This window comes from Neophocaena asiaeorientalis, unplaced genomic scaffold, assembly GCF_003031525.2.
Source record: "Neophocaena asiaeorientalis asiaeorientalis breed wild unplaced genomic scaffold, Neophocaena_asiaeorientalis_V1.1 scaffold138, whole genome shotgun sequence".
NCBI lineage: Eukaryota > Metazoa > Chordata > Mammalia > Artiodactyla > Phocoenidae > Neophocaena > Neophocaena asiaeorientalis.
The window spans coordinates 3,836,322-3,950,181 of NW_020172632.1; the positions used below are offsets into that span (position 1 = coordinate 3,836,322).

Here is a 113,860-nt window from a genome sequence, read left to right on the forward strand (position 1 = left end):
TACTACAAAGCTACAGTAATCAAGACAGTATGGTACTGGCACAAAAAGAGAAATATAGATCAATGGAACAGGATAAAAAGCCCAGAGATAAGCTCACACACATATGTTCACCTTATGTTTGATAAAGGAGGCAGGAATGTACAGAGGAGAAAGGACAGCCTCTTCAATAAGTGGTGCTGGGAAAACTGGACAGTTACATGTAAAAGTATGAGATTAGAACACTCCCTAACACCATACACAAAAATAAGCTCAAAATGGATTAAAGACATAAATGTAAGGCCAGAAACTGTCAAACTCTTAGAGGAAAACATAGGCAGAACACTCTATGACATAAATCACAGCAAGATCCTTTTTGACCCACCTCCTAGAGAAATGGAAATAAAAACAAAAATAAACAAATGGGACCTAATGAAACTGCAAAGCTTTTGCACAGCAAAGGAAACCATAAACAAGACCAAAAGACAACCCTCAGTAAGGGGGAAAAGATTTGCAAATGAAGCAACTGACAAAGGATTAATCTCCAATATTTACAAGCAGCTCATGCAGCTCAACAACAAAAAAACAAACAACCCAATCCAAAAATGGGCAGAAGACCTAAATAGACATTTCTCCAAAGAAGATGTACAGATTACCGAGAAACACATGAAAGAATGCTCAACATCATTAATCATTAGAGAAATGCAAATCAAAACTACAATGAGATATCATCTCACACCGGTCAGAATGGACATCATCAAAAAATCTAGAAACAATAAATGGTGGAGAGGGTGTGGAGAAAAGGGAACACTCTTGCACTGCTGGTGGGAATGTGAATTGGTTCAGCCACTGTGGAGTACAGTTTGGATGTTCCTTAAAAAACTACAAATAGAACTACCATATGATCCAGCAATCCCACCACGGGACATGTACCCTGAGAAAACCGTAATTCAAAAAGAGTCATGTACCAAAATGTTCATTGAAGCTCTATTTACAATAACCAGGAGATGGAAGCAACCTAAGTGTCCATCATCGGATGAATGCATAAAGAAGATTTGGCACATATATACAATGGAATATTACTCAGCCATAAAAAGAAATGAAATTGAGCTATTTGTAGTGAGGTGGATGGACCTAGAGTCTGTCATACAGAGTGAAGTAAGTCAGAAAGAAAAAGACAAATACTGTATGCCAACACATATATATATGGAATCTAAGGGAAAAAAATGTCATGAAGAACCTAGGGGTAAGATGGGAATAAAGATACAGACCTACTAGGGAATGGACTTGAGGATATGGGGAGGGGGAAGGGTAAGCTGTGACAAAGTGAGAGAGTGGCATCGACATATATACACTACCAAACGTAAGGTAGATAGCTAGTGGGAAGCAGCCGCATAGCACAGGGAGATGCTATGTTCTTTGTGACCAGCTTTGAGGGGTGGGATAGGGAGGGTGGGAAGGAGGGAGACGCAAGAGGGAAGAGATATTGGAACATATGTATATGTATAACTGATTCATTTTGTTATAAAGCAGAAACTAGCACACCATTGTAAAGCAATTATACTCCAATAAAGATGTTTTAAAAAATAAAAGAAAAATTATTAAAGAAAGAATACAGGAAAAAATTTCCAGACTAAAGAATACATATTTCCAGTTTGTAAAGGCTTATCAAGGGCTGAGCACAATGGTTTTAAATAACAAAAACAAAAACTGTATTAAGGTGCATCATTAAGAAATTTCAGAACACTAGGAGATTAAAAAAAAATATGCTCAGAATTCCAGGGGAAAATAATGGCATCATGCAAGGGACTGAGAGAGATTGAAATGACTTTAAATTTCTCAACAACAAATACTAGAAACTAGGATACAAAGTAGCAATGCCTTGGGCTTCCTTGGTGGCGCAGTGGTTGAGAGTCTGCCTGCTGATGCAGGGGACACAGGTTTGTGCCCCGGTCCTGGAAGATCCCGCATGCTGCAGAGCGGCTGGCCCTGTGAGCCGTGGCCGCTGAGCCTGTGCGTCCGGAGCCTGTGCTCCGCAACGGGAGAGACCACAACAGTGAGAGGCCCACATACCGCAAAAAAAACCAACCAAACAAACAAAAACAAAGTAGCAATGCCTTAAAAGTTCTGTGCAAAAATTTTTTTCAACCTAGAATTCTATATCCAGAGAACTACTAATCAAGTGTGAAGGTAAAATTAAAGCACATTGAGACTTGCAAAGTCTTAAAAAAAAATTACTTCCCATATCCCTTTTCCAGAAAGCTACTACAGGATATGCACCACCAAAATGAGGGAGTTTAAAAATAAAAGAGAGAGAGAGAGAGAGAGAGAGAGAGAGAAACATGGGATTTGTAAAAAAAAGAAATAGGAAATATAACACAGGAGAGAGGCAAAGAGAATCCCCATGATGATTTTAAAAGGGAATCCTAGGATAACCACTGTTTAGCATGTAAAAAGATTGGAACAGGAGAATAGAGGGCTCCAGGACTTATGTCTTCAGGAAAATAAATGGAACAGATACATTATCTGATATATTTGATAATGTAGAAAATAGTGACATAGAGAACTAAGCAAATGAAAAAATAAAATTATTAATGTCTCCAGTAAGAAAAGTATGTACAAGAAAGGAAATATAATTATAGTACAGAACTTAGCTTAGCAGCAACCAATGCTTAACACTAATTCAAAAAATGAATTTTGAATTAGTCAAAAGTTTTATTTTAACTACATAAGGGAGAGGAAATAGGGGCCTACGGTGATGGAAGAGATGAATCCTCATCTTCCAAAATAGGAATTCAAAAGATAATGTCTAAAACTGATAAATCAAAAAGAATCAGTATAACTATATTATTTTTTAATGGAAGTAAATACTAGAAGAAATAGCTAAAAGAGTTTGGGCAGGAGGTTTGAGGTTAAGAATGGGTGGAGCTGGAGATTAGGAGTTTTCATAATAAGCATTATAGCATTTTTTGACCTTATAAACAATGTGAATATATTATTTTTATTACTTTTTAAAAATTTTAAATATTTTTTAAACATATCATTTTCATTTAAACTTCCTTAACTGAAGTCTTTTTATCATGTGTTTATGTGCTGACTGCAAGTTACTTAACAAACATTTATGTATATATTTGGTGTCTTGCCTGGCACTGGAGATAAATACATGAGGAAAGTTAAAGATTTACCTTTAAAGAAATAGCTCACAGCACAGGTGAGGGAGAAAGATAAATAACCAAGTAGCTATCAAACAGATGACAAGTGCTATAACAGAGAAATATGAAGGGCACTAGCAGAAAGCAGTGCATATCTAGCTTTGCCTTGGGAGAGGTGGATCTGAACTGCTTCACAGAGGAGGATAATGGAAGGGGGAGATTTCCAGGCAAATGGAATTCATGTGAAAAGGGTTGGAGGTGTCAGCAAGTTTCCTTTGTCATGTTTGTTAAGGCTAGAAGGTAAGACATGCAGAATGTGAGCTTGCCTCAGCTTTTGTTTAGTTTTATTTGGGTCAGGTCAAGTTTTGTGGCCTTCTGTGGACATTTTCAAATCTCAGAAAGGTACCTGTTATTAAAATGCAGCTGGCATCCTGTCTTTGAGGTAGAAAGAAGGCACACAGCTATAGATGGAATAGTTTCACAAATGGGAAGGCCAGGAAAACACTAAAGTGTCCGAACTTTTTTGGTATGTGTATCCTCTTATGGTCTCAATGTGTCTGATTTGCCCTGTGTGGAAGACCACTGAGTTGTAAGCAGAGTTCCTGACTTTCCAAATACTCTCTCCAAGCAAAACCAGCAGCATTTAATCATCTTTCAAAATATTATGCCCAAAGGGAAATAGACATCAGCTATGAAAATAAACACTAGTCCACATGTTCCTCGGTTCCCTTTCCTCCATCCTCGCTACCATCATCCTAGTTCAGGCCTTGATATCAGACACTGCAACTGAGTCCTGACTCCCTTCTGTATGCCTCCAGCCTCTTCCATTCAGTCCATTTTTCCTTGCCATCAGATTACTCTTTCTAAAACACAGACATAATCATGGCATTCCTTTGATTAAAAAAGAACAAAAGAGGGCTTCCCTGGTGGCGCCGTAGTTAAGAATCCACCTGCCAATGCAGGGGACACGGGTTCCATCTCTGGTCCGGGAAGATCCCGCATTTTGCAGAGCAACTAAGCCCATGCACCACAACTGCTGGGCCTGTGCTCTAGAGCCCACGAGCCACAACTGCTGAGCCCACGTGCCACAACTACTGAAGCTCACATGCCTAGAGCCCATGCTCCGCAACAAGAGAAGCCCCTGCAGTGAGAAGCCCATGCACCATAATGAAGAGTAGCCCCTGCTCACCGCAACTAGAGAAAGCCCACATACAGCAACGAAGATCCAACTCAGCCAAAAATAAATAAATAAATAAATAAAATTTATTAAAAAAAAAAAAAGAACAAAAGAAGAAAAGCAACTTCAATGCCTCTGCATAGCCTACAAGATCAAGTCCAAACTTTTTTGTCTAGCATCCAGACTTCCTTACCTGGCCACAAACTACTGGGTTGGCCAAAAGTTTCATTCGGTTTTTTCCATAAGATGGCTCTAGTAACACTTACTTGTCTTTAACTTCATTCTAAACAATTTTGTTAGATAGTATTGTGACATCTGTCATATAAGCATGCATTTTGAAAAAACTTATCAAAATTGGTGAATTTTTGTGTAGCCATTAAATATTGAAGCTGGAGGGAGAAAAGCAACATTTCAGCATTTTATGCTTTACTATTTCAAGAAAGGTAAAAACACAACTGAAACGCAAAAAAAGATTTATGCAGTGTATGGAGAAGGTGCTGTGACTTATTGAACGTGTCAAAAGTGGTTTGCAAAGTTTCATGCTGGAGATTTCTCGCTGGACGATGCTCCACCGTCGTGTAGACCAGTCGAAGTTGATAGCGATCAAATCGAGACATTAATTGAGAACAATCAACATTATACCACGCGGGAGATAGCCGACATACTCAAAATATCCAAATCAAGCAGTGAAAATAATTTGCACCAGCTTAGTTATGTTAAGCACTTTGAGGTTTGGGTTCCACGTAAGTTAAGCGAAGAAAACCTTCTTGACCGTATTTCCGCATGCGATTCTCTATTTAAATGTAACAAAAATATTCCATTTTTAAAACAAATTGTGACGGATGATGAAAAGTGGATATTGTACAATAATATGGAACGGAAGAGATCATGGGGCAAGCAAAATGAACCACCCCCCACCCACACCAAAGGCCGGTCTTCATCCAAAGAAGGTGATGTTGTATGTATGGTGGGATTGGAAGGGAGTCCTCTATGAACTCCTTCTGGAAAACCAAACGATTAATTCCAACAAGTACTGCTCCCAATTAGACTAACTGAAAGCAGTGCTCAACGAAAAGTGTCCGGAATTAGTCAACAGAAAACGCATAATCTTCCATCAGGATAATACAATCCTACGTGTTTCTTTGATGACCAGGCAAAAACTGTTACAGCTTGACTGGGAAGTTCTGATTCATCCACTGTATTCACCAGACATTGCACCTTCAGATTTCCATTTATTTCGGTCTTTACAAAAGTTTCTTAATGAAAAAAATTTCAATTCCCTGGAAACTGTAAAAGGCACCTGGAACAGTTCTTTGCTCAAAAAGATAACAAGTTTTGGGAAGATGGAATTATGAAGTTGCCTCAAAAATGGCAGAAGGTAGTGGAACAAAATGGTGAATACGTTGTTCAATAAAGTTCTTGGTGAAAATGAAAAATGTGTCTTTTATTTTTATTTTAAAACCAAAGGAACTTTTTGGGCAACCCAATACATTTCTAGCACCCTCTTCTATCATTCTTCTGTAACCCTCTCTCTCCACTTCCTACCACACACACACACACACACACACACACACACACACACAATGTTCTTTCTCTAAATGTCCCTAAACTTCCCTGAAATCCTATTCTTAGAACACAGTGAACTTTCATACCATCAAGTATTTGCATTTGTTTTTCTCTCTTAAATGCCCTTTGGTCCACAAATCTCCCTGTCTTAAGGCCCAGTTTAAATGTCCCTACTTATGGCTAAAACATGATGTCTGACTCACCAGGATCCAACCCAGGATTACTAAATGTGTGACTTGAACATGTTATCTAAGCTCTCTTTGCTTTAGAAATAAAAGTAGAAAATAACAGTACCTGTTTCACAGGATTGTTGTGAGATATCAATAACATGTGTAAAATGCTTAGAACAATGGCAGGTACATAGCTTGAGCTCAGTGAACGTTAGCTCTGGTTTAAAATAATAATCAATAAATAACAAATAACAAACGTCCTCTTTTCTAGGAAGCTTTATTCACTTCTCCAAGGAAAATTAATCATTCCTTCTATTTCCCACAAGGAAAATTAATCATAAGTAATTCATATTGCTTGTGACATTTACTTTCACATTTCTTCTACTTTATACAATTTCAGTCATGTAGAATATGTTCAAAATAATTTTTAAAATAAAGGTATATTAACTTCTGAAGTCTTTTAAAGTATCATTTCAAAGCTGTTAGACATGGATTCAAATCCTGGATCAACCACCTATTAATAATGTGATCTTTGGCAAGTGACAAAACCTCAGTTACTATATGTATAAAAAGAAGAAACACATCATTTATCTGACTGAGGATTCAGTGATAATTTTCCTTCAGAAGTCTCCCTGGGTCTGTAGAAAAACCTAAAACACTTGGCCAGGCACACAAGTCCCTCCATCATCTGACCCTTGTCTATATTTCCAGCTTCATCTCCCCCATTCTTCCTTGTACTTGCTACTTCAACAATTCTGACATGCTTTCAGTTTCCTAAGCTGTCCAGGTTTTTGCATTTTTGTACATGCTGTTCATTCTGCTTGAAACGTCCCTCCCTTCACTTCTACTTACCCAGTTCTCCTTCGTCCTTCAAAACTCATTAAAATATTTATTGGATACCTAATAATATGTGTTCTATGTCCCACTGGTCATTCAGCTGATGTCCAAATGTCATCTGGTGTAGTCCAACTGCCTTCAACTGCATGGGAACTGGAAATCAGGCTATTAAGAACCTTAGAGTTCACCTAACCTAGCCCAACACTGCCCAAGTTGAAGAAGTAGTTCTAGAGAGAAGAGACTGACCCAAGGTCATGGAGATCTCAGTTATCTACTGTTGTGTAACAAAGTATCCCAAAGTTCAGCAGCTTAGATCAACAACCATTATATTATTTCTCACAATTTTATGAGTCAGGAATCTAGTCAAGGCTAGGCTAGTTGCTTCTTCTGCTCCACATGGAGTCAAATGAAATCTCTCCATGATATTCGTTTGGCTTCACCCAGCGTCTTGAGCCTTGGCTTCATTTGGCCCCCTCTCTCCTTCCAGAGTGTCTCAATGTGATATCTCCAGCAGAGTATATGGTATCTCAGGGCTCAAAGAGAAAATGTTCCCAAGAGACAGGAAGTGGAAGTTACCAGTCTCTTAAGACTTGGGCTTGGAAACTAGTACAGTGTCACCTCTGCAGTATTCTATTGGTCAAAACAATCATAGAGCCCATCCAGACTCCAGAGGAGGAGACATTGTCAATGAGAGGAGGAGCCAACAATTTACAGCCATCTTTAATCTGTCACCGTCTGCCCTCTGGCCACAAATTGTTTACATTCTTCCCACAGCAAAATACATTCTCTTCCTCAAAGGACCTACCCCTCCAAACTCAACCTATTAGGGTGTTACGCTCAGGATCAAGGTCCATGATCTCATCATCTGAATAAGTTCCAGATGTGGATGAGTTTCCTCAGATGTAGTTCCTAGGGTATAGTTTCTTGAGCACTGTTCCTTTCCATTGAAAATCTCTGAACAAAAGAGAAAAGTTATCTTCCCCATATATACCCAACTACAATGGTGAGAAAGGCATAAGGTAACTGCTGTAGACACTCCTGTTCAAAAGAGGGTGGGGTGGTGGTGGTGGGTAGAAGGAATGGAAGCACAGAGGAGTCACTGGTGCTTAGAAATTCTGAAATCTAGCCAAACACATGATGCCAGTGCTTTAATTAAGGCCTAGTTCTGTTCCCTGGGAATGAGTCTCTGTGACTTTTGGTTCTGCCCTCTGAGTCACCATTCTTTTCCCATAAGAAATAGCCCATTTTTATAGTTGAGTAGTTTTCTCAGCCTGCTCTCTGCCCATAGTAGACTGGGAGTCCAAAGACCTCTTTTCATTTCGTACTGTCTATGTGAGCTTCAGGCCAAGCTAACATAATCCTTTTAAAATTTGGGGGGCTTTCCTGTGTATCAAATTATACTCTACTCCATTAACCAAAAAACACACCCACAAATCTTTCAGGTAGCCTTTCTTGACCTTGGGCCCCCTGTGAACGTGTTGTGGAACAACACCCTTAAGACTCTTAAAAATCCTGTTGTTTAACATAGAGTGTCCATGAGGCACAGCATTAAGTTCCGCAGAAAGAATTTTTTCCACTAGGAATAACTTTGAAGGCATCTATGAGACACTGCCTTAAATCTTTCTGACCTACACTGCTGGTGGAATGTAAACTGGTACAGCTATATGGAAAACAGTATTGAGCTTCCTCAAAAAATTAAGAATATAACTATGATATGATCCAGCTATTCTACTACTGGGTATTTATCCAAAGAATATGAAAACACTAATTAGAAAAGATACATGTACCTCTATGTTCATTACAGCATTATGTATGATAGCTAAGATATGGAAACAACCTAAGTGCCCATCAACAGAAGAATGGATAAAGAAGATGTGGTATACACACACACACACACACACACACACACACACACACACACACACACACCAGTGGAATACTACTCAGTCATAAAAAAGATGAAATCTTGCCATTTGCCACAACATGCATGGACATTGAGGGTATTAGGCTAAGTGAAATAAGTCAGAGAGAAAGACAAACAACTTATGATTTCATTCATATGTGGAATATTTTTAAAAAGTAAAATAAAAACAAGCACAGAGAACAAAGTAGTGGTTTCCAGAGGGGAAGAGGTATGGGGGGAGGGTGAAATGAGTAAAGGGGATCAACTGTATTTGGTGAATGGAAACTAAACTTTTGGTGGTAAGTATGTTGTAGTGTATATAGAAGTCTAAATATAATGTTATACACATGACTGTTATCAACCAATGTTACCTCAATTAAAAAAATCTTTCTGAGGTCTTAGCAAAGGATTTTACAGTTGCATCCTCGACTTGTCTTTACCCTGTGATCTCATTTTGCTAGCAACACCTTAGAGCTGATCTTTACTATGAGGCCATTTTTTTCCCATTGAGATTCTTGTGCTGCCTGGAAATACTATCCTAGGTCCTCTTTAGTTTACCTCTCTCTTCTCATATTTCATTATAAATAGCTAGAAAAAGCCAGCTGACACTTTGGACTTTCTGCCTGGAAACTCGCCAAACAGATCCTCAAATTCATTAAGTACCTTTCTATTTTCCGTGTTACCACAAGTAACCTTGCTGCCAAACCTTTGTCTAGCTTCCAGTAACAATTCCTTTACTGTTCTGAAAGTGATCACCAACACCTCCTCCAAGTCTTTCTAGCTTCCACTGACAGACGCCTCAAGGCCCTTCAAGTCCCCACACATTGCCCGGTCTCAAAGCCAATGTCACATGTTTGGGGGTTTGGGTTATAGAAGTGCCCAACTCCCAGTTATCAACTTCTGTTGTGGTTATCAGTTGTTGCCTAACAAACCACCCCCAAACTTAGTAGCTTTAAAAAAAAATCATTATATGTCTCGATTTTGTGTGTCAATATTTGAGGTAAGCTTCGAATGACCAGCTCTTCAGCTCCACATGAAGTGAACTGGGGTCAGTTGATATTCAGCTGGCAGTTGGGCTGGTCTGAAGGATCCAAGATAGCTTCACTCACATGACTGAGACATTGGCAAGGACAACTGGAAGGCTAGATTCAGCCTTCTCTTGAAGGCCTTCTCTTTGTCCCTCTCTTGAAGGCTGGGCTCAGTCAGGCCCTTATCTTCTGCATGTAGTCTCAAAGCCTGTTCATGAAATGTGTCCAGAAGGGATGTCAAACATCTTACGTGACACCCAAGGGATCCAAGAGGCACTGTTCCAAGAGATAGGAAATGGAAGCTTCCAGTTTTTTAAGTCCTGGGCTTGGAAACAGGCAATGTCATTTCTGTCATATTTTATTTATTAGCTAAAGCAGTTACAGACTCTGCTCAGATTCAAGGGGAAAGTATATGGACATCATCTCTTAATAGAAGGAGCATCAAAGAATTTGTGGCCATATTTAATCTGCCACATAAAGAAAGTTAGCAGTAAAACAAAGAGTTGAACCCAGATCTTCTGCCTTCAGATGCATGCATGGGTCATAGCACTCATTTATTCTTTCATTCATTCATGATCCAAGAAACATTTCTGAAATGCCGCTGTCTGTTAGGTACCATGTTAGATGCTGAGCAGGATATAAACATTATCTTCTATTCTAGGATAGCCCACAGTCTAATGAGGTTAGTAGATATGTTCACAGATAATGCTAGATACTAATAGAAAGTTACGCCAAATGCTGGGGAAACACCGAAGATGGAGGGAATATCTACAATGGGAAAGAGGGAATATCAGGAAGGCTTGCTAGAGAAATGACCTTAGAGCTGAGATTTAAAAGCTGAAGAGAATTTGCTGAGAAGAGAAGACAGTGAAAGACTTTCTAGGCATGGGCCAAGAAGATGCGGGGTGAGAGAGCATGGTATGTTTGGGAAACATTGAGGAGTTCACATGACTGATGTGGAGAATGTGAGGGGTACAAGCCTGAAATTATTTTAATGGTTTTTTCCTGAGGTAGTCAGAGAGGTATAGGGAGAAGGTTATTGGAGACTTCATTTCAACCTAATGCTTTTCCTATTGATTCTAAGAGTTGTGAGTCCAAAGCTTTTCCTTCTTTGTTTCTATTTGCAACCCTCCCACCCTGTTTCTTCATTAAATCATGGCAATAGGCTCAGAGGAAGATAAGGTCATTTAATGTTCTATATTTACATCCAGCATATAAACTTCGGTTTTCCAACATGTGTGCAAGTCTGGGTAACAGACTGTGTGTCACAAATATTCATGCTGCCTTTTCATATGGTTATTTGAAGGCTACACATTAAGCCTGACCTTAGTCCTTAGTGGAGTGGAGACTGATGTGGTTCAACACTCGGCAACAGGCTCCAACATGCTAAGTCAAAGACCCATTTCAATACCTGTCCCCTGCAATGCCTGTGTGAAAATTAGAAAAATGTACATCCTCTGGGCAGATACAGGCTCACACCAGGTTTCAGTGGCTTGGAGAGTAGAGCAGGGTCTGAATATCAGCTGCCACTTGTTTCCTGCCTCTGGCACCTTTGTGACATGTACAGAATGTGTGACTCTATGTTCTGGCTTTGGCTAGTTATTGGTGTTCTATTGTTAAATGCGGAATAGAGCCTGTGGAAACAGACCAGAGAAGCTAGTTTCTGTCCCCTGCTCCCCACATCCTTTAATTATATTCTGTGACTTACTGTTCAAACAGTAAGCAAATCATTCTCCTTCTTTGTCTTTATTATCCTCTCTCTGAAAGCTCCAGGGACCGTTCCTTCATACCTGGAATATAGAGCCCAATTTGTCAGGAATAAGTTTGGTAAGCATAATATTCTATCCATACTTTCATCTGCCTCAGGAAAATGACTTTTTTAAAAAGCTGTTTGTTTTCAGTGTACAGACCATTTTGAAACACTAATACCAGGAATAAAGAGAAGGAGGGGGAGAAAACATTGCCGACAATCCTGTCTCCTATCGTATAAATTATTTTCGTTTCTCCACATAACCTTGGTGACCATTGTCTCCAAGTTCCTAAATTCCAAACTCTGTCAATGTGTCTCATTTTTTATTGTTTTAATGGAAGAATACATTTCATTTTATTTTCTGTACTTTTTACTAAATAGTATGTCCCCCCCAAATTTCATGTTTCCTTCATGCATATACCCAACAAATATTTACTTAGTTCTTATAATTTGCCAGGTTCTATTTTAGATGACAAGGATTCAGTAATGAATATGCCAAAGCTCTTACCCTGAGGACTTAATGCCAGTGAGAGACACATACAACAAACAATGCAAATGTCAAGTGCTATAAAGTAAATTAAAGCAAGGCAATGGAACAGAAGTAATGTAGAGAATGACCATTTTAGAAAATACCACTTGGAGTAAATACACAATTACTTAATATTTCCCTATGATCAAACATTTAGATCATTGTTTCTGAGATTATCTGTCAGTGAAATATATATATATAATATATATATTATATATATATATTTATTTATATTCTTGGCTGCGTTCGGTCTTCATTGCTGCTCAGGCTTTCTCTAGCTGTGGCGAGCGGGGATTACTCTTTGTTGCAGTGCACGGGCTTCTCATTGCAGTGGCTGCTCTTGTAGAGCACCGGCTCTAGGTGCACGGGCTTCAGTAGTTGTGGCATGAGGGCTCAGTAGTTGTGGCACACGGGCTTAGTTGCTCCGCGGCATGTGGGATCTTCCCGGGCCAGGGCTCGAACCCGTGTCCTCTGCATTGGGAGGTGGATTCTTATCCACTGCGCCACCAGGGAAGCCCTATGTATTTATTTTTTATTTAAAATTTTCCTTTAGAATGAAACTCCAAAAGAGAACTACTGGCAGTTTTAGCTCCTGGTTTTACTGTAAAGATTGTAATCACCACAATTCATGCTTCAGAGGACAAAATGTTAGCAAGAGAGGATTCTGGGAAGACGGCAAAGTAGAAAGCACCAGGATGCTATCTCCCCACCTAGACAACAACTTCACTAGCAGAATCTGCCTCATGTAACTTTGGAATTCCAGAGTCTATTGAAGGCTTGCTTACAACTTCCAGGGGAAGACTTGCTTCTGATCACCGAGGTGCAGACAAAGAGGCAGGCAGTTTTTGCTGCACATCCCACCCTGTTGCAAGCTCCTACCCATATAGCTAAATTCCCGGGATTTAAAGGGCTGGCACCCCTATTTCCCCCCCGGCTCATTTTTCTCTTTTCCTTCTGATGGAATTGAAGGGAGAAATAGAAGGCTCGATTCTGGGGTTCTTTTAGAGGTTTAAATTTTCTCAGAGAAAGACAAGATGGCCATGAGGAAAAAAGAAAAACCGCAGCAACATCGAAGACCTTGAAAGGAACTTGAGGGTGTCAGAGGAGGGAAAACAGCAGCCACAAGCCCAAGCACTTGTGTCTTCTGCCTCTTGCCACCTACCTTGCCCACCCCACCAGCCCACTCTGCCTGGGACTTGAAATCTGTGGCTGAAGGACCATCACCACGTAGCTTCAAAAATAATTAACAACCCTCCCTTCCCAAACACACCCAAATTCACTCATCCAGCGTTTACTTTTTTGAATCCACTCAGAACTTTTTTTCTACAACCCCCCTCCCTAAATGGAGTTGGTGGCGGGGCGGGGGGGGGATGAATACTGAGCTGGGCTTAGTTGTTTATAAAGAGAACTTTTGATCCAATGAGGCCCCCCAAATAATTGAGTTTGGGGTTCTGGTTGGTTTTTTTATTTTTTTCCCCCAAATTTTAACCTTCTCCACCCCAAGTCCGATAAAACCTTGATCATGGGTTCAGGTCCCATTGACCCCAAAAAGCCTCCTTAGGCTTAAGGAAGCTGGATAGCTTCCTTAACTGAGATGGGGAAGTCAAGAGTGTGGATGGGATTTCGAAGATCTTCAGTATGATAAAGGAAGCACGAAAGACAGTAAGTCGATGTATTTACTTGAACACTCTCCTGCAGACCTGTTCAACTAGAAATATTGGTCAAGTTTACTGATGTTGGTAGTTACAAGTTTCTTAACAATTGGCTGACATATTCAAAGACAACAAGCAACATTCCCCTCTAGCAGCAAATTCTGCTGACGCTGCAGCATCTACCACTCACTGTTGACCATCTCAAGCAGCACAACACAGCCAAACTGGTGAAGCAACTGAGCAAGTCAAGTAAGGATGAAGAGCTCTGGAAATTGGCCTCAGTCCTTATCAGTGACTGAATGACTGTCATCCACTCCCAGAGCAGTACCCAGCCTGCTGAGAAAGATAAGAAGAAATGGAAAGAAGAGGGAAAGAGTTGAACCACCCCTCCTGAGTGACCTTTGACTGAGGTGAAGGCTGAGACTCAGACTGAGGAGGCCCCAGAGGAGAAGAGGGAGAAGCCCAGGTCTCTCTGAACTGTGGTGCCCAGTCACGTCACATTCCTTTCCACTAGGCTAGAGCTGGAGACCCCGTCTTCGGTGCCTGTAAAGAAGAATGCCAGTGCAGTGGTGGTTTCTGACACATACAACCTTAAACCCATCTCCCTCAAGTGTCAGAGTTCCAGAGCTGCCCCAGGAGATGCTGCACCCCCCGCAGAGAAGAAATACAAGCCACTCAACATGACACCCAATGCCACCAAAGAGATCAAAGTGAAGATCATCCCACCATAGCCTATGGAGGGCCTGGGCTTTTTGGAGGCACTAAATTCAGCACCTGTCCAGGCATCAAAATTAAGAAGAAGAAGGTGCTGTCACCCACAGCTGCCAAGTCAAGCCCATTTGAATGGAAAACAAGCACAGAACCAAGCACAGCAAACCTTCTTCCCCAGAGCCAGCACCTCCTTCTGCGGCTATGGACACAGAACATCCAGGGACCCCAGTTCCCACTGTTGAAGTCCCAGAACTCATGGATACTGCCTCTTTGGAACCAGGAGCTTGGGATGCAAAGCCAGTGGAGATCCTAGCCAGCTGACCCGGAAGGGCAGGAAGAGGAAAACTGTGATGCGACCTGAGGAGGGCAAACAGAGAGTATTTCTATTTTGAACTGAATGAAACTGAACGAGTAGATGTGAATAAGATCAAGGATTTTGGTGAGTCAGCTAAGTGAGAGATACTGTCAGGCCGACATGCATTTGAGGTAGCCCGACGTCTGAGCCACGACAGCATGGAGGAGAATGTGCCCTGGGTGTGCCCCCAGCTCCTGGTGCTGCTTTCGCCTCTCATCACCCCTGGAAGCAGTAGCCAGGATCAGTATATCCAGGCTGAGCAGGAGAAGGGGATCCTTCAGGAGCTCTTCCTGAGCAAGGAAAGTCCTCACAATCCTGATCCTGAGCCCTATTCATCCCCCTAGATGAGGAATGTTCCATGGATTAAGCCCCATATGTTGAGACCCTGGAGCCTATTAGGTTGGTTGGGCTGTGGTTCACCCGATGGGGTAAGTGTTTCCAAGTTGCCTTCTGTTCTGGACGGTCTTATGGAAAACATGGGCGCCGGGAAGAGCCCCCTGGGTTCTGGAGGAGGAGGCATCGATCCTCCCTCCATCGTGGGTAGCCCTAACAGTCATCCCGCAGAGGAACTGCTGAAACAAACAGACTATCCAGACAAGGTCAAGCAGATGCCAGTGCCACACAGACTCTTAGGCCCTGATCTGATAGCCAATGGTTTTTCTACCGGGAGGCCCCAGGAGCCCCCAAGGGCATACAGCACTTCCCCCCTGGACCTAGGGGACCAATGCCAGGTCCCCATGTAGGCCCTGGGTGCCCTGGTGGGCCAGTGGTCCACGTCTCCTGGGTCCCCCACCCCCTCCCTGGGGGCAGTGCAATCCCTTCTAGGATGACCCAGTTTTCCCCATTCAGGGTGGCCTGACGCTGGGGGTATCAGGACCAGGTCCTGGACCATCCCATAGAGGCCGTGGTGGCCAAGGAGGAAATGAACCTCTTCCGTTCTGAGGGACCAGAGGAGGTTGCTCTGGAGGAAGACCCCCAAATGGACAAGGGGGCCCTGGTGGGGGCATGGTTGGAGGCGGTGGGCATGGTCTCCATGAAGGCCCTGGTGGAGGAATGGGTGCTTGTGATGGACATCAGCCCCATGAAGGCCCTGGTTATGGGGGGCCCCATGGCCACCGGCCTCATTATGTCCCTGGTCACTGAAGTCATGACCATCAAAGGCTACCCCCTCGTAAGTACCGTGGCTATGATGGCTCTGGCCATGGAGAAGGGGGTCACCAAGGGCCTGATGGAGGCCACAGCCATGGAGGAGACATGTCAAACTGCCCTGTTTGTTGACATATCATGATGTTCTCATAGCAACTGTTGCTATGAGAACAACTGTGCCTTCTACCACCCGAGTGGCTATGATGGCTTTGGACGTGGACCACCACGTGCTTTCCTGGGTGGATTCAATAAGATGACTTGCCCTCTCACAGCCCTCTCCTTCACTTGTCTCAGCATCAGTTGTTTTCTAAGAAAACAGTGCATTGGTTGGATTTTGTGCACAGACTTGGGTTAGAGCCACAATGGATTTGAGGATGAGTATTTTCTTTTTCTTTTGGTTTTGTATATTTTGTACATTCATAATCAACAGTGGAAAGAGAAACAGCTTATTAAAAAATAATAGTATGCTCTACAACAATAGTTGACAAAACACACATACCAAAACTTATAGGGCTCAGTGAAATCAGTTTTAAGGGGAAAATTTATAGCTATAAACACATGAAAAAAAAAAAGATCTCATATCAACAATTTAACTATACAACTTAAGGAACTAGAAAAAGAAGAACAAATTAAACCCAAAGCTAGCAGAAAAAAAGGAAATAATAAAGATAAAGCAGAGATAAATGAAACAGAATATACAAACAATGGGAAAAAAATCAATGAAACAAAAAGTTGCTTCTTCAAAAAAATTGACAAACCTCTAGCTAGAGAGACCAAAAAGGAAGAGAAAAGACTTGAATTACTAAAATCAGAAATGAAAGTGGGAACATAACTACAGAATCTACAGAAATAACAAGGATTATAAGAGATTACTATTAACAAGTATATAGCAACAAATTGGATTACCAAGATGAAATGGTCAAATAACTAGAAAAATAACCCAAGACTAAATCACAAAGAAACAGAAAATCTGAATAGACGTATAACGAGTAAAGAGATTGAATTCACAACCAAAAAATCTCCCTACAAAGGAAAACTCCCTTCCTGATGCCTTCATTGGTGAATTCTACCAAACATTTTAAAAAGAACAAACACCAATCCTTCCCAAACTTGTGCAAAAAGTTGAAGAGGAGGGAACACTTCTTAACTCATTCTGTGAGGCCAGCATTACCCTGATACCAGAGCCAGACAAAGATACTATTAGAAAACTAAAGATCAATATCCCTTACGAACATTGATGCAAAAATCCTCAACAAAACACTGGCAAAGCAAATTCAGCAACATATTAAAAGGATTATACACCATGACCAGGTGCAATTTATTCCTGGAATGCAAGGATGTTTCATTATATGAAAATCAATCAATACAATACATCACATTAACAGAATGGAGGGGGAGAAACCCACATGATCATATCAAGTGGCACAGAAAAAGCATTTGTCAAATTCAACACCCTTTCAAGATAAAGAACACTCAAACTTAAGAATATAAGGAAATGACCCCAATATAACAAAAGCTGTGTATGAAAACCCACAGCTAACATCATATTCAATGGTGAAAAACTGAAAGCTTTTCATCTAAGATCAGGAACAAGGTAAGGATGGATGCCCACTTTCACCACTTCTATTCAACATAGTACTGGAAGTGGTAGCCAGAACAATTAGGCAAGGAAAAATAAATAGAAGCATCCAAATTGGAAAGAATGCAGTAAAAGTATCTCTATTTGCAGATGGTATAATCTTATATGTAGAAAATCCTAAAGATTCCCTCCCCCAAAAAACTGTTAGAACTAATTAATTAATTCAGCAAAAAAACAGGATACGAAGTCAACACAAAAATCAGTTGCATTTCTACATACTAAGAATGAAAAATTTCAAAAGGAAGTTACAAAGAAAATCCTCTTACAATAGCATCAAAAAGAGTAAATTACTTAAGAGTTAACCAAGGAGGTTAAGTATAATGAAAACTATAAAACATTGCTGAAAGAAATTAAATAAGACATAAATAAATGGAAACACATCTTGTATTTATGGGATGGAAGATTTAATATTGTTTAAATGTCAATATTACCCAAAGCAATTTACAGATTCAATGCAATCCCTACCAAAATACCAACTACTTTTTTTTGTAAAAATAGATAAAAAGCATATTAAAATTCACATGACATCTCAAGAGACCACAAATAGTCAAAACAATCTTGAAAAAGAAGAACAAAACTGGAGGACTCACACTTCTTGATTTCAAAGCTTACTAAAAAGCTACAGTAACAAAAACAGTGTGGTACTGTCATAAATACAGACATATAGAACAATGGAATAGAATAGAGAGACCAGAAATAAACTATCACATATATGGTCAAATGATTTTTGACAAGAGTCCCTAGATCATTCAATGGGGAAAGAACAGTCTTTTCAACAAATAATTCTGGGGAAAATTGATATACATATGCAAAATAATGAAGTTGGATTTTAGCTAACATAATATAAAAATATTCCAAATGGATCATGGACCTAAATGTGAAACCTAAAAGAATAAAACTCTTAGAAGAAAACATAGGAGAAAAGCTTCACAACATTGAACTTGGAAATGATTTCTTAGCTATGAATTAAAAACATAAATAACAAAAGAAAAATCAGACAAATTGTACTTTATGAAAAATTTAAAATTTTGTGCATCAAAAGGCACTAAACAGAGTAAAAAGGAAAACAACAGAATGGGAGAAAATATCTGCAAATCATTTATCTGATAAGGCATTAATATATAGAATATATAGAGAACTTCTTAAACTCAACAACAAAAGAGCAACCTGATTCAAAAATGGGCAAAGTACTTGAATAGACATTTCTCCAAAGAAGATATACAAATAGCCAAGAAGCACACACAAAGATGCTCAGCATTGCTGATCATTAGGAAAATGTAAATCAAAACTATAATGTGGGGACCTCCTTGGTGGCACAGGGGTTAAGACTATGCTCCCAATGCAGGGGGGCTGGGTTCAATCCCTGGTCAGGGAACTAGATCCCACACGCATGCCACAACTAAGGAGCTGGCGAACTGCAGCTAAGGAGCCTACAAGCTGCAACTAAGGAGCCCAGGTGCCGCAATTAAAGAAGCCAGCCGGGGGGTGGTGGTGAGGGGTTGTGGGATGAATTGGGAGGTTGTGATTGACATATATACACTAATATGTATAAAATAGATAACTAATAAGAACCTGCTGTATAAAAAAATAAAATTCAAAAAAAAAAGAAAAAGCGAATATAAAAACAATAACAACAAAAGAAGCCAGCAAGCCGCAACTAAGGTCCGGTGCAACCAAATAAATAAATAAAAATAAATATTTAAAAAAAACCTATAATGTGATATCACCTCACACTAGTTAGGATGGCTTCTATCAAAAAAACAGAAAACAACAAGTGTTGACAAGGATGTGGAGAAATTGGAATGCTTGTGCACAGTGATAACTGGAGAGTTATTTTTTTAATAGGTATTGCTATACCTATTAAGTTTCAGTTTTACAAGATGAAAAGAGGTATGGGAATGGATGGTGGTGATGGCTGTACAACATTGTGAAGGTATTTAAAACCACTGAACTGTACACTTAAAAATGGTTAAGGGGCTTCCCTGGTGGTGCAGTGGTTAAGACTCTGCCTGCCAATGGAGGGGACAGGGGTTCGAGCCCTGCTCTGGGAAGATCCCACATGCCGCGGAGCAACTAAGCCTGTGTGCCACAACTACTGAGCCTGCGCTCTAGACCCCGTGAGCCACAACTACTGAGCCCACACGCCACAATTACTGAAGCCTGCATGCCTAGAGCCTGTGCTCTGCAACAGGAGAAGCCACCACAATGAGGGACCCACGCACTGCAACCAAAAGTAGCCCCTGCTCGCTGCAACTAGAGAGGGCCCATGAGCAGCAACAAAGACCCAATGCAGCCAAAAATAAAAATAAATAAATAAATTTGAAAAAATAAAATAAAATAAACATTTAAGTAAGAAATTGTGCCAATTCTCTCAGTGTTTTTCAGAAGATAGAGCAGCAGGTATAGTTTCTAACTCATCCTATGAGGCCAGCATTACTATAATTACCAAATCCAGAGAAAGACATTACAAGAAAAGAAAACTGACTAGTCTCTCTCATGAGCATAGATGTAAAACATCCTCAACAAAATATTAGTAAATAGAATATAACAATGTATAAAAAGAATTATATACCAAGTGACATTTACCCCAGGTATGCAAGGCTTGTTCAACATTTGAAAATCAATTAATATAATCCATTACATCACAACCTTAACAGTCTCAAGAAGAAAAATCACATGATTATATTAATAGATGTAGGAAAAGCATTTGACAAAATCCAACACCCATACATGATAAATACTCCCAGTAAATTAGGACTAGAGGGGAACTTCCTCAATGGCATAAAGAATATCTACAAAAAAACCTGCAGTAGCATTATACTGAATGGTGAGATTCCAACATTAGTGAGAAGATTTTCCACTGAGATAAAGAACAAGGAAAGGATGTATCCTCTCACCACTGCTTTTTAGCATTGTCCTGGAAGTCCTAGTTAATACAATAAGACAAGAAAAAGAAATAATTAGGGGAGAATGGACACACATATATGTATGGCTGAGTCCCTTTGCTGTGCACCTGAAACTATCAAAACATTGTTAATCAGCTATACTCCAATATAAATAAAAAGTTAAAAAAAAAGAAATCAAAATTATACAGATTGGGAAGGAGGAAATCAAACTGATTTTGTTAATAGAAGACATGATTATCTCTATAGAAAATTCAAAAGAATCAACAAAAAAACCCTCCTGGAACTAATAAGTGATTATAGTAAGATTGGAGGTGTTAACATACAGTGTTAACATACAAAAGTCGACTGCTTTCCTATATAACCAGCAATGAACAAGTGGAATTTGAAATTAAAAACACACTATCACTTAACATTAGCACTCCTCAAAATGAAATACTTAGATACATACCTAATAAAATATGTATAAGAACTATATGAGAAAAACTACAAAATTTTGATTAATGAAATCTAAGAAGAACTAAGTGAATGGAGAGATAGTCCATATTCATGGATAGGAAGACTCAATATTGTCAAGATGTCAGTTTTTCCCAACTTGATCTATAGATTCAATGCAATCCCAATGAAAATCCCAGCAAGTTATTTAGAGGTTATCAACAAACTGATTCTAACGTTTATATGGAGAGGCAAAAAGACCCAGAATAGCCAATAGATTATTGAAAAAGAAGAACAAGTTGGAGGATTGATGCTACCCAACTTCAAGACTTACTATAAAGTTGCAATAATGAAGACAGTATGTTATTGGTGAAAGAATAGACAAACAGATTAATGGAACATAATAAAAGCCCAGATAGTCCCACATAAATATACTCAACTGATCTTTAACAAAGGAGCAAAGGCAATACAATGGAGAAAAGATAATCTTTTCAACAAATAGTACTAGAACAACTGGACACCCACATGTGAAAAAATGGATCTAGACACAGGCCTTACACACTTCACAAAAATTAACTCAAAATGGATAACATCTAAATGTAAAATACAAATATATAAAACTCCTAGAAGATAACATAGGAGAAAAATCCAGATTATTTTGGGTTTGGTGATGATATTTTAGATACAATCCATGAAAGAAAGAATTGATAAGCTGGACTTCATTAAAATTAAAAATTTCTGCTGGGCAGAAGATGCTTTCAAAAGAATGAAAATACAAGCTTCAGACTGAGAAGAAATATTTGCAAAAGACATATCTGATAATGGACTGTCCTTTAAAATATATAAAGAACTCTTATAACTCAACAACAAGAAAATAAACAACTCTTTTAAAAAATAGGCCAAAACCTCAACAGACACCTCACCAATGAAAATATACAGATGGCAAATAAGCATATGAAAGGAAAATTTAAGGGAAACGGAAATCAAATAACAATGAGATACTACTATGTACCTATTAGAATAGTCAAAACCCAAACACTGACAACATCAAAAGCTGGTGAGAATATGGAGCTACAGGAACACTCATTCATAGCTGGTGGGGATGCAAAATGGTACAGCCACTTTGGAAGACAGTTTAGTAGTTTCTTACAAAACTAAGCACACTTTTACCATACAATCCAGCAATTGTGTTCCTTGGTACTATCCAAATTAGTTGAAAACTTATGCTCACATAAAAGCCTGCAAACATACTGTTTGAGGGAATGTAAAATGGTACAGCTACTGTGAAAAAACAGTGTATCAGTTCCTCAAAAAATTAAACATAGAATTACCATATAATACAGCAATTCCACTCTGGGTATATAATCAAAGAATTAGGGTCTTGAAGAGATATTTGTACATCCATGTTCATGGCAGCATGATAGTAGCTAAAATGTGGAAGCCACCCAAGTGTTCGTCAATGAATGAATGGATAAGCAAAATGTGGTATATACATATAATGGAATATTACAGCAGTCAGCCTTAAAAAGGAAGGAAATTCTGCAATATACTATACCACGGATGAACCTTGAAGACATTATGCTAAATGAAATAAGCCAGTCACAAAAGGACAAATGCTGTATGATTATACTTATATAAGATACTTTGAGTGGTAAAAATCATAGAGACAGGAAGTAGGATGGTGATTACCAGGAGCTGAGGGGAGGGGAAAAAGGATAGTTATTGTTTAATGAGTAGTTTTGGTTTTACAAGATGAAAAGCATTCTGGAGATGAATGGTGGTAATGGCTGCAAAATATTATGAACGTATTAAATACTGAACTGTACACTTAAAAATGGTTAAGGTGGTAAGTTTTATGTTAAGTGTATTTTACTACAATAAAAAAATTGGGGAAAACCCTATATGTAGATACTTATAGCAGCTTTATTCATAATTGCCAAAACTTGGAAGCAACTAAAACGTCCTTCAGTAGATAAATGAATAAATCAACTGTGGGACATCTAGAGAGTGGAATATTATTCAGTGCTAAAAAGAAATTAGTTATCAAGCCATGGATAGAAACGGAGGAACCTTAGTTTTCATTTAAGTGAAAGAAGCCAATGTGAAAAGACTACATGCTGTATGATTCTAAATATATGACATTTTGGAAAAGGTAAAACTATGGAGTCTGTTAAGAAATAAGTGGTTGCCAGGGGTTAGGGGCAAGGGAAGAATGAATAGGCTGAGCACAGAAGATCTTTAGGGCAGTGTAACTATTCTGTATGACACTATAATGGTAGATACACATCGTTATACATTTGTCTAAACCCATAGAATGTACAACACCAAGAGTGAACTCTAACTTAAGCAAGGATTTTGTGTGATAGCTTATCAATGTAACAAATGTACCACTCTGGCGCAGGGTGTTGATAATGGGAGAGGCTATGCATGTACAGGGGCAGGGGTATATGGTAAATCTCTGTACCTTCTGTTCAATTTTGATGTGAACCTAAAACTGGTCTAAAAAGATAAAGACTATTTTAAAAAATCTGGCTCAACAGAGGGTACTAGATTTTCATATCGGCTTCTGCATTAGATCTCCTGCTGTCAGAGAAAACCAGAACCAGACAAGTTAAAGCAGTGAAAGCAAATTTTATTCAGGACCTATTGCAAAAGGGGAAGAGAAACCTCAGTATAGAACTGGACTTCACTCTGTATTTATACAAAAAGGACAAGTGGGGATTTATGGGCAAGGACTAGGGTGGGAGAAAGTGGATGGAAAATTACAAAAAGGAAACATCAGAGTTAAAAGGGAATTCTGGCTAAACCCATTGATAGGATTTCTGCTGAAGGCAGGCCAAGGTGGTCAGATACTGAGGGAGGGGGATTCTGGCTAAACTAACGCAGCTAGAATCTTGCTAAAACTGGAATAAGTGGGCTAAGCACAGAACCCAAGGTTAAGGCCTTGAGGGCTTAGAGGAGCTTGACTAGAGTTGGGTCTAGGAGAGTCTTTGTCACTTCAATAGTCTTGGTTACTTTTTTTATTTAAAATTATGTTTTGTGATTAGATCACACTCTCTGGTCTACAGGACACTTCCCAAGGGTTCTTTTCTAAATCTGGATTAGGAAGAAAGATCATTGAATAACTACTTCCTTACAAAGATACATGTAGATGCTAAAGGCATTCAAGGTAAGTCTTCCCCCTTTTTCTTGTTTTTATACACTGAGAAAGGAATATCAGGCTGAAAAAAAGTTGTAGTTCCCTCCCACAACCTAATAAATGCAACTGGTACATAATTCAAATCTTGGCTTTACCCCTGAATAGCCATGTTTCTATTCCTATAAAACAGGAATGTCAACATTAACCTTTCAAGGCTCAGGCTAATAAATGGAAGTTATGATTTTATATATATATATATATATATATATACACACACACATATACATACATATCTGTTTATATATATGAATTATGTTAAAATATTCACATATGTTATATAGATATACACAATATAATACAATAATAGATCCCGTTTATTTTACATAGTTATATATATTCCAACTAAGTGAAATAAAGGTCAGCTACATGAAGAAGGTAGTATTTAAGGAGGGTCTTAAAGATAGTTGGATTTCAACAGAAGGGAACAGCATGGCAAAAGATCAGAAGTGGAAAAGCACAGTGAAAACTGAGGGCATGGTAAGTAGTGTGATATGGCTGGAATATAGGATGCCTGGTTGGAGTCAGAGTCATATGGGAGATTAGGATGGGACCAAATGGTTCAAGGCCTTAGTGCCATGCTAAATTTCTGAACCACAAGTCTATGAATGCTCTCTGATTACATTTTTCATGGTAGTAGTGTGGAGAATGGATTGACGGTGCAGAGGCAAGGGCTTCATTAAGAAGTTGTCGCAATAGTTCAGAGGGGACAAGGAAAATGGCAATAGGAGAAAAGAGGCAAATGCCTGAAAATTTCCTCCCAAATGATCCAATAATTTTATTTGTCCAAGCCAGAGAATTAAGTAATGATTCTTGGGGATGTGTGAAAGATTCTGATAAAAAACATGGCATTAGGGATACACCTATTTAGGTGGGAGCCATTAATAGGAAGGAAGGCAAGTCTTGGAAAAGAGGGTAAATAGCAAAATGGTTATATTTAATATGAGATATGAGTGCATTTAAATAAAATATGTGATTTTATAGAATAGGGACTCCAAAGTTAGAGCACTTAGGCCCATGCCAGTTTGACACAGTTCTGCTTCCAAGAACCCTTTCTGATCCTAACCCAATGGTCTAATCACTCCCTTCTGTGCCCTCTAAAAACCTTTGGTGGTGGGTGACAGAAGAACTCATCTGTTTACTTGTCTTCCCAGCTGGATTCTGGGCTCCATCAGGAACTAGCCAGGTTTCCCTAGTGCCTAGCATTAGGGTCTAGAGAAAAAGAAAAAAAAATCAGTAAATGATGAATGAAAGAAATGGAGTCAAGACCCAATTTTAGTCTCTTGTTGAATGAATGACTATTAGGAGCATTCTCATCTTTCTTATTTCCTTCCTTTACATACATTGCTTCTTGAGCTCTTTGTTCATTCAACCAAGAATAAAGCCTACACTGCCTTAGGCAATGTGCCAGGCCTTGCACAGAGGAGGTACAGATGATTCAGCTTGATCAGCCTGTGACAGAGAGAAGCTCAGGGACTGAGAGACAGAGGAGGCAACTAATCCAGACTGGAGGGTTAGGAGAGGCTTCCCAGTGGCACCAAAGTTGAGTCCAGGAAGACAAGTGGGGATAAAGTTTAGCTTAATGGGAGGTCAGGAGTGGGAAGAAGCGAGTTTCTGTCAGAGAAAAAAATATGGGTAAAGGCCTCAGCCAGAGGGAATAGTCCTCTAGATAACTGAAACTACTTTATTTAGACATCCTAGAATTTAGAATATGCAGGGAACAATGCCGCTAATGAGATAGGAGAGGTAGCCAGATTTGTAAACAATTTAACGATTAATACTTAGTCATAACAGCATTGGGAAGCCATTGAAGGTTTTAAAAGGCTTAAATTCCCCCTAGGGGAATGACATGATCATATTTACATTTAAAAAAGGTAACTCAACTGTACAAATAGTGGATTGAATGGGAGCAATGGTGAATGCAGGGGAAAGAGTTCAAAGTATTACAGTGGAGAAGTGATGGTAACTTGTACTATGGTGGTGGGAATGGAAAGAAATAGAACAATTGGTAGAAGAATCTTTCTGGCTGTGGTGTAGGAGGTTTAGGAAGTGACTGGGGAAGTAGGGAAGGTTCATTAGTGAGTTTGGACTCTATTCTGAAGGGATAAATGGTAAACCTTTTAACATTTTAATCATGGGAGTGATCCATTCAGACACGGGTTTAAAAATAGATCACTTGGCTGAAGGTGGTGAGAAGACTGTCAAAACAGCGCACAGGTAAGAGCTGAGACAAGCGAGGTGGGCGCAGTGCGTCTGGGGAGGCACGGGAGACGCAGGACTGGTTTCGGAGTCACGTCTCAGACTGTTAGAGAAGCAGAAACTGACGCAGGCCCAAGAACAGCTGCTTAGGACTGGGGAAGGTGAGAGAACTCCCAGCGCCGGGGGCGGGACCAGAGCACGCACGGCGGCGTGACGCAGGGCCGCAGCTGGCCTCGTTCTGGCCGTCGCCGCCGCTTTCAGGCGGAGTAGGATGAGGCCCGCGGCTGCAGCTCCGGCGTCGGCGGGGGCAGCAGCAGCTGAGGCAGCAGCTGAGGGAGCCTCGACGGCCGCGCCCCCCCCTCCTGACCTGGATTAGGCCCAGCAGCTCCGTGGCCGCCGCCGCCCCGCGGGGGGGCGGGGTGGGGAAGTGCTTCGTCTCCCCGCCCCCCCCCCCATCGCCGCCCCCGCCGCCGCCTCGTAGGAGGCTACCGCCGCGACCCCAGGGAACCCGCGGCCCAGCCTTAAGCCCCCAACCCCGGGGGCTGGCATGAGCGGCTCTTCGGCGGCGCCGGGGGGCGGGTTAGCCGTCGCCGCCTGAGCCCCGGCCTGCCGCCCGACCCCACCTCGCTGACCGAGGCTGACCGCGGAGCGTGCGAACGACCCCGCTACTGCTTTCTTCCTCCCCCAGATCACACACCCCAGCCCCGGAAGATGGGGAACTGCCTGAAGTCCCCCACTTCGGATGACATCTCCCTGCTTCACGAGTCTCAGTCCGACCGGGCTAGCTTTGGCGAGGGGACAGAGCCGGATCAGGAGCCGCCGCCGCCATATCAGGTAGGGGAGGGTGTGTGTTGGGCAACGGGGGTGCGAGGAGTAGAGGCAGCTCTGGCTGAGATTGTGGGATCTTCGGGGCTGTCACTGCCCCTGGCCTGAGGGGCACTGACCCCCTTAGGGCTGGATGTGAGGGTGATTACTCCCCACCCTCAGGATAGGGGGAATCCTTCACCTCCCCTCAAGCACTGCGTGGGGATGGTACTTGTCCTTGAGTTCTGGGATTCGAGTATGTGTGATATCCCCTTGGCCTATGGCTGGTAGTTAGATGGTGGAGTTTGGAAGTGATATTTTCCTGCCTTTATGCCTGAACTGTGAGGTTTGGAGGTGATTTCCTCATCGCATCGCCAGCTGGATTTTGGGTTCTGGATAGGTGGTTACCCCCTCCCCCCCGTTTATACTTTCAAGTGTGATCATCCTCTCCTCCCTCCTGTCTGTCTGTATTCATTGGATCTGGTAGGCGTTCATTTCTCCCTCTGCTTGGGAGATTTCCAAGTAGTGATTTTGGTTCTAGCAACATCGAATTACTTGTTTTTATATATGTTTATATTAATTTTTAATCCCTCCTTTTGCTCCACCCCTATGACACACCTTTTAAACACGCTGACTTAAGAGAACTTGCTTATCTTGAACTTTGGAAACCTTCAAACCTTACTTGAGAAATAGCTTATGTTACTCGTGGTTCTCCCTTTGTATCAAAGACTCGTCTTCTAAATAGCTTCACTGCTTTTTGTACAGCAATCAGCAGCTCCAGATATCTTTACACAATTAATAAAGAGCTAAAGACTGCTTTAGAAAACTCAAAATAGATATGCAGATGTTATAATCCGTAATATATATAAACCTTTCCTCTACTTTTTCAATTTTAAATGATGCTGATTAAAAACTTTTTCCCCAGAAGGGCTTGGATAGTTGTGGCTTAATTTTTTTCATGAATGGGGTTTAATTTTCAAACTGGGCAGTCTCCTTTGTTGTTTCATGTGGTGACATCATTATCTAGTGTTATTCTTTTCTCATTCCTATGTAAATCAGTGTCTCACCACACCAGAAAAACCTGATCACATATGCTGGTTTTCTGGATAAAACCCTTCAGGGGCCTTTCATATATGCCAATAAAGTCCAGTCTTTTAATTGTGGCATAGAGACGTCTCCATGATTTCTCTTTCACATTCATATTCCAGGCCTATCAAGTACAACAGCCTGTTCACACATCTCTGCCTTAGCTCCATTTGTCCCCTCTGGAGCCCTTCCCCCAAGGTCAGCAGGTGAACAGCGTAATCCTCTTTGAGGACTCAACTGTATCTGAAGTCCCTACATTCCCCTCCCTCTCACCCTGAATCCATTACTTCCTTCTTTGTGTCCCCCTTGAAGGAAGTGTCCGCACTTTCATAAGCAGCCCATTTAACACTTGAATGTTATCCTTGTTTAGTTAGATGTGTGTCTCATTCTCGAGGCATTTCCCTCCTTCTCCAGTATAAGCTGTATGCAGGTAGGGACCCTGTGTTTCCTGTTTGTTGTATACACAGCATCTGGCTCATAGTAGATGCTTAGTAACTGGAGTGAGTGAAGACTGTAAGCCCTTGAGAACAGGGACTATGTCCTCCTTGCTTAGTGCAATTTCTGGCACATAAGCACTTAAATGTTGAGTGAATTAATGAATTTGAATTCAGTTTTGTAAATTTACACACCCATTTCTTCCAAAGAATTGTCACAAGGAAGTCTCTTAAAAAATCCAAGCTAAGTCTAGATGTTTTTCTGAGTCTTTGAAGCAAGTAAATAGTTTATATTTCACTCTTGGTTTCCTTCATAAATGCTATAGGACAGTGTGCTTATTTCAGTTTCATAAGCAAATTCTTTTAGAAGTATGAGTTTTTATTTCAAAATCTCCTTCCATGTTCCCTAGCCCCCTTCTAGGCAAGTCAAATATCTTTGACTTTCTACACTCTTTCTCTTATATCCTTATGATAAATACAGTGTTAAGAATAACTTCTTTAGGGCTTCCCTGGTGGCGCAGTGGTTGAGGGTCCGCCTGCCGATGCAGGGGACACGGGTTCGTGCCCCGGTCTGGGAAGATCCCACATGCCACATGCCGCGGAGCGGCTGGGCCCGTGAGCCATGGCCGCTGAGCCTGCGCGTCCGGAGCCTGTGCTCCGCAACAGGAGAGGCCACAACAGTAAGAGGCCCACGTATCGCAAAAAAAAAAAGAATAACTTCTTTAGAATTTATGGGAATTGTATTTGCCTTTTCCAGGAGGATAAGATGATAAGAGTTTTTTTGGTGTCATGAAGGAACGTTTTTTGAAACATGTTTGTGACAGCGGGAGTTTTTTGTGGTTGCCATTTCCTGAAATGAACGACCCAGATACTGATACGCAAATTTGGCATCAATTTGAAAGAAGTAATTTCTTTAAAGATAGAAGCATAAAAAGAGGAACTTTTGTAGAAATTTGTCTTACCTGAAGGAATTGAAGTTTTTAGGAATGTAAATCAGGTGATCTGAGAAACACTAATCCAAGGTAAATGATTTATATTTTCAGTGGATAGAAGTGACTTATTTTTTTCTTCAAAAATAGTGTATAATTGACAGAGCTACAGAAATATGGGCTTATTTCCTTAAAGCATAGTCTCAGTTACAGTAGGATTTTTAAAAAATTCATGGAGGGAATAACTGATTATAAAGGAACATGCTTGGTATTTCTCTGTAGTGAATGGTTAAAAGAAAAGATGTACAATGTATCTATATGCCAAGAGCTCTATATAAAAAACTTCTGTAACATCCAGTTATTTCTTATTAACAGGATCTGAGATTGTTTTATCTATTTATGCTTAAATGTAAGCACTGCACTACTGTGGTCAAAGTTGATGGGAAGTACATATTTCTCTCCTGGGTTTCTTTTGTAGCCTCCTAACTGGTCTCTCTGCTTTCACCCTTACCCTCCCTTTAGTCTATGCTTAACCCATCATCCAGAGTGATTACGGTAAAACAGATCATGACACTCTACTCAACTTTCTGTGGATCCTCATTTCGTTCAAAGTAAAAGCCAAATTCCTTAGTGTCCCATAAACCCTACATGATCTATACCCTCTGCTCCCATACATAGCTCTTATGACACCTCTTACTACTCTGCCCTTTGCTGGCTTCCTCTGGCCTCCTTGTTTCTAGGATACTCCAGGACCTTTACTCTGTTTTTTTCTGTGCCTTGAGTACTCTTCCCCCAGGTATCATCATGGCTGACTCCCTTACCTTCAAGTTTTTAGTCAAATGACACCTTCTTACACCTTCTCTGACCACCCTATTTAAAAGTGCACTTGCCTTGGCACCCTGGAATTCTCACTTACCTTGTTCTATTTTTTTCCCATAGCATTTATCACTTTCTAACACATTGTCTTTTCTTATTATATTTATTGTTTATTATCTGTCTCCCCCTGCTAGGTGGTAAACTCCCTGAGGAAAGGGGAGTTTTAAAAAAATTGTTGTTTCCCAAGTGCCTAAATAGTGCCTGGCACACATTGGGCACTCAGTTGTTGGTTGAATGACTGGATTTCTTTTAAATGATTTAATATATTTTGAGGCAAGTGCAGTAGAATGTTTTGTAAGAATTATGCACATTCCTAGTGCCTTTTTCCTTTATAATGGATCATTTTTAAGGAATCAATCCTAAAAATCAAATCCCAATAATATTAAATATAGGAATTGGTTTATAATAATTATTGATAAAATAGGTTTTTTCCACCTTGTTTATATTCTATAACAAAATGTTTATTTTGTGAGAAAGAACTTAAATCTTTGTCCTTAAAGAAATTGGAGGGAAGAGGTTAGAGCTTTTCTTGAATTAGAAGGTAAAAAACAAATTTGGCACGTCGTCTACTCTTTCCTTCCTGAATGTTTAAAAAGAATACAGAGGAAATCTGCCCATCAAGGGCAGTCTTAGAAGGGTTGTGAGAGGGAGGATAAGTTATGAAAGGCTGAGGAATGAAGGTTGATAAGAGGAAAGGGCCAGGTAGGTAGCCCAGCTTTGAAAGGTGTAAGTGAACAGATTGAGAAACCACTAACTAGTCACTCTAAAACCCCCATTTCTCATGACTAATTTGGGAGTGGCACTCTGGTAAATTAATATTCATTGACAACAAAAAAGCACTTTACAGTACTTTAATCTGAATATATATATACATATATAAATAAAGTGGTATCTCTCACTTATGCAGTAGTTACATAGTTTGAGATTTACTCATCTCTTCCTTCTGTGCACTTTGTGATTAATACATTTGAGATTTTAAAATCAGAAGAAAAATTATTGGTAATACAGCGCTGAGTGCAAGTATAGCTCTGGTTTTGGAGTCAGATGGGTCTGAGTTCATATCCTGGTTCATATCACGTGTAAAATATGAAGAGAGTTTATCAGATTATGTTGTGTCTTGAGGAACTTCTTTCACAAATAACAAAACATAACATTTTGGATATTTCAAACTGACTGAAGGTTACTTTTTTTTTTTAAGGCTTGGTCTCTCCTATAGGACTCATTAAAAGTAACCCCTCTCATTTAAAGATCTAGAATATAAGAAAATACTCATTTTTAAGCATTCAGAGCTGTAATAGTAATAATACCTTGTTTTTCTGGTATCTTTATGAAGTTAAGTTCAGGTAGTTGAATTTTTTTTTTTTATGTATTAGTGTTTTGTTTACTATTTTGTTGGAAATTACCTCAGTGTATCTCACCTATCTTGCTCTTATTAAACAAATTATTTAACTTAAAAAAACTCCCTTTGTGTGAAATTTTATCCCTCCCCTGTTGAAATTTTACCTTTTCATTGAGGTGCAGATCAACTCCAACCTCTTTAATAAATCCTCCACTGACCATTTTTTTCCCCTCTCCTGATTTCTTCAAGTGCAGTATTTTCTGTTTGTAATATTTATCTGGAAATCATGTATTATCTTATTAGCTCTCGTGCTTTAACATTTATTATTTTTCCAGATTACCGTTTCCTTAAAAGTGAGAATGATGTGTTAAGATTTTAAAAGTTTCTCAGTGGAGTGGAATGGTACCTTACACATTGTAGACACCCGGTGTCTAACTTAGAACTCTGCCTTCTCCCTCTTACACTGTCACCACTGGAACTGAGGTCTTCATGACCTCTCACAATTACCTATGTGATGTCTCCTCTTCCATGCATTTCATCCCCAACCATTTATTGTTCAGTAAATTCTATCCAAATCAGATTCCCTTGCTTCTTAATCCTTAATGATTCTTACCGACTCATCGACTGAAGATCTGTCCTAGCATTCAGAGTTATGATCTGGCTTCTTTTATACTTTTCCAGCTTTTCGTAGTCTTATATAAAACTTATACTCTAGTCAAACTGAAGTTTGCTATGTTCTGTATATGCCTTCTGCTTTCCAGCCTCTGCCTTTGCTCATTCTATTCCTGTTGCCCAGAATACTCCTCTTTATATACTTCTTTACCCTTCCTATTTGATTTTAATTACTCCTCTTTATACACTTCTTTACCCTTCCTATTTGATTTTAATTCTTTATAACAATGTTGCCTGTACCCTACTAGAATCCAAGTTTGATGATTCATCTTTGCATTGCTAGAACTGTGCTTTTCACATAGCAGGCACTCAAATACTTGAGTAAATGTGAAAATCAGTTATTGTGTTTTTCTGTGAGTGTGAAGTCTTATGGTTGTTCGATTCTTTATAAATTGTTGCCAGAATCCTGTGCTTTAGTGTTTGGCTTTTGTACTTTAAAGGGTTCTGCTATTTTTCTCTCCCACATTAACTATTTTATCTGACTATATTCAGTTTTGTCCTGTCACTTCTAATTTATAATGTGCATAAGCTTTGGGAAAGTTAATCTGTTTACCTTGTTTTCATTTGAGTTTGGTCTGTGTTCTGTGTAGCTCAGCTTGCCTCTTCTTTTTTTTAATAACTAAGCAAATATCTTTGCTTATTTATTTGTAACCATTGTTACAAGGGTTTTGTTTGTTTATGCATGATCTACCCCTCTGGATGTCCTTTAATTAAGGCTGATTCTTTGCCATTAAGAATGTATGAGCACCTTTAAGAGTAGGACAGTCTGTGTGTCAGTTTAATTCTAGAGCCAATTATAGGGTAACTTGAGAAGATAGGGGTAATGAGTACTTGGTACATAAGGTCTGAGAACTTGACTTTCTTAAAATATTTTTTAGTTAGCACTTTCTAGGATATATTTTTGTAAAATTTAGATCTTTTAAAAATCATAATATAATACTTTAGGTAGGAGGGGATTTTTTTTTAAAGATCTTAATTTTATTTGGTTCCTTCTACATAGAAGAATTGTCACAGAATAGCTACTATAGGTTTTCCCTGACTTTTTTTTCTTCAACGTGTACCACTTCTTTCTGTCTTTACTGTCTCAGCCAAGTTCAAAATTTCTAGAAATGAGGAAGTGAAAAGAGGATGATTGTAAATACAGTTGGAATTAGATGTTGTATTTCTTTGTCATCTTGCCTCAAGCCATTTCTGCATGTAGTTATCTTCTCTGTATTACCTTTTTTCAAGCAAAGAGTTAGGGATTATGTGTTTCTGTCCTGTATCAACAGATTATTAAAAAATAGGCTGTAACAAATTTCCAGAAGTTGATTCCTTGTCAGTAACTTTTAATATTGAATTTAACAAATATTTATGATATTGTTAACCTGTTTAGTATTCAGGATTTTTGCAGTTGTGATGTAAATGAAATCAAGAGTGAGGTGGTAAAGATACTAAAGACTCAGTGGAAATGTGAGTGAAAGATGTGAGGAAAAGCTAGCATATAGATAGCCAAAGTGTGTGTGTTTTTAATGGCAGAAGAAATTGCTACATGCTGTTGAAAAGTAAAGTGATAAGGGAGAACTAAATATATTTTCTGCTCTTGGAGAATCTGCCTGACCTTTTGGTTTTGATATTCAATTTGACTTTATGGTATGTTGCTTTTCAAGTCTTAGAAGAGTTCCTTATTGTAACCAATTAAAAATACTTTGAGTTCATTTTAATATGAATGCACATATACCTATCTTTTAATTAAATAGCCAACATGGAGTGTGCTCCCAGGGGCAGTTGAGTAATTATCTTGTTACTTAATCCAGAGAGCATACAGTAAGGTAAGTAAGGGATATGAAGGTGTGGGAGTGAAGAAAGCAATCCTCCAGATATATTAGTTCCTAAATTTATTAAAACTTTATGAATTCTTATGAAGCTGAATGGCTTTAAGAGACTTTTATAATTGATCCAATTAGTTAAAATTACATGTAATTTTGTATAACAATTTAATTCTTACATATGTGGCAAAAAAAAGCAGTTTACCATAAACTGAATGGCAAGGCTTTAAGGATAAAAACCAGGACACTTGATACTTCATTTCTTCTCTCGGTCAGCAGGTATGTGTTGGGCACCAAGGTGAAAGGAGAAATGAGTCCTTTACCCTTAAGGATCTACCACTTTAAGGAGGCAAGATTAATGTATATACATGAAGCATTTATTCAGTGTGAAACAGTGTAATCAAGTATTAAACTTAAGACTTTAAGTTGGAGGATCAATTTATGATAGGGCAGTGGATCACAAAATAACTCTTTAGCTTCTGAAGACATCAAATGGTGAACGTAAATGTAAAAAATAATAAAAGCAAAAGAGCTGCCCTGATTAAACTATGAGTTGGGGAGCTTGGAGCTGGAAGAATAATCAGTAGGTGGTGAGCATGAATTTAGAGGGAGTTGTATAATGTTGTACAGTTAAGGTATAATATGTGCGTGTGTGTGTAAAACCTTTTTATTGCTTATATACAATAAAGAGTATATCTTTAATAGTATAAATAATATCTTAACTATATAGTCCAGTGACCTTTTACATATTATAACCACCATCGAGATATAGCCAATATCCAACCCCCCAAAAGGCTCCCTCATATCTCCTCTAACAGTCAATACCCCTTCCCCAAAGGTAACTACTGTTCTGACCTCTTACCACCTTCTGTTTGTTTTGCCCAGTTTTGAACTTAAATAATTTGTTCAGCATTGTTTGTGAAATTCGGTTATGATGTTCCGTATTGTGGCAGTAGCTCATATTATTTTGCATTGCTGTAGAGGATTCAGTTGTATAAATATACTTTTAAAACCCATTTTACTATTAATACATATTTGGGTTGTGTTAGTTTTTGACTGTATGAATCTGCTGTGAACATTTTTAAAAATATACGTAAATACCTATTTGGTTTATATTCAGGAGTGGAAATGCTGGGTAATGGAACAGGTATATATTTAGTTTTTCCCACAATATTTTATTATGGAAATTTCAAAAACAAAGAAGTTGACAGAATTGTTTGAATACCCATATTCCTACCACTTAGACTGTAGTTAACATTTTGCTATATTTGTTTTAACACATACCCAGTCCCTTTATCAATCCATCCTATTTTTGGATGCATTTCAAAATAAGTTGCCAAAGTGGTTTCACCAGTTTACACTCCTATCAGCTATATACGAGAGTTCTGTTTTCTCTACATCCTTACCAGCACCTGGTATTGTCAGTCTTTTATTTTAGGCACTCTGATAAGTGTGTAGAAGTGTTTCATTGTGGGGTTTTTTTTGTATTTTTAAAATACATTTTATTTCGTTTAGAAGAATGACATTAAAACATAAACAGAAAGACTGAATGTAAAAGAATTGCTAAAGATATGTCAGGAATATTCTAACGAAAAGAAAGTTGGTAGTTGGTATATAGCTATATATCAATAATAGTTAACAAAATAAAGTTTAAGAAATAATGCCTTACTAGGGATGAAGATGGTCACCATATGCTAATAAAAGATTAAACTCACGATGAACATATAATAATTCTGAACACATATGTATCTATTAAAATAGCATTAAAATATAAAAGCAAGAATTATTATACCAAGAGGAATATTGACAAATCCATCACCACAGTGGGAGAATTCAACATACTTCTCTCAGCATTTGATAGGTCAAGCAGAAGGGAAATAAAAGCATATAAACACAGTTAACAAGCTTGATTTAATAGATATATAGAGAGAGAGAGAACTCTGCAACCAATAATTATTGGTTATACTTTCTTCTCAAATGCACCTGGAATATTTATGGAAATTGACTTCGTATGAGTCCATAAAACAAGTTTTACTCATGGAATTGGCACTACTACATATGTATCTTTTTTTTTTTTTAAACATCTTTATTGGGGTATAATTGCTTTACAATGGTGTGTTAGTTTCTGCTTTATAACAAAGTGAATCAGTTATACATATACATATGTTCCCATATGTCTTCCCTCTTGCGTCTCCCTCCCTCCCACTCTCCCTATCCCATCCTCCAGGCTGTCACAAAGCACCGAGCTAATATCCCTGTGCCTTGCGGCTGCTTCCCCCTAGCTATCTACCTTACTACATTTGTTAGTGTGTATATGTCCATGACTCTCTCTTGCCCTGTCAAAGCTCACCCTTCCCCCTCCCCATATCCTCAAGTCCGTTCTCCAGTAGGTCAATTGTGGTTTTAATTTGCATTTCCCCAATGAGAAGTGCATACCAGTATGCATACTAATATGTGGTCTTTTGTCGCTGGTCTCTTACTGTTTTCAAGATTCATCTATGTTGTAGCATGTATCAGGACTTCATTTCTTTTATTGTGAAGTATTTCATTGTGTGGATCAACCACATTTTTTTAGCCATTCTTCATTGATGAACATTTGGGCTTCCATTTTTTGGCTCTTATGAATGCTTTTATAAACATTTGTGTGCAAGTTTTTGTACAGATATGTTTTCATATCTCTTGGTTATACACTTCCTAGTAGAATTGCTGTGTCACATAATTCCATGTTTAACCTTTTGAGGGACTGCCAAACTGTTTTCCAAAACACTTGTAGTATGGTTTTACATTCCCACTAGCAGTGCACAAGGGTTCCAATTTCTGCACATCATCACCAAAACTTATTATCTTTTTTTTTTTAATTATAGCCATTCTAGTGTCTATGAAGTGGTATCTCATTGCGGTTTGGGTGTTTTTTTTTTAATTAATTAGCTTATTTGTTTATTTATTTTTGGCTGCGTTGGGTCTTCGTTGCTGCACGCGGGCTCTCTCTAGTTGTGGCGAGTGGGGGCTATTCTTCATTGCAGTGCATGGGCTTCTCATTGCGGTGGCTTCTCGTTGCAGAGCACGGCCTCTAGGCGAGCGGGCTTCAGTAGTTGTGGCACGCAGGCTCAGTAGTTGTGGCTTGCAGGCTCTAGAGCGCGGGCTCAGCGCACAGGCTTAGTTGCTCCGTGGCATGTGGGATCTTCCCAGAATCTTCCCAGAATCCCCTTCTTGAATCCCCTGCATTGGCAGGCAGATTCTTAACACTGCGCCACCAGGGAAGTCCTCATTGTGGTTTTGATTGCATTTCTGTAAAGGCTCATGTTGAGCATCTTTTCACGTGCTTCTTGGCCATTTGTACATCTTTGGAGAAATGTCTGTTCAGATCCTTATTGAGTTGTAAGAGTTCATTATATATTCTGATCCCTTGTCAGATATGAGATTTGCAAGTTTTCTCCTGTTTTGTGGACTGTCTTTTCACTTTTTAAAAATTAATTTTTATTGGGGTATAGTTGATTAACAATGTTGTGTTAGTTCCTGCTGTACAGCAAAGTGAATCAGTTATACATATATCCACTCTTCTTAAAATTCTTTTCCCATATAGGTCATTACAGAGTGTTGAGTAGAGTTCCCTGTGTTATACAGTAGGTCCTTATTAGTTATCTGTTGTCAATCCCAATCTCCTAATTTATCCCCTCCCCCGTTCCTCCTTGGTAACCATGAGTTTACCTTCCTTTAAATCTTTATGTCCCTTCCTCTTAGTTAATTACAGACAGAGAACATATATGACATGAATAATCCTTCCATTGAAAGTGCTCAGAGAAAGGGTATGAAGTGGTATTTTTCAGAAGAACATAACATTACTGGGAGCAGACTGACAGCTGTTTTGGTGATGAGAATTTCAGAATTTTGGACGAATGAAGACAGTGATAGTCATCTACTCTGAGACTGTTTTAAGACTGTTGTCAGAATCTTTGGAAGCGAATGCAAACAAAAAGCCAGTAGATTTTGTAATTATACCCTATAAAGCTGTTTTCTGCTTCTAGAGACCCTAACAAGCATACCCTGTTCAATTTCATGTTTTATTTGTACTTTTCCATCATTTCTGCAAAAAAAACTTCAAATATCATTATTAGATCTTTGTGAGTGATCTCTCCTGCTTGTTCCTACAGATAGACTAGTTTGGGGGAGGTGGTTTAATTTTTATGGGAGTATAGTTGATTTACAATGTTGTTAGTTTCTGCTGTAGAGCAAAGTGTATCAGTTATACATATACATATATCCACTCTTTTTAAAATTCTTTTTCCATATAGGTCATTACAGAGTATTGAGTAGAGTTCCATTTGCTATACAGTAGGTCCCTATTAGTTATCTATTTTATATATATGTGTATATGTCAATCCCAATCTCCCAATTTATCCCTCCCCCCTTTCCCCCCCTGGTAACCATAAATTTGTTTTTTATATCTGTGACTCTGTTTCTGTTTGTAAATAAGTTCATTTGTAACATATTTTTAGTTTCCACGTATAAACGCTATCATATGATATTTGTCGTTCTCTGTCTGACTTACATCACTCAGTGTGACAATCTCTAGGTCCATCCATGTTGCAAATGGCATTATTTCATTCTTTTTTATGCCTGAGTAATATTCCATTGTATATATGTACCACATTTTCTTTATCCATTCCTCTCTTCATGGACATTTAGGTTGCTTCCATGTCTTGGCAGTTGTAAATAGTGCTGCAGTGAACATTGGGGTGCATGTATCTTTTCCAGTTATGGTTTTCTCTGGATATATGCCCAGGAGTGGGATTGCTTATCATATGGTAGCTCTATTTTTAGTTTTTTAAGGAACCGCCATACTGAACCAAAAAAAAAAACGGCTCTAACAAACCTAGGGGCAGTACAGGAATAAAGACACGGATGTAGAGAATGGACTTGAGGACATGGGGAGGGGGAAGGGTAAGCTGGGACGAAGTGAGAGAGTAGCATTGACATATATACACTACCACATGTAAAATAGGTAGCTAGTGGGAAGCAGCTGCATAGCACAGGGAAATCAGCTCAGTGTTTTGTGACCACCTAGAGGAGTCGGATGGGGAGGGTGGGAGGGAGATGCAAGAGGGAGGGCATATGGGGATACATGTATACGTATAGCTGATTCACTTTATTATGCAGCAGAAACTAACACAACATTGTAAAGCCATTATACTCCAATAAAGATGTTAAAAAAATAATCTGGAGAAGGGTGATGAAGTGAGATGTAGTTAAAAGAACAATAACCATGAGTTGATAATTATTGAGCTGAGTGATGAATATAAGGGGATTCAGTAGCACATGGGCTTTCTCTAGTTGTGGTCTTCATTGCGGTGTGTAGGCTTCTCATTGTGGTGGCTTCTCTTGTTTCGGAGCACGGCCTCTAGGCATGCTGGCTTCAGTAATTGTGGCTTGCAGGCTCTAGAGCGCAGGCTCAGTAGTTGTGGTGAAGTGGTGAATGGGCTTAGTTGCTCTGTGGCATGTGGGATCTTCCTGGACCAGGGCTCGAACCCACGTCCCCTGCATTGGCAGGCGGATTCTTAACCACTGCGCCACCAAGGAAGCCCTGTTGAGCATCTTTTCGTGTGCTTTTTGGCCATCTGTATATCTTCTTCAGAGAAATGTCTATTTAGATCTTCCAACAACCATTTTTCGATTGGGTTGCTTTTTTTTGATATTGAGCTTCATGAGCTGTTTGTATATTTTGGAGATTAATCCCTGTTGGTCACTTTCTTTACAAATATTTTCTCCCGTTCTGTGGGTTGTCTTTTTGTTTTGTTTATGGTTTCCTTTGCTATGGTCTTTTCACTTTCTTGATGGTGTTACTTGAGCACAAAAATTGCTAATTCTGGTGGATCCAGTTTATTTTTTCTTTTGTCACTTGAGCTTTTGGTGTTGTGTCTAAGAAAATTTTGCCTAACCCACATTCACAAAGATTTACTCCTGTGTTTTCTTTTAAGAGTTAATTTTTGTGTGTAGTGTAAGGAAGGCCCCAAATTTATTATTTTGAATGTGACTATCCTGTCAGAGCACCATTTGTTCAATATTTCCCCATTGTTGTGCCCCAAATCAATTGTCCATTAAGTGTTAAGGGGTTATTTCTGGACTCTTCAGTTATGTTCCATTGATCTACATGTCTACTCTTGGCTTCTCTTGTTGTGGAGCACTGGCTATAGGCATGTAGGCTTCAGTAGTTGTGGTGTGCGAGCTTTAGAGTGCAGGCTCAATAGTTGTGGCACACGGGCTTAGTTGCTCCGCGGCATGTGGGATCTTCCCAGACCAGGGATCAAACCCGTGTCCCCTGCATTGGCAGGCAGATTCCTAACCACCATGCCACCAGGGAAGTCCCTACATGTCTATTCTTTTTTTTTTAATTTAAATTTTATTTTTGTCTGTGTTGGGTCTTCCTTGCTGTGTGTGGGCTTTCTCTATTTGCGGTGAGCGGGGGCTACTCTTTGTTGCAGTGCATGGGCTTCTCATTGCAGTAGCTTCTCTTGTTGTGGAGCATGTGCTCTAGACACCTGGGCTTCAGTAGTTGTGGCACACAGGCTCAGTAGCTGTGGCACATGGGCTTAGTTGCTCTGCAGCATGTGGGATCTTCCCGGAGAAGGGATCGAACCCGTGTCCCCTGCATTGGCAGGTGGATTCTTAACCACTGCACCAGCAGGGAAGTCCCTACATGTCTTTTTTTTTTTTTGCAGTACGCGGGCCTCTCACTGTTGTGGCCTCTCCCGTTGCGGAGCACAGGCTCCAGACGCGCAGGCTCAGTGGCCGTGGCTCATGGACCCAGCCGCTCCGCGGCATGTGGGATCTTCCCGGACCGGGGCACAAACCCGTGTCCCCTGCATCGGCAGGCGGACTCTCAACCACTGCACCACCCGGGAAGCCCTACATGTCTATTCTTAATGCTAGTCCTACACTAGTTTTACAGTAAGTTTTGAAATCAGGAGGTGTGAATCTTAAGACTTTGTTCGTATTATTCTACATTATTTTGGCTATCCTTAGTCCCTTATAATTCCATATGAATTTTGGGATCAATTGTCAATTTCTGAAAATAAATCAGCTGGGATTTTGATAGGGCCACATTTAATTTTTTTTTAATGAATCTACACTAAAATATTATTATCCAAAATCCATAGCTTGGTGTTGTATACTCTGTGAGTTTGGATGGATGTACAATGACATGGATTCTCCGTTATGTATAGTATCATACAGAATATTTTGCCTGCCTAAAAAAATCCTCTGTGCTCCACATGTTCATCCCTTCCTCCTAACCCCTGGCAACCACTGATCTTTTACTGTCTCCACAGTTTTTCTTTTCCAGAATGTCATATATTTAGAAGCAAACAGCATGTAGCCTTTTCACATTGGCTTCTTTCACTTAGTAACGTGCAATGAAGTTTCTTCCATGTTTATCCATGGCTTAATAGCTCATTTCTTTTTAGCACTGAATAGTATTCCATTGTCTTGATGCACCACAAGTTTATCCATTTACCTACTAAAGCATATCTTGGTTGCTTCCAAGTTTTGGGAATTATGATTGAAGCTGCTATTAACATCCATGTGCAGGTTTTGGGGTGGATATAAGTTTTCTGCTCCTTTAGGTAAATACCAAGGAGCATAATTGCTGGATTGTATATGGTAAGAGTACGTTTGGTTTTGTAAAAACCGCCAAACTGTCTTTCAAAGTGGCTGTGCCATTTGCATTCCCACCAGCAGTAAGGGAGAGCTCCTGTTGCTCCAATCCACATCCTCACCAGCATTTGATACTGTCAAGTGTTTTCAATTTTCACCGTTCTAATAGGTGTAAGTGGTGTTTTTGTTTGCTTGTTTTAATTTGCAATTCCCAGTGCTTCTCAGTGTCCGCCTCTACCCCCTTAGGTGAAGAAGAATAGAATGCTCTGGCATATATCAAAATGGTTCCTTTCCCACTCCTCTTGGGAGCATGAGGGGAATTTTTCTCTGATACTCACTGGGAGGACCTGGCAAAGCTCATGGAAATAAAACTTACGAATTGACTGTGGGGTCCCCCTGGAGTTTTTAACTCAAACTTGTTCACACTGAACCCCTAGTAATCATACAGTCCCCAGCAGAATTACAGTTCAGGTTTTCCTACCCCAGCACTGGTTCTGCTGACAGGTTTCTGCTCTGGTAAGTTGTGATTTTCTGTATCCGTCTGTCTCTCAAGTTTTAGGGTCAGCAGTTTGCTCTCTGACCTCACATCTCTGACCGATCTAAGAAGAGTTGTTGATTTTTTTGTTAGGGTGGTGTAGTGACTTATAAGCTTACATGCTAGATCAGAAACTGGAAGTTCTTAATTTTCATAGTAATTATATGAAAGTGAATGTTATTCTCATCTTATAGATGAAGAAATAGGTTTAGCAGTAGAGCTAGTCAGCTATGAGAATTGAGTTTTAGATGGTAGAGGTAATTGCACAGTGTGGCAGAGGAATAGTAGAAGAATCAAAATAGATATGGTAACACTGGATTTGACTCAAAGGCAGTCATGGGGACCTGGGAATCCTTTTCCAGTAGAGTGAATCTGTCAGAAGAATGGAATATTGGAATGAAGTGGTTTATATGTAATAATTGAGGTAATGAGACTCCTTTATAATAAAGTGGGTCTTCTAAAAATATCTCCTAAATCATATAAAGGTAAGTTTCATATAGCACAGCAGTGTTCTGCTAAATTGACAGAAACATCCCTGTGCATCACATCTATTTTGTTATTTGAAAATACACACCACTGTCACTCAGTAAAATGCTAAAATTAACAAAGTGTGTTTTTGGTGTTCCAGTGTCCTCTTTTCTATCCTCAATTGGTGATTCCCCTTTCATCTTTCTTTTCTCCCTTACGTGATCATCAGGGCTCCCTGTCTAACCTTTCTCTCAAATCAAACATTGTACATTTGCCATTAATTGATATTAAGGCACCAATTCCTGATTGAGGCTAATTTATAGTATAGTGTGAATGTGTTTTATTTAGCATTATCTCCACTAGTCATTTTTATCCTAGTTTCTTGCCTTTTACTGTGATTTTTTTTTTTTAATTTATATTTTTTTGGCTGCATTGGGTCTTCATTGCTGCACACAGGCTTTCTTTAGCTGTGTCCAGGAGGGGCTACTCTTCGTTGCGGTGTGCTGGCTTCTCATCGCGGTGGCTTCTCTTGTTGCGGAGCATGGGCTCTAGGCACAAGGCTTCAGTAGTTGTGGCTTGTAGGCTCTAGAGCGCAGGCTCTGTAGTTGTGGCACACAGGGCTTAGTTGCTCCACAGCATGTGGGATCTTCCCAGACCAGGGCTCAAACCTGTGTCCCCTGCATTGGCAGGCGGATTCTCCACTGTGCCACCAGGGAAGCCCTGTGATATTTTTTTAAACGTAGAAGTAATAGAAGTAGATTTGAAGCTTAAGAGGGCCCTGAAGCCATAGGTACTGATAAGTAGTCTGTTCAGGGTAATGAAGGAGCAAGGAGACTTAAAAAACAAGACTTAAAAAGATGGGGTATTGAAGTCACACAGGAGAATTGAATGGATCCAGTTGTAGAAAGTATAACTGCAATTAAATTTAAGTGAAATTTTCTAATTCAAACAGTTTATTTTGGATAGATAAGTTTTGGATAGAGACCTTCTAAAATATGTTTTACATTTTTAACTTTTTTTTTTATTCCAGAACACTGTCTTTGGTAACAGTGTCTTACTAAGACTGATTCGCAGCTGGGTCTTTTCAAACTTCACAATGCTCCCTTTTCATTCTCACTCCTTCCCCCATAAATCACTGAAATACTGACTTATAAGCAGATTTTCATCTCATTTTACTGATTCAAAACATATTAGAAGGATTAGTTTATTATTCTCTGTAGGTAATAGAATGGTGCCCCAGAGTCTTATTATGTAGGAATATTTGTGTTACTGAATGAAATCTGTTCTGCTTTTAATTCTTTTTTCTTTTCTTTTCTTTTTTTTTTTTGGTTGCACCAGGTCTTAGTTGCAGCTTGCCGGATCCTTAGTTTTGGCTCTCAGCTTCCATAGTTGTGGCTCAGCAGCTGCTTAGTTGTGGCATTCAAGCTCCTTAGTTGTGTCATGTGAACTCTTAGTTGAGGCATGCATGTAGGATCTAGTTCCCTGCCCAGGGATCGAACCCGGGGCCCCTGCATTGGGAGTGTGGAGTTTTATCCACTGCACCACCAGGGAAGTCCTTCTGCTTTTAATTCTTGTACCAGCATTTTATAATTTTTTTTCTCATTGTCTTCCCACTGTCTGATGGTTCTTCATCTGCTGTTAATGCAGCTCCCCTTATAGTAACTCTTCTAGTATTCTGCATATTGGAAAATCAGATAATTAGGCTTGTCATATTTCCTAGCAGCTGCCAGTAGAAGAGAGCCCAGAGGTAGTACCTATGAGTAGAGCAGCATTTTTGTTTGTGAATAAACTGGGGATTTGTATATATGGGCACCTTGTACTTTTTTTAAGGTTCAAAAAATTAGTTTTAGAGTTTCCATTGCAGAAATTTGCTTAAGTAAATAAAGTTGATTTTAGCAGAAGTCCATATATACATGAGTGTAGAGAAATAGAGAAAGGGAAGAAACCTTCCTTAATATTGAGGTAAGCTTATCAATATTTCATTTTTCACATACACCTCCCATCCTGCACTGTGTTTCATTATCTGGAATTTTCTCATGTTCCTAGATATTGTTTCTCAAAATGCTTTGTATTTCTTAAAATGTGCTTTAGTTACCTAGGACTTCTTACATATAAATTTTTAAACTCGGTGTAATCTTTAGATTGATAAATACTTACCCTTAGGTCCACAGATCCTTATAGGGTCAAGAATAGAACTGTATTTCAGTGTAACTAATTTCCTTGGTAATCTTATGTATCCATTCAAAAGCACTATCTGAGACAGAATCCATGACTTTTCATCAGATTGGTAAAGGTTTCCATGCCGCAAAGAAGGTTAAGAATCCCTGAGAGGCAGTCTCTGAGTTGCAGGTAATGAGCTCATATCTCTGCTGCCAGAAACCGCAAAGCCTTTGGGGTTTGAGCCACAGAGTTCTGATAGGTGTGTGGTATAGGTATTCAGTTAAATTTTGCTGTTGCAACACTGTTAGGTAAATTATCAGACCTCATTTAAGATTAGGTAGTGTGAAATAGAGCCATTTAAAAATGGCTGAAATTCTGAAACCTATTGAAAGTTAACTTGAAGTATAATTTCTTAGTCATAGATGAAAAAAATTGAATCATAGGAAAACAGTAGTATCATAATCTCAAATAGCTTAGACCATGGGTTCAGATATATTTTTGGCAACTCAAAATAGAAAAAATACATTTTATACCATGTTTCAGTTTGTAAAAACGGAAACAAGTTTCATAAAACAGTGTTGACCCTTACTATTATATATTCTGTATATTCTATTTCATTTTCTAAAAAGTCCTAGCTTTGACCCTCTAAAACTTATTTTACAATCCACAATGGTCATGACCTGCAGTCCAGAAAAAGACTCCAAGATAATTGTACCAAAAAGATAAGATTATGAAATACATTTAAAATATTTTTTATGTCTGACATTTCAAACAAAATCTCTTAGGAATTCAAACTTGCCTCTCTAAAAAGAGCATTTTAGAGAAGTGGGTACATGTTTGTACCCTGGGAATAGTCATTAAGATGCTTGTGCCAGGTTCTTTACATTTATTATCTTTATTAAGGATTTTGGACTTTATCCTAGAACAGAGGAAAGCTAGCCAGTGAAGGATTTTAGGTGGGGTTGGGAGGGGGGTATTATGTAAATTAAATTAGATTTGTATTTTTAAAGAAGGACTCTGAGAACAAAGAGTATATATACTATTTAGGAAGCCACTGCATTAGCAGATATTGTTAGCTAGGGTGTTGGCAATAGAGATGAAGAGTTATAGATGAATTCTATTGATATTTGAGAGACAAAAACAGCAGAACTTAGTAATGGATTGTATGGTAAGAATTTTTCCAGGAGATTGAGATATAGAAACATCAAGAACAGATTATTTTGGGAGAAGATCGGCTGTGAAGCAGGGGAGGGGTATAGGAATAGGGCAATAATTAGATGTGGAATCGATGGTGGATTAGTTTGTTTTAATGAGAAAGACTTATGTTTATAAGCTGATGGGAGGGATGCAGTGAAAAGAAGTTGAATATGGAGAGCAGCAAAAATCTGTAGTATAAGGTTTCTGAGAAGGTGGAAGCACATGAAATCCAAACAGAGGTAGTAGGGTTGGCCTACACAAAAGAAAACAATCTTTAAATTTATTTTTTAATGATTTTAAATAATATATTCATATGGTCAAATTCTAGAAATGTATGGATGAGACATCTTATTTGTTCTGTAGCCACTCAGTTCCACATCCAATAGGCAACTAAAGTTAATGTTTTTTGTATATCCTTCAAGAGATTTTATACACATGCAAACAAATACAAGTAGTCCTCCTTGACCCCTTTACACAAAAAGTAGCCCGCTGTACAGAACAATTCTGCATGTTGCTTTTTTTTCCACATTGTATCTTGAAGCTGTTTCCCTATCAGTACATAAAAAGCTTCTTTCTTCTCTAGGGCTGCATAGTATTAATTGTGTGTACTGTTATTTATTTAATCAGTTCCCTGTTTGATGGACATTTAGGTCATTACCATTTTTTTGATAGTACCTCTATTTTAACAAGATGAAAACACTAACTGGAGATAGGTGCACATGTGAGCAGGACTGTATGTTTGACTCTAAAAGTTAAGTGGTCCAAATGATCTGGATACAGAGAGCTAGGTGGTCCATTTTTGGGCCAGCAGACTGAACTTTAATATTCAGGTTAAAGAGCTGATGTGTGGAGACTCACTTGCTCAAATAAGCAGGAATTAAAATACCACATCTAGGGAACTCTTGCCAGGTCAATAAACTAGATGCAGGTAAGGGAGTCACTAGACCAAAGTTGGAGACAATAGCCAGGAAAACTCTTTAAACTACATGTTTGTCAGTCAAAAGTCACTTTCAGAAATCATCTTTTGATAGTGAAGAATTAAGACTATTTTTTGGTAGCCTCAAATTAGGACCCTCCATTCAAGGTTAAATAGATCTAGCCCATCTGAAGTGAAGGGCAAGCCCTTCTGAAGTGAAGTCCTTTTTAGGGCAAATACTGCGTTTTGGGTTCAGAAGCTCTATGAGAAGGCATTACTGCCTAATTTCCAAAGAATTTCAGTTTTCTACTGTTGTTTTTTAGTTATAGAATGTGTAATTTTAACGTAAAATAGAAAAATGCATTAAGTCTAAATTATAAATTTGTTTGCACTGACTTAAGGCACCTGAAAGTGGTTATAATTTTTTCAGTTAACTTTCGTGGGTTAACTTTCTGGGAGGTCACTCTCACTGTTAGGTACCATGGGCCAAGTATAAGATCAAACATGAAACAGTACAAAGTCATACGGGTGACAGGTGCTAGAGGAGGCTTGAAGTGAGACAGCTAACTTTTGGTTACAGTTTTGTGAGATGGCTTCTTGAAGGACTGGGTGTTCAGGTGTCAAAAACCAAGATTTCTTTTATCTCTTTGTTTGAAATGTTTCCTTATATTCCTTCAACTGGTTTTTCTGTTTCTGTGGCAGCCATCCAAGTTCACAGAAGTGTCTCTTAACCCTTTCGTTATTTAATAACTCTTAGGAAGCTGAAAACCATAAGTCCTCTTCCTGGGAAGATGCACAGAATTTTGCATGCAATTTCAAGGAATTTATATACCCCCCTTAAGCCCAGATCTCAATTAACAACCTCTCGTCTATCGTCTCAAACTTCTGTTCTTACTTTCTTTCATTGCCTTCTTCATTATATCTTGTCTACTGCTGGCAGGTCTCCTATTAAACAGTGATCCCTCAGTGCCAGCTATTTAATATAAAGAACAAAAATTTAAGAACATTTGATGTCCTATACTCTTGGATATTTGACTGAATGGGTGTGACAGGGTCACACAGCTATTTTGTAACACCATACAGAGCCATATTTTCCTGACTTATGGTACACAGTGTGTATCATTGGATTTCATTACATAATTCTAAACTAGAAGTGGTTTGTATACTTTAAAAAGATATTGTGAAATTTAACAATCCTTTTTCTTTGTAGTTTTACAATTTTAAGTATAAAAAAGTTAATTTCCACTGATTTGTATACCTTTGCACTCCAAGTTGCATTGTTGAAACCAAATATTGTTTAGCTGATAGTACCCTACATGCAAGAAACTCAAAAGAATTATGTATGACTGGTTCACTATATCTTAAAATTGGACTTAACACATACTACAGCATGGACAAAGCTCAAATATATAATGCTCAGTGAAAGAAGCTAGACACCAAAAAAAAGTCATGTAATGTAGTCTGTGATTCTATTTATATGAAATATCTAGAATAGGTAAGTCCATAGAAACAGGCTGGGGAAAAGGAGGAATGGGTGATAACTACCTAAAGGGTACTGAGTTTTATGCTTTTTTCCCAAATGCAAATATTTAAAAATATATATAATATTACTCTCTAATATTTTTTGCATACTTTTAGTTTTTACTCAGTGTCATTTTACAAGCATTTTCTCATGTTACTGTAGTTTTGAAAGCTCCAATTTTTAAAAACCATTAAATCTATAAATCTATTAAGTCCATATTACTCTCCTATACATTCAGGTTATTTCTTGATATTCCAGGATAAGTTTCTTGATTCTTGATGGTAGTAGGGGTAGAGGAGATGTTGAGATGTGTTTCTCATCTAGAAATTGAACCAGGTGAGCTTTTATGAAAAAGTAGTGTGTTGACAGTTTCAGTTTGAAAATAAGTTGTAAATAGCTGGCTGATGGGTAGATAGCCTTGCTTAGGGCAACTTTACATTTGGGAACATTAGTATCTCTCTAGTAATCTTAACTTTCCTTTTACTTATATTTGTATTGGGAAGCCTTTTTTTTTTTTTGAGGTTCATTAGCAAAAGGACTTAAGCACTCTGTATTCCATATTCTGCTAACTAGTTAGAGATACCCTGATGACCTGACCCCTGGAATTGAGCTTGAGGAAGAATCTAAAGACTAAACCTGATTTTCTAGTTTAAGACTTGTAGGTGCTGATACTCAGCATAATCTGAGCAGTCTAGTGGACAAGTATCAGCATCTCAGTATTTATTTAGTACAGTCTCAATGTTGAGATCTGAGGTGTGTGTCTTAAAGAGGATCACTGTAAGACAATTATAATTTTTCTTTGTTTTTTTATGTTTGGGTGTGTTACATGAAACAACATGAACAATTAGAAGGCAAGTATTAGGGATATGGTATTTTTTTTAATTTTCATTAAGACTGGTTGAACAGTATTTTTTTATGGATCATGCTTTTTTTAAAAAATATTTATTTATTTATTTACTTATTTAGTCTGTGCCAGGTCTTAGTTGTGGCATGCAGGATCTTTAGTTGCGGCATGTGGACTCTTAGTTGCGGCATGCATATAGGATCTAGTTCCCTGGCCAGGGATCGAACCCAGGTCCTCTGCACTGGGAGCGTGGAGTTTTACTCACTGGACCACCAGCGAAGTCCCAGGGATATGGTATTGAATGCATAGTCCATTAGAAAATAAGAACCAGCTATGTAGAAGCTTCAGCAGCTGATTTGACTAGAGGACATAGAAAACATAATTGGTCAGACTAATTTTTTTTTTTACACCTCCTGAAGAGATACCATTTGCTTAAAATAAGCAGTCTTATAAAATCCTTACTCCTTTAACCTCCTCCCTGAAATATTTCACTAGGCTTCTGGGAAAACTCACATTAAAATGTAGGCCTTTTCAAAACAATTTTCAACAGTTGGTGCTGGGACACCTGCATATTCACAAAGAATGAGGTTGGACCCCTTCTTCACACCATATACAAAAATAAACTCAATGGTTTATATACTATAGTTTTAGTAAGAGCTAAAACTATGAAACTCTTAAATATAGATGTCTTCTTGACCTTGGATTAGGTAAAGCCTTCTTAGATATGATACAAAAAGCACAACTGACCAAAAAATAAATTAGGTGGACATCATGAAATTAAAAACTTGTGCTTCAAAGGACACCAGCAAAGTGAAAAGACAATCCATAGAATGCAAGAAAGTATTTGCAAATCATCTATCTGATAAGGAACTTATGTTCAGGATATATACAGAACTCTTTACAACTCAGTGAAGATAAAAATCCCAGTTTTAAAAAGGAGTGACAGGGCTTCCCTGGTGGCGCAGTGGTTGAGAGTCCACCTGCTGATGCAGGGGACACAGGTTTGTGCCCCGGTCTGGGAAGATCCCACATGCCGCGGAGCGGCTGGGCCCGTGAGCCATGGCCGCTGAGCCTGCGCGTCCGGAGCCTGTGCTCCGCAACGGGAGAGGCCACAACAGTGAGAGGCCCGCGTACTGCAAAAAAAAAAAAAAGAATCCGCCTGCCAATGCAGGGGACACGGGTTCGAGCCCTGGTCCAGAAGGATCCCACATGCTGCAGAGCAACTAAGCCAGTGCGCCACAACTACTGAGCCTGCACTCTAGAGCTCATGAGCCACAACGACTGAAGCCTGTGCGCCTAGAGCCCGTGCTCCACAAGAAGAGAAGAGCTTCTCTTCTCCAACAAGAGAAGCCACCACAATGAGAGACCCACACACTACAACGAAGAGTAGCCCTTGCTCGCCGCAACTAGAGAAAACCCACACATAGCAACAAAGACCCAATGCAGCCAAAAATAAAATAAAATTTAAAAATTAAAAAAATAAGTTTTGCAGAATTCTTACAACTGAAGTTCACCAGTTTTCAGAGGGAATTAATTTTTTTTTGATGATGTTAGCCCTTCAAAAAATAACCCTTAGAAAGAGGGGGGAAGGTATCTGTTAGAGAACTTAGTACAGTAAATGCAATAACAGACTTCCTGAGCTCCAAAGACAAAGCTTGGCTGCTACAAACATATTCTTTTTGGAATTAACACCTTTTTAAGCTTTCATCTTTTAACTCCTTAAAGGCTGTGTATATTCTGACTCTGGTTTTGCAAAGAATTCTTGGGCTTATTACTGTTAGCTTTCAAGTAGTCATATATTTGAATCTTCCATTTAAGGATGAAAGATAGTTATTGAAATGTATATTCTTATTCTTTGAACTGGTAAAATTCAAAGATAGGATGCTTAAATGAGAAAAATTCCAGTATGTTTTGGCTGTAGCAAAGAAGTAGTTCCAATAATAACTCATGCACTAAGTCAGATGGGCTATCTCTAGGCCCACAACTACCCTGGAGATCTGACCCACTGGTAAGCAATTCTTTGTTAGTAAGTGGGTACCATTTCCCCTCTGGAAACCAGTTTGCTTGATGAGAAGGAAAAGGTGGTCTAATTTAGGTCTCATTCAGTAAAGAAAATAGTGGTGGTGCTTAGGAGACTCTTATTTTAGACAAAATTAACTCAGAGGAAACATGCTTTATTTTAACGATATACACATGGATTAGAATCAGACAGCTGTCAAGGAACCAAGGCAGCCACTTTCTCCCATTTTTCTTACCCAGAGGCTTCAGGATTTTTCATTTGTGGGCTTTCCTAATGTCTGCTTCACTCAGCATTTCTAATCTGTCTTTAATACAAACAATTTCCTCAAACCTCAGTTTACACATCTTGTATTTGCTGCTCAATGACCTTTCAGGTCAGTTAATTCAGTTTTCCAATTCTAAGAAAAGACAGTCTGTTGATTCATCCTCTCTTCACCAGTCAGGAGGTTGCAAGTCATCAAATGTTGACTAGCCTATGGATCCACTGGAATGTATGCCTGTCCCAGGAGTTGCCAGGTCATGGGCAATTTAGGGATAGTGGGAGCCATGGGTGAGGTAATCATCTTCTCTTGTTTGCTATATCTCTGTATCCCCCTACTGTAGGGGATTTAGGCTTTGTAAGGACAGTCTTGGTCACCACTGTATCTCCTTTGCCTAAAGCAGCATCTGAAATATGGTTGAGTATTCAAGAAATATTGTAATTTGTGCCTAGGCTAAAAATGTGACCTTGATTTCAGTTGTCTTGACCTTTAGATGGGTTTATGACTTGCTAATTCTGAGTGCCTGTGGTGATGATGCCTACCAGGTCTCCACCAATTAGGATACTGTATATAACCCTGTATGACAAGTGCTCAGTGAATATTTATGTAATGAATAAAAGAAGCCAACTTTTTCATTTCTTTAAAAAATAAGCAAACAGGGCTTCCCTGGTGGCGCAGTGGTTGAGAGTCTGCCTGCTGATGCAGAGGACACGGGTTCGTGCCCCGGTCCGGGAAGATCCCACATGTCGCAGAGCGGCTGGGCCCGTGAGCCATGGCCGTTGAGCCTGCGCGTCCGGAGCCTGTGCTCCGCAATGGGAGAGGCCACAACAGTGAGAGGCCCGCGTACTGCAAAAAAAAAAAAAAAAAAATAAGCAAACAAATAAATGCCAGAACGCCTCCCTGGAAGCAATGCTCTTTTTCCATGCAGATCACTTCGGTTTGATCTCATTAAATAAAACATAGCATTTGTCAGTATCATTGATGGGATGCTGGCTTTTTTCCCCTATATGTATAATTGTTATCCTTTATGGTTCAGGAATTTCATTAATGCTAATCTTTGGGGTTTTGTTTGTTTGGTTTGGGGGTTTTTGTTCAAGATTCATTGAACATCAGAGTTAGAATATGCATTGAGATCATTTATTCCAAATCCTCCATTTTATGGCCTTACGTTTCAGTCTGGCAAAATTCAGAAAAAAACATTCCCAGTAGGAAACTGCAGCTGGGGAGGGGGTGGTGCCAGCAGCAGTTTGTAAGGCTGTAAGGAGAAAATCAGAAGAGCTGACTCTTCTGGAGGAAAGGATACAGCTTTTGGTGACAAGCTGCATTCTTTGGCAGTGACTTTATTTTTCCTTCACCACAAACCAGACTTGTACTATTTCCAGCCTCAGCACATTATTTAGGCACTTCCCCACTGCATTGTTTTATTTAGTTTCTGAAATTATATCATATTCCCTAACCTGGGTCCAACTTTTAATGCAGTGCCTTTCAGATAGACAAGTTCACACTTTGATCTGTTTCTTTCTTGACTTGTAAACTCTGAGATTCGGGCCCATTTTATTTTTCACAACATTCATCATTTTATAGATGATACATTATTTATTAACAAACAATTGGAACACTTCAGAGATTTTCCTCATCAGGTCAGACCTTGCTTTTTTGTGTGACTGACCCTGTCTTTGCTCTTTGCTCTGCCTCAGCACATTTTGTAAACCTTTGTTCCTTGTCTATTCTACCCCTTTCCGTGATGCTGCATTTCTTTTCCTAACACATTTTAATTCAAATTTTTCCCTTTCTTTAAGGCAAATGCTTTTGCTTGGATTCTCTTTGGGGTTTTTTGTTGTTTTTTGCATGAAGATGTAGAGAATTAAAGAGGAAAAAAATGTTTAAATTTACTTGAAATATATCTGCTTCTCTTACTGTGAATTCCCTCTTTCTCAAAATTTAAACTCACAGGGCAGGTACATGTATGTCTCCTATCAACATTGAGAAAATGGTAGTTAGATATGACATTTAAGTAGATGCTGGGGATAAAGGGAAAGGGGGAAGAGATGTGTACTTCAGATGACTAATGATGTCATTATAGGAAGGCCCAGATATTTGAGCCCCTATCGTGGTTGGTACATTTTCTTAGTTATTCCTTACAACGTTCTTTTAAGATGGGTATTCTATTCATTTTTCTGATGAGGAACCTTAGGCTTAGAGGTATTAAGTAACTTGTCTATGGTCACATACCTGATAAGTGCCAGAGGATGAAATTCTATGATATGTCTGTGTTCCTTCCACTATACTTTTCTATTATTAACCTAGATAGTGGGCATAGAAATTCTGAGCTTGAGAAGGATTGTGGAAGTAGAAGGAGATAATTAGTTTGATTTTGGACAAATTGAAGTTACTGTGGGATAGAAAGATAGGTTGAAATTTCAGAGAGGCAACAAACCAGGTTATCACTTGGAGAAGGAATGTTGGTTGTAATTTATATCAGGTTTTCCTTTTTGGTTTTATTGTGGCATAATCCAAATCCTTAGCAAAATTTTCATAGCATGTTTTTAAAATCCTGATAAGAATATATGACATGGATTATAGGAACATGAGTGCTTTGATTTAAATCATTCAGTTATCCAGTAATGTTTGAATCCCTACTATGTGAAAGATACTGTGCTAGGTAAATAGTATATATTGGTGGGCAAAACAGACATAATCCCTACCTTTATCAAGCTTATAGTCTAGTGGTGAAGGAATACACTAATAAAATAGTCACGCAATCACCTTTTTAGCCCAGAGACAAAATACTTCGTGAATCGTATTCATAGACGTAGATAGAGGTGAGGGCAGCCAACTGAACCACCCTTGAAGGTTGCCAGCATTTATATTAATTAGCGATTTACTGTATTGGTGATTTAGATTTTCATAAACCCATTCATTTTGTACGAAGTGCCCTTGTACATTGTAAATGATTAATTTGTAAATGTTATTTTCCACAGGTCTTCAAAATCGTATTTAGGATTCACTTTTGGAGGGATTGGTGGAGATACTATTATTATCAGTCATTCTTTTTTCTTTTTGTGGTACGCGGGCCTCTCACTGTTGTGGCCTCTCCCGTTGCAGAGCACAGGCTCCGGATGCGCAGGCTCAGCGGCCATGGCTCCCGGGCCCAGCCGCTCCGCGGCATGTGGGATCTTCCCAGACCGGGGCACGAACCCGTGTCCCCTGCATCGGCAGGCGGACTCTCAACCACTGCGCCACCAGGGAAGCCCCTATCAGTCATTCTTAAAGAATATACTTAGCAAAGCAAAAACAGCTCTGTAATCCCAGTATTATAGCATGTATACTAACTTTAATAAGTATAGAAACACTGAAATGAGAAGGAACACGGGAGTAAGTTAATGGGTGACTATTTTTAGCTATTAGTAGATAACATTTTTAGTAGGTCATTTATTCATCTATCCATTCAGTAAGGAGCAAAACCAGACACAATTCTTATCATTGATCTTACAGTCTGGTGGGAAAGACAACATTTAAATTACTGTAACTAAATATAAAATTACAAATATGACAAATGCTATAAAGGAAAGTTACTTGTTATATAAGAGCCTATAATAGAGGAGAATGGTTAGTTAGGGAAGATTTCTGAAAAATGGAAGTTGAACTGAGCTCAGAAGGAAGAAAAAAAAGGTATTTAAGCAGAGTGATGGTGGAGGAGAGTGTTTCATGCAGAGAATACAGCAGGTGCTATGACTTCACATAAGAGAGATCATGCTACTTTAAAGATCTGAAAGAAGGCCAGTGGGGCTAGAAAGCAGTGAGTGAGTTGTTAGAGGAGGAAGGAGAGGGTGAGTGGTAGGTAGGTAGGTAACCAGACTATGCAGGGCTTTGGAGGTCTTATTAAGGACTTTGGACTTCATCCTAAGAGCAGTGGGAAGCTATTGAAGGAGTTTTAAAGTATGTTGAGGAGGGCATAGGGTTGGATTTGTTTTGGAAAGATTGCTGTAACTTCTGGGTAGAAAACAAATTGAGATTTTCCTAGCTAATATTGTACACCAGGAAAGAAATGGGAACTTAGACTGGAGTATTGGCAATAGACATGGAAAGAAATGAACAGATTCTATCAGCATTTCAATAGAAAATAAATTCACTAGAACCCGGTGATGTATTAAATATGGGAAGGTAAAGGGAAGGGAGGTACCAAGGATGTTTCTGTCTTCCAGAACTAGAAAGGTGGTTGTGTCATTTACTGAGATAGGGAAGAGGACCAGGTTTTGGAGGGGAGTTCATTTTTGGACATCAAATTAGAACTGTCAAAGTAGAGCCTGGAGTTTAAAAGCGAGATCTAGACTGGAATATAAATTTGTGAATCATTTATATCCAGGTGGTAGTTTTAGCTGTCAACATGGACATAGTTTTGGTGAAGAGTATAGGGCAGGAGAAGAGACCAGGACAAAAATAGTCACACACTCCAAATACCGTCACATCATGAGGTTCTGGGGATTAGAATTTCAGCATAAGAATTTTGGGGGACACAATTCAGCATATAACCCTTCTATGTCAAAGGTGTTTTTCTCTGTGCTAAATAATAAATGTTCAAAATGTTAGTTCCTTCAAACTTGCTTTGAAAAAAGGAATAAAACAGAAGTACTGTGTAACTGCCATTGTCAAAACACACATTTTTCACAAAGGAGCATTTCTTTTTTTTTTTTTTTTTTTTTTTTTTTTGTGGCCACGCCACACAGCATGTGGGATCTTAGTTCCCCGACCAGGGATCAAACCCGTGCCTTCTGCAGTGGAAGTGCGGAGTCTTAACCACTGGACCTCCAAGGAAGTCCACAAAGGAGCATTTCTAATGAACATCACCAAATAAACTGCTTGAAAACAAAGGAGTCAATGCAGGCACTATCCATCACTCTTTTTTTGGGTGGGGGAGGTGGGTAAGTGCCAAACCCAAGCCCCCTGCTGTGGAAGTGCAGAGCCCTAACCACTGGACTGCCAGGGAGTTCCCCCTATCACTCTTAACATTATCTAGAATGATCTTCAGTTCCATTGGAGGACTCATAGTTCTTAGCATATAATTGTAATCACAGCTATGATTTATTACTGCAAAAGATCGCAGATCAAAATTGGTAAAGGGAAAAGATGCATAGGAAAAGATGCAAAGGTCCATAGGAAAGGCACAGGCTTCTAAGAGTTCTCTCCTAGTGGAGTCACATGGAATGTGCTTAATTCTCCAGCACTGAATTGTGCCAACATGTTTGAAGTGTTATCTACCAGGGAAGCCCAAAGTACTGAGCCACTGCCTAACATATACCAAAATTCTAGACTCCCAGAGGGAAAGCAGATGTTCAGCATAAATCGCACTGTTCACACAAAGAGTTTAGGCACAGTGAGCCATTAGTTAGGGAATGTTGAGAACTGTCCCAGAGTCCAGATCTTTTAAACAGTGCTGTTTTTATATCCCCATCCAATCTTCGATTCAGTGTCTTCTAGCTGACAGGAGAAACAAGTTTACATTTTGCCACCTAGAAAATACCATTGGATCTCTAGTTACTAAATAGCAATTCATACTTAAGGTCATTTTTAATGAGTATGATGGGACTTAAAACTAGGTGTGTGTGGTAAGAAGGGTGAGGCTATCTTTAAAATATCAGGAGCTCTTAGTCATTTTCTTCCCTGTAGAGGGTTTCTGAAAAGTTGCATATAAACTGAAATTAGAATGGTGAATCACTTAAAATATCTAGAGGGTTTATTTCGTTTAACAAAAATACCAAAGAAGAAAATACATCCATAATGTGAATAAGAGATAGGCGTTTTGTTTTTCTATCTATTAATATGCTTCTTTGTAAGGTAGAGCTTTCCTTTTCTGTTCTGCTTTCTGTGTTCTCTGTACCCCTATGTGAACCACAAGACCAAAGAAATCTAGCCTCTTAAAAAGCACATGCTTAGAGACAGTTAAAGTCTTTTTGTTTGTAGTATAGGTCTTTTTGTTTGTAGTAGGTATGTTCAAGGATTAAGGAGTACCTCATTACCCACAGTCTTATACTAATTGTTTCACCGACTTCCGTATGAGTCATATCTTGATGTGGATGGCGGCTCATCAAGACTGGTCAGTTGGTCTGGGACTGAGAATAATGAAAGGTAGTCTAGACTGGAAATCATAATTCAAGGGTTGAAAATCTGAGCTGGCAGGGGTTACAACAGAGGCCGAAGAGTTTCTTGTATTCAGAGACAAGCCACAAAGATAGGACCAAAGCCAGGGGCAATAGTAGTTAGCTTCAAGTCTGCAAACCAGAGTCATTTGATGTTGAGAGAAAGCAGAGGGTTAGAATAACTTACTACAGGAAGTATCAGAGACTCAAATCTTATAATTTAATTTTTCAGACTGAAAATCCCATATTCATAAATAGTGTTTTAAAAACGGTATTCTATTGATTCCTAGGATTCTGCGAAGGTACCCCAGCTAGGAGTGGGGGTGTGGGATTCTATTTTTCTATCAGCAATAGAGTATATTTTACGGGGCAGTTTCAAAATGGATTTGATGTTCTTTGAAATTCTTAAATTTTAGAAGTTGTTGAAATTATGAAACCTTTATTGCAGATGAAAAATCTTTATAACTTTATTAGAAATTCTTTATTTTGATGGCTTTCTTAAAATGTCATTTCAATGTAATATAAATGGACAAAGTCCAAATCATTTAACTTGGAGAATCTCCTTCCTATCCAGCAACCAAGCATGATGTAGTGGAAATTACCAGCTTAAAAGGGAGACCAGAATTCTAATTCCAACATTGTCAGTAATTTTGTGACTGTAGGTAAGCTTGGGCCTATAAAATGAGAGAGTTGTTCTTAAGTGAATTTCTAAGACTCTTTTTTGACAAGTTTTACTTACCTCTGTCATAGTCTAGTCCATTTCTTCTTTTTTAAAAAAAATTGTTTTATTTCATTTTCAGCTTTACTGAGTTACAATTGACATACAAAATTGAAAATTCAGTCCATTTCTTAAACGTTGCAATGCTTTTCTATAGTCACATACTAGTAGAGACAGAATAATATTGTAGTAGCTAACATTTATTTAATGAGCTTTTGTATGTGTGTCTCATGCTGTACTGGGACAGCAGTTACAAGTCTCTTTTAATTCTTACAGTAGTCCTGGTACTTTACACATAGAGAAACTGAGTCTAATAGAGGTTAAGTAAATAACTTGGTCAAGGTCTTATGACTGATAAGTAGCAGAGCAGGGACAGCCTTTTTGACTCTGAACTATGAAACTTTTCTGCATCGAAAGTTAGCCTGCTAGGTATAAAACCTTAAAAGAGGTGAATTTCTAAACCAGAGGTGAAACAGCCATTTTTATGATCTTTAATAACAGAAGGGTCATGTAACTTTTATATGCACTATAAAGCCTGGTCAGCAAAGTTATTTTTCTAGTGTATAAAAGATTCTCTGAGTTTGACCTACAAACTGAAATTTTTTGTATATATGCAGACTTGTTTAAAAGGAAATATTGGTTAAAAAAATAACTTTTTATAAAGCAAAAAATTGCCTGTAGTCACAGTGGTGTAGATATATAGGGCTGAAAGAAAGTTTTCATACTGTGCTAAAGAAATGCAGTTTTTAATTAGTTAATTAATTTTTGGCTGCATTGGGTCTTTGTCGCTGCGCACGGGCTATCTCTAGTTGCAGTGAGCGGGGGCTACTCTTCGTTGCGGTGCACGGGCTTCTAATTGCAGTGGCTTCTCTTGTTGCGGAGCATGGGCTCTAGGTGTGCAGGCTTCAGTAGTTGTGGCACACGGGCTCAGTAGTTGTGGCTCTCAGGCTCTAGAGCACAGGCTCAGTAGTTGTGGTGCATGGGCTTAGTTGCTCCGCAGCATGTGGGATCTTCCCAGACCAGAGCTCGAACCCATGTCCCCTGCATTGGCAGGCGGATTCTTAACCACTGCACCACCAGGGAAGTCCTGAAATGCAGTCAGTTTTGTACTTCACTTCCTCTTTGAAAGCTAGAAGAATTGACAGTCTCTTCTCACTTGATGACTGCACTTGTGAAAGCTTTACTGTATTCTGTATAATCGGCTTAATTCTTTTATAGGTGGACACCTATGTAATTAAGCTGAGGCTAGAGGCAGAGTCTGTCAATATTGGGTGGTAGGGAGGAGGATTGGGGAAAGCTTTAGGTCAACAAGCTGCTAGACGAGGTAGGATTTGGACCAAGGGGCCTGCAGGGGATACTAGAGGGGATAGCAAGAACAAAGCCAGTAAGATGGACAAGCATGAAACATAGGAAACAGCTAATTGGACTGCAGTAATAAACATAGCTCTTCGAATGCAGTGTTAATAGTTATAATAGCTACCATTTATTGAGTTCCTGCCATTCCAAGGTTCACCATCTTTCTCATTTAAGTCTTATAGCAGCCATATAAGGTAGGGTAACCCAGATAGGTTAAATCACTTCAACACGGTCACTCTGTTAAGTGGCAGAGAAGTGACTTTAACCCAAGGTTATCTGGATTCAAGAACCATACTTAATAATAAATCTTCTTTGCATGTAATATGAACTAAATAAATATTTGGATGAAGAATATAGTTCTGATAAGCACTCACATGCTTGGTTATTATTTCCTAAGTCATGAGCTAGAAGTATGAAAGTAACCATTAATGATTTTATGTGGAAATTCATAAAACATGAAACTTTGAACTACTGACATTTTACCAGAGAATGTAATCTTAATTATTTGATAAAGAATTTACTGTGTTTTGAGACCTTTAATTACAGATTTGTTCTGAATCTCAGAGAATAGAAATATTTAAAGTCTTAAGTTGAACTGCCTTTGATAAGAAACTCAATAATAACTACTGTCAGAAAAGGGTTTTATAAGAATAAGGCTAATTTAAAGGTACATAATGGTATCTTTAAGAGACATTGTAGTGAAGTGCCTTTTTCCTTGAATTAGATATTTCAGTATTTGAGCCTACTTTATATGTATCTGAGACTTTCCCCTAAAATTTCTCTTTGAAAAGGATATTTATACTTGAGCTTATGAAGTCTCTAATTATGGGTACATTCTTAATTATTTTATTTTGAACCCCAGAAGCCATTGGCTCAAAACAGCTTCAACTGATGCTAGTTCTGAATGCTTATGGAGGTTATTTCACAGAATTTTTTTTTTAAAGCTTAACACAAATTTAGCAATTATTCCTGGAGGCATAATCTCATACTTGCAAATGTTGGCTGTCATTGTAAATGAGTGCTTAAATTGTAGAAATCATGAGTGATCCTACAGGATGAATGAAAATAACATTTTGTAATGTAATGTGAATAGGTAGTTGTGATTTAACGTAAATTTTCCCATGAAAACATCATACATGGATTGAAAGTGTTATGGCTCAGTTTATACAGTAGAGATGTTGTCTGAAACACCATATTAGGTGGCTCAAAAATGGCTTTAGCCACAATGAAATCATTAGGTCAGAGATGCACTGTTTTCCTCGTATTCATTGAGGTCTCTTCCCAAATGTCTCATCAGAGAGATTTTTTCTGAGTATCTTACCTAAAGTAGCATTCTCCATCAATCTAGGAACTTTATTTTGTTTACTCTGCACTCCCCATCACCTAGCACATAATAGATACTCAAGTATCTGTTGAAAGACTGTATAGAGTGTGAATAAAATTATCTCATAAATGTGAGTAGGAAAAAAAAGCAATACAGTTGACCCTTGAACAACACAGGTTTGGACTGCACGGGTCCACTTATATTCAGATTTTTTTTTTCAACAAATACATACTGCAGTACTGCATGATCCATGGTTGGTTGAGTCCTTGGATATGTATTCCATTTGGAAGGAAGGTGGCCTTATTTGGCTCACTGGATTATCATATCTAAATATGTATCCAAAAGCCTAAAAGAAATTTTACAGAAGTTTATTGCAATAATGTCCAGTCTTTCCAAATAAATAATAAATTAATTTTAAGATTGTTGTCTGTAAGGAAAGAAAGAATAAGTTTGCAAATAAGAGGAATCTACAATGGCCAATTCAAATGTAAATAATGATATACTGAGACCACAGAACTCCATTGTGGCCTACAGAATATTGAATACAGTCCATTTGGTTAATTAATTAGTTACATTGATTTATCTTTTTGTGTATCAGGAATGAATATGTCTGTGTTATATGGTTTTCCTGTAGAAATACTTGAAGTAACATTCCATTCCAGTTTTTCTGTAAAGCTGTGTTTCAGTATCCTTTAAACATAGGTCAGATATGCTAAAGTTAAGGCAGGGTAAAAGAGAATCTCATGCTACTGCATACTTGTCCAGTCTCCTTCTCCCCAAGGCCCCCTCCCCCAGCCAAAAAAGGAAGAAACAAAAGGAAAACACTACCCCAGAAAACAAATTTTTAAAAAATAATTCTTTTCTCCATTTAAAAAAATTTAGGAACAAGTTCCAGTTCCGGTCTATCATCCAACACCTAGCCAGACTCGCCTAGCAACTCAGCTGACTGAAGAGGAACAAATTAGGATAGCTCAAAGAATAGGCCTTATACAGCATCTGCCTAAAGGAGTTTATGACCCTGGAAGAGATGGATCAGAAAAAAAGATCCGGGAGTAAGTTTTAATTTATACATATTTCAAAGATCTATCTTCATAGATCTGATTTTTAAAAATACTCTCCTGCATTTTGGAAGTCAGATGTTTAATCATTTCTTACAAGGAAATGTTTAGATGTAGCAATTAAGAAGAATTTTCATATAAAAATAGCTAAGAAATAAATGATGGTGTGAATTCTGACCATTTTATATGTTGCCTCTGTCCATTTGGATGACAGTTAATGTCAGTTAAAAATGATTTACCTGTGTAATAACTGTGAACTAGTACCAGCATTGCTGGTGGCCTAATCAGTTGGGAAAGCCATTTGGCAGGATGTCAAGGACCTTTAGATCTAAATCCTTTGAAACAGTTAATTCTAGAGATCTATCCTAAAATATGTGCCTCACTTCAATCCCTAGAGTTTTATGCATAAAGATAGTCACCATAGTTTTATTTAGTGAAAAATAACAGTAGAGGAATACTTTGGTAGGTTATGTAGCCATTAAAATGGTTTGCTAAGGGTTTTAGTGATATGAGGAAAATCTTATCCATTTCTTAACTTGTAGAATAATTGTACTAAGCCTGATGAGTTAAATATAAGGGAGATTTTGTCCTCAGAGCTCATTATTGTCTGAGAATCCCTAATGAGGACAGCCATTCTCCTTTTAGGTTGAGAATGGTCGTTACCAACACAGACATAAAGTAATTTACTATGTTGTGTTTGGCTGTTTGAGCTGTAGCACCATTTAGGGCTAGTACTTAAGATTGTAACCTATCTAGAATATTGACTGCCGAATTGGGTTGCTTCTTGAACCTGTAGATGAGTGCAGTGAGCTTGAAACTGGGGTTATTGAAGAGAACTTTAGCCTGTAGCAGCCCAGTAAGTAGGCTGAAATTAGTGGTTCTGTATTTACATACACTTATTAAAGTGAAAACTATATGGGATTACACTAAAAAAGCAGTTCAAATAAAATTAATCTAACATGGTTTCCTACGTACTAAAGCTTCACATTCTTCTTAAGGTTTCTTCTGTAATAGCTGTTTTACAAGTAAAATTCTAGCAGTGGACTTGATCCCTGTGATACCTTTCTCTTTGCCCTGTTGATTGCTCTCAAACTCTTCAAATTCCCAGGTGACTGAAATAAGAGATTGTGGCTGTATAACACTTATTAAGAAAAAATTCAATCTGGATGCTTAGGTGGTAGGATGACAGGCAAGCCATTTTCATCTGTTCATATTAACACTGTCTTTGTAATGGGGATTTTAAAGAATATTCTAGCTGGATCACTTCTCTAAAAATGCTTTCTTATTTCTCTCCCTCACCCTCAACAGGTGTGTGATCTGTATGATGGACTTTGTTTATGGGGACCCAATTCGATTTCTGCCGTGCATGCACATCTATCACCTGGACTGTATAGATGACTGGTTGATGAGATCCTTCACGTGCCCCTCCTGCATGGAGCCAGTTGATGCAGCACTGCTTTCATCCTACGAGACTAATTGAGCCAGGGTCTCTCATCTGACTTCAAGTGAACCATCATTTTTGGTGGTTTTGATCTTTTGTCACTGAGCCCAAAGAGCCAGGGATTAGGAATTAAGATCATGCACAAAAGTTTCCTAAAAATTCCTGCATGGCTGCAGGAATTCCTGAATGGCTGCAGATGTTGGGGAAAAAAAGTATGTGATATTTTAGAAACTTAGGGGGAAAAGTAGGAAGGTATTTTTATGTAAAGCCTTGACCCAGTGTTCAAAAATATAATTGTATTTAGATCTTGTTATTGCTCCAGTACATAGGAATTGTGTAAAGTGTTATACAGCAGCTGTATATGTTTAAATTGTGTCTGTTGAAGATTAGGAAAAAGATAGTGGTTGTTTTTCCTAAATGAAATAACTTTCTTCTTCCCCCCACCCAAATTCTTTTCTCAAGTTGCTGGCATTTGGGTCAAGGTTTTATTAAAAGCTACATTTTATAACACTGGCACAAAAAAAGTAGTTTTAAGCTTGTTTGCACAGTTCTTTTTTTCCATTGGAAATGGAATTCATTGCCTTAGGTCTTTTTAAATAGTGTATTATTATCGTTGGGGCTGGCTCTATGCTTGAAAACCAGTTTATTTATAACCTGTTATAAGTGCTATATCTGTTTGCAGTTAGGAAATGCAGAATTCAAAGTGATCTCCTAGCTTGTAAGCAAACTGAGATGCACTATCCCTTTTCTATAAAAAAATGAGTTAATGTGTCAAGAAACCAACTCTAGTAAAGTGGGGTTTAATATTACCCTTTCTTATGTGTTTCACCTAATTATTTTGGTTGTTAATATGGTGATAATTAAAAGTCAAGGTAAATTTTAAATATTAAGAATTCTGATTTATTGAGCTTGAATTATGCCACCATGCTTATGTAAAAATGAAAGTGGCACCATGGTTAAACTGAGAAAAGTTTCTCAGTTGTAACAATTTTGATTTATTCTTTCCTGTGACCTCCTTCCCTGTTGTCTTGAACATAGCAAAAGGATACTGCATCTCTTCTTATTGTAGTGCTGAGGTTACTGAAGTTATATAAAAACACATCTCTGTTTCTGTTGGAAGGACAGTCCTGCTAGTTGACTGACAATTAATTCTAAGCAGGGAGAATTAAGATAAATGTGTTTCATGTTTTGCACACAAATGCAGAATTTGTATAACCACATGACTTCATAGTTGTGATCTCAAAAAAGAAGGAATTTCTCTTTTATCTTTTTCTTGCAGTTAATATAAGAACACTGAATCTCTAAGCTTCTGAAGTGTTAGAGGTAGAGATGGTCTAGTAAAGATGTAGTTGTAATGTTTTATCCATTTAGCATGTGTTTATTTTTCTTTATGTACTCGAAGGTGACATATTTGTACAACTCAGTGATATTACAGCTAAAAAATCATTCATTAGCAAAAGGAGAAGCAATCTCAACCCAACAAATCAGAAATGTTTCTTTTTATTTTATATTGAGTTGAATATTTGACTTTAACACTTTTCTACATACAAAACACAAGTCTCTTGAAGGGTTCTTCATAATTGCATTATAGAAGAATTTAGTATATCATAAGCACTTAAAGATTTGACATTCAACTGTAGCAGTATCCATGTTGGTTAATTTTCTTATGAGCCCCATGATGAGTTCGAGAAAAATTGAAAGAAATTAGATTATCAAGTTCTGTTAAATTGTTACATGTATCTTGCTTAAGTTTTTGTTCATTAATTTATATCCAATTACATAAAGCAAATTTGGAGGAAACACCTGAAGTTGTGCAATATTTTCAGCGGTATTACTTTTTTTATCTTTGTGTTTTCTACTTAAACATGATGTCTGTCATCAAGTATTATAGTCACTTTCCTTTTTTCTAGATTGTTAAAATTGGTAAATGAACTTTTTTTTTTTTTAATCATCTTCTATGTTGCTGTTAGTCTTTATTACAAGGCTTCTTTCACAGAAGTTTGGCAGTAATATTGAAGGAACCAGGATTGAGCTGAATGCTTTTTTTTTTTTAAGGTATTTTGTATTCTTTAATTTTGATCTCCACATACCATGTTAAGAACCATCAGTTTTGGCTTTTACCAAGTTAAATAAAGTTATAATACAGTTGTAAAGGGCTAAAGTTAGAATTGATTACATAAGAATATTCTAATCCTTTCTTTAAAACACACATGTATAAATTTAATTACTTAAAAATTTCTAGGTATATATACTTTTGGGGAAGTATTTTTTATGGCTTGGCATTTAATACCATCTAATCATAAATTTAGAAGCTTGATAGCTTCTAAATTTTCTTAAGCCAAATAATAGGTACAACATATTTGGATTTGGGCAAGATATGTTCAGGCTGTAGGATTTGAGATGTCTGGAAAGCCTGACCAGGAAAAAATAAAAGAATCTTACTCTTTTAAATGTAAACCGAACAATTTGAAATACTTTCAGATACTTGTAGTTTGGTTCACACAAACCTTTTAAATGCTATGAGTGTTCTTTATAAGACATCTCGGGTATTAGAAGACTCCAGCTACTTTCGGTTGTCTATGTAATATAAAACAGAATATAGTGAGCATTGAGGTAATAAATTTTCTGTGAACAAAGCTCCTTCTTAAGGAAGCATGCATTTTAAAAAAGGAATAACAATAAAGGAGTTCAAAGCAGAACTGCCTATGGTCCTGAGACTGAAAATGGCAAACAGGAAAGAAGGTAAGTTTCTTTGGCATAGTTCGGAAATGTAGGCAATTGGTGGCCATGTTTGCTTACAAAGGCATTGGCTAGCAATCAGTTTCTCAGAGTCAGCTGATGACACTTGCATGTTAAACGCATCAGAGCTAATCAGCTAATTTTTTAAGCCTTTAATTTTGAAATTGGACATGAGAAAAGGTTAGTATCTCCTGAAGTAATACTAAATTTACCACCTGAATTTAAAGATCATCTATTCTTTTACTGGGTATGGAAAAAGTTAGTGAAGATAGTTTGTAACCCCTCCTTCTATACCCTGTCTAGCTCCTCTGTTCTAGTCTTACACTCAACTAGACTTCCCTAAGACACAGGCCTGGTTCAGATGTCCCCATCATGTGAGGCATGGGCATGAGAGCCATCAGCATCCTGTGCAGTCTTATTCTGACTGCATTATATTATTCCTTTTGAGGACATAGCTGAATTCCTTATAATTTCTTCCCCCTTGGTCCCACTTTCTAAGTATTTTGCCATTATTAAATTAAAAAGTGTGGAGTAAAAATGTCCAACTGAAAATTTCCATCTTTGCATTTAATGTCATTACTGATTGACCCACTGTTAGGTGATTTACCTAAGAGCTACCAAGAAGTGGTCTCTGAAAGAATTTTTTCTCAGTTCTATATTGTCAGAATAGGTGTTTGCTTATGGCTAGGCAGTGAGTGGTTTAATGCTCATAATTCAGATTTAGAGAGGACTTTAGTTTGTAGCAATTCAAGTGAAACATAAGGGTTTAATGGGAGGAGTAACTGTAAATGCTTGATTACATTATATAAAACACTTTAAAACAGTACTTTTTCTGAGTGGTTTGAAAGATGTAGTAAGCATTTTATATATTTAGAGAAAGTTAGCTGGACTATTTGTTAGTTCTCTCTTCCCATAAAGTACTATTTTTAACTAGAGAAAAATAACATCTTTTTTTTTTAAGCTCCTAAGAGTTACATTGTAACACATTAACGTTTATATTAAAATGACATATAGAAGTTAGTAAATGGATGAGGCACATGTACCTGGGGAATATTAATTTAAATATACTTTGTAATCCTTTTTCTGAGAGCCTCTGGTTCTAAAAACAGCAGTGCTGGGTGATTATTTATTCAGATATTGATTGTCCTGATACAAGTATCCAGACTTTGCTTTTCCATTTATCCTTTGGCTGTTTCCTTGCTCTTTAGCATGGATGAAAATCCAGATGAATCCCTTTACAACCCATTTCCTGATCCATAAAATTTTTGTTAGAGGCTTCAGTAAAATTTTACAAAAGGGGTTTGGATTTATCTGCACATCTTAATTGTTCACATTGTTCTTGTTTGCCTTACCACGCTAAGCAATGGTCATTAGCCCAGGATAATAACTGGATCCATCTAATTAATGTTACTGATAGACTGAAACCATCTACCATTTCATAAATTTTTTATGGAAACTTTAAGAGATACTAACTTTCTTTTACATTTTTGTTTTTTGAGAAAACTAACTGTCCACTGGAAGATTTAGTCATCTTTGGATGCTTTCCACAGCAAATTTGGTTTTCTCTGCGTATGAATGAAGCAGCATTATCAATAAGGTACAGATTTTAGGCATTTAAAACTGATTGTGATCAAAGGGTGAGCAGTGCCTGTTTACTTTGAATACATTCTTATCAGTGTGTAACAGCAGTGCTTATCGACTAGATTTCTTCATGCTGAGAAAATGAAGTTGAAAAAGGTAACTGAGGGTTTACTTCAAGAGTCTGGTCATAGTGATGAATGCTTATGAGAAGATGTGGTTGGCTAAGCAAGTGATGGGCCCAGCTTTTCTCTGGGGGGCCATATAATAGTTAATCTAGTCATTCAGGATCCAAAAGCAAGTCTTAGGTGTTGTGTGAATTGGGAAGCCTGGACTGTGCTATCAGATTGGCTTCCAGCACTATCCATACCAGAGGTATGGGGATAAGCTACATTCTGCCAATTCCAGGATCACAGCCAGTCTTCGGCTTTGAGCTAGTGCAGAATGATGATCTTCTTTCCATGAGGGTAGCTGAACTCAAGCAGACAGGTAAGTTAATGGCTACAATTTTAGGGTATGCAGTGAAGGGAAGTTGTTTTTCACAAACCATTTGTCCTCATGGCCCTTGACAATCACTGTCCATGATGTTATTTTGATATGAGGAATAATAACCATTCTTCTTTTCAGTAGTGAGATGGGTGCTAATGGCGTTGTCAGGTTGGTCATTTTTGCAAGCCTTGTTCTCAGGATTATTTATTTCTGAAACTTTGCTAATGGCAAAGTTTGTTAATGGCATTGAAGATACCTTTGAAGTAAGAAATCATGTTTATGGGTTTGGATTTTTGATAAACTGGGTTGCTGATTTCTCATGAAGAGTAAAGAACAAGAAATGCCAACTCACATTGACTCTTAGAGCCTGATTATCACTTAGCAGCATATTGAAAGGTTTTTTTCCCCCGTAAGTGTGGTAGCTGGTGCAGGGAAGAGGAGGTATTTTAATGGCAATTCTCATGAAGCAGAAGCAGTTGGTGCTGTTGGCCTTTGGCATGGCACTGGCCTCCCAGCTTCCATGTTTAACCCTGTATAGTACATTCTTCACACAGCAGTTAAAATAGTTTTGAGTAAACTGGATGATGTCTTTCATCTGCTTAGAACTTTTAATTGCTTTCCATTGTGCGGAGAATAAAATCCAAGCTTCTTAATGGAGACAGCAGACTTTTTGCCTCTCTCCTTTCATAGTACTCTACTTTCTAGACTTTTTTGTGTGTGCTTTCTAAAATGGCAAGCTCTTTCCTGTCTCAGATCTTTTGTAGTTCCATCCTGTAGTTCACTTCCCCAGATTGTTTGATGGCTGGTTTCTTACCCTCTGGACCAAGAGCCCCTGTTTATTTACTCCATGGCTCTAATTTGTTTACTTTCATGAGAGCAGGACATTTAGGTGCTCAACAGATATTTATTAAGTGAAGGGAAGGAGAAAGCAGGGAAGAAGAGAAGCCCTAAGGAATCTGAGCATTTCTGATGGAGTGGGAGCCACCATCAAGGAGGTTCCCATTGGAAAATCGGGGCCTTATAAAGATCGTTGAGGGTTGCAAGGAGAAGGACAAAGGCAAAGCTCTTCCTGAATGGGCAGCTTTCTAATAAGCCTTGTCTCTAACCAGTACTGCCCTCATCCTCCCCTTCACCTGAGAATGTTGGCAGGTCATAGTTCCTGTATGTCAACTTTTGAAAGAAAGGACATATTGGATACATGTTTTTGTCTGCCCAGTACCCCATCTTTTTTAGTAATAACTCCCAACCGAGCATGTAATCCAAGATAGACCCATTGTAGTACCTCACTCCCTTTCCAAGGCAGTGGTTCTCAGGCTTCAGTGTGCATCAGATGCACTTGGAGGACTTGTTCAGGTGGTTCGGCCTCACCCCTGCATCAGGGGGAGGGGGGACTGATAATTTGCATTTCCAACAAATTCCCTGATATCTCATGCTGATCTGGAGAACCACTGGCCTAAGGGATGGACATTCAAGCCAAGTCAGACTAATCAGAGTCCTTATCTGGGGATTTTTCATACTGGAGGTAGGAAAAGGAGCCCTTTTCTTGTCACAGAGCTGTAAGGACGTAAGGTCTGAACTGCCACGCAGAGAAGTCAGTTCAAGAGAATAAATCTAACACAAAAGCAAAGCCAAGAGGTGGAGAAGGCCTGATGGATGCACTAGAGCCACTGATTCAGTCATCCCCTAGGCCAAACTCACCACTGCCTTCCCACAGTATGTGTGGGCTAATACATTTACCTTCTTAATATACTAAGGACTGTGCCAGGCTATTTGCTTAGTTGATTTCTTTTTATTCTCAGCAGCCCTGTGAAGCAGTTGGCATTGGCCCCATTTTATAGAAGAGTAAACTGATTCTCAAAGCAGAATAATTTGAATTCAGTCTGTACTTTATCCACTATTATCCCATGTAATTAATATAATTTCAAGTTGCTATTTTTAGTAGATCAGGCTTTTCTCGTATGAATTTGCTCACCACCTCTTTTCCACAGATAGTTGTCTGAAAGTCACCTTTAGCCCAAGGGTGACAGATTTCTGGCCCATGGACCACTTTGACCCACAGGTGTGATATGTTTGGCCAGCCAGCACTCTTAGGTGCTTAAACTTAAAATTCTAAGAGTGCCTTCAGCATCGTATGCTTCCTAGTTTGTCAGTGTTCCTACCTCTTATTGCCTTACACCAAACCTCTTCTAGCATATGGTTTGGACTCAAGCCTCAGTCCAGGTCTGAGCCTCTGCATCTGTTCACTACCCATCTCTGGAGTAGCTGACTGGAACTCTACCTATCCAGCTGGGGATTAGATCATGCCTTTTCCTTCAACATCCTGATGATTTTATGAGCAATATGGTTGCTTAAGGATTGCCTTTGTCCAAGATAGACCCTGTCCCTACCTCATGATGCCAAGTGCCACAGGAGAACCGTGCCACACAGGCATATGCTCCATGTGCTCCACGCCAGGGATTTCTAGTGTTTGAGTTACCAGCCAGTACCTTTTCCATACTTAACAGTGGCCCAAGAGTCAATGTAAGTCAGATCCGACTTTAAGCTGATAATTTGAAAGCTTGACCAGCAGTTCAGGAAAGCATGAGCTTTAGAGTTCAGCTGCCTGACTTCAAATACTTCTGATGCATAATAGCTGTGTGGTCTTAAGGCAAGTTATTTAACCTATGTCTCAGTTTTCTCATCTGTAAAATGGCAATAATAGCTCCACATCAAATGTAAAGTACTTAGAATCACAACTGGTAAATAGCACTTAATATTAGCTAGTATTATTCTACCGAGGGCATATGGTATCTGGTGTTATGAAGTGTTTGTTCAGGACATGAAGAAAAACAAAACCATCCTATCCAGTCATCTGTGAGGTGTTGGCTGTGATGTGTCTGATTAAACTTGAACGTCAGCTTTTAGAAGTCCATAGTGACCTTCTGTAATTGCATGTCTTACCAAAGTAAGGACTGTATTATATTTTGTCACTTGAGAGCTGACTAGACAGTAGAAGCAACTCATAGATTGCTTACTTCGAAATGGATTTTTCAGGTCCCTAAATGAGGCTCCTTGTTTGTGGACTGACTTACCCTGTTGGACAGTGATGAACTTTGTACCAGATTTCCACAGAGCTGTGCTAACCCAAGAAGAAAGGCAGTTTCCAACCTTGGAAAGCTGCATCTGAGGGCGAGGATGAGAAGTTCCCATTTGCTGCTTGGTTTTCAGAATCCAGGCACCTCTCACTTATTACTGAATTAGTGTGATGGTGCTAAGGACATAAGAAAACTGTTAAAAAGGCACACTGTTGGGCTTTAAATTTGAAGCAGAGAAGAAGACTGTTGTCCACTCCCTATCATCTTAGAAGACATAAACTTGGGAGTAACTCCAGAGAAAAGTGTCTTTTGATTTTATTCCCTCATCGAATGATTGCAGCACTCAGCAGGCTGGGGCTTTTTAAAATCCTCCTGATGCTCCCTTCAGTTGCTGGGAATCTCCCACCTGGACCTCAGCCTAGTGTTTGGTTGGCATTGGCCTTTTAGGGTCCTGGCTTTGCTGTCAGGTCGTGGCTTTTTTTGCTGTGAATGACGACAGCTGTCTTGGAAACACTCCCGTTCTGACTTGAGAGATAAGGAATAGGGAATCCTGCCAACATATGGGAGAGCTGATAGGGACCAGCACAGTGCTGGAAGCTACCCTGCCAGTCCAAGGCCTGGGACCAGTGAGAGGCAGAGGTAGCCTTTCTGTTGCCAAGAGCCTATTCAGAGCATGTTACACAGTTGCTGCTTCCTAACAACTGAGTTCCTCTGTGTGGCACAGGATTCAGACTTTCCCCAAACGAGGATTATTTGCTCTCTGGGTGTCCTGGGAGGAAGGCTATCATCACTTCTGGTAAGCAGCCTGGTGGCACAAGGCTTTGACAAAAGGTAGGAAGGTATATATATATCTGTTGCCTCTTTTTGGAGATGAAAGCCCAGAAACAGACTTGACCAGACAGAATCAGAACTGTTGACAGCAGCAAAGAGCCTTAATCTAGTCCAAATTACTAATTTTTAGAGGGTCCATGACTTTCCCAAGGTCACTCTGAAAGGCAGTAGCACAACAAGGACTAGAATTCAGGTCTCCTTATTTCTAGGCCAAGACTCTCCTCACCTGATCAGGTGCCTCTCCAGGGCAGATGTGCTGGAAAGGTCTGCAGTGTTAGAGAAGCAGTGACCAGAAACGGCTCAAGACGCAATGAGAAGCCCACGACAGAATTTTCACCTTCAGAGGCCTCTGCACAAGGATATGGTGGTGTCAGACACCCAGCATTTTCACCTTGACATACATTTTTTGTTTGTTTTTGGCCACGCCACTCGGCTTGTGGGATCTTAGCTCCCCCACCAGGGACTGAACCTGGGCCACGGCAGTAAAAGCGTTGAGTCCTAACCACTAGACCACCAGGGAACTCCCTCACATACATGTTTTTGATGGACTAACTCAAGCTGCAGGTAGGAATAAAGGAGACAGAACTCATAGCCAGACTGCAGCCGGAGGTAAAGGTGACAGAGGCTAATTAATGAAGCCCAGCAGGAAATAGCAACAACTAGGAAACCATCCTGGCATAAAAATTTAAAAATAAAAGCACCTAAGATGAACATTGAGATGAAAGTGTTTTGCAAACGGCAGTTTTGTGAATTATATGTTTGGTATCCTGTGACTGGCGCTGCTTTTATACTGTAATAGGTAGCATTCTAATATGTGAGGGAGGACAACAGGCCACCTTCATTCAGCAGCCTGGCTCTAGTTCACCCCTTTCACCTGCCCTGCCCAACAACCTGGAAGTAGGCTGGGCTCCCAGCATTCAGGCTGTGGAGGAGAGAGAGCTTGCAAAGGACTTGCCCTCTGTGGAAAGCACTCTTTTGTCTAGTTCTAACGAAATAAATAAGGAGTCTTCCTTTCATAGCATTTCTGCTATGACAGTACAGTAAGTGCAAAAGAGGACCTTGGATGAGGGTTTTCGGCTTTGTTTTCCTAATGAGAATATGCTTTACCTAAAACCCATAACTTCATTCAGCATCAGCCACAGGAAGCTTGGTTGTATATTAATAGATTAAACCACCTAGCTTCTGGCAAATGCTCAGAAGTGTTTGCTAAATACAGCAGGCTGGAAGACTGGAAAAGTTGTCTTGTGGTTCTTCCTTTACAGAAACTGCATTCAGTGTTTGAGGAATCACATTTTCACAGATGAATATTTTTACCAGGAAGATGGTTAAGTTGAAGTATGCTGTTAGATTGTGAATGGTAAAACTTGGTGTTTGTTGGTCACTGAACTTGAGTCCTCACTTTAACAGTCCCACTGGGTGCAAATTCAGATGCTTTTAGGCGCCAGGAAGATTATAAGTGTTGAAAAGAGCCTCTACTCAGCTCCAACTGATTGTTGCCTTGTGGGAATGAGGCCCAATATTGCCAGATTATTAAAATAAGATGCCAGAAACCAGATTTATTTGTGAAATCTCCCCATTTTAAAATGTTAGTAACTTAGTCTAAAAATTTTAAAACATTATGTTGGCTAAATAAAACATGCCTGAGCCATATGACTTCTGATTCAAACGTTCTGCCCAGCCTAAGAATTCAAGCAACAACATATTTTACTGAAATAGATGTTGCATGATCTCTTAAAGTGTATAAGTTTTATTACTTAAATATATCTTTTCTCTTAACTGAAAAATCTGAAACACACAAACAGGCCAAGAATAACCATTCTGTTTCTAAGAAAAACGCTGTTGGTAAATAAGTGTACCTCGAAGGGAAATACAGAAGATTTTTATGTTTCATAAATCATTCCCAGTGGTTTCAATTTGGCATATAGCAGACTGGTGTCTGAGAAACTTTACCTGCCAAACTTCTTGGCTTTGGCACAGAAAGGGCCACAGGGCTCCCCCTTCCTTCAGGCCTCGGTATCGCTATTAGTGGCGAAGATTGATTTTTTTTTCCTACAGATGGACTCAAAACTATCTCACTAAAAAGACGTGTTTGATTTTTTTTAAATTGGAAAGTTGTTACAAAGGGAGTGTAAGAAGGAAGGTAGTGGGAGTGTGTGAAACCTCTATGTCCAATCCCCAGAAACCTCAAAGCCTGCAGTGCAGATCCTCCTTTGGGTCCTTCCGGCCCTGGAAGCTGAGACCTCGCTGAAGTCTGAAAAGCACTTTGGCCCTTGGCATCATAGATTTGCCTCCACATCAGTAGGGGTTAAAACAGTGATTTACAGGTGGTTGGTTGGTAGTTTTTTCCAAAGCCAACTTTGATCCCATCATCAGTGTATTTCTAAGGAAAATGTAAACTGTTTATACATTCTCTTAAACATCACAGTGAAAAACAAGTACCCGTATATGTGATAGGGCAGGCAGAGGGCTCCGGCAGCTCTGTCCTTGGCAAAGGCCCTTGGCCACACTGGTGAAAATGCCAGCTTCGCTTCTGCACAGATACCTGTGTCGTGTCATCGCACTGCAGCACTGGTGGGCCCCAACGGCAGGACAGGGGGAGGGGATCTTTTTGAAATGTTTCCAGGAGCTCTGTCCAGCTGACTCTCTCTTCCAGCCTGGGAGTGCTGCACAAATCTACAAGGGCATTGATGAGACCATGGATCTGTTGCCATTCTCTAGGGAAGACTTGGCTTGGAGTGTGGCTGCCTGGATTCGAAAATGTGTCCTTGATTCCATGGAATAATTCTTATAATTTTGCCTGGAAGAAGCCAGAGAATCAGACACATGAGGCTGCTCCAGAAAGTGCTTTTCCTTTAGTCTGAACTGTGGGAGCCCACTAGCCAAGCAATATTTTTAGAGGCTTAGATCCCTGCCTCTGTCTAAAGAAAGAGTTGGGGGCTTCCCTGGTGGTGCAGTGGTTGAGAGTCCGCCTGCCGATGCAGGGGACGCGGGTTCGTGCCCCGGTCCGGGAGGATCCCACATGCCGCGGAGCGGCTGGGCCCGTGACCCATGGCCGCTGGGCCTGCGCGTCCGGAGCCTGTGCTCCGCAACGGGAGAGGCCGCAACAGTGAGAGGCCCGCGTACCACAAAAAAAAAAAAAAAAAAAAAAAAAAAAAAATCATAAAGAAAGAAAGAGTTGGGCCCTGACTAATAGGGATTACCTGTTACCATGCCCTCTGGTGCTACTCTTGGTCCTGTTTTTGGGTCCCTGAGCTTGAAGGAGTGGTTTCAAGAGGTAGATCCAAGGGCTGGAAGGCAGGAGACCTGCATCTTCACACCGGCCCTGCAGCTGGCTTGTGGTGTGACCCTTAGTCCCTGATGCTGGGATATCAGTTCCTCATTGGTAAATTGAGGAAGAGGCCTCCCTTATGCCAGGTGAGAGCTGGGTTCCCCAGGGACATGGGCCTAGCCTCTGGGCTGCCTATACTGCCTCTGCCAGCACCTTCCTCCCTCACTGCTGCCTGGCCTCTTCTGCCCATACCCTGCACTCCATGGGGAACAAAGGACAGACCAAGGGCAATCATGCCTTACTTGGCAGTTTCCAAGAGTTTGACAGCCTCTTCATTTCTGCCTTGCTCCATAAACAGCAGGGCCAGCTCCAGCAGGGCATTTGGGATCAAGTAGTGGTCATATTTAATCCTCTTTTCACTGCAGGACAGAGGAAAACATGGCTTACAGGCTCTGCTCTTGAGACATCCTTCGGGCACGTCCTTCAGACTCCTCCTGAGCCTCTCCCCAATGGCAGGATCCAACTCATGGTCTTGGGGGGTTTTCTGATCTGAATTCCAATTTGGAAGGGTTCCCACTACCTAGCCCTAGAAAGGCTTAAGATCCACAGCAAAGCCTTCCAGTCCTCTGCACCTGGGGCCCCAAGTCCCTGACAACCTATGGCTCATGTCATGTCCTTAGTTAGCCCACCCCCACCTCAGTCCCCAACCCCTCCTCTATTTCATCTGCAACCTTTTCCCTCTACAACCTCACCCAGGCAGGGAAGGACCTGACCACTGTCACCCAACCTCAGGTGTCTTTCCTGTGTCCAGGCATTTGCACATGCTCTACCTACTCCACTTAAAACTCCTCCTTCCTTGCTTTCTCTGCCTGGTAAACTTCCCAATTTAAGTGGCATCCCTGGAAAGCCTTTCCTGGTATCTAGCATTATTAGGTTTAGGTCCCTCCTCCTGGCACCTGCTGTCCTTGCTTTCCTCTAGCACAGCCCTCACCATACCAGATTGAGTTGCCTGTAGCTGTCTGTCTCTCTAACATCTGCACTCCCCAAGGGCAGAGTTGATAAATTACAAACTCCAGGGGGCACCATTCACACGAAACTCATTGCGGATGGTCTCCTGTAGTTGGGCAATCTGGTGGCCCTAGAGGACAACGTGGGGATGATCTGTGCCCAGCAAGGGTCCTGGCACAGGATAGACACTAGTACATGTGGAGCGAGTAGGGGTAGTCCAGAGTCAGGCACTGTGCATGTGTGCATGAGGAAAGAGAAGCCCAGAAAATGCTGCCCTGGAGCCAGGGGCCCAGCAGTAGGCCATCTGGAGCAGGAGTGGCCACAGAGGCACTTACTTGGCAGAGATGCTCCTGAAATTCTCCTCGGCCTCCTGGACACGGCCCAGATATTTCAGACACAGGCCTTTCAGCAGCTTCACCAAGCACTCATCATCCACTGAGTACTCATTCTCTGAGAATAGGGGAGTGAGGGAAGACGACAGGTTTGTTCATTTTTTCAGCAGTTACTCATGGAGCCCCTACTCTGTGCTGGGCCCTGGGGAGACAGAGGCGGCTCACACATGGTCCCCATCCTCAGGGAGCTCACATCTGGGGAGGAAAGACAGATACTGAGACGATGACAATACAGTGATACCAGGACTGATTGAAGGAAGCCCGGGGGTTGTGGGAGCCCAGAAGAGGCCCTGACCCTACCTGGGGGACAAGGGACAGCTTCTTGGAGGAGCTGCCACTGAAGCTCAGTCTGGAAAGGCAAAGGACAATTACCAGGGTAGAGAAGTGAGGAAGGACATTTTTGGTAGAGGGAATCTTCAACTGTAAAGACCTGTGGTCTGACCCAGCCTGGCAGGTTCAAGGGCCTGGGGGTAGTCACCTGGGCCCTTTTCCAGCAACTCTTCAGTCTTGGTGATAATCTCAAGTATCCCGTCTGTGAGTTCCGGCTGCTTCCCAATCACAGCGTAGCCATTCCAAATGTACATCATTTCCTGGGGGCAGGGGAGCAAGTCAGTCCCAGCTTTCCTCCCCAGTGGGGCCTCAAGTTTCCCCATCTGTAAAATGGGTAGCTCAGATCAGAGGATCACTAAAGGCCCTTCTAACTCTAGAAGTCTCAGCCCAGCCTTTGAAGCTGTGGACTTGAGGGAGTTACGGGGAGTCTTATCTCTTACTTACTATTGAGATCTCCCCTTACCCCAGTGAGAATTAAAGATGGACCCATATTCTCACTCTTCTGCTCATAGCTGCTGATAGTTTTCAGTTACTTTTCTGCTCATGGCTTCCTGGGGCACTACTCTGCTCTCTCCCAATCTCTCTGTGCCTACACTCTTCCCATTCTTTGAGGACCAGGTCATGCCCCACACTCTCCAGGGAGTCCTCCTCCTTGCTCCAGCTAATAGGGCCTCCTATATTGGAGGAACCATAATTTACTTAAGCACTTCAGGAGCTTAAGACCATGTTACCTTCTCTCCTGTTTCGCCAAGGCACTGAGCGTGAGTATCCATCTATGAAACATACCTGATGCCTTTTTTTGCCTTAACTGCCAGGAAGTTCAGAATACTAAATTAAATTTTCATTCTAGTAATTCTGTTAGCTTAGATTAGCATTTCCTAAACTATCAAACCAGGCAATGGATGTGAAAGTGACTTGTATACATAAAGTTCTAGAAAGACTTTTGTTATGTTCCAGGGAGGGATTTTAAGTTTAGACAAGGTTTTATCAAGTTGTTATATGGTCTCAAGTTAGCAAGTGTTCCATTAAAAGATTGTTCTGTGGCCAAATAAGTTAGGGAAAAACTGCATCTTCAGGCTTCTTCTTGAAGACCTGCCATGCAGATTAGCATATAAAGGCTCCAAGAAGGTCTACGGTATATAAACTTTGTTTAGGCCAGTCTTTCCCAAATGTATTTAATCACAGAAATCATTTTATGCACAAATAGCATTTTTCAGATTATAGTTTTGGAAATTCTCCCCTAAATTTCTCATATAGTTGCTTCCCTTGCCCCCATTTGATAATTGCTTTGTTGTATATTTTAACCTGTCAAATAGCTCAGATTTTATTTAAAGATATTCAGGATACGAGCTCTAAATAAATTCTACATAAATATTGAACTTTTTGATTTCTAAAGTGTTTAACATGTTTTATCAGCCAATTCTCATAACTGCCCTATGAAATGGGCAAGGAATATATTATTATTTACATTAAGGGAAAGGGGGCCCTACACAGGGTCACACAATTAGTGAACAGCAGAGCCAGGTCTCTGAAGCAGCACCCTTTCTACCTTTCTGGCTGCCTTATTATTTGAATAACAAGGACTCTTAACAAACTAGAAACTTCTCTGATGCCTGCTCAAATCATGCATGGAATTAGCATCAAAACCATGGTTCAGAATATAGGCTCTGGAACCAGACTACCTGGGTTCAAATTCTGGCTAACAACTCACTAGCTATGGGACTTGGACAAGTTATTTCATTTTTCTACTCAGTAGATATTTTATCTTCCTCCTTATCTATTAGGCCTTATTATCCCCTTCCGTAAAATGGAGATGCCACCAGCACGTACTAAGAGGGTTGTTGTGAGGATCAAATGAGGCCATAGGCAATGGGTATAAGGAGCCTTGAACACAGCAAGTGCCCAGTAACTGTGCCAGCAATTGCTGTTATTTCAGAGTTGACTGTAATATAACATGGTCCCAGCCTCAGAAAATCTTGGTCCAGTGAGGGCGGGACAGTGTAAACAACAATTCTAGTCGTGTGACAAGACAGAAACAGCGTGGAAACACAAACAGCCAAGGGATGCCGCTGCCTGGGAACAGGGGTGTGGGGCTGTCTCGGGGGGCTGCTCCTTCTGCCTTGAGGTTCCTGCAGCCGACTCACCTGTCTCTCCACCCCCATCCCTAGTAGACCAGTGCTTTCTCAGAGGTTGAGGCAGGCTCCAGCTCATCTGTGTCCCCCCACCCAGTACCAGGTGAATTGTGAAATCCTCTCCAGGCCCCTGAGGCATGAGGTCTTCTTCCCTCATCCACTCCCCCCGGGACCAGTGGCTATATCCCTGGCTCTCAGCTCATCCCCACAATCCCAAACTGGAGTTCAGAGCCAGTCAAGACCCTCCTACCCACCAGAGCAGGGATGGGCAATGAGATAGGTTTGGGGGAGAGGTAGCGTCTGGACTTCCGGATGGCAAACTTCTCTGTGGGTAGAGATTTCCCAGCAATCTTGAGTTTCAGGCCCGGCACAGCTCTGTGGAAGAGATGAGGAGGGTGGGGAGAGGGCGAGATTCTCGTGCTAGAAAGGACAGAGTCCCCAGCCTCTGCTTGGCCCCTCACTGGGCCTCAGTTTCCCCATCTATATGATGAGAGTGTTGGACTCATAGCCTGTGGCTATGGCCTTATTTCACAGGCCCTGCCCCAAGACCCGAGCACTTCCTAGGGCTAGGCAAGGGGCTCCTCTGAAGAAGCAGCAGCGGGCAGAGGTGAGAATGTACACAAACCCCCCCAGGCCTGCTCTGCCTTTTAGTTGTCCCTCTCCACTCCCAGCCCCCATTTCCTAAGGGCCCAGTGGAAGTCTGACCCTACTTTCACAGAGGAGATTAAAACTCTTAAAGGGAAGGACCTGCCCAAGACCACACAGCACAAACCTTTCATTAACTTTGGCCACGTGAGTTGTGGCCTCCTCAGCTGTTCCCAAGGGTACGGTAAAATGTGGTATGCAGCTGGGCAAGCCTCCACATCTGGGGCCTCACCCACCCAGCTCCGCCTTACCCTCGATCCCTGCCATAATCATGGGGGTATGGCTGTGACCTTCAGAACCTGAGCTGTCCAGGCCCAGCAAGCAGCTGGACCTAGTTGTGAGGTCCCCCACCAAACACCTCCCCTGCTTATTCACTGTGGAACCTCTCTGGGCCTGCTTTCTCATCCCTAAAATGGAGACAGTGATATGAAAGGGAGAAGTTGTTACCCCCAAATATGCTTCTTAGGCATAAAGATTATTTTAGGCTGATTATTTTTAAGAAACAGCAGACACACAAAAAGCTCTGAAAACCTAGTAGAAGTTACCTTTTTGTACGAGACATTTACATTTATAAGGGAAATCTCCATTTGTAAGATTCCCTCTCTCTGTACCAAGAAGAGGAGGAGAACTAAATCTCTAGAAACTTATCAGTGGAGAAGGCAGAGACTTAAGTCTGCGTAACAACCACATCCCCTCTTTTACCTGAAAACCTCCCACAACTGGCTCCCTATGCCCCCAAATCTTTTGTCCTTTAGCTGGAGATGGCACTTAAGGTAATGGCTCGGGCCATTTCAGAGAGTTAACTCAGTTTTCCTGAGTCTCTCCCATGTATACAGGAGTTATTAAACTTCAGTTTGCTTTTCTCCTGTTAATCTTATTATGAGGGTCTCAGCCAAGAACCTAGAAGGATGGAGAAAAAATTACTCTTCCTCCCCCACAGATTCTTACCCTCACAGATCTTCTAGAAGAGTTACATAAGATGGAGACACAAAGTTACTCAGTAAATGATAAACACTCTGTGACTGTGACAGCCCAGGAAGCTAGGGTTACCTAGCATGTTGCATGTTGGGGCCAACCCTCACCATGACTGGAGGAAAGCCCTAGGCTCCATCCTCAGCCTGCCATGGCTGAGCCCTGCTCTAGGCCCTTTGCAGAAGGCAAACACAGTAGTGCAGATAAGAATAAAAACAGCCGCCATTTATTGGCTCCAGGCCCTACCCCAGGCTCTTTAAATCTGTTCTCTTTGATTCGCAGAACAACACTGCAGAGGCAGAGGTGGTTATTCCCATTTTACAGATCCTGAAATTGTCCAAGGTGACACAGCTAACAAATGGCAGAGGCTAGATTTTATCCTGTTTATGTGATTCCAACTCTGCTTTTCTGAATGGATCAGGTTAACTCAGCAGAAGGAACCTCTCTGGACCTCAGTGTCCACATCTGTCCTACGCTCCAGGTGAAAGAGGTTCAGTGGAAAGAATGCTGACAAAACCACTTTTGTGAAAGAAAACCTCTGAATGGATTCAAAGGGCTCTGACCAGCGGCAGCAGGAGGCCCCCCGGCTATGGGAGGGAAGGACAGGCACGTGGGGTGACTGTGGGGGAGTGTCAGGGAGATGACAACTCCACCACCTCCCTCAGCTCAGGCTGGCTGTGGGCAGGGCCTACGACGATGCAACGGTCGGACCCACCTGAACAGCTCCACTTCGTCATCCCCGAACGGCTTGTAGTCCTCCTTCCCAAACATGCTGAGGTAGGCGGCCTTCATGTAGATGTAAGTGGCCTGTGTGAGGTAGAGCAACAGTCAGGTGTGAGCAGCCTGCCCTCCAATCGCAGTCCTGAACTGGCACCAGTACCTTACTGGAACCTCACTATGGCCCAGCATAGTAGCTGACATTATATTATCCCCAAGCCCCAGGGGAGAAACTGGGCGAGGAAGCCGAAGCAGCTTGAGGATTTGAGCTAGGAGTTAAATCCACGATGGGCCATGTCTAAGCAGCTGCCCTCTCCACTCTGAAGTAGCAGGGCAGACTCAAGCAACTAGAGGATGCACGGGGTGGTGCTGAGGGATAGGATGGAGACACAAAGATGGGGCAGCACGGGCTGCAGGGAAGCAGCCACTTCAGACTGGGCCCTTGAACGCCAATGGGAAGATTCACAGAGACAGAAAAAGGACCTTCCAGGCAAGGGGAACAGCCTGATCAAAGCCAGGGAGGGCAGAGATGTGTGTACGTAGGATACAAATCACTAGCATAAAGCATGGGATGTATACAAGAAGAGGTGTGAGGCCAGAAGAATAAACAGGGCCCTGGGTCAGGGCTCAGCTCAGGGCCCCTTGGTGAAACTGCCTTGCTGTGTGCCAGGCACTCTACATATATCACGTCACTTGATCCCAAAGACAATGCCAGAAAGGAATCTGTACCCCACCTCTACTTCCTGGGACAGCAGAGCTGCTAGGAGCAGAGCTGGGAGTGACCCCAGGTTTGTGTGGCTCCAAAAATCCCCGAAAGCCGCTCCCCTTTGCCTGAAGTCCAGTGCCAGGGGAGTCTGGCTCTGTGCTGCCCACCAGTGGCCAAGTCTTGAACCACAGCTCCTGCCACCTGGGGCAGCTACCCAGCAAACAAGTGTAGCGGGTGGAGGAGGAAACGGAGCAGGACATCCTGGAGTCTAGTCTTAGGAGAGAGAAGGTGGGAAGCAACCTCCACCTGGGAGCCCCACCCATGCTGAATGAAGCCCAGGGCTACTCCCAGTTCCAGTCTGCCCTCAGCACCGCAGTCTGCCCTTCACAACATGAGGAAAAGCTGGTCTTTGTGGGGTGTGCTGAGAAGAAGCTCCCCTCTGTGAAATCTGTTCCCCATCCCATCTGTAACCTCCCAGTGTCATCTGTGCCTTCTCCCTCTCCCCGGCCCTGGTAGTGAGCCACCAAGCCCTCATGATTTTACCTCCCATAGAGCTCCGAAATCCCACTGGCCTTGCCCTAGCCCTCACCTCAATTATTGCACCAGCCTCCACAGCATCTCCCTGCTCCGGGCCACAGGGATGTCTTTCTGCTGTCCTAGTTCACATGGTTTCCTAACTGATCTCCTGCTCCCTTCCTGGCCCTGCAAGCCATTTTCCACACCACCTGCCACTCTGACCTTTTAGAAGCAGATCACATCAGTCCCTCCTAGACATCGTCTCACGGTATCCCGTCGCACTTAGGAGAACATCCAAATGCCCTGTCATGGCCTGTGAGACCCTGTGCGGTCCGCCCCGTTTCCTCTCCAGTTCCCCTCCACTGTTGCCCCCTCACTCGTATCACTCTAGCCACACTGGCCTCCGGGCTGCTTCCAGAACACATCAACTCACGGCTTCAGCTTCCTCCCCCTCTTGCCCTAATATCTACCAACGCCCTCTGCCTGGACCGTTCTTCATGGAGATGTCCACATGGCTTGCTCCTTCACTTCATTCTGGTGTCTTCTCATAAAGACCTCCCCTGACCACACTGTTCATCACGCCCTGCACCCGTACCTTACCCGATTTTTCTTCATCGCACTTGCTGGGACCTGACGTTATCTTACACTGTACATCATCTATTTGTGTGTTTCTTGTCTCTCTCTCTTCCCACTAGAACGTGAGCCTTGAGGGGATCTTTGCTTGGTTCACTTGTGTATGTCCTGCCCTAGAACAGGACCCGGCATGTGAGCATGCCCAGCAACTGCAGGAGGGATTTCTTAAAAGCACAAATCTAAGCCACAAGCATGGGCTCCCCCACTGTCAGACTGAAGCCCAAACAGCCACTCAGGGCCCTTGTGACCTGCTTTTCTGGCTCCTCCTCTTCTGGCCACTCTTCCCCATCACTCCTGGAACTCACCTCAGGCCTCTGCCTGTGCTGTCCCTCTGCCTGGGGTGCCATTGTCCTTTCTCTGCCAGGCTCATCTGCTGGCTTCCTCTAAGAGCCTTCTCCTACTCCCCCGGGACAGCACACCCTCACTGAGTCCACAGGAATTAGGATGGACGCAGTGACCTAGAGTTGTGAGACCCATGGACATCCAAGTTACCAGGGGATGTTATGGGGCCGCACTGATGGAAAACTGCAGCCACCTTCCCTGACGGGACTCCTGTTTCCCAGAGTTATCTGTTTGCCTATTGAGTCCACATATTTATTTTGCTGGATTATTCTACCAGGCTCTGTGATATCACAGTCCTTGTCCTCAAGAAGCTTAACAGCGAGTGGCTTAGAGGGGCACGGTCCCTCCACAGTCCCTCTGCACTCCCACCCACAAACCCTACGCCCCTGCAGTTCTCTCGGTTTGGGGAGAGAACTTCCAGTTTCTTCCCTCTGCCACCCTAATTCCTCCTCCTTCAAGGTTCAGTTCAGACATTTCATTTTCCAGAAGCCTTCCTTGTCCCCTTGGCTGGGCTGCTCAGGGATGCCTCTGAGCTGCCCTCAGATTCCCCCGTTACAGCGCTGAGCACACAGTTGTCACCGTCTGGTTTCTGGTCACCCAAGCTGCGAGTACTGCGGGAAACGTGACGGGCCCGAAGGGACAACTCGGCGTAGCACAGGCAGGGACGAATGCTGAGCAGAGGGATCGGCACGTGTGGCAGTGGCCACAGGCCACCTTCCTAGAGCTGGAAGTTGGTGGACTCCGGTGGCCAAGTGCTGGAGATTAGGGATGAATGAAGCCCCGGAACTCGGGGTGCCACAACCCCTATTTTCACAGGAAACCCTTCTGAGGAAAGTGTTGCAGAGAAAGAGGGGCTGACCTCCCCAAGGTCACAGAGCTGGAGACTGAGCCAACTCAGGAAGCCAGACTCCCTGACACCTGGAGGCCTCGTCCTCCCTCTGCTCCTCACAGCAGCTGTGTGGCCCAGCAAAGTCACACACCCTCTCTAAGCCTCAGTGCCCCTCCTGGGCCTGATGGAGATAACGCCTGGGCACACAGAGCTCCGTGAAAGCCCACTCCTCCTGCGGGCCCCACCTGCCCACACCCAGAGAGCTCCCTTTCAGCTTGGGTCCCAGGTAGGGGGACTGAAAAGGGACTTTCATGCAGGGGTGGGGGAGAGATGAGAAATAGGGATTTAAGGTCATTGAGACACAAGTGCTATGGATTTGACACTACCAGATGCTCTGTGATGATCTAGATGATTCTAAGACCCTTGGTTCGGAAGTCTGTGCTATGGTTACTATGATGATAACGCCTGATACTTATTTCATCACTTACCATGAAGTTAAAAGCTATAAGATGGTGCACTGAGCATCTGTTTTGTTTCGTTTTGCCTACATGGCATCTCTTTAATGCCCACCCCCATCCACACTTATTCTGGGGCATCACCTCATTTTTCTTCTGGGGAACCACCCATCTCCTACTCCCAATCCATGAGGGGTCCTCCCACCCCTGTTTCCAGGCATTGACTTGTGATCTATGCCAGACCAATGAGGCTCTATCCAGGGACTCTGGTTGAAACCAAAGGGAAGATGTGAGTTAGGGGCAGGCAGCCCATAGCCACCCTGCTGGCAAATGGAGGGAACCTGCCTGTATGACAAAGATGTCATAGAGGAGAGCACAGTCCCAGGTGGAAAAAACAAGCCCAGATGACATAATATGAATTCCTGAATTCAGCCCTACCTGAAGTCAGATGTGCCTAGAATTTTCGGTTATATGAACCAATGAGCCTTTTACGTTTACACCCGCATAGTCAGGTACTATGTCCACTAGCTCCATGTGACTTTTTACATTTAAGTTAGTTAAAATAGAATAAAATTGAAGACATCCAGTTTCGCAATTGCAGTAGGCACATTTCGAGTGCTCGGTGTGCACGTATGGCTAGGGGCTACCACATTGGACAGTGCAGAAATAGAGCAGTTCCGGGACTTCCCTGGCGGCGCAGTGGTTAAGAATCTGCCTGCCAATGCAGGGGACACGGGTTCGAGCCCTGGTCCGGGAAGATCCCACATGCCGCGGAGCAACTAAGCCCGTGCATCACAACTACTGAGCCTGCGTGCCACAACTACTGAGCCCACATGCCACAACTACTGAAGCCCGCGCACCTAGAGCCCATGCTCCGCAACAAGAGAAGCCCGCACACCGCAACGCAGAGTAGCCCCCGCTCGCCACAGCTAGAGAAAGACCACGCATAGCAATGAAGACCCAACGCAGCCAAAAATAAATTAATAAATTAATTTAAAAAAAAGAAATAGAGCATTTCCACGGTAATGGAAAGTTCTGTTGGGCGACACTCATATAGACCATGTGAGTCACAACATACTTCTGTCCCTTGTGACTAAAAATCTCGACACACTCTAGTTCTAAAGGTCATCTGTTCCTCATGGTCTTTAGTTTTTTCCAACCCTGAGGCCTAGTAGAATTTGTGGTTTTGGTTAAATTCCAGCTGAGACATCTGCGTTCAGTTAGGGGTTTGGCCCTTGCTCTGGGGGCTCATGGCCAGGGTGGGTTGGCCTGGTTCCCCCGTGCCCCCAGCACATGGTGTCAGCCCACCTTGGACCAGGAGTTCTCCTTGCTGAGCAGGTCTGCGTAGAAGTAGGCCATCTTCCACTGGCCCTTGTAGGTGAAGCACCACATCAGCTCCCAGTAGCACATGTGGTGGAACTGCTTCCAGTGCTGCTGGGCCTCGCAGCACTCCTCGAACCGCCGGATGGCCTGTGGGCACCTGCCGGTCAGCCTCGGCGGGCATCCCCTGGCCCGCCCCCGCCCTGCTCTCTGCACCCTCTGTCCCCGCCCAGCTCCACAGTAGCCCCAGCCTCCTGCCGTGCACAGCGTACCAGCCCTGTGCCAGGCTCAGGGAGGGGGCGAGGGGCAGCATCGGGGAGACAGGAGTTGTGGCCTCCAGTCCTGGTTCTACCGCCTAAGTCTTACACGACCTTGGGCCCAGTTACTGCCCCTCCTGGGGACTCTGGTCTTGCAGCACAAAATGAAAGGATGGGACAGAGCTATAATAGAGGGATAACAGGCAGTGGAAAGTGCTAATCTTAAAGTGATATAATAATAACATCTATGCCTCAGAGCAAATTCCAAAGGTTCCAGAAGCCCCCACGAAGTGACCTGGTCCTGGGGCATCTGTCCTGCTGCCTGAGGAACCACAGCCAGGACCAGCGGGAGACGCCAGAACTGCAGGTCACGGAGTCCGTCCTGGGCCTTGGTTTAATGCTGGGGATTCTGCTCGGACCGTGACCCGCCCCTCTCTCACCCCTTCGACGGCTCCCTCCCACCTACAGAGCCCAGACTCCTTAGCCAGACCCTCAAGGTGCCCGCTTCAGCCCCTGGCACCAGGTTCCAGCCTGTCGCCCTGCCCTGGACAGCGGGTCTTCCCACCTCTCTGCCTTACTCAAGGATGCGGTAGCCCTCCATCTCCCGTTCAAATCCTACTCACCACAAGTGCCAACTCCTCCCTCGTCTTCCCAGACTGCCTCAGTTGGAAGTGCCTCTCCTGGCCCCGCTCTCCCGTAAGTCCTCTCTCGGGGCCCTCCTCCCAGTCTGCCCTGTCCCTGAGTTCGTCTGTGTGTATCTGTCTTCCTACTGGCCCGGGAGACCCGAGGGCCCTCCAGCACTGGCTCCGACCCCCATTACTCACCGCGTCAACATTGCCTTTAATGGCTTCAATCCGCCCCGCAAAGAACAGGAAGATGGCGCCCTGCAACAACACGCATGTGGGTCCGTGTGGGTCCACAAGGCACACGTGGGCTGGGAGTATCTGCCAGGAGGTAGGGCTCACCTTAGGGTATCGCTTCAGGTAGGGTCTCAAGAGCTTCTCTGCCTCCGCGATGTTGACGTTCCCAGTGCCTGAAGGAGGTGGGGGGACAATAGGACACGTCACCATCCTCCCTGGTGATCCGCCTCCCAGCAACCTACCAGGGGCTTCTCAGGGTCTCCGTTTCCCCTCTGTGAAATGGGGATGATAACTCTTCTATCTCCAGGGTGATGTGAGGATTGAATTAGACATTACAGCCTACAGCATCCTCACACCCTCTCTGAGGTGGGCATGACCCACCCCCATTTCACAGATGAGAAAACTGGGGCTGGAACCCAGTCACAGTATGAGGAAGCAAGTGGTCAGCAGGCCAGGCCCCAGGACAGTTGACTCGGCTCTGCTGTTTCTGGTTTCAGTGCCCCATCCCCAGTCCTGGGGGCCCGAGCAGGGTCTGCAGCCCCTTGCCCTCTCAGCCCCTGCCCTTAGAGCCAACCAAAGCCCAGAGGCCCCAGCACTCGCCCCGAGCGCACTCCTACCGAGCACAAAGGTGAGGAAGGTGTGGTAGCACAGCAGCAGCATGACACAGAGCACGGCGCGGAAGCTGTGCCCTGATGCCCCCTCCTCCAGCTGCAGCAGCCCGTAGTCCTGGAGGAAAGACAGGAACTGGCTGAGGCCAGCAAGGCCTGAGCTCGTCCTCCACGGGACCCAGGGAGGGGGGGAGGGGCCTGGGAGGTCACTGGACAGGTGTGAGGGCAATGCTGCCACAGAAGGGACCAGAGAGTGCTGGACTCAGAGTCTGGAGCCCTGGAGGCCGGGTCAGCTGCTCCCAGGCTGTGCAACCTCGAACAAGAGGCTGCCCCTCTCAGTGCCTCCAGCCATCTTCCTGAGGCCAGGGGACACCGCTGCCACAGCCAGGGCAAAGGCATGGGTGTCCCCTACCTCCTCAATAGCCCCTTCCCCATTCCCCCCTTTATTCACTTGCTCAGTCCCCATAGTGGGCACCAAAGCCCTGAGTAGCCCCAAGTCTGGCGGGGGAGTTGGAATGACAAGGAGGCAGATAATCCTAACCACAGGCTCAGTGCACAGACAGGGCTTTCGTAAGATTGCTCGGTTCTTGTATTAATTGTTATGATTATGTTCTGATCATGCCACATAATACGGGTTTTCTGTGTAGTAATGTTTCCTTTAAATAAATTTAAGTAAAAAATATGAATCACATTTGAGAAAAATGATACATAAGTAATAATACAGAGGTGTGTGGACATGGCAAAAATCAGGAAGGGCTGGAGAAAGTCCAAGTTGGAGAAACATTGACCTGATGTAAAAAAAAAAAAAAAAGCCCCTTGTTTTACAAAACAAAGAGGCCCAGAGGAGGGCAGGCCTTGCTCAGACTCACAGGGAGAAGGGGATGAGGCTGGACTGACCCAGGGCCCCTGACTTCCAGGTTACTGCTTCTTGTACCACATCAGGCCTCCTCCACCAGGGAGCCCTCCCTGATCTGCTACCTGGCACTCAGGTTCCTGCCCTCAGTAAAGCCTCTGGGTGCTTGAGTCCTCTGGTTTCCACCTCAAGGCCCAGTGCACAGTAGGGCTTCCCTTGGGCAACTCCCAGACCAGAAAATGGTCCCAAGGGAAGGGACTTGCTCAAGGTCTTCTGAGGGGAGAAGGACCAGGTTCCTGACACCTGCCAGGCTCAGAGAATATGGTCCCAGGCCCCTGAAGGACCCCAGGAGCTGCTCTTCACACCCACCCTTACCCGAGAGCCTCTCTACCCTGGGAAGGGCCTGGCAGGGATCAATGGCCTCATTTGCAGGAGAGGAGACTGAGGTCCAGAGAGGTCTGAGCCTTGTCCAAGGCCACACACTGAGGGGGGCTAAGCCAGGACTGGCACTCAGGCCCCGCAGCCCCTCAGCCTCACCCTGTCCAGCTGAGCTCCAGCCCTGGGGCTGAGCAGGTTGAGATCCCCAGAAGGAAGGTGGTTACCTTGTTTCCTGAAAACCCCACGAACTCTAGCAGCCGCAGGATCCTGGTAGGAAGCATGGACAGCGTCTGCAGGAAGAGGCAGGCGGACACGTGAAGGGGTGGGGGCTGACCCTCCCAATCTCCAAGCCTCCAGAGTCCTGGGGGTAATCCCAGAGGTGCAGGCCCTGTCTCGGGAATGCCCATGAGGAGGCCCTAGGTTTCTGAAAGCCAGCTTCCCCAGATAGAGGCACTACAGAGTGACCATTAGGAGCAGATTGCGTCTAAATCCTAGTCTCACCACTCCCGGCTCGGGCAGCTACATTTCCTCTCTCTGCCTCAGTTTCCTCATCTGTAAAATAGGAATAATAATAGCCCCCACCAGACGGATCAAATTAATATACGTGAAGCACATAATAGGGCCTGCACCTAGCAGTTAGCTATTGTTATTACATTGAATCCCTACTTTGTAACAGGGGCTCTGTCATTGCATTTGATCCTCAGAACAGTCCTGCAAAGAAGGGATCACTAACCCCTTTCAACAGACGGAGAAACAAGGCACAGATAAGTGACAGGATATGTCCGAGGCACCACAGCTCATCAGAGGTGGAGCCAGTTCTCGAACCGCAGACAGTCCAGCTATAACCTGCTAAAGTATCTGATGCACTTGGCAGCTTGTATTTCCCAGCACTTGGGCTGGGATCACTGCTCCCATTTTACATAGGGGGAATCTGGAACCCAGAGAGGGGTAGGGACCCCCATCAGAACAGGCTTTGCCTAGAGGGGAGAGAGCCACCCCCTGCCACACTCACACTTTTGGGTAAGTCCCTGGCCACCCAGGGCCAGGAGTCTGAATCGTCAGAGAGCAGCTCCTCCTTCCAGGAGCAGGCACAATTCTTCTGAACCTCCCTGCCTCAGCTCACTGTTCCCTCTGCCTAGAATGCCCTTCCTGCCTGGAAAACGTCCTCCGCTTATGGATCCTTCCAGATCCAGCTCAAATATTATCCCCTCCATGAAACCTTCCCGGGCTCCCCCAGGAAGGAGTCCTGGCTCTCTGTTCCCTGTGGGTCGTCAGCTGTTTCCAGGCCTGTCTCCTTCCCTGCCACTGGTCAATGTTTAACCACCAGCCCTCCAGGGAGGAAAAGGCCCTGATATATTGTGTTTGTCAGTTTCTGGTGCTGTAAACGCTGCCACTATAGTGGATTTCAAGCTTTCAACTTGCCTTGGGAAGAAACGCACAGAAGGGACTCTGGAGCCACGGCCAGCCCCCATCTCCACCCCAGCTGTGAGCCCCCAGGCTGGCCACGTGTCTGCTTCATCACTGGGGTGCAGGATAGTAGCTCGGCAGAGACCATGGGTAGGGCAGGGATGTGCAGGGGAGATTAATCTTGAACCCAGACACTGTGGATGTGGGAAGGGCATGCCCACTCACCAGGTTGAAGGCTCCCACACCGAGCTTCACTCCTCCTTCAAAGTGCCTGTGGTTCTTTCCCTTGCAGTACTGTGAGGACTGCACGAGGCTGTCTAGCTCCCTGCAGAGGGATGCAAAGCCTGTTTCAGCCACATTTGGGGGGCTGGGTCCTCTTCCAGCTGGGCCCAAGTTGCCCCTATACTCCTAGGTGATCTCAGAACTCCCTGGCGGTGGATCTGTAACCATCTGGCAATCCGGAGAGCTGATATTCGAGGAATTTCTAGCCCCATCTCCCATCGTAATGACACACTGCTTGCTCTTGAATTTCAGCTATATCAGCCCTAGCACACCCGCCTTGTCCAACATCTAGGCATTTGCTTGTGCTCTGCATTCTGTCTAGAACAGTTTCTCAACCTCGGCACTCCTAGTATTTTAGGCTGGATAACCGGATAACTTCTCTGTTCAGGTGGGGGCGGGAGGCCGTCCTGTGCATCCTGGGATGTTCAGCAGCAGCCCTGGCCTCTACCCACTAGATGCCAGCAGCAACCTCCCCCAGTATGACAATCAAAATGTCTCCAGACATAGCCAAACGTCTCGTGGGAGGAAAAACCGCCCCCAGTTGGGAACCACTGGGTTAACTCCAACACCGCCTCCTTGAGGAAGTCTTCCTGGAGTCTCTTGGTTGGAATCCAACGCTCTTTCTTCTGGTCACCAATAGCTCAGAGTCCATATCCCAGTCTGTCTGGGGCAGGACAGGGGCTTTAAAGATGTACCTGCCTCCCTTCCAGGCCACGAGCATCTTGAGGGCATTCGCTCAGCAAACACGGACTAAGGTTTCTCTGTGCCAAGCACCGGAGGACAGCAGGGAGCAAAGCCATCAAGCTGCTGTCCTCACAACTCTCCCGCTCTTAGAGACAGACCCCTATCGAGTCACTGCGAGGATGAAGAGGAACCCTGGAGCCTGGCCTAGTTTGGGGTTCTGGGAAGGTTTCCTCAAGGAGCTGACATCTGAGCTGAAAACTGAGTGATGAGGAGTTAGCCTGGCACAAAGTGTTCCTGGCAGAGAAGACAGTGTGTCCCAGGGCCCTGAGGTAGAAATCTGGCATGTTTGAAAACCTGAGGGAAGGCCCAAATGTCTGAGGCACGGTGGGACGGGAGCTATGGCTAGGAGGACAGGGGGACCTCCCAGGAATGACTCGGAAGGACCCAGGACTTTATTCTAAGAGCAAGAGGGGGTCTCAGGAGTTGGCAGGGACTGACTGACCTGACAAGGTTTGTGCTTTGAAAACATCACTCTGGCAGCTGGTAGGGAGACTACAAGGGCCAGAACACAGTCTGGTTTCCCTGAACAATTCCAGCAGGACCCACAAAGCAGTGTGGTGTCCATATACTGCATGGTGTGCTATACGCCAGTAGTACCTGGAAATCAAACTCACCATCTCTCTGCAGGGAAATAGTCACATTAAGTGGGGAAAATAAAGATGATAGTCTCAAATCAATTCAAGTCAACTTTTAATGGAAAAGGAGTTTCAATGCCAAAATTGGGGCAGTGGGGAGGGTTAATTATTTTCAGAGCTTTTCTGATTTTGGAATTGTAGATAAGGATTGCGGGACCACATTGGGCAGAAGTGCTCTGGACTGAGTCTTCAGTCTTTACTCCATAAACACGGCCTACGTGTGGTCCAGTGCTGAGATGGCATGGAAATAATCTGGCTCTCGAGGAGCTCCCAGTTTGGAGAGGTGGTGTGTATTATGTAAGCATCATCCCTGTGTACTGGAGGGTTCAAGGAAGGCTTTGAGCTTCCTTGGGGAAAGCGGCATTTGGACGGGGCCTTTACGGATGTGTAGGAGTCCTGCTGCTATTCTCAAAATGACTGCTCCTGTGTCTTTCTCCCACCCCCACCAGACCAAGCTGTTTGTACAGAACATGTGCCTTGTTTTCCCCTAGCTCAGGGTCAGGCACAGAGTCAGCTCTCAGGGGGACCAAATGAATGGATACACCCAGGGGAATAATATTCCAGAAAACTGAAGTCCTGAGGGTACAGAAATCTATCTGAGGTCACATAGCATTCTAGGTTTCCTGCCTCCAGCCAGTGCCCTCTACCTCCCACAAAGCAGCCTGAGGGACACAGGGCAGTAGAAGCTGTGGCCTCAGGCCCCCCAGGCCAGCCCCACTCACTTGTAGGTCTGGTAGCTGTTTCGAACTTTGATGCCACCCTTGATGAAGCTCACCATGTTCTCGTCCTGCAGGGGGGAGAGATGCTAAGAGCCGGGCCTGGGTGGGTAGCCGCAGGCTTAAGAGGGATCATACAAAGCTCTGGATACTGCCTGGCCCTCCCTGGGCCCAGCTTTATGAGGGGCCCCACGCGGGTGGGGTCAGAGGCCTCCCCACTCTACCCCTGGTACTTGAGATAAGGGTCTTGCTTGCCAAACAAGACCTCCACAATGCCCAGGGCTCAACCACAACCTCCTGTAGCAGGCTCATATGTACATATACTATGTGCGTGGAGAGAGGCCTGGAGGAGATGCTCCCACCGGTTAACAGTGGCGGAACTGTGGAGAAGGAAGGGAGACGTTCATTTTTTGATTGCTTGTGTTTTTTTACAACAAGCAGGTATTTATCACCTTTGTAATTTAAAGTGCCAGTACCTGGGGACTTCCCTGGCGGTCCAGTGATGTTGACTCCGTGCTTCCACTAGAGGGGGCACGGGTTCGAACCCTGGTTGGGGAACTAAGATCCCGCATGCCACACAGTGCAGCCAAAAAAAAAAAAAGCACCAATACCTACAGTCCACCTGACAGTTCCACTCCCAGGTATACACCCAAGAGAAATGGATGAACATCTTCAAGAATGCTCACAGAATCACTGTTCATAGCAGCCAAGAACCGGAAACAACCCAGATATCCTTCAGCAGGATAATGGATAAACACACTGGTATATTCATAGGAGGCAGTATAACACTGCCATGTACGGTTGGGTGAAGAAAGCAAGTCCCACACAGCTTGAGGCCTTAAGAAGCTCAAAGGCAACTAAAACATAACAATATGCTGTTCAGACATGAATAGGAAGCCGAGAAAACCATTTTTAAAAAATGGGGTGGGGGGGCTTCCCTGGTGGCACAGTGGTTGAGAGTCCGCCTGCCGATGCAGGGGACGTGGGTTCGTGCCCTGGTCCGGGAAGATCCCACATGCCGCGGAGCGGCTGGGCCCATGAGCCATGGCCGCTGAGCCTGCGCGTCCAGAGCCTGTGCTCCGCAACGGGAGAGGCCACAACAGTGAGAGGCCCGCGTACCACAAAAAAAAAAAAAAGAAATAGGGCGGGTGATGATAAATACAAACTCTAGGTAGTGGTTTCCCCTGGGGGAAGGGAGGCAGAGGGCAAGGAGATGTGCCAGCAGGGTTCTGTTCTCCAGTTGGGTGGGGGGTTCGTGGGTGATTATTATGTGTAATAATAGAGTAAACAAACAACGGAAATAAAAGGCCAGTCATGGTGCAATTATTACAGTAATCCTAACGCAGAATTCAGATTAATCCAATTCTAATCATCTGAGGTCCAAAAAGACAGAAAAATCACTAACAAAAATAAACAGTACCCCAACAATAAAATTTATATGTGCCTCTCCACCCCAGTATACCTATTTACATGACGATTATATTTTATAATTATAATCCAGGCTTTTTGGTAAAATCATGACGTGATGGTTCTCATAATTTCCACTGTGGTGAGGAGCATAGGCTCTGAGTTGGCCAGACCTGGTTCAAATCCCAGCTCTGCCATTTGCTAACCATGTGACCCTGGGAAAGCGGTTCCTCCCCCACTAATCCTCCCCATCATAGGCCTGGGAGGTGCTGATTAAATAATACATAGAAATGTAGGTAAAAACAAACATGCAGGGGCTTCCCTGGTGGCGCAGTGGTTGAGAGTCTGCCTGCTAATGCAGGGGACACAGGTTCGAGCCCTGGTATGGGAGGATCCCACATGCCGCGGAGCAACTAGGCCTGTGAGCCACAACTACTGAGCCTGCACGTCTGGAGCCTGTGCTCCGCAACAAGAGAGGCCGCGATAGTGAGAGGCCCGCGCACCGCGATGAAGAGTGGCCCCCGCTTGCCACAACTACAGAAAGCCCTCGCACAGAAACGAAGACCCAACACAGCAAAAATAAATAAATTAATAAACTCCTACCCCCGACATCTTAAAAAACAAAAAACAAACATGCAATGTGTACAAGGTATGTAAAAACAACATGCCTGTGATGTACATACAAAGCCTGGTATGTTGCAGGTTCTACAAGTCAAGTTCTTGAATGAATCACGTTTGATTCATTCAGACTAGTCTGCTGAATGAATCAAACGTAAAGCAGTGTCACCCCCGTGACATGAAAACAGCAGGGAAGCAGCAGTCACTAGGTGGAAGCACATCCTGGTAGTGGGTGGGAACGCGTGTGCTCCGTGTGGAGGGGTAGGGCCCATCACCTCTGCCACTGAGCCTGCCCAGGACCAGGAGTGTTGGGGTGACGGAGCCTCAGTCCTTGCCTCAACCCCAAGGGGGCTGGGCATGGCTGATCTAGACTCTTCATGCTAAGACGTGGTGATCCATCTTCTGAAACCCCCAGGCTGCTTGCACAAGAAGAGGGTTCCTACCTGCAGGAAGGTCAGGGCTGCTCTCTGCAGCAGGCACTCTGCGTAGCAGACCTCAGCGTGGATTTCCACTGCAGGGAGAAAACCAAAGCCCTGCGGCCTCCTGGGACTCTTGGCAGGAGGCTTGAGCCAAATCCTCCTCATCCCACTTCCCAAAAGGCAAAGGGAGCCTGAGTCAGCACCTGCCTGCCACCTCCCGAATCCCCCTCACCAGGTTCCCTGGTGGCAGGCACCATTGCCCTGAATTAGCTCACACCCCCGACCCCACCCCCGAAAACGTCAGCACAGGGCCCTGGGCCTTGTTCTCTTGTCCTCCGGGCGTCACTGTAGGTGCTGTGCACCAACACCCCTACAGTGCTGGGATGAATGGATAAACCCAGGGAAGCCGCAGGCTGCAGGAGTAAGGAAGGAGAACAAACACAGCCCGAGGAGTCAGGAAAGACTTCCAGAAGAAGACACCTGAGTTGGGCTATTTGAGTTGAACATGGGATGGAAGGATGAGGCAGGAAGAGCTTTCTCGGCAGAGGCCCAGGAAAGCCAAACAACTCAGGTGCCTGGGGGACAGCTGAGCCACAGAAGGTTGAAATGGGGTGGAGCAGGGAGAGATTTAGGGGACAGGGAAAGATGAGGGGCAGAAGTCTGGCTGTAAAGGGTCTTAAACACTGGTGGAGGCCTGCAGATTTGGTCCTGTGGGCAGCAGGGAGCCATGGAAGGTAGGAAGGAGAGAGTGGCACCATCATAAGCACTGTTTCACACTGGAACCTTCAAAGGGCTCTCGAGGTGGGGAGGGCCATTCGCCCCTGCCCTAAAGGGCCCCAAATTGCTTATGGTTGGCTGCTGCTGTCTCCAGGACTGCCACATGTGGTCACGGCACAAAGATGCCACATGGCTCTGGCGGCCCAGACCTTCTCTTCCACGGCCCCCAGCTGTTTCATCTCAGTGTGTCAGCCTCTAGGACCACATTCCCCGCAGGAGCACGTGAGATCACTAAGATAATTAAACCAGTAAACCTAACTGCACACACAGTCCTAAGCCCACACTGGCCTGAGGAGCAAAGTGCATGGACCTTGTGACAGCATTTTCTTACCCAATTTCCAGCAGGTAATACTGTCAGGTAAGTGAGTCTCACCTGCTCCCCCGCCCTCACCACCCCACCCCCAACCCCGAGTCCTCAAAAGGCCCCAGGTCTGACCCATCTGTGTCCCAGTGTCTAGGGCAGGGACCGGCCCCCTGGGTGACAACTGGGAGGACACCTGTCCCTTCCCACCCCTTCCTGGGCCTGGAACCGGGCTGCCTGGCATCAGCAGAGTTGAGAGGACATCCCAGATGCCACACCTTCCGTGAATTGGTCCATAGTGGGGCGGTGCAACAGGCTGTTGAAGGAATCTGTTACAGAGGACTTCCTCCGGTGCCTGAAGAGGAAAATGGGATCTCAGGTCATTCAGGGAGGGTGAGCAAGGGGCCCGTGTGCCTCCAACAGCATCTCCTGCCCCTCCCGTAGGACTCCACACACTAAACTCCTGGCAACTCCCCCCAGTCCAGGCCTTCTCACACCCTTGCCCCTGCTGTTGCCTCTGCATGGAGCCCCCTCCCCCGCCCGCTCTACCCTGGCCAGTTCCTAGTCACCCTACAGGACCCAGCTCTGGCATCACCTCCTCCAGGATGCCTTTCCTCCTCCTCCAGCTGGACCCCCACGACCCCATGAGCCTCCCTGCATCGGGCTGGGATGTTACTGTCTGTGCCTGTCTCCCCGATCAGGCAGTTCAGGCGTCAGAGGGGCCGGGGTCTGATGATTCCCTGGGTGGCTAGTGCCCAGCACAGGGCCTGGCCTAGGGCAGGCAGGGGTGTGTCCCACTGAGGGTCTATTCGTTCACGCGTACAGGCAGTTAATGTGTACTGAACACAAACTATGCACCAGGTCCCGTAACCGAAGTCTTCATTCAGTCCCCACAACCACCCTGTCATCACACCCATTTCACAGATGAGGAAAGTTCAGACCAGAAAGGGGCTTGCCCAAGGTCAGCGAGTTATTATGTGACAGAGCCAGGATTTGTCTTCTCCCAAGCCAGCCTGGCCCCTGGAAGCCCTCCGTGACTGGCTCAGACAACACAGCTCCTGAGGCAGTGCTAACAGGGATGGGTTTTAGCACTTGGGGACCCCTTTCCTTAGCCAAAAGGAGTAGGACTAATAGTGGCATGTTAGGCACGGGGATAGGCCAAGGTGACAGAAGGATGGGCCTCACAACCCCTCATCCCTGTCCACACCCCCGGCCGCGACCTCTGACAGAGCGACTGGGCCTCCTTCAACATGTTGCCAGCAAGTAGGATGTCCTGGGGGTCAAAGGTCATCATGGCCTGCATCTCCAGGATGGTGGCATACGTCAGTGAGTGGTACATGCTCTCCTTGGTTCTGCCAGAGAGAAGGGACACGAGAGCATAAACTCCTAGAACTCCAAGGTAGCTGACCCTGTGTCATCACCCATCGTTCCCTCCCCCATCCCGCATGGGAGGAAACACAGGTCCAGAGAGGGGAAGGGTCTCGCCAAGGGCTGACCCTTCCATTGCTACTCAGGTGGCCTCGGATCCCAGCATCTCTTCTTCCTGCTGAGTGGCTCTACGTGACTCCAAATCTGAGCCTCGGTTTCTCACCCATTCCATATGGACGGCAGCAGCAAGGCTGCCGTGAGGACTCCGAAAGAGCTCCGCAGTGTGTTGGCCTGAGGTGGTACTCCCCTGCGCCAGGGCCTGCCTCTCACCTGCTGCCCCGCCTACCGCAGGTCCTGTCTGTGGGGTCTCTTCTCTCCTCAAGCCCCACCTCGGGCTTGCCCATCCTTGCTCCCTGGACCTCACTGACCTCGCCACCTCCTGCCTCTCCCCACCCCATCATCTGATCCTGTTGCTCTCTGGCTGAGCCCTCCCGTGACTTCCACATCCCGAGGCGCCACCATCACAGGCCCTGCCCACCTCTCCAGCCCAGCCCTCGTATCACTTCTGCTTCTGACCCACCATCTGGTCACATTCAAGACTATACCACACTGAACCACACACACTCTCCTCGAGAAAAGCCCACATCTTCCCTCCTGCAGGCCTTTGCTGTTCCCTCAGCCTGAAATGCCCATCCCCTACCCCCGCATCCCCTGACTCATCTGTCAAGGCCCTCAAATGCCTCAAAGGCCACTGGGAATCCAGGGCTCCCTCCCAAAGGGAGTATGTGTCTATAACTGAGGCACAGGTCACACTGAACTTATATCAGCCGAGGCTCAGCTCTCTCCCAGACTGTGGGCTCCTCAAGGACAGCACTTGTGTGAGATTTATCTCTGACTCAGCACCAACGTGACAGGGCTGAGCGAGCCGGTCTCAGGAAGCCTCCCCGTCCTGTCTCCCGGCTCCGCCACAGCCCCAGACCTTGCATCTAAAGGGTGTTGGGGGGAAGAGGGGTGGCATTTAGTCTAACACACGCAGAGAGCAACAGGCAAGGAAGGATGGGACCAATGCCGGTCCTCCTCTGTACATGGGGAAGTCACAATGTATCTGGGCCTTGACTTATGCTTCTGCAAAATGGGGACAATAATGCTGGCCCACCCGAGTCCATGTGGGTCTGGCTGGGGATTACCCTTGCCTGGCACACGGTAGATGCTGCAGCGAATTTTTGCTCCCTTCCCTACACCCCCTTGTTAATTATTTTCCAAACTCCTCAGTGCCAGGCTTATGCTGGGAACTTCAGGGGAGAGAGAAGATGACTAAGGTTTATAGACCATCTATTCTATCGTAAGACTTCACCTGTTCCTCATTCATAAAGCACCTCTGTAAATTAAGTTGCTTTTTTACTTCTGGGTGATTCTCAGGTGATATTATCCTTGGAAGTCAAAGGTTCATGAAGGAGACCAGTCCTGGCAGCTGTTGGGACACCTCCCAGGTCTCTGCTAGAACTGCTTATCTGAGGGCAGTGGCTTGTGGAAAGGAGGCCACAGTCTGCAGGGGGGTTACAGAACTCAGGCTTCAGAGTCCCTCAGACACCGGTTGGAATCCTGGCCTCGCTAGTCACCAGCTGTGTGATCCTCGTGAGTCTTGTAGCCTCTCTGAGCCTCAGGCTTTTCCTCTGTAAAATGGATACAATAACCCTTCTCTCCCAGGACCTTGGGTGGCTTAAGTAGGGTGCCCAGGCCAGGGCCATAACACCGATGTTCAATGAATGTGAGTCTGAGTCCCTCTGTGTCCTGCCAGGGTCAAGGGTCATTGCCCTACATAAAAACTTTCTCCCTGAGGAGGGGTTTCCCGGGCAGCACACAGACCCACCTCCCAGATAATCCCCTTTCCCCGGGCCTCTCCAACTCTCATCCTCCTCGCCCCCAGGTCCCAGGCCCAGCCACACCTGCCCAGCCCAGTAGGGGGGAGAGCCCCTCCTGGGCAGCTGGCAAGCGAAATGGAATTTCTAGTCTGAGGCCCAAGGCCCCGACAGGCACCTGCAGCTGGGAATCCTAGCCCCTCCCCAGCCCATGACGTGGAAGCCCCCAACTCTGGTCTGGACTGGGATTCAGGGCACAGAGGTATAACAACCCCCCAGACCTCAGGCACCCCAAGTTTAGTCTGTACTCCACAAAGTCCTTGTTGTACATATGGCGACCAGACCCCTAGAAGCAACGATCCCCTCACCTCTGAGCTAGACCCACCTCTAGGACATGATGCCCAATGGGGTCTCACCTGCCAGGCCTAGACCAGCTGTCAAGATGGGGAGGGCACTGGAAGAGCCATCGGAAGAGCAGGGTGTTGGGACTGGGGACTCCTTGGCCACCTGGAGGTCTGCTAAGCCCAGCGGCCTCCAGCCCTTCCCTCCTCTGCCAGTAGCCAGGCGCAGGCCCTTGTCAGCTACTCATCAGCCATCCTGTCCTCACCATCAGGACGACTGACTCTGACCCAAACCCCACTGCTGTTTCCTGGGGACACCCCTGCAGTCACAGCCTAAGGCCTTACTTCCCGAGGACCTCTCTGGGCGAGGATGCCCCCCTGCAGCCTGTCTCAGAGACAGACCCCCTGCCTCCAAGCCACTTTCCTTCACCCTCATGAAATCCCCCCACGCCTCTCAGACCCGCCTCGCTGCCCTCCTCTCCAGCCCAACCACCTTCTGGGGGACTCATATCCCCAGTCCACCTTCCATCACCCTGCCTTCTCCCTTCTGGGACCATCTCCAGCTCTCCCCACCCCAGCCAGGCTGACTATCTGTCTTCCTCAAATACACTAGACCCTTGTTCACTGCCAGGCCTTGGCACCGGCTGTTCCTCTGCCTGGAAATGCCCTCTCCATCTGGCTGACTCCTTCTCGTCCAACCTCTCTCAACTTAAATGTCACTTCCTCCGGGAAGACTTCCGGGGCTGGCTGAACACAGGTGTGCGATCTGTGCAGTCACACGGGGCTCCATGCTTGGTTTAATGCTCTGCTGTCACCGTCTTGAAACCCTTAATAATTTTTGAACAAAGAATTCCACATTTTCACGTTGCAGTGCACCCCGGAAGGTATGTGGCTGGTCCTAAAGCCATTATTACTTGTTTCACTTGGTGCCGTGAGGAACCCTGAGAAGGGCCCACGCCCCGCTCGGTACTGCAGCCCCAGCACCCGGCCCACTGCCGGCCACAAGAGGGCACTCCTGAGGTGCTGCCGAGTGAACGGGCCCCAGGCGCCCAACTGCCCCGTCCCATGGGTCACACCTTGACCTCCCCGTCAGCCCAGAGGCCAGCTCTGCTTCTGGAGTCCTGCACGATACCACCCACCCTCCCAGCCACAGACTCCCCACCTGCCGCCTGTGCGCTCTCTCCAGTCACTCCCACTGCGCCATCCCCCCACCTCCAGCCTGTCCTCTCTCCCTGACCCCCTAGCTGAGCTTCCTCATACCAGCCACTCTCTTGTCAAAACCCTCACTGCTGGCCTGCCAACTCCTGCTGCCCTGGTTAGGAGCCGCGCGACCGCCTAGTTTCTCCGCGGCGCTGCCACTGAGCGAGGCAGGAGGAAGCCGCCAGCCACACGGACGGGCACGCTCTAAGCGGGGCCCCCCAGCCTCGGCCCATCGTGCCACTCGTGAACTTCTGCCCAGTCCCTGCCACCTCCCCAGCCCAGCACCAGCCTGACCCCTTCTTCTCAGCAGGGGACTTTGCTTCCTCCCCCGGAGGGATCCGGGACAGTGCAGGCGCACACCACCCTCCCTCGGCCCCACACACCTGTTCTACCTCCTTCCCTCCCTCCTGGAAGACGCGGCACGTGTGAGGCCTTCTGTGCCAGGGAAACTCCACCTGCTTGAGATCCAGGATGGCCCAGGAGGCAAAGTGTGGGTCGTGGAGCTGAATGGGGTTGGATGTGCCTCCTGGTCCTGCTGCTTATCAACCATGACCATTTTTTTCATCAAATGAGTAGTGTAGCTACCATGTTCCAGAGACAGTGCTCAGGGACACACACAGCGTGAAGTAAAATAAACCAGAAGCTACTCAAAGAAGTGAAAAAGGGAAAGCAAATTGTGTGTATATGGTGACATATATACACCAATCTGTATAAAACAGATAACTAATAAGAACCTGCTGTAAAACAAACAACAAAGTAGTATAACATGCAGGTTCTGGTGTTAGTTTGGGGGAAAGAAAAAAGAAAGAAGTGAAAAAGGGAAAGCAGAAGCTGGGGTGGGGGGAGGCTTGGAGAGCCCAGTTACTCCCCGAGGGCAAAGTGTGGGTGACAGTGAAACGAGACACCACGCGTGCTATGGGGAGCCAGTGGATGACACTGACCCCCAGCATCCTTCACAGCTTCAGTGGCTGTGAATGGGGAGAGGAGACCATTTTTGAGCAAGAATTATTTTATCTAGACCAGTGGTTCTTAACAGAGATGGGGAGGTATTTTTACGGAATCTGCCCACCCCTCCCCTGACAGCTAGCAATTTCTGGAAACATTATTTGGTTGTCACAAGAAGGGACGGGGAGTGTGCTCATGACATCCACTGTTTGGGGAAGAAGCGCTTCAACTCAAAAGAAAGCAAAGACCCTTTTCCGGAATGGGGCAGGAGTCAAGAGAAAGAGAGGTTACAGTGTCTCACGTGTGAGATGAACGGTGGCCTCACAGGAAGCCTGTTCTCTCTGTGGTGCTTCCTTCAGGGCAGGCGTTGCCTCTCGGGGGCCTGAGTTGCAGGACCCCTAGTAGAGGGCCCTCCTGAGGTGAGGGAAGGTGAGGCAGCCCCTCAGCGAGGAGGGGGCCGAGGGCGGGAGGAGGGCGTTGAGGGGGCAGTGGCAGAGAGGAGCCACTTCGGGACGGGTAGTGACCAGGAGGGAAGGGGAGCCGGGGAGCCTCCCTAAAGCACTGGGAGGGGAGCCTGGATGTTCGGTGATGGGGCAAGATGGGGCCTGGCCTGCCTCAGGCAGCGGCCCCACTCCCGAGCAGACCCGGCCCTGCCGTACCTCAAGCCGGATCCCCCCAGAGGGTGGGGATGAGGTGTGAGGACTGCTCGCGGAGGGACTACCGTACGACGCAGGACCACCAAGCCCTGGAGCTGCCCCGCTCAGAAGCTGGGCCACTGACTCCAGACAGGAGATCAATGGGTCAGTCAGGTCTAGAGAAACTGAACAGGCCTGGCTTGAGGCTTGGGGAAAGCCATCCCCCTACCCCAGCACTTGCTTTCTTCCCTGGGGACCTGGGGGAACCAGTCGTGGCAGAGGACAACCTAGAGCTGCAAAGAGGGGATCGGGCAAGTAGGCAGCAGACCTGATTAGACCCCTGGCCCCTCACCCCTATCCCAGTCTCGGAACTCAGGCAGCCAGGGGCTCTCTGTCCAGACTGAGGAATGGAGGATTCTTCTCTGGAAAAGCTAACATCTGGGGCCCGCTCTCTGCCAGATCATCCAAAAGCTGATCCCACCAATTACAAGGCTTCTTGGCCCAGACCTTCCAGTTGGCCTTTGAGTGAATGTGCTCTTAAATACGACCAGACAGCCAGCCAGGGACCATCGGGCATTTCAGGGTAGCGCCCCCCGCCCTACCATGAGGAGAGTACTCCCCCCATTACACAGAAAAAGGAAACCTGGAGAAAGCCAAGATTATGCAGGGAAAGAATAAAATACTTTTAAAAGAGATAATATTCTGCGATAATAGTAATAACAACAATAAATTATTAGAGGGCTTGCTACATGCCAGGTCCTATCCTCAGGGCACTCATATTTTTAAATATACATATAAAGAACACAGTGCACTCATAAACAAAGAATAAGATGTTTTAGGAAAAAAGGAACATTCAGAGAACACGGAAGAGTACTAGGGAATTAATCATATGATTACACACAAGAAAGAAAAGTCAGTGGATTTAATGATAAGGTTGAGGAACTCTCCCATAAATCAGAGGAAAAAAGATAAAGAAATGCGAGGGGGGGTGGTGTGCGGATAAATATCTTAGAAGAGGACTGATCCAGGAAGTCCAATACCTGCCTTAAACAAAGCCCAGGAAAGGGAAACAGAACGTGGAAGGATCATACGAGAGAATTTCCTAGAACTCAGTTTCCGAATAAAAAAATACCAAGAGGACTTCCCCGTTGACGCAGTGGTTGGGAATCCGCCTGCTAACCTGGGGACATGGGTTCGAGCCCTGGTCTGGGAAGATTCCACATGCCACGGAGTAACTAAGCCCGTGTGCCACAATACTGAGCCTGTGTTCTAGGGCCCACGAGCCACAACTACTGAGTCCGTGTGCTGCAACTACTGAAGCCCGCGCGCCTAGAGCCTGTGCTCGGCAACAAGTGAAGCCACTGCAATGAGAAGCCCGCACACCGTAATGAAGAGTAGCCCCCGCTCGCTGCAACTAGAGGAAGCCCGTGTGCAGCAACGAAGACCCAGCACAGCCAAAACAAACAAGAAAAAAAAATGCCAAGTAAAAAGACCTACATTCTGGCACATCATTGTGAAATTTCAGATTTGCAGGAATAAAAGAGAAGATCCTAAACATCTCTGGAGAAGGAAAAAAGACCCCATGCCATGTAAGAAGAATCAGGATTCTCCCGGCTACAGTACATGCCAGAAAACAGGGCAGAAAACAACGCCTTCAAAATTCTGAGGGGGAAAGATCATATTCATGCAACTCTCTCTTTGGAAATTTCTAGAGGACATGCTCTAGTAAAATGAGGGAGGATACAGATATGAGAGAGAAAAAGCCAGGCCAAGCAAACAAGGGAGAAGCAAAGGGGATTCCAGGAGCCGGCTGGAAGGTGGCCAGTAAACAGGCCTGTCCTCCAGGGGAGAGGTTTCCAGGAAAAAGAGGGACTGAGGGCTTACCTGATATGTCTGAGTATTTACGGAAAACCTCATGACTTGATGGAGTAGTTATAAAGAGTTCAGGATAAACGTATAGCGAATCAGGCAAATGGAAAAAACAAGACAATTATTAACTCCAGAAAGAAAATGTAATCTTATAATGTAAGACTTGTCTCTGCAATGAGCATAATTACATAGTTATAATAATGAAAATATTGATTACTGATTTAGCCAGATATTGTGATATAATGATAGGAGGAGGGAAGGGAGGTGAGGCAGGGGTATAAGAAAGCTAAATTCTTGTCAACCATCAGGTGATGTGTAAAAGCAAAAAGTAACAAGAGTGAATTTTATGGTATGTGAATTATATCTCAACTTAATTTCAGTTTTTAAAAAATTGAAAAAAGTGGTAAGTAAAGAAAGAGCACTCTAAGCATATTATTTAGAAATAAGGCAGGGAATTCCCTGGTGGTGCAGTGGTTAAGAATCTGCCTGCCAATGCAGGGCACCCGGGTTCAATCCCTGGTCGGGGAAGATCCCACATACCACAGAGAAACTAAGCCCGTGTGCCACAACTACTGAGCCTGCGTTCTAGAGCCCAAAGCCACAACTGCTGAGCCCACACGCCACAACTACTGAAGCCTGCGCACCTTAGAGCCCATGCGCCGCAACTACTGAAGACTGCACACGCTAGGGGCCGAGTGCCACAACCACTGAGCCTGCGTTCTAGAGCCCAAAGCCACAACTGCTGAGCCCACACGCCACAACTACTGAAGCCTGCGCACCTTAGAGCCCATGCGCCGCAACTACTGAAGACTGCACACTCTAGGGGCCGAGTGCCACAACCACTGAGCTTGCGTGCTGCAACTACTGAAGCCCACGTGCCTAGAGCCTGTGCTCCGCAACAAGAGAAGCCACCGCAATGAGAAGCCCGCACACCGCAACTAGAGAAATCCTGAGCGCAATGCAGCCAAAAAAAGAAATAAGGCAGTCAACACGAGAAGAAATGGCTAAACTACTGTCATCATTGCCCTAAAGCCTTGCGTAAAAGCAACTCAAGTCTTCAGTGCTTTGGAGGAAAATAACAAAAAGGGGCTGTTTTAGAGCTGGATTCAGTGGGAACAAGAAATCAAAGTGGAAGAAGCTGCAAGACCTGAGGGGAAGGAAGTCACAGTGACCTTGGGGAGGGCCTGGCTGTTCCTGGCTGTGGAATGGGGACCCTGAGCCATTTTTATGGGATTCTCAGGGGTCATAGTGACCCAGAAGGCTGAAGGCATTGAGTTACACAGGGTTCCTCTCACATAAAACCTCTGGTTCTCCATCTGGCATCCCCATCCCTACACTTACATGTGTGCGTGCACGTGCGTGTGCACGCGCACGTGCACACACACACACACACACACACACACACACACACACACCCTCCATCCCCAACCTGGGCTTAAGTCTCACCTGGGCTTGAGGTAGCTGAGTGCTTCTGAGAACTGGTTGGTGAGGAAGAGGTCCAGGGCGGTCATGCACTGGTCCAGGGACTCATGGAGGCTGCTCACAGGAGTCCTGATGGGAGAGACACAGGCATGACCTGGGAGCTCTCAACAGAGCCTCAGTTGAGGGGCTCGACTGTCCTGGCTGGAACAGAGCCGCCCAAGGCCCACTCGAACTCCCTGGTGGTCCTTGGATGCCTGTCATGAGCTCCTCCAGGCTGCCCACTCTGTACTAAGACACAGGACAATTTGGACTTACCTCTAAGTGTTCCTAAAGGTGGGAGGGGGAGCAGAGGGGGGTGGTGTCATCTGAGATCGTGGGGAGGGGCTGAGGATGGGATGTGGTGGGTTGGTGCAAGGAAACCTCAGGAATAAATTTATCTTACCTCTCACAAGGGTAAAAGGAGTCTTTGTGGCCCTTCTGACCCATTGGACTTTTCTGCCCCCACTGGGGGGCACAGCCTACCCACTAAATCCCACTTCAGCTCTTTTCTTCCTCCTCCTTCTCTAGGCCTTCTCCTGGCCTCCTCAGGCCTGCATTCTAGAACCCCACAGGCGCTGTCACAATGGGCCATAGTGGGCAGCCACCCTGTAAGAGCTGTCAGGGTCTTTTATGTTCAAGGGCCACCTTCCCAATGGCACCTCCAGTACACCTGACCTCCTTCCAGTCCTTACACTTCTTGATAGCTCTTATCACCCTCTGACATATATATATTTTTTACTTATTTTTGTGTTTATTGTCTGTCTCCCTCCACTAAAATATAAGCTTCCTGAGGGCAGGAATCTTTGTTTTGTTCACTGCTGTATCACCGGCACCTAGTATCTGGTACAAAATGGGCTTTTGATAAATATAGGTTAAGTCAGTGAATGAACGAATGGATGGATGGATGGAGAGTCTTGGGCTAGGAGGGCAAATCCCTGATCTTTCTGAGCCTCAGCTTCCCATCTGAAAGATGAGAGATGATCCCAAAAGTCCTGTCTGATGGTCTTATGAATGTCTCTTCTCAAGGGGTCGCTTTTAAGTAGAGAAGGCTCTAAAAAGTGTCTCGATGATCGTACTGAAAGGAGATCCTTTTCCCCCAAAGTTAATAAAGTTCTTTCTCCACCAGGTAAACTTCTACACCTATCTTAAGGCCCAGCTCTAATATCTCCTCCTCTGCGATGCATCAACAGAACTTCCCAGGCAAAATGAAACATGCTTTGGTCAGAACTGAACTCCTGTTTGTTCTCTCAAATCTGTTCTCCAGATTTGCCATCTCAATAAATAGTACCCCTCGACCAAGTTTCTCAAGTCAGAAATAGTCATCCTTGACACATCCTCCCCCTGGTCTCCGTCATCTACTCCATCAATAAGCCCTATCAGTTCTACCTCCTGAACATCTCTTAATCCACTTCCTTCTACACCCAGTGCCCCCCAGTCCAGGCCACTACCATCTGTACCCACGTCTGATGGAAGACCCCTCCTCTACTCCTGTCCATTCCTAACTCTTCTCTCTCTCTGTTATCCCATTTTATTGTTTTTCATGCTTCTTCTCTCTCTTCTTTGCCATCTCGTTCACTCTCTTTGTTAGATTCTAAGTAATTTCTTTAGATCTTTCATTTCGCTAATTCTCTTTAAGTGGGTCTCATCCGCTACTTATCCTCTACTGAGTTTTTAATTTCAGTGATTTTATTTTTCATCTCAGAAATTCCACTTGGTTCTTTTTCAAATCTGCTTGGTCATTTTGGGCAGTATTTTGTTCCCTGCGTATTGTTGCAAGTCTATCTTTGATTTCTTTATACATTTTAAACACAATCAGTTATAATCAATATCTTAACGCTCTAGGATCTTAGACTCTTAATTCTGCTATTTCTTGCTTCTGGTATCTATTGCTCACAGCGACTTGTTTCTTTGTGTGTTTTGTAATTTTACCATGAGCTCCTATTTGACTGATCCCAAAGGGATCTTGAAATGAGAATCCATTCCTTCAGAGAGGATTTTCATTTACTTCAGCCAGGTTCCCTGGGGTGCTACTACCCCCCCAAGACCATTTATGTTACTTTTTTTAGTTTAGCATACCCAGGACCACAGAGGTAGTGTATATTCAAACCTGAAATTTGTGTGAGGGCAGACCAACATGTATAATTGTCTAGGGAGCCTCTTTGTCCCCACAAGAACTGTCACCTCCCTTTGTGGTGGGTGGGTGTTTTTTTGCCCCTATTTGCTGAGGACGCCCTTTGAAGGTGGCAGATTCACGTGAGGTGGTGGGGAGGCTAAGTTCCAACTCTTCACACTGTCGTTGGGTAGCCCCAAATCCTTATTTCCCATTCCTTAAGTGTCATTAAAACTCAAGAGTCTAGGTTTCTGGAATTTGTAAATACCCTCAGGTTGCTGTGGCTTCATCTTATTTACCAGCCTGATTTCAGCTCTCTCTTAATTCTTGGCCTGAGAGGATTTGTTACTTCTGTGGGCACTCAGGAATGTATTTTAAAGGATGTATGTTGTAACTCATCCAGCCTCTAGGTAGTTTTTTTAAGGGATAATGTAGGAAGCATTATTCCCTTTACTCTGTCCCTCTCATAATAGCCACAATTATCTTTTTAAAACCGAAATCTGACCATGTCACTTCTGGATTTGAAATCCTTCAGTGTCCTACTCTTAGGATAAAGATCAAGTTCCTTTCCAGGGCCAAAAAGGCCCCACTGGAAGCAGCCTCTGCCCACCTCTTCATGAGGCAGGGACAGAGTCTTCCTTGGCACCCAGGGCTTAGCCTAGTGAGTGGTGCTCTTTCCACTGTCTCTGTTGCATGAATCAATGAAAAGGCAGTGAGTACCTACTGTCCCAGGCATTTAACTGGCGTGCTCTCCGTGAGCCCTCACAAAGCCTTGTGGAGTGAGGTTATTATCTCCACTGCAGATGAGGAGACTGAGGCACAGAAGAGAGGTGACTTGCCCAAGGTCACACACCTAAGCGTGGGTTCTGACCCGTTTCTGCCTGAGCCAGTGCCCACCAGCTCAGCCCCAGGAAGTCAAGTCCATTGTCCTGGCTTCTGCCCATCTCTAAACAATTCCAGAGTTGAGAGCCTACCTCCCACTTCTGCGCACACCCCGCTCCCACCCCCACCTCCAACCCCATCAAAAAAGAGGTTCTGCCTCCTTGGTCTATCTGGAGAGAAAGATGCACAGACAGATGGACAGACAGCACAGAGGCGCATAGTCCCTCCCCTGGCAGCCCCAGCACCACTTCCCCTTAACTGTCATGAGGTGGGTCTGCGGTGACCTCTCCAGACGGGCAGCTGCTTTGGGGCAGCCCTGGAGCTGATTTCTTCCCTGCCACAAACATCCACCCATCTCTGGCTCTGGGCCAGGCCTGGGGCTGGACTCTGGGGAAAGAAACTGGACCCAGACGTGGGCCTGCCTTTGAGGGCTACAGTGACAGCTAGAGCCATCAGGGCCGTGGTCATGGGAGTCACTGGGGGCTGGGGAGGCCCGGAAGTGAGGGGGGTGCCGTCAAGGAAGCTTTCTGGATAAAATGGCCCTGAATTGAGGACAAGATGGAGAAGGAAGTCCCAGAAGAGGAAAAGAGTATGAGCAAAGGGCTGGAGGCATGATACCATAGTGAGGAGGGGGCACAGGCCATCATGGGGCAGGTGGAGAAGACAGAGGCTCTGGAAGGCCTGTAAGTGGACGGGTGGGATGGGGGCATCCCAGCTGGCTGGGGAGCTCAGGTCACGCTAGGGACATTGGCCCCATTTGACCTAATAATAGCATGAACAAACACCTATCACCACTACGAGAATATCACTTCAAGTTATCTAAATTGATGACTGCATTATTTCACTCAGTCCTCCCACCAGCCCCAAGAGCCAGATGTTCTTATCTGCATTTGATAGATAAGTGAAGACAGTGAAGACAGGAACCTGATGTCCTCCTCCCAGGAACCTGGAAGAAGACAGAAATACTTTCTGCAAAAGCAACCTGCCAAACCATTCCCCTCCCCTGGCTGTGACTGAGGTCCCCACTTCTCTGCAGGCTGTCCCCACGTCTTTAAGGCCTTTCTGCTCCAAGCCACCCTGCCGGGGCCCAGGCCAAAATATTCCTGGGCTCCCAAGTGGTGATGGTGGCCTCTTTGCTGTGCCGGGTGGAAACTCTGGTATGGGGAGGATGCTGAGCAGGGTGGAGCGTGGAGCATGGCTGGTGACGACTAACACCAGGAACTTTAGCGTAGTGGGGGAGGGGGCTTGAAGCCAAAGTGAGAAGAGGGCCACCCCACTCCCCTTTGCTCCCACCTCCCCACGGTGGTCTGCCTGTAAACCACTACCTCAGTGTCTGATGGGCAGAGCTGGGGGACCCTCTTCTCCGCTGGAGACAGGAAGCCCTCCTACCCGGATCCCAGTCAGGGTGAGATGGGTGGGGCAGTGGAGGCAGGGCGAGGCAGTCACTCAGAGAGCAGACTGGAATCAGAGCTGGCTTTTACTTCCTTCCAGCATTCAGGGGGAACTTCTGGCTCAGGGGGTAAGGCAACCTGTCCATGGGGATCTGTCACATCCACAGTGACCTTTCTAAATTGCAAATACGATTGTGACTCTGCTCCCAGAGTCCCGCTTAGCTGTGCATAAAGTGAGTACCACGTGGCAGGGAGTGATGTGGTGTGGCCTAGGTAGCGTGGAGTTTTGAAAGCAGACAACCCTGGACTCAAGCTGCAGCTCAGCAATCACTTGCTGGAGAAATGTGGGAAGGTTCTTTAACCTCTATGAGCCTCAGTTTCCTCATCAATGAAATGGGAATGACCTACCTCCCAGGGTTGCTGGGAAGAATGACGGAGACAGTGGAAAGCACAATAGGAAGTATTCGGGAAACATTAGCAAATTTTTTCCCCTAAGATTATGTATTTCCATCATTTCTTTTACCGAGCAGCACCACTTTTATAATGAAACTAAGTAACTTTAAAAGATTGAGCGCACATATCCTGTAAAATCCCAGCAATTCCACTCCTACCTGGCAACGTGGAAGAACACTCACATATGTGCAAAGGACAATCATTCAAGAATATTCAATGTTTGAATAACAAGACACTGGGAACCACCTCAGTGTTCACCAAGAAGGCTGGATAAATAAATAAATGATGGTCTCTATATCAGGTGGCATATCATACTTCAAGGCAAGTGGGGACCAGGGCTTCAAGGATCAAGAGAGCTAAAACTCAGTAACCTGAAGCTGAGTGAGAAAAAGCAAGCTGCAGAATGATTTGTGCTATATGACTCCATTTACAGAAAAAATGTAAAGAGCTACGTATTTTTTAGGCTTATACATACTCAGCAAAAGAATAAAAACAGACAGAGAAATGATAAAACCAAAATTCAGGATGGTGACTATCTCTGTAGAGGGAAGGGTGGGCTGGTCCACAGGGATGCTTTATTTCTTACAAAGAATATGAAATAAACAGGGCACAATGTTAACATCTGAAAAAGCTTGCTGGCAAGGGCATGGAGTTCATTTTATTATTTGTGATATTCTTCTGAAGGCTGAAAATATTTCATAATTTTTAAAGTGGAGGAGATTTAAATGTTGGTCTTTTCACCACTGAGCCTCACACATGGGGCTGGGCCCAGAGCAGGCCTGGGGGTGTTTGTTGACTGACTGAATGAGTGTCTATGGTGAAGGTGGAACTGCTTTGCTCCTGCTCTGCTCAGACCCCACCAGAATGGCACTGAACAGGGCCAGGGACAGATGGACCTGGAGGGCACACAGGTGGGTGGGTATGGTTTAGTGTGAGGATGACCTGCCAGTGCTAGAAGGGCAGGCTCATTGCCCTGGAGGCCCAAGGAGGGGCCAGAAGAGCCCTGGGTTGTAGAGAGGACTCAGTCAGGGATGTGAGTGTGCAAGGAAGAAGGATGAATGAGGGGTCTAGTCTGGGAGTTCAGGATTCTTTAATAGGTGCCCTGCTCCATGCCTGCCTTCTCTCCTGGAAACCATTTTTCTGGGCCCAATGGGGTGGTGCTCAGGACTGGGCAGAAGGGATTTAACCAGCTTCCAGATTTACAAAGACCAGCCCAGAGAAGGAAGGGAGCAGGCAGCCCAGCCTCCCTGTATTTTCCAAAGGAGGGACCAGAAGTCTAGGGAGGATAAAGGACTTGGTCGATGTCATACAAAACACTGCCTGACTCACCAGGCAACCCTCCCCCAGGCCAGGGTGTCCACCGGCCACCCAACTTCCAAGCCCTCAGCCTGGGACACACACAGGCCCTGTGGAGGCCTCCAGCTGACAGCTGGCACCAGCCGAGTCACCTCCCTGTTCACGTGTTAGCCCTGAGGCCCTAGGCAAATATTGTCCCTGGTAGTGAGGCTCCAGGCAGAACGGCAGCCCTCCCAGCTCACCTGTGCAGGATCTCCACCCAGCAACCTCCTAGCAGTGCCGGCTCCCAGCACCAGGGCTCCCAGCCCCTATCCACGGGGGTCCAGGAATGGCAGAGTTGCTCCAGGTATCCCAGCAGCTGGCAGCTGTCACTGCTACAGGGGCGGTGTAGGGGTCCTACGGGGTTCCTCAACGGGGTGGGGTGGGGATGAGCAGAAGTGCCACGTTGAAAGTGACAACACCCACCTTTACTACCCCTGTTCCTGTTGTGCCCGGTGGGCCGGGCCAGTTCCTATCTTAGTCTTTTAACTCCTCCGAATATCCCCGAACATGAAGTACTGTCTGGCATCGCTGGGTTCAAATCCCAGGCCCACTTCTCACCTCCTGGGAGACCTAAGACAAGTCATTTAAGAGCTACTGCTCAGTTTTCTCACCTGTAACGGAAGTGACAATAAGAGCCCACCCACAGGTGTGGAGATTGTAAACGCCACGAGCGGAGGAAGGAGGCTCTGACCCGGCTGTGGCCACAGCTTCCTAACGAAGTTGGGACCCAGCGGGGAGTGACCGACCGACCCAGGGTGCCCAGGGCCTCCATCGTCCCCGCGCAGCCCCCTCCCCGCTCTCCGAAGGTGGCGGCGACAGCACCCGGAGGCCGGGAGGGGCGGGGGTCGCAGTGCCGCCCAGCAGAGGCTGGAAGCCGCAGTGCGGGCCTCGCG

At 43.6% G+C, this 113,860-nt stretch overlaps 2 protein-coding genes and 1 pseudogene across 2 annotated transcripts; 2 read left to right on the plus strand and 1 right to left on the minus strand.

Annotated features, from left to right (window-relative positions):
- Positions 1–13,610: 13,610 nt before the first annotated feature.
- On the plus strand, positions 13,611–16,307 carry LOC112395836 (serine/threonine-protein phosphatase 1 regulatory subunit 10 pseudogene; annotated as a pseudogene).
- Positions 16,308–26,577: 10,270 nt separating this feature from the next.
- Positions 26,578–65,679, plus strand: RNF11 (ring finger protein 11). The gene is made up of 3 exons (XM_024739305.1): positions 26,578–27,158; positions 62,261–62,430; positions 63,745–65,679. Exons 1-3 carry the CDS (start codon positions 27,036–27,038, stop codon positions 63,914–63,916), a joined length of 465 nt encoding a protein of 154 aa, XP_024595073.1. The 5' UTR covers positions 26,578–27,035; the 3' UTR covers positions 63,917–65,679.
- Positions 65,680–75,026: 9,347 nt separating this feature from the next.
- On the minus strand, positions 75,027–107,249 carry TTC39A (tetratricopeptide repeat domain 39A). The gene is made up of 18 exons (XM_024739367.1): positions 107,197–107,249; positions 106,779–106,883; positions 98,336–98,467; positions 97,394–97,470; positions 96,062–96,129; positions 93,600–93,664; positions 91,442–91,541; positions 90,034–90,099; positions 88,588–88,696; positions 88,076–88,143; positions 87,935–87,994; positions 86,842–87,003; positions 82,051–82,142; positions 79,973–80,093; positions 77,735–77,846; positions 77,200–77,314; positions 76,159–76,275; positions 75,027–75,385 (listed from the first exon to the last, which is right to left on the minus strand). Exons 1-18 carry the CDS (start codon positions 107,238–107,240, stop codon positions 75,262–75,264), a joined length of 1,737 nt encoding a protein of 578 aa, XP_024595135.1. The 5' UTR covers positions 107,241–107,249; the 3' UTR covers positions 75,027–75,261.
- Positions 107,250–113,860: the final 6,611 nt, after the last annotated feature.

What these genes read in the sequence shown, in the direction of transcription:
- RNF11 (XM_024739305.1), top strand. Translation starts at nt 27,036, where the DNA reads ATGGGGAACTGCCTGAAGTCCCCCACTTCGGATGACATCTCCCTGCTT. An exon ending in AGCCGCCGCCGCCATATCAG is followed by an intron (nt 27,159 to 62,260) that starts GTAGGGGAGGGT and finishes AAAAAAATTTAG; the next exon opens with GAACAAGTTCCAGTTCCGGT. An exon ending in TCAGAAAAAAAGATCCGGGA is followed by an intron (nt 62,431 to 63,744) that starts GTAAGTTTTAAT and finishes CACCCTCAACAG; the next exon opens with GTGTGTGATCTGTATGATGG.
- TTC39A (XM_024739367.1), bottom strand. Translation starts at nt 107,240, where the DNA reads ATGGGTCAGAAGGGCCACAAAGACTCCTTTTACCCTTGTGAGAG. An exon ending in AACAGCTACCAGACCTACAA is followed by an intron (nt 91,542 to 93,599) that starts GTGAGTGGGGCT and finishes ATCCCTCTGCAG; the next exon opens with GGAGCTAGACAGCCTCGTGC. An exon ending in TTCAGGAGCATCTCTGCCAA is followed by an intron (nt 76,276 to 77,199) that starts GTAAGTGCCTCT and finishes TCTGTCCTGCAG; the next exon opens with TGAAAAGAGGATTAAATATG.